The sequence below is a fragment of the Schistocerca nitens genome, chromosome 8, assembly GCF_023898315.1.
Source record: "Schistocerca nitens isolate TAMUIC-IGC-003100 chromosome 8, iqSchNite1.1, whole genome shotgun sequence".
NCBI lineage: Eukaryota > Metazoa > Arthropoda > Insecta > Orthoptera > Acrididae > Schistocerca > Schistocerca nitens.
This window is the reverse complement of record NC_064621.1, coordinates 277,872,596-278,016,774: the sequence shown is the minus strand read 5'-3', so window position 1 is coordinate 278,016,774 and position 144,179 is coordinate 277,872,596. Positions and strand designations below refer to the sequence as shown.

At 41.6% G+C, this 144,179-nt stretch overlaps 1 protein-coding gene across 1 annotated transcript; it reads left to right on the top strand.

Annotated features, from left to right (window-relative positions):
- The first annotated feature begins 33,015 nt into the window (after nucleotides 1-33,015).
- LOC126199003 (myrosinase 1-like) lies at nucleotides 33,016-143,798 on the top strand. The gene is made up of 11 exons (XM_049935682.1): nucleotides 33,016-33,221; nucleotides 51,856-51,989; nucleotides 62,094-62,228; nucleotides 62,960-63,082; nucleotides 78,673-78,856; nucleotides 86,099-86,193; nucleotides 107,430-107,577; nucleotides 119,254-119,402; nucleotides 134,832-134,966; nucleotides 136,864-136,970; nucleotides 143,455-143,798. Exons 1-11 carry the CDS (start codon nucleotides 33,020-33,022, stop codon nucleotides 143,579-143,581), a joined length of 1,539 nt encoding a protein of 512 aa, XP_049791639.1. The 5' UTR covers nucleotides 33,016-33,019; the 3' UTR covers nucleotides 143,582-143,798.
- Nucleotides 143,799-144,179: the final 381 nt, after the last annotated feature.

Below are 144,179 nucleotides of genomic sequence, written 5' to 3'. Positions count from 1 at the left end.
CTACGTGCTCATCATCGCAAAGTTATGTAACCATTTATTAACTTCTTTCTGCTACAGTAAACATCTTTTATTTTACACGCAGTACCGAAGTGCTTTACCTCTCCTGCCCCTCCTCGCTTCCTTCATTCGGCCTATTTTGCAGATCACAGGAGCAGACCCACGCACCGCCTTCCAGGCGGGATACAAAAGATGGTATTCTGAAGGTTTAAACTGAGCGTTACTCCGAAGCATCGTAACGAACATTCACACGTTTCGACAGAAGCCACACCTGCCAATAGATGTCTGACTAAAAGGGCTTCTGCCAGTAATTCCGTATTTCGACAGAAGAACGCGTGTCCCGCAACCGTCCTGCACTGTGTGCTGGGGTAATGCCAAAGTGAGTGCTCTACCTGTAGATGGGCCCCCTTTCAAGACTGCAACGCTTTTATAGAGGCAAGATCGGCTTAATAGGACACTTATCTCATGAATACAAGTTGTGAGTTTAGAAGAACAAACAGTGAAGCGAAAACAGTCACTGCTAATGCTGAACCAGATCTGAAATTAAAGAGCATTGCAATGAACAGCTACTTGATCAAGGAATTTCCATACTGTACTCTGAAATATGTTAGTATACATTTGCCAAGAAAAATGGCCACCTTACAACCGCATACGATCACACTGTTGATAATAATTGTACATGTCGCATTCAGTCAAACGATTTACGGAAATAGGGAAATACTGCTTGTTCCTGACTGCCTTCAGTATGTGATATGAGAAAAGTGTGAGCTTTTTCGGAATCGATGCTGGTTGGAATGGAGGAGATAATTCTGTTGAAGATACGTCATTACACTTGAACTCACAATATAATATAAGATGCTACAGCCAATGGATGTCAAGGTTACTAGACGGTAGTTTTGTGGACCACTTCTGTTACCATGCTTGTAGATAGAAGTGTTCTTTGCTTTCTTTTGCAACAGCACAGTTTTTTATTCGAGCGGTCAAGTTAGCCCGTCTTTTAACTATAATCTTATAGTCCGCAGCTCGTGGTCGTGCGGTAGCGTTCTCGCTTCAAACGCCCGGGTTCGATTCCCGGCGGGGTCAGGGATTTTCTCTGCCTCGCGATGACTGGGTGTTGTGTGCTGTCCTTAGGTTAGTTAGGTTTAAGTAGTTCTAAGTTCTAGGGGATTGATGACCTGAGATGTTAAGTCCCATAGTGCTCAGAGCCATTTTATAATCTTATTGTTAAAAAATACGGGCTAACTTGACCGTCAATTCAGTTTTAAGGATTTCAGCTGTTTCTGTGTCTGCACTGCTGGATCATTTTCCTTCGGTAATAGTCTCGCAATGTTCGGGAGCTAAGGTCCGACAAAGAAACCTCAGAGTTCAGTCGCATGCTTAAAGTCGCATATACCTGACAGTAACCTAAATATATTCAACATGGATGGAGAAAAACTGTCACAAATTGACGATAATCTGTGGAATGTAAGTAGGGACCGGATTCCAAGAGGGAATGAGTGAACATGCTTCCAAAAGGCAAACTCACTATCTCTCCGCTGTCCCACACTGCCTCAGTGACCCATTGACTTACCAACTAAATCTCTCTATGATCACATAGCTCACGGACTATCTCCGTACTGGCGAAGCTATTGGACATTTCGTGAACACTATTCCAAACCTTCTTGCAGTGTGAAAATTTCCGATCCTGTGGTATCCAGCGTGTGACTCGGCAACTCCCGTCTTGTCCTCACTTGTTCTATGCTGTGGCAGTTCCCAGCTCTGGCTTCAGTTCCCAGTGTTTGACTGTTTTTTTCTGAGTTGTCCCGGAAGCAGTAACACCATAATAAACCCACTTATTTCTAAAGGAAAGGCCTGCACTTCGCCCAAGTGTCTGCAGGCGTCCGTGATTTAGTGTTCTCCCACTATGTCTCTGTCAGACTTCACTTGGGGCAACCATACCCGAATGAGACTAAACACTTCACCATTCATCTCTGTGTGTGGTCATAGAAAGGCTCTCGCAAGCAGCCACAAAGCAAAAATCCCCCTTTTTTTACAGTGGAAGGACCCGCGCTTTGTTCAACAGTCTGCCGGTGTCCATGACTTACCGGCACCCATCTCACTGTCCGCCAGATTTTGCACAGGATAACCCTTTGCAACCTGATGTGCTAGCTACATATGTTCAATGAGTTCAATCACCTGCTACGTACCAGAGTGGATTTACGGTAATTACTTTAAAGTGAAATTCATCGTTACACGGTACTGATTTGTTGCTATCACATCTCCGGAGGGCAAATACACAACTATCTCCGTACTGGCGAAGTTATTGGACATTTCGTGAACACGATTCCAAACCTTCTTGCAGTGTGAAAATTTCCGATCCTGTGGTATCCAGCGTGTGACTCGGCAACTCCCGTCTTGTCCTCACTTGTTCTATGCTGTGGCAGTTCCCAGCTCTGGCCCCGGTTTATGCGTTGGTTTAAACCTTGACTGTTACTCTGCATTTGGTTTCCAGCGGTTATTGCGGTTATGCCGTGGTTCTTCCTCTTTCTATGTGCGGCAGCAGCGGTGCGTATCGATATTCGTACCTTGTACTATCTTTGGTCTGGTGCTTATAGTTTCTGGCTATCCGGCGTGCGGCATTCGGTCGGTTGGTGTGGATCAGCCAAGAAATCTCCACGCGGCCCAGTGGGCCGGGCCCGCTGGCAGTCTCTACGCAGTGTCGGAGTGTGTGGGAACTGTTCCGATTGCTACGAGGTTCGTGACTCACCGACTCAGGACATCAAAGTTGAGTGGTGATTTAATTACCGAAGACAGTCTGTTCACATTGTGCCGTTGGTTTTCATGGTTGGCTGTTAGGGGTTTTAAATAATGAGCCTTCAGCCGTTTTAAAACTGAAAGTTCCTAAATGTCAAGTCTTGCATTGCTGGGGCCTTCAGCCTCATTTAAAGTTTTGTTTTGGATAAAGCTTTGGGCCTTCTGCCTTTTGAAAATTCATTGTAGTTGTGTTTTTCAATCATGGGCTTTCAGCGGTCTTAAAATTTAAATTCCTTCAGCCTCATTAAATAATTATTCAAGGATAAAGCCTTGGGCTTTCTGCCTTGTAAAAATTTATTGTAGTTTTATTTTGAATATGGGCCTCCAGCCGTTTTAAAATTAAAATTCCTTACTTGTCAAGTTTTAGATTGATTGGGCTTTCAGCCTCATTTGAAATATTATTTAAGGATAAAACCCTGCGCTTTCTGCCTTTTGAAAATTTATTTTCGTTGTGTTTTAAATCATGGGCCTTCAGCCGTTTTAAGAATTAAAAAGGTCGTGCCCTTAAGCCACAAGATCGTGTGACATATTCAGTCGATAGTTAAGGTAGAAATTGGCGCTGTAATGTTTTGGTGACTAAATAAAGTTATATGTATCCGAGTGTAACTGACAGACGCTCATTTATGGCCCCTTTCCACCATTCCAATACCTGTTCTGTCCTCCGGATTTAACCACGCGTTTCAACTATAAAATGATTAAGTGGCTCTGCGCGTATCTATAGTGCTGGTTGTGCAGCACTGAATAGTGCCCAGATGAAATCTATCTGTATCACAAAGCTCAGCCTTTCAACAATTAATGAATAATTCCAAAACACAAATAAATATAGACAATAAACAGAATGATGTAGAAGGAGCACTCCGTTAATAAAGGACGTCAAACACCTCGGCAATTATTTAACAATCTCTTCAACAAGTTACATGAAAGCGATAGTGTATCATCCAGACAACATGAGAGAAGGATACACGTACCGACAGATCAGAGGGAAATTAATTTTCTTGCTTCAATCGTAGCTGATCCGCATGTTAGCTCCCTAGCAAACAGTTCGAGGAAGTGGTATGAAACAGGCCAGAGTCCTACTTATTCTCTAGCAGCGTAGGTTACATCCCCATCACATTCCTCTTCCGGAAGAGCTGCATGGAAACAATTATGAAAATTGTGTTAACTTCTGTACATGGGCATTAATACAGGATTCTCCTCCAGATGTATCATGTGTCTCGTTTAGTGATGAAGCCACATTTACCGATCATAGCAAACCGCCGAAACATGCGCTGTTTGTCCGTTGACAATCTCCGTTGGCTTCGTCAGGTGGAAAGTCAGCGTCCATGGGGTGTAAATACGTGGTGTGGGATAATGAAGAGTCAGCTCATAGGCCCGTTTTTGATAGGTGGAACACTGAATGTGTAGAAGTATCGCAGCTTCCTAGTAGACCCTCTTCCACGGATGCTTGAAAACTTTGCTCTGCAGACTAGGAGGAACTTGCCGTACCAGCATGATGACCGTCCAGCCCATAGTGTACGAAATACTACAGCATGTCTTCAAGAATTGCTCCAAATCGTTGGACTGGACGCAGGGGAAACGTACCGTGGCCGGCCCGTTCCCTATATTTGACACCTGTATACTTTTTACTGTGGGGAATGCTGAAAGACTCTTTCTACAAGGAATGCCAGATACACTCAATGACTGGCAACGATGTATTATTGCAGCTACTCGGACACCTCCGCTGAAATTCTAACACGTGTGTAGCAGTCGTTCCATACCACACTGGAAGCTTACATTGCTGCATCCGGTAGCATTTCGAACACAATCTGTGATGGTCAGTTGTTTCGTTACTGGTCAGAGTATACAAAGCTAGTGTATGTTCTTTAGCGTGTGCTACTACAGGTACTGTACAAATGTCGATGTGCGAACTTTTTAAAATATGATATCTCGTAAACTACGCACACTAGAATCCTGCAACAAACACCACTGACATTCCCGTTTTCCCCACTTTTAGATTGTTAAAGACAGTTGCCATAGATCCATTTGAAATGCTATGTTTGCACAAAAAAATACTCTAGGTATTTTTGCAATCTGTTGATTTGCTAACAATGCGAGCTCCTGACTGCTAATCTATTAATTGAAAACCGCACGTCAGTAGCACTTCGCATATTCGCAATAGTTGCGATGCGAGCTTTAGGTGATTCACCCTGTATAATGATGTATCCAGATAGCGGGGCGAAATTCACTCTCAGTTTTATTTATCGCAAGTTAACATAGTATTTAGAACGAGGGTCTTATGAAGGCTAAAAGTTTTTTCCCATGTGAAAGAAAAACGATATGAAATGGCACTCCTTTGAGAGCAAGCAGAGGGTATATAGATCACGTTCTGCGTAGTGGTTTCTGGCGTTCCCGAAGGTAATGTTACAGGCCCTGTGCTGTTCCTTATCTATATAAAAGATTTAGCAGACCACCTGAGCAGCCATCTTACGCTGTTTTCAGATGATATTGTCTGTTATCGTGTAGTAAATTCATCAGAAAATAAAATCAAATTGGTTAACGATTTAGACAAGATATCTCTATGGTGCGAAAATTGGCAGTTGACAGTGAATAATGAAAAGTTTGAAGTCATCCACATGAGCGCTAAAAGGAATCCGTTGAACTTCGGTTACACGATAAATCAGTCAAATCTAAAGGCCGTAAATTCAACTGAATACCTAGGAATTACAATTACGAATAACCTAAATTGGAAAGAGCACACAGAAAATGTTATGGGGAAGGTGAACCAAAGACTGCGATTTAATGGCAGAACACTTAGAAGATACAATGTACGTACTAAAGAGAGTGCCTACACTACGCTCGTCCGCCCTCTTTTTGAGTACTGCTTTACGATGTAGGATCCTTACCAGATAGGATTAATGTAACACATTGAGAAAGTTGAAATAAGAGAAGAACGTTTTATATTATCGAAAAATAGGGGAGAGAGCGTCACTGACATGGTACAGGGTTTTTGGTGGACATTATTAAAACAAAGGCGTTTTTCGTTTCGGCAGAATTTTCTCACGAAATTTAAATCACCAACTTCCTCCTCTGAATGCGAAAATATTTTGCAGCGACCTGCATAGGGAGAAACAATCATCATAAAAGAATAAGAGAAATCAGAGCTCGCACTGAAAGCTACAGGTGTACGCTTTTACCGCTCACTGATAGCGATTAGAATGATAGAGAATTATTGTGGAGGTGGTTCGACGAACCCTCTGCCAGACACTTAAGTGTAATTAGCATAGTATCCATGTAGTTGTAGATGTATGCATCTCTATACTATAGCGCAGCAAAAACAGAAAAGAGAGATTAAATGAACTCGCTGTGCGCTGCCGAGAGGAAAAATTAGTCGAAAATAGTTGAAATCGGATTGCCGTAGAAACTGAGTCTGTATCTCTCTCTGCCTCAAATGGCCTATTAATTATTATTGTTGGTCTCCACTATACATAGTTTATTCGTATCAGTGTTCATTCAGAGCGTATACTAAATTGTCCCTTTATTTATCTTTTGATAAAAACATTAAAAAATTTTCATTCAAACACTAGTTGCTCAAACTTCAATACTCGTTAGTTACATGGCTGTGTGTTTCTCACTGAATCAGTTAACGACAAAGCAACGGTATCACTGAGTTCAAAAGTTCTCTCAACTGTAAGTTTATCACTAGTTCATCAAAACAAGTAGAAGCAACACATGAGCAACTAATCCATTTTGAAAATAATTGAATTTTTCAAATATTAAAACGTAAAGGAATTAATTAATCTAGTTGTTCAGTCAGTAAAGATCTGTGACGTCGATCTACAAGATTCCCTATTGGCCATGGCGGTAGGTTAGACGTTTACAATGAGTATACCCTTTATAGAGTTGTTTCAAGATACTTCTACAATTTCTTCTTCTTCTTCTTTTCAAGTATTAGACTAAATTGCCTGTTACGGTACCTACAGTTGCTGAGGTCTTCTTTTATCTATTCTTCCATGGCACCTATAACTTCTAGTCTTTAAAGGGAGTCTGCCATTGACCATTCTTTCTTGGTGTTCGTTCCATTTTCTCCCACAGTCTAGAGTTTTATACTTTGGACTAAAAATCTTTAGTTCCTGTCGGATATCTTGATTCCTTATTCTGTTTCTATAGGGTAACCTTTAACTCGTCCCAGGAATTTCATTTCTTGAGCCTGAACAGTGCTTTCTTGATTTTTGCTAACCACCCTGATCTCGCTTCCATAGAATAATATGGGGACTGCAATTGTTTTGTAGAGTTAAATTTGAGTATCTTTCCTAGTTCTGTTTTTAAGTTTTCTGTTAATTGTTCTACATACTCAACTAAATTTACTGCTGAATTTCCATATCTTCGCTGTAGCTATATGTAACCTCACATCCCAGGTGTATGAAGTAGTTTACTTTCTCTAAAACCTTTTGATCTACCACTATTTTGGTTGCACTCTGTTCTTTCGCTATGAATGCCATTGCGTTAGTTTTCCCTGTTGATATCTCCATGCCAGATAACGCACTAATTTGTTTCAGAAAATAAATTCCTTTCTGAAGGTCCTCTTCTTTATGTGCTTTTTTAAAATCGATAAAAGTAGTGTGTGTTTATTACATTATCACTCTTTTAGCGTTATCTGTTGTAAAATAAAAACTGCATCCATCATAGAACTTCGTTTCCTAAAACCCATTTGTTCTTTATGCAGTACTACTTCCGTTATGTTCATAAGTCATGTGTTCAAAGTCTTACCATATTTCTGGCATGATATGTCTAGCAGACTTATTCCTCTGTAGTTTCTGCACAAGCTTTTATCTCCATTTTTAACTAATTTATATCACTCTAGTAATCTTCCAGTCTTGGAGGATACTCTTCCTCTTCCAACATTAGTTTAAGAGATGTAGCACTCGTAGGTGTAGCATCCATTCCTCCATATTTTAGCAATTTAGCATTAATACTATCTCTTTCTTAAAACAGATTTTATTTCGTCAGACTTTATTCCATCCAATATCTTGTCATCTATTGTTTCAATTTCAATTTCCTGTGCCGTATTTTCACAACATAATCCGTTGTAATAATTTACCGATTCTTCTCCTTCAGTACTGTTTATTTGTATCTTCTTTTTTTCTGTCATGCTTATAGTTTTCAGAACCTTATAGGCCATTTTCGGTCTTCTGTGTGCGTCATTCTTGATATTAGAAATGGATCTACCCTGTAATTCTCGGTGTACCTCTCTTGCTACACATTTAATATTTCTTCTTTTCTTATAGGGCTCCATATTTTCAGCTTTTGGGTTACTTAAGTATTTTATATATTCATTTCGTTTTTAATAGCTTTTCTTATATACTCATTCCAAATTTTAAGCCCCATTCTTTTCCTTATTTCTTTTCTTTTTGCAGATTACCTCTCCTGCTACTCTGTATGCCACATGCTTTATTTTTGGCATTCTTCTTCTGTATTATCTTTAGTTTGCCAGTTCATTAGCTCTTTGTTTAATCTCTTTGGTAAAGATATTTCATGCTGTCCTCTTCAAGCAAATATGTTTTATAAACGCTTAGTTCTTCTTCTTTACATGTTTGTGTTGTCATTATCTTCCATTTCGCAAAAATATCTCTGTTAGTGACTAATAGAAAATGATCTGGTTCTATACCTTGTCCTTTATAAACTCCCATATCCCTTACTTCACCTGATAGTCATTTACTAAAATGTAGACGATTATTGATTTTAAGATCTCTACTGATCCAAGCATATATATATATATATCACTTGTCTTAAAAGTGAGTTTGTTATTTTTACCATTTTTCCATTTTCGTTACATACTGGTTGTCCAAAATGCTATATAATGTTCCTTACTGGGACATTTCCTGTTCTGAGATTGAAATCACCCATCATAATAACCAGGTCAGTAGCACTGTATTTATTCTGAGTGTTTTGTGTTTGTCGTAGAAGGTTATAGATAATCATTTTTTTCTTTTTTCTTACAATCGTGGCGTTCCCTCTTCTCAGTTTCAGTGGGAAACAAAACGAAAAACGTTTCGAACTGAAAACAACGAACAAATATGATCCGCTAGATATAAATGAAGATACAGTCAACCAGGGAAATATGAAAAATGATTTCATGTCGCCAAGACGTACCTAGAAGAAGCGAGAAAATACTAAACATTCGCGAAATCTTGCGCCAAATGAGAAAAATAAGAAAGTCACGGAAAAGGCTTAGCAGGTATTATGGCTACTATGCGAACTAAACTAAAAGTAACTGGTTTTACCCATCCTGGCGCACCTCTAAATGAAGTTCTAAAAGACTGTGAAACAAAAGTGACAAAAGGTTCCAAACGTGTTATTACTGGGAGAGGAAACGATGTATATAAGAACGAAAGTGTAAATGCTACCAGAATATTTAGGAAAACTTATACATTCCGATGTACGAGGGTCACTCCAAAAGAAATGCACACTATTTTTTTTAAAGTCCATCTTTTATTCTACATGTTTGAAAGTTTTACAGTGTGTAGATACATCATTTAGGAACAATATTTTCATTTTTCCACATAATTTCCACCCCTATCAACCGCCTTACACCATCTTGGAACCAGCGCCTGTATACCCGCACGGTAAAATTCTGGAGCAACCTGTTGGAGCCACTTTTTGGCAGTGTCTCTAGTGAAAAATGATGGAGCCATGTTTCATCACCTGTCACAATTCTTCTAAGAAATTCATCTCCACCATCCTCGTACTGTTCCAAAAGTTCGCGGCATACCGTTTTTCTTGTTTCTTTGTGAGCCACTGTCAACATCCTGGGAACCCACCTGGCACAAACCTTTTTTAACGCCAACACTTACAGTATTCTGCAAACACTTCCTTCCCCTACCCGAACGTAGCGTGACAACTTGTTCACTATGATGCGTCTGTCAGGAGCCACCAATTCATTAACTCTCTGCACATTGTATGGACTGTGTGCAGTACGAGGCCTGCCGCTGCGAGGACAATCCTCGATATTGCCGTGCCCGTTTTCATCACGTAACCTTCTTGCCCACCGACTAACTGTACTGCGATCGACAGCAGCATCTCCTTACACCTTTTTCAACCTCTTGTGGATGTTTCCCACTGTCTCGTTTTCACAGCACAGGAATTCTATGACAGCACATTGCTTCTGACGAACGTCAAGTGTAGCAGCCATCTTGAGCTAAGTTTGAAAAGAAGCGGGAAGGATGTATCTACACACTGTAAAACATTCACACATGCAGAATGAAAACAGTATTTTTACAAAAATTGTATGCATTTCTTTTGGAGTGACCCTCGTATACGTCGTAAGCATTCCACATAGGCATGACCTGATAGAAGCTTCATGTGTAAATAGAGAAATCGTCAACACAAACAGAAAATTCAGGAAGATATCTAGCTTTTTCCCGAATGTTATAGTTATTCAAGCAACAAGCTCAGTGAGAGAACATTTCACAAAGCATGACCTGCACAGAAATAACTATGGTAAACAAATTATGTGCAAAGAAATATTAGAAAAAATTAGCAGCACACAAGTACAGGCACATTATGTGTGGGCCTGAAGAAAAAGAAGGGACAACAGTAGGTAGTGCCAAGTGTCTCCTCCCTCCTGTCTCAAGGCAGACTCAAGTGGATTCTCAGCCAGGTAACAACAGCACTAATACAATAAAAAAGCAAGAGGAAGGTACCTCTTTCTTCCATCAAAATATAAGAGGCCTCTTAAGCAAAACAGATCAACTTCTTATTAACATTAATGAAAAGTATTGTATAAATAATGGTCAGATTTTGTGCTTAACTGAGCACCATGTTACTGATAAATGTGTCTTGCCATCTATAGTAAGTTGCAGTTTAGTAACATACTACTGTAGGGAAAGTAAAGACGAAGGTGGAGTAGCAATTTATGTTAAAGATAGTGTAGCATACAGAGGTATAGATATTAAGCAATATTGTGTGGAACAACAATTTGATGTATGTGCAACTGAAATAATAACTAATTTGTACACATTAACTGTGCTGGGTGTCTATGGGGCACCTTCAGGTGACATAAAAACTTTAGAACTCCTGCTGTCAGGGTTACACGCAAAAGCAAAGGAAATTGTAGTTTTAGGTGATTTCAGTATAAATTTTATGACAGAAAATAAGAATAAAATTGACATTGAGATTGTGATGACCTTATATAACCTGATATTCGTAATAAACCTTCCAACAAGAATTACATCTGAGTCCCAAACTATGATAGATAACATCTTTTTGGATGTAAGTACACATCGGAATTATACCGTCAGGCAGGTTATAATTGTGCTTTCAGATCATGACAGACAAATTCTCACTCTTAATTATGTTAATCCGTTCGAAAAACAATTTCCTCAGTGGAAGTTCATAAGAGTAATGAAGAAAGAGACAAAAGAAACTTTAAACCATAGGTTGCAGCAAATGGACTGGTCTTCAGTATGTAGCCTTGATAATACTGATTCTAAAATTAATTGTTTTATAAATGAATTCTGTGCTCGTTTTGAAGAAATATTTCCAAAGAAACTGTGTGAGTACGCCTTGGATTACAAAAGGTATGAAACAGTCATTTAAAACCAAAAGGGAAACTTTTGCTGCAATAAGATTATCTAAAGATGTAGAAAAATGGGAACACTATAGATTCCACTGTAACATTTTAAAGAAACTAATAGAGAAATCAAAAGCCCTTTATTATGAGAAGAAAACAGATAATTCCTTATAAGTAATGCAACAGATTGGTTGCAAACCCCAATGTTGGTGAAGGCGTAACTCTTTGTCAAACTGTATATTCAAACACAATTCCAGAAATGCACTTTAATCCTGTCACTCTTGATGAAATTCAAAAAATCATAATGTCTGTAAAAAGTAAGAACTATGCAGGGGTTGATAATATTTCTAGTAATTTATTCAAATATTCTTGTGTGTGGATAAGGGACATTCTCTGTCACATTTTCAATGGTTCCCTTCAGAAAAGCATTGTTCTCAGAAGACTTAAGTACACCATAGTGAAGCCCCTGTACAAAAGGGGCGATAAAACTGAATCAACTAACTATCAACCTACCTCTTTGCTGACATCTTTCTCTAAAATCCTAGGAAAGCTAAAACATGCAAGAACTACTGATTTCGGAGTTCTCAGCCAGAGCCAATTTGGCTTTCAAAAGGGCAGTTCAACAGAAGACGAAATCTATGCACTTGCAAATGAAGTCCTCGAAACTCTTAATGAGAAAATGCTAGCACTTGGTGTCTTCTGCGATTTGTCTAAAGCGTTTGGCTGTGTTGATTAAAAGATTCTCTTGCAAAAAGCAAAATTAGTAGGAATAAGTGATGTTGCAGGCAATTGGCTACAATCGTATTTCCAAGACAGAAAAAGAGAAGTTGTCTTGAATAGCTCAGTTGGAGAATTTAATGTTTCCTCACATTCTCAATGGAGTTCCATGACATGTGGAGTGCCTCTGGGCTCAATTCTTGGGCCACTATTATTCCTGATTTATATAAATGATCTACCATCATGTACAAGACTGCTGTGTTAATTTACATAATTTGCTGATGATACCAGAATTTTTACGAGCAGTAAAACTGATAGCAATCTTGAGGAATCCATTAATCACATACTCTCAGATGTGATTAATTGGTTTGATGTGAATGGTCCCTCATTAAATTCCAGGAAGACCAGCTTTATTCATTTCTCTACAGAAACAGAAAAAAAAGAGAGAGAGAGAGGTGAGTGTCACATATGGTAACCAACCAATAGAAAGAACAAAATTTCTTAGAGTGCACACTGACAAGAAAATGAATTGGTCTTCACATATTATAGAACTCTGTAAGAGGCTTAGCACTGGTACATATGCTTTACTGGTTGTCACTGCATGTGTTGAACCTAACACTGCAAAAGTGGCATACTATGGCTATTTTCTTTCACTCATTGACTATGGCATTATTTTTTGAGGCAACCAGCCATTAGCAAGGAAAACGTTCATTGCTCAGAAGCGAGCTTTAAGAGTTATATGTGGACTGCACCCAAGAGACTCATGTAGAAACAGCTTTCGAAAACTTAAAATATACACAACTACATGCCAATAAATTTTTTCTCTCTCATGTGTTTTGGCTGTAAAAATTTAGAGATATTTCAACCAAAGAGTAATTATCATGAGCATCTTACACGAAAGAAGAATGACATACACAGCGAGCATAGAAATTCGAGCTTGGCACAAAAGGCTGTCCTCTACACTAGAATAAAACTCTTCAACGCTCTTCCTCCTGAAACAAAGACAGAGATTAACAACAAGAGTAACTTCGAGAAAGCATTAAAAATATTTCTGGTAGAAAAGATGAATTTTTAAGTAAATAAATTGTAAAATTTTAATAATGCCACTAAGAATGTTATTTAGCTTGAACTCTGTATCCGTTTGTGCTCTGTATCTGTTTTTTCTGTGGTGCTTTAATGATTCTAAGAAAATATGAATAGTCTTTTTTTGTGTACTGCTGCTCGAAGAATTTACTGCATTAATTTTTATATAATTATGTATTCAAATGTCTGTATATGCTATAAAATTTTCATATTGTATTTACAAAAAACTGACTCGTTCCAAGTCCTTTGAATCTAACACAGTTGGACCTATGGAACACGAAATAAAATCAGTCAAATCATATCAAATAAGTCGGACTGTGAGTATTCTTTCGCTTATGCATGTTTGATTTTTGATCTCTTTTTCCCATCTCTTATGCAGTACAATGCCATATCTTCGCTTGCTGTTTAATTTTGTTTGACTCCACTATAGAACATAAATTTAGTCACTCACATATTTATTATCTGTCATTTTTATTTTCGTTTTTGTGGTTGCTACAGCATCAATATTCACGTGTTTTAGTGTATTTCCTAGTTCTATCTCTTTCTAAAATTCCTCTGACATGTTGCTAATTTGATGCCTCCATTGATACATTTCCGTTGATCCTTTTTCATAGCTTTGTCATTTTTTTTATAATTTTACAAAAGTGATTGATTCTGTGAGCTTTGTTTCGTTTTTTTACGCAGTGGTTGGCATCAGTTTACTCAGTTAGGATTTATGCTCATTAGAGTTCATGCATCTTCATTTTCTCGCAACAAATGTGCTCTAGAATGATTTCCCTTTCAGATTGAGAGTGGGATAGTCACATCTCGCCACATAGCCTGCAGTGTTAAATAAAACCTATTTAAACTCCAAGCTAGAGGTTTTTCATTCCTGTAACTCTGGTTATGTTTCATAGGATGAAATGGTTGACCACACAGGCAATTGGTTAGCCAATCAGATATTTGGTTTCAAAAAAGCATTCCACACCAGCAGACTGAGGGAAAGTGGAGTCTGCCAAACTAGGTGGGCATGGGAAGATGAAGAAGAAAGGGCACAAAACAAATCGGACAACAGGCTTTAGTACAGAGGACACAGTGCTCTTCCTGGATGAGAGTGGAATTACTACAAAACTATGAGGACGTACGCGAAAAGAATTAACAGACCTCAACCAACTTTGTGATGTTCGATTGTGAATTTTGTACAAGTTTTGTTAGTTAAAATTTGTAATACAACCACTATAATTCACACAGCCAGAAGGTAAGCCCAGTGTCTTTAAATATCGTCGTCCACTCTATTTTGAAATCGTATCATTATTCAGTAGTGCACCCATCAGTTCATAAGACTGCAAATTCATCCACTTTGTGCATAATCGACTTTTGGTCGTGTTGTGGTTAAGATGCAGCAGTCCCCCCGTGACGACAGAGACGTTCATTTGTCACCTGCAGAAGACTGAGAACAGTGGAGACATCCAGTGGCAACAACGTGAAGTCCGCGGCACTCGCGTGAGGCGTCGTAAGATGGCCGCTAACTCACGTTACGGCGACAGAAAAAGTCGACCAGCTAATTCAGGTAATACCCACTCAAGTGCTCACGTAGCGACGTTTACAAATACCTGAGCTCCCTCTACACATAAACAAAATTCCCTGACGACGGAACTCTGAGTCTAACCATGATGCGGCTCCTTACATGTACATCCTTCAGTCAACAGTGAGCTCACAGGACTTGGTTTGCAAGTAGCAGTGTCTGTTTGTACTGAAACATTAGAATTTCACACATTCGACAGGGAATGTGTCCACGTTTGTTTGTTCAGTACATATTGTTCTTTCATTTATCGATACAGTCAAACAGTGGCGGCTCATGAGTAAATATTCTGGGTGTTCACAAATTTTTAGATTCAGATAAATTTGAGAGGGTGAAATTAATAGTATCTGCTGAATAACAGTTATGTTTATCAACAAGTTTATACAACTACAGGCACTGCCAGTAATAATAACAACAGTAATAAAAGTAATAAGAAATGTATAACCCATTTGACAAAATGTTTTTGTGGAATTTCGTTGTGTTTTACATAATTAAGTACACTTTAAGGCAATAACGCAATAATGAATAAACTTTCGCAACTCTCCCTTTCGCATTTTTGTGTAAGTGGGAGTTTTCGTGCTTTTCCAATTTTCAGGACAAATGTACAAGATCGCTAACAGGTGTATAGTTCGCGAATTTACTTCCAGGCTGCATCCACACAACAACTTGTGCTAACTGTGCACTTCTTGTTCGCTTGTTGTCACGCTTATTTGATTTCGTCACTCTCTCAATCAAAGTATCTGTTCTTGGAGGCCCAAGCTGCTTTGCGGCTAACTTTTTCTGGTAATTTACGTTTCTGTTCCCAGAATGATGTTGTCACTATGCAGTGGAGCTTGCGCTGGTATGAAACTTCCTGGCAGATTATGAGCTGGATGTAGATTCGAACTCAAGGCCTTTGCCTTCTGCGGGTGACTGACCTATCCAAGCACGACACACGACCCATCCTCCACTTTCTGTTAGCATTTAAAATAGATTCAACGTTGTTCATGTTCGCAATGCACACGAAGGCCGATTCCTGCACAGTAAACGACTGACTCCAAACACAAAGTGCCGTTTTGTGGAAATGATTAAACCGAAGTAGTAATGTCTACCAACATGGTTAACTGCGCTGAGATCCATAAGGACCTAAAGCACACAGCCGTCGATCCCATATTTAAGTGAATAGCACAGAAACTAGTGATACAGATTTTCGTGAATTTTTATATATACGATGTGGGCCTACAGCACAGATAAACCTGACTCACCATAAGATCAACAAATTTCAGAGACATGAATAAGTGCTACAATCTCACAATCGACTGATGTGCCTTAGGTCCTTATAATTCTCAACACCTTAAATGGATTACTGTATGATAAAATTCATAACTTAATATACTATAACTCATTCAGAAACCCATAGAATAGGTTAACTGGCAATACAACTATAACATATACTGACGTCCGATGTAATTCTACTATAGCATATAGTGAGTGAATTAGCATATCTGTGCTCTCATCTTGCAGGATGAATGCCGAGCGAACGGAGATGAAAACCTACCGCAGTGTGCTAACACCTGGTGGTACTAGTATAAACTTCTAGTTGCGTGCCAAGCGCTAGCTGTGCACATCGTGAACCGTGCAAGTTGTTTACCAAATCTGTATGTATTTCTACCGTAAGACAATTACGTCATGCTAGTTGCGCATGCGCAAAAGCTCCTTAAAACGTGTAGAACTAAAGGTGATGCCAAGTTTCACAGATTCTAGAGCAGCAGTAGTGTAGTAGATTTAAGTACCGTATTTTTCAGATTGCAGCTTCTATGTTACATCTAACAGCATTCAAAGAACCAATAAATCCGAAAGATGTCGAAAATTTGGGTGTTCGCATGCTCTTGCACAGCAGCCGCCATTGCAGTCAGCTGAATAATGGTTTACTGACAAAACAGTTTACACGTCATAGCTCACAGTACATAAACGTCACTAAAGTGTTGACTGTTGAAGACAGTTCCGACATGTTAGTGGTTATACAAACATTCCAAAATGTCTGTGCTTACACAAACATTTACCATCGAACACAGTACTTGGTTCATTATTCACTAAAATACTGTCTTAGTAAAAAAATAAAATAAAAGGTACAGTACTGAAATATTTCAAGGACAACGTTTGTGTACCTACCTCGAGTAACAAGTCAAGAAATTAAGTGAGATTATCCTAACCGACAATTTAACGTTATGTACTCTGTGCAGCATACATATCCCCGCTTGCACTGTGTAATTTAATGCAAGTAAATGAGTATCCACTTGCCAGACCAGGACAAAGCGTGTAATGCTACGAAAAATCATTATGACAATAATGTGGCTTCAGTACAGTGATCTGAGGAACGTGACTGCGAGAATTAAGCAGACGGCTTGCAATCGCGTGAATTAATGACGAACCCATGAAATTAATACTGTAACGGACCAACATATTCGGTTAATTGAAATAACTGATGACAAGTTTTCCTAATGTCCCTCTTATCTGCGATAAAGCATCCGTTCCGAAGAAGAAGTTAAATAAAAAAAGTAGTCGGTTATAACTGAATCGTTATTGCGCGACTACTACGAAATAACGATGGAAAAAATTATTAGAAATGAAAAAAACTGCGAAGTAGTTAGGGAAATTTCAGATAATGAAGTTAAATGTTTTTTAGTTTCGATTGTAACGGTTATAGAAAACGGTCGCCATCTCTTGGTGAGAGCTAACAATATCAATTTCGAAAAGTATGTATAATTAATGCAAGACAATCAGATGGGAAAGGGCACAATAGCACTGACTCGAGCTCAGGATCGAAAATCACAGTTAGCAACATGAAATAAAATTAATCTAATGGTGAAATCAGTAAAGCAAATTGCGTTAAGTACATGCAGTTGACTGATGATTCTTTGACACTCAGTCACAGCTTGCGTAATAAATATCTTGGCGCAGCCTTCTGTTAATATTTCTACTATCGTAATCGCCCTTAAATAAATATTTTCTATTAAGCAAAATGAGTCTTATTAGAGTTTAGCTTCCATTAAATAACTATAGATTAACTTTTGCTTAACACTGTTACGTACTTTGTCTTACAGCATGAAGTTAAGCGCCGCCACGCCAGTCGGGAACGATAGAGAAGAGTAGGCTGTGAGAAGAAGTCAGCCAGTCGTAAGCTGACCGGATCGTCCACCAGAAGGACAATGCGACAGCAGTGACCCCTATGTGAAGAGGACCTAAGCACCGCGGCCGACTGGTGACGCCACAGTTCAACAGCAGCTTCAAGATTAGCGACTTCGATTGCAGCGTCAACGCTAGTTACTTCGCTTGTACACTCTATGTAGCACGGACTTGGGTCTGCCTATACTAAAGAAGATTGATTACTTTGTATGTCGTTCTTTGTTTGGGACACATCTGTGTAATTGCCGAAGTTAAGCATTGTAATTGTTCTTATTGTAATAAAACTCATTAATACGTGTTTGATTGTTTGTCTAGCGAACCGAGTATGCAGGTTTCCTAGAGACTATAAGATTGACGATGAGGCTGAACGTAACATTTTGGAAATGAGAGCAGAAATTATTTATCATACAAAGAAATTAAACATTCTGATCTACACTGATCTTTATAAACTCGCTGAAATTACTTTTAGATAATCACTGAATATTAATACTGATTTATTAAGTGAAGATTTCGCTGAGCAACCTCTTTAACTAGTATTCTCACTTATTTTTAAAATTTTGATAACTTCCACGTTTTTAAACAAAATTAACTCAGCAATCATTGTCTCTTTATGATTAACAGTAATACTCGGTTCAAATTAATAATGGCAGGACAGGACCCCAGCTGGTAACTGTTCAAGTTAAGCACTTGTAACACAGCGTAAAAGTTAAGCTGCTAATTATTCACAAAATGAAACTACTATTTGGTTGCCTTCATACACTTCTAAATATTAAAGTTGGTCTGGTCTTACTTCAGTGAATGGCTGCTGATGCCACGTAAGGTAATAATCGCCAACAATGCATGGCAACGCGCTGTTCTTAGCGTAGCTTTGCAATAAACAGTTTTGGGCCCGGAGTGCTCTTCTTTCACATTAGTTCCACTTGATGCTTTTTGCACTGTTTCAAATTAACGCCGTAGTAATGCCTTGCAGTAACATACAGTTCTTCCAGTGTTGTACCTCACAATGTGCCGTACGACATGCCTCTAGCGACCACTACGCCTGAGCACTTCTGTCAGACTCTACTGCACAAGAGCTTCCGCCAGACTCAACTGCTCTGCTGCACTATGCGCATCGGCGCCCACTGTCAAAATGTTACCTACTTCAAATACAATCTTTGACTGTTCACAACAGGAAATCGCCCTGACTAGACCAGTGTGTTTGCTACATGTTATTACACAATTCTTTTTCAAGTACTGCATTTTAGTTACATAAGCATATTCATTCAAAAGAATATAATTACATAGTAGTTTAATTACACAATCATATTCATTCAAAAGAATATATTTACATGGTAGGGACAAAACATATACATAAAAATTACTCCATTACTCAGAACTAGAACATTAATATTGTGAAAATTTCTTATGTTAGACACTGTATTGTTGTGTTAACGATACATCTAAAGTGTAACTTATCAATAGATTATATCTTAAGGAATAGGCACTAAATTGTAGTGTGTTCGGTGCAACGTAAGCCTAATTGAAGTATCACACATAGAAGGCGGCTAAGACTTACATAAAATTAAAGCAGACGCATACCTTTATAAACATAATGAAATGATGGGAACAATCATGCCCCAGCATGCCCTAATAGAAGCAACATCTTATTGTACACAAATGAGCTATTACAGTACATCTCACTGCCTATTACTCAAGTGTGAAATATCTTAACATCCTGATGAGAATGCAAGATTCGCAAGATAGCAGTTTCTCGATCTTAGTAACAGTCAATCGCTTGGCCCAGGGATACCTTAGAAGGATTGGCGATACGTTTTTGGAGAACAGACATTCACTTTACATTCATGTCCATGTATGACTCCGTTCTCAACGACTACAGAAAGAACGAAAAACACGTTTTGTGTGGACAGATATTCAGTTTGCATTCACGTCCATATATGACTCTAGGTCGTTCTTCAACGACTGCTTCAAATTTTTCGAAAACATCTATCAACTCAGTTCCTCGAGTGTGTTGAGGTAATCAAATTCATTAGCTTCGTGTGCAATGTATTGGTGTACGGGAGCAGTTCCAGCCGTTGTGGCCGATCGATTCTAGGCCCTTCAGTCTGGAATCGAATCCTGTGTCGGGCATGGATGTGTGTGATGTCCTTAGGTTAGTTAGGTTTAAGTAGTTCTAAGTTCTAGGTGACTGAGGACCTAAGAAGTTAAGTCCCATAGTGCTCAGAGCCATTTGAATCATTTTGTGTGTTTTCGCCGTTTGTAAACAGTGAGATCGCCAATATATTGTATTTTTACTGTTCAAATAACTTACGGGTTTGCTGCCGGGTGACGTCGTCGGACACCGCCAATATTTCGACAGGAGTACACCCTGCCATTCTCAAGGCACAAATGCAAGGAAGAAAAAATGTGCAAGCAAATTTAATACCTCGGTTCATAGAGGAGAAACAAGGAAGACACCACACACAGAACAAGTGTCAACACAACCAAAGATAACCAACATCAGAAATATCGATGGTTACTATTAATCAACAGGTGAGGTAGCACTAATTTTGTCCCTCTGTTTTTTGAGGAGAGACAGAGCCAGATTCCAAGCAGCATTTAAACAAAATCCACCATCTCTGTTAATAAGGTTGCTTGATAGTCTGATTTCAACAGCTTCCTTAATAACACTATCCCAATAGTTTGACGTGCAAGCCAGAATCTCCGTGTTGTTGTATTCCATAGGATGACCGGTGTCAAGACAATGTTCTGCAATATCGGATTTGCTCGGCTGTTGTAAGCGTGTGTGACGCTTATGTTCAATACACCGGTCTTCCACAGTCCTGATTGTCTGACCAATACATGACATGCCACAACTGCAAGGAATACGATAGACCCCAGCCTTACGCAGACCAAGATCATCTTTTACGGACGCCAACAGGGCCTTAATCTTGGAAGGTGGTCGAAAAACACATTTCACATCATATTTCCGTAAAATACGGCCAATCCTGTTGGAAATGCTTCCTGCGTAAGGCAAAAAGGCCGTAGACTTAGGTGCCACTTCGTTGCTATCGTCACTCACCCGTTGCACAGAAGGCTGATGGCGCAACGCACGTTTCATCTGCCTCTCACTATAACCATTCTGACGAAAGGTGACTTCGAGATGTGCTAGCTCAGCTGCCAAACTTTCAGGGTCTTAGATAACGTGGGCCCTGTGAACCAAGGTGCGAAGTACTCCTTCACGCTGAGCTGGATAGTGACAACTATCAGCTCGCAGATACAAGTCAGTGTGGGTGGGCTTCCTATAAACAGAATGTCCCAACGTACCATCAGTCTTCCTTTTGACCAACACATCAAGGAAGGGAAGGCATCCATTCTTTTCCACCTCCATAGTGAACTGAATATTCGGGTGGATTGAATTCAGATGTTCCATAAACCGGTTTAAATTCTCACTACCATGAGGCCACACAACAAAAGTATCATCTACATATCTGAAAAAACACGCAGGTTTCAAGGTCGCTGGCTCCAATGCACGTTCCTCAAAGTCCTCCATAAACAAATTGGCCACAATAGGTGACAACGGGCTACCCATTGCAACTCCATCAGTCTGTTCGTAGTACTGACCATTGAATAAAAAGTAAGTGGAAGTCAGCACATGTCGAAACAAATTTGTTAATTCGACACCAAACTTAACCTCAATTAGCTGCAACGAATCAGAGAGAGGAACGCGAGTGAAAAGAGAAACCACATCAAAACTGACTAAAATATCAGAGTCATTCAAAGGCAAACCCTGCAATCGACGTAAGAAATCTGCAGAGTTCTTAATGTGGTGTTCACACCTACCTACTAGTGGGCTCAACAAACTACCAAGATGTTTAGCTACACGATATGTCGGAGCACCAATATTAGAAACAATAGGCCTCAACGGGACAGCCTCTTTATGGACCTTAGGGAGGCCATATAATGCAGGTGGTACAGCACAGTAAGAATTAAGACTCTTGATAATCTCCTGTGACAAAGAACTTTTCTTCAGGAGGCTATTTGTCTTTCTCTCAACACTCTTAGTAGGGTCAGCACCGATTTTCCGATACGCCGAATCAGAAAGTACACACTGCATCTTTTGAATGTAATCGTGCTTGTTCAACAAAACGGTGGCGTTACCCTTGTCCGCAGGTAAAATAACAATATCAGGATCCATTCTAAGTGAACGTAAAGCAGCCGCCTCAGCTGCTGTAATGTTACACTTGGGTGGACGGGCCCCAGTCAACACCACGACAAGCTTCCCTCCTAACCTCTTCCGCAGCCTCGGAAGGTAGTTGATAAACAGCCTGTTCGATAGAACTAATAAAATCAACGACTAGCAAACTCTTAGGCGTCGGTGCGAAGTTCAAACCTTTCCCCAGCACAGACAAAGCTGCGTCGTCAAACGTTTTCTCCGTGAGATTGATCACAGAACGTCGAGAATTAGAATTAGACACTGAGCCAAGGAAAAGTAACGTTCAAACTTCACCGAATGAAGAGCAGTTACAGATTGAAATTCCCAGTCAGACTGCGACCAAGGGGCACCTTTTACCAAATAAATACAGATTAGTTTTGATTAATGTTTCTTTTGCAACGAGTATACAAGACAAGAGGAGATGTTGAGTCATAAGCTGATTTACCAAAATCTTTACTACCAATTTCAAACATACGATAAGTACGACAGGCAATTACATCTCTATCATTAAAACTTTCAAGACCAGGTACACTAGAAACTCCGCTACCACCTCTTACTATGGCAACGGTGAACCATCCATTTCCACGTGAGAAAGTGTCGTTTATATCCAAACTAAAATTAAGTGAACATCCAAGAAATACACAGGGTCCATCGACGAGGGCGTGGGCTGCATCACTCTTCACTGGAATACGAGTTTTCTTGTCCCTGTGGGCGTCCGTTAAAGATGATCTTGGTTTGCGTAAGGCTGGGGTTTATCGTATTCCTTGAAGTTGTGGCATGTCATATATTGGTCAGATAATCAGGACTGTGGAAGACCGGTTTATTGAACGTAAGCGTCACATACGCTTACAGCAGCCGAGCAAATCCGATATTGCAGATCATTGCCTTGACACCGGTCATCCTATGGAATACAACAACACGGAGATTCTGGCTTGCACGTCAAACTATTGGGATAGTGTTATTAAGGAAGCTGTTGAAATCAGACTATCAAGCAACCTTATTAACAGAGATGGTGGATTTTGTTAAAATGCTGCTTGGTATCCGGCTCTGTCTCTCCTCAAAAAACAGAGGGGCAAAATTAGTGCTACCTCACCTGTTGATTAATAGTAACCATCAATATTTCTGATGTTGGTTATCTTTGGTTGTGTTGACACTTGTTCTGTGTGTGGTATGTTCCTTGTTTCTCCTCTATGAACCGAGGTATTAAATTTGCTTGCACATTTTTTCTTCCTTGCATTTGTGCCTTGAGAATGGCTGGGTGTGCTGCTGTCGAAATATCGGCGCTGTCCGACGATGTCACCCGGCAGCAAACCTGTAAGTTATTTGAACATTCGATTCGACGGGAAAAGTTAAGGTCTCACATTGTTTACCTCTACGGGGAGGAAATGTATCGTTGCCTGCGGAGGTTGGATAAACTTCGCAGCAGTAGAGTGAGGTTGGAATGTGCATTATCGTTTTTATTGAAGTGTCGAAATCATAGTGCGGTTCCAACGTTTGCTAAGGTTGTGCATCATATTAATTCTCCTGCCGCCAATCGCGTCAAGCAACGTGCTGGTTTAGCTCTTGTTCGTGAAAGGATCCACTATACTCGCCGTCAATTAGATTTTCTTTTTAAGGAATTATTTCAGCTTCATTTAATGATGGCGTCTAATGTTTCTGAATTTTCTTGGGATTGGGTTGACGGTGCCTCTTGGTCGCAGTCTGACTGGGAATTTCAATCTGTAACTGCTCGTCATTCGGCGAAGTTTGAACGTTACGTTTCCTTGGCTCAGTGTCTAATTCTAATTCTCGACGTTCTGTGATCAATCTCACGGAGAAAACGTTTGACGACGCAGCTTTGTCTGTGCTGGGGAAAGGTTTGAACTTCGCACCGACGCCTAAGAGTTTGCCAGTCGTTGATTTTATTAGTTCTATCGAACAGGCTGTTTATCAACTACCTTCCGAGGCTGCGGAAGAGGTTAGGAGGGAAGCTTGTCGTGGTGTTGACTGGGGCCCGTCCACGCAAGTGTAACATTACAGCAGCTGAGGCGGCTGCTTTACGTTCACTTAGAATGGATCCTGATATTGTTATTTTACCTGCGGACAAGGGTAACGCCACCGTTTTGTTGAACAAGCACGATTACATTCAAAAGATGCAGTGTCTACTTTGTTTGCTCTGTGGCTGACATAGTATACATTATTCGTGCTGAACCATACCTGATACATGCAGAGAAAGGAATCACTTACCAAATCACTGTAGGTGTACTTCAAATGGAAATATATATGCATTTCCATAGTGTCCCCGATTCTAGTTTAATTGAATGAAAATGTGGTTAATTTGCATATAAAAATGCATTGCGGAGTAAAAAGAGATTATGCACATTGCTTTGGCGCTTTTCAAAAAGATTTTTCGAAATACTTCCTGAGACTCCGATGTATCCCAGTGCATGTCTCAAGCTTGGAGACTCCTTTTCATAGCCTTTCTTGGATGTCTCACAAACAGCACTTTGCCAGAAGTATGGTATTGCAGAGGCTGGAAACCCTTACTAATGCAAAGCAAGGACGTGTGCATTGTGGTTAGATGCAATAACACAATGTTCAAAATTATTCCATTTATCAGCGAAAATACATGTAATTGTTAATTATTGTGAGTCAACATGTGGCTACATAATTCAGAGAAGAATTCGCTTATTCCAATAGCGGACTCACTGCTGCCATGGACACGGCATCAGCTTGGACTGGAAGTCGATGACACCGCGATGCGAGACAGGCACGCTCTGTCAGTAGCTCTGCTTGGAGTTGGCTGTGACCACTATGTCCGTGTTTTCATACAGACGCCATTTCTTTGGGTACTCAATTTCTCCCAGGTCTCTGCCCACGTTGCCTCCTCAGGTGGACCGTAACGTCTGATACAGTGTAGTCGTGTTGAATGCAGAACCTGGTCCACTGGTATGGTAGGCCATCAGGCCCTGGCGATGTTGGAGTTTAGGTCAGCTTCTGCTCTGGTCTGGAGTTGTGTTGGTCGACTCTCGGACTACCCATCAGCACAGGTTGCTATGCTGATGTCAGTACTGGATACTGGACTTCCATCAGCCATGGCTCCGGATCGCTGATCGTCTCAAAGAGCAGCAAGTACAAGACCACTCCTAGAAAAATCTCACACGCTAGATGATACTATACCATAAACAAGGAATCGAGTGTGAATGACACGAACGCCATCGATGCTACTGGTTGAGGGGTGGATAATTTCTGTCGCTGAGGAGAGGCTATAACGTCATTCGTAATGATGGAATTGATTCCGTTCTTTCCGAGTCGTCAGCGGTCTTCAATTCCATCACATTTTCTTAATCAATTTCTTATAGGGTCTTTCCTGCTTACTCAAATTCTTTCTAGATGTTGTTGCATCCTTATGTAATATTACGGGAGTAACATCCGAAGTTCAATGTGCACTGTTCTATTTTCTGCTGAGATGCTCACAATCTATCTTAGTAATGTCAGAGTGCCTGCTTACCAGCCTGCGACACTTCCACTTGACTGAGTAACTTGGACTGCTCGAACTTTTTTTAAAAAACTACTCTCATGTTTCCTTACTAATTTTGTAGCATAGCAGCATTGTTCCACAGCTTCTGTGGCCCATGACGCTGTGTCTCCCTGATATGTCCGCTGACAGAACAGATGGGTTTTTGTTCATACCATGAAGCTGGCAGTACGCTACGAAAGTCCCTTTTTGAAAGTAATAGGAATAACTATGTTTTGCCGGTTAGGATTTGTTAAATAGCCAACTCCGCAAAATGCTCTCGTCTGGTAACGAATTTATTAGTACCGGCTGTGTATCGAGTCGGTGTACCCATTCTAGCTGTGGGCAGACATGGTATCTGTCGGTCTGCTCTGTCTAGCTTGCTGTGTTGTTGCCCAGCTCGAGCAGTTGTTAACGCTGCACGCTTGAATCGATGAAAAATGTCATTGAAAACCATTACTCATTTTAGGCATGCCTTGCTTAAGCCCAGTTATTTTCGTGTACTATGTAGTCATGCCATGTCGTTGTCTCTCTCTTTACGGATAGCTGGACGTTCTGCGTGCTCAGTAAAGTCATCATGTCCCTTCTTTAAAGCTTGGATATTGTTGTTCATCATTTCATAAGTACACCTATCGGTATCCTCATTGTAGAAGGCGAATATCCTTGACGATTCTGGATTCTTTTTCTTCAGATGTCCACTATATATTTTCGGTAAATGCATGGTATGATGTTGTTTGTTGAGTGATAAACTGTTAATGTTCATATTCTAAACGTTTAATTCCTTCAGATAGTTCCTTATGGGAAGTTACCTGTGCATTCAACATTCGGTCAGAGGTGTTTGTTTCAAATACATTGGCAGCAATCTGTTTGGCCATATTCTTAGTTTCGGTATGAGATCTTTTTACTTCCGTCAGAATGAGCGCTAGATTCTAAGACTTTTGTTAACAACAAATCTCTTTGAGTAACTGGATAACCAGTTGCTCCTCTGATGTATCATACTGTTCAGTTTGACTATCAGAATTCCCATCATTATTGGCACAGACGTCATCAGCATACTGATTAGAAAACGCATTTCTAATTTATTTACTGCAACGAGTGCTGGCACTGCGTAAGCAAGTTGGATTGACTTCTTTGGTTGAGGTACGTCTCTGGAAGTCTGAGTCTTTGTAAAAACGTTTTATTTTGTATATGGCTTTCGGTTTCCTTCTGACCTTTCGCGTCTATAATATAGTTTTTGTATGAGCATACCACTCATTATGCATGAAACAGATAATGAAACACTGGTTGATGAAAAAATACAGTAAGACAGTATTTGTTGTTGAGTGGTACTTAAGTAAATAAATTAGTGAAATCAAAGTGAACTAGAAATTAGAATATAAATGAAAAACTTGGTTTAGTTTAGAGAGTTACATACTCGCAAACAGCGGGCCGAACAGCAGAACAGAAGAAACAATGACCATGAAGTCAGCAACTTCCACATAAGCGGGCGCTGTCGATTCAGCCGTCAGGGCATCGCCCGACCGGCTCACGTGTTTCTCAGTTGTCGCATGTGAGCAAGGGCCCTCGCCTACATCCCAAGAGCCAATGACCGACGTAAAGAAGATTCTTCGAGAAGCTATTCAACGTGACAGAAGAGGCAATGACCGGCTCATGTGTTTCTCAGTCGTCACATGGGATCAAAAGCCCTCACCTACATTCCAAGAGCCAACGACCGACGTTAAGAAGATTCTTCGAGAAGCTGTGCAACGTGACAGACGAGGCAATGACCGTGAAGTCGTTCACCTCCAGTAAACTGAAGTGAATAAATACGCGAGACGCAGTGGGCCAGACAGATGAAGTCGGAGGAAGTCAGATGAAGACGGAGACGGAGACGAAGACGGAGACGGAGAGAAGAGACGAAGAAGACGAAGAAGTTTTCAGTCAGTTTCGGTGCTGAAGACCGTCATGCAAGAAGAGACTGCATCATGCACAGACGCACCAAGTCCGCCGCTGTAATGGAATAGCAAGCAGCAGCCGCGGGCCAGAAGACAGAAGTTAAAAGGTATTTGAAGTCTGGTTTTTACATACCCGGGTGGCTCGTGAGGACGGGAAGGAGACGGCCTCACGTCAGTAGTCACCTGTGAGCTGGGATGAAGACCTGACAGCCGAAGACTGGCAAGCAGGAGTCCGTGGTTCGAGTCCGCCACACTGGCCTTCCCCCGCCGCGCCGCTCCGCTGGCCGACGCAGAACACACGCGGCCGCTTAGAGAAGAGAAACACTGGGACGCGACACCCAAGGTATCATCCGATGCACGATTTCGCTCGCAATAATTAAACGGGCCACCTCGCGCTGCGCTTCTCCAGTCAACTGAGCGAGACAGCGACACGAGATACACACCGCTACGCGTAATCAGACGCCGCCGCCGCCGCCGCCGCCGCCGCTGCCGCAGCAGAAGACTTCACAAACGACACAGCTGCCGCTCTCCGAACCAGAACATCCCGTAAGATACAGTTGTACAAATCTTCAATAAAAGTTATCTTATGTAAAAATGATGTTTCATTCGACCTCATACCCGAGCCAAGGAAGAACCCACCCTGCCCACATGTTGTTAAGAGAGAAAAGTTAATTTATTTAATATTTTCACCCTGACAGAATGCTTTAGAATGCTCATCCTGACAATTGACTTGCATCAAAAGAGAAAACCCAGTTACATTTAGTGACAGAAGTGCCACATTTAGTATCACAACTGTTACATTTGGTATCAGAAGCCGTTGTAGTTGTTACATTGTAAACATAAAAGAAATATTTCCTACAACAGCAAAAGAAGATTTATTCCGCAGTCACTAGTGTGGTACCTCTAATACTTCGCAGAATGATGCATGTTGCACTTGTACCTATTCTTATTTGCAGGAGCATACAACATAAAAGACACAAAAATGCACAAATATGTTTAGTATAGGACGTTTAGTGACGGATATAACGAAAAGACTTAGATGTTGAAATTTACTTTTTCATTTTTAATTAAAAAATTACTCTCCCACAGTGAAAATGTTACTCTTTAACAGAGGCTACTATTCATTGCCAACTTCACAATATAACACCATAAAAGACCAATAAATATAAAAACCGCACCTAACCATGTAGCCACATCAGTAGTCTAGCACAGCAAACACAAAAGAGGGAGACATTACATGAAGGAGACATTACATGAACTTGTTGTGTGATGCCGAGAGAAAAAATTAGATAATAGTCTAAAAGAGTTAAAATCGGGCAGTGGTAGAAAATGCGTCTTTACCTGCAGTCTGTTAATTATTTTCTATGGCCTACACTAGATGTAGCATATTCAAATCAATGTTTGAGGTCGACCGGATACTACATTTCTCATAAATGGTTCTGCTTTCATCACACACAACGAAAGTTCCCCTCCTCAGTATTCAGGTCGCTGCTTGAAGTTAAGCAATATTCATTGCTTTTATCGTGCGTGGTGTAGTTCGTTGTCCATTGCTCGCATTCTAATTTAGGTCTACATACAAGCGAAACACTCAACCTAGCATTGTACGCTTATATGGACAATCTGTGCATACAGCTCGAAAATACTTATATTGCATTCTCAGACTATAACCTTTAAGACTGTTACCCAAATCACACGTGACTGAGACTACGCATATGATTAAATAAACTTAACATAGTACTGTTAATGCATTGTATAGGCTATAAAGCCGAATTAATACAGTGGCTCCTCTGCTCCTCAGCCATCTTATGTAGAGCCTTCTTTAGAAGTTCACGCACTGCTAGGCCTTGTGTACCAAGAGTAGACAGTACAGTGTGCAGAATATCTTTTACTCATTCCATTCCATGACAAGCTAACTTGTGCCAAGGCTCCACGAAGATTGCAATTAACATTCTGAACGAAAACATACATCGAATTTATATTATCCTGCGAAAAAAATCTAACAAAATTATCAATGTATATTTAATTTTTCAGTTGGTAAGCAACATGTGTTACATGACTGTTATGCTCCATTAATTTAACAGTAAATAACGTTACTAACAGATTCATTTTCTACTCAGTTAAATAACATAGACAACTTGTTTGCTGACAGCACAGAAAATAGATCTGTGATTTGTACTACTTAAAATTCTATGATCTATTAGTGATTTTTACTACTTAGAATTCTATGATCTATTAAATGAAAAGATAACTATCTAGTCACTGTTCCATAGTAATGGTTTTCCTTTAGTGATTGAATGAAATTATTATTCTATCTATTTACACTGAACTATATTCTGACTTCAGTGTGTCTTCCAGGATGAACACTGTTCTCATTTACCAAAATTCATCAATATACATATTGAAAATAGTCCACTAAAAAGACCAAAAATATAACTAACTTTTGCAACCACAAAAAGCTATAAATTATTTTGAATTCTTCCACTTCGGGAAAAGTAGAAATTAACAGTGGCACATATACTTCTTTCTGCCTACATGTACATTTTTTACAGGGAACGCATGTTACTGTAAAGCATTTCTTTTCCAGTGCATACACTCCTCATTTCTCACACAACAGGTAAAATGTTCAGAGTCATAAAATGTGCAGAGTCAGTGTGAAGTAAAAACTTTCGGCACATATATGCATAATTATCGATATACACAGCAACAGTCTGAATTTTGTACTATTCCAAGAGAACAAGTTGGTACCAAAAATACGGCATAGGAATTAATAAAATTTCCAAAAATTCTGTCGACTTCCACTGACGAAAGTTGTTCTTTTCTCAATGTGCCAAACTTCCATTCTCTCTCTGGTAGACTTTCTCCACTCAGAATACTAGTTTACCATGAAACCAATAAATTGAACAAATTTTCAGTGACTAGCAACTAGCCCTATTAAAGACGCCAGTTATTATGTGCAATGTATTGCGAAATAAGGAAAAGATCTAATGTTCGATTTTATAGTCTGCTGAGTTTAGTGGCAAGCCATAATCTTTTAAATAAATCACGAAGTTGCAGGTTCGAGAATATGCCAAAAGGAAGTGAGTATTAAACGTCTCAGCTAATTGTAGCATTAGATAGATACAGAAACCTATCACACATTCTAATTTTCTGCTTACTATTTAAATATTGAAGTAGATAGGACAGGGATCTTGGCTTGACCGGCCGGGTCGCGAGGATGGAATAAATCTCTATAAAACACTCCTCATTCTCAAAGTGTGCTGCGCTCTGTAGAGGTGCTTGGCTGTTGAGATTGAGCAGGGCCTTCAGTATATTGTAACAGGTGCATGCTGTTGGTCTGAATATGTTTCTGACTGTGAAGTGAAAAGAGGGTAGCCTTCAGAAGGTTCACCTATTTACTCGTACGTCCAGAAAGGTTTAGAGGGCACCGCAGGTGTTCTGAAATTCGCCATGAGATTAGATAACAGAATGCTGTTGGTTAAAACAGCTAATTCCCAACAAGTCATCAATCTCCAGAAGGCCAAGTGCCCTGGAGAATGTGCCATATAAATAGACCTCCAAAACGCCTTGAACTATAGCAAAGGTGTTGTGACCTGTAGAGATCTTGTCGACATTCCCAAGGAGGAACTGGAGGATGAATTGGCTCAGGAAGAGATAGTTGACGTGCAGAATATACTAAAAATTGTTGATGGGGATCTCACAAAACCTGACTCCTTCATTCTTAGCTTCAATAGCACGGGACTTCCACAGCATATCAAACCAGATTTCCTTCGTCTAAGCATCCGGCCCTAACTCAATGCACTGTTTTAAAGGCCAGCGCTTTGGTCACACCACCTTAGGAGGAAAGGGTGAAGACACTTGCAGCAAATGCGGTAAGGTCACCCACGACGGCGTTGGCTGCTCCTTCCTTCCAGCGTGTGTAAATATCTCTGAGGATCATCCTGTCTAGAGTAGGGATTGCAGTGTCATTCTTGAAGAACGGAAGGTACAGGAGATAAAGACAACCTACAGCACCCCCCCCCCCCCCCCCCCCCAATATTCACTGCATCTCTTGCTTCAGTTCATAAAAGCCTATTTCGACAGCCAACACTTCTCCACAAACGGAGGTTACTAGAATCAGCAGTAATACCTGCGTTTGTCGCTGCATATGTCAAGCTGCAGTTGTTTCAGATCCCGTAGCCCTCCCACGAACGTCAGTTCACGCTGTTCAGTCATCTGCTGTTGATCCTTAGTGGGCTTTCCTTATGGTATTTTCATGACTGTATTAAAGAGCACTGGTGAGACCACACTTCCTTGTTGAACCTATCGGTCATTTCTAAACAATTCTGACTTTGTATTACATCTATTATAACAGAATTTAGGCATATATTGTACAGGTTTGTGATTCTGAGTTGCATTCCTTTTCACAATCCCAATCTGTTCAGATCTTCCGCTATCTCTTCCCTTGTAACAGGTTAATAACTCTTTTTGTATCTATGAATGCAACTGTGATGTCTTTCCCAAATTCCTGTTTCCCATCTAGAACGAGTCTGACTAAATGTGATATACACAGTTCATCTTCCAAGTCTAAATGCCGGCCGGAGTGACCGAGCGGTTCTAGGCGCTTCAGTCTGGAGCCGCGCGACCGCTACGGTCGCAGGTTCGAATCCTGCCTCGGGCATGGATGTGTGTGATGTCCTTAGGTTAGATTAGGTTTAAGTAGTTCTACGTTCTAGGGGACTGATGATCTCATAAGTTCAAATGGTTCAAATGGCTCTGAGCACTATGGGACTCAACTGCTGAGGTCATTAGTCCCCTAGAACTTAGAACTAGTTAAACCTAACTAACCTAAGGACATCACAAACATCCATGCCCGAGGCAGGATTCGAACCTGCGACCGTAGCGGTCTTGCGGTTCCAGACTGCAGCGCCTTTAACCGCACGGCCACTTCGGCCGGCTTGATCTCATAAGTTAAGTCCCATAGTGCTCAGAGCCATTTGAACCATTTTTGAACCAAGTATAAATCCTTGTTGTTGTTCTCTGCATTGTGGTTCTTTTTTGTTCCTGATTTTCTGTAAAATTACCTTTTCATAAATCTTCATTCACTGGCGCTATAGTGCTACTCCTCTGTAGTTCTCACAGAGTGCCTTGTTCAATCATCAGGAATCTTTCCATGTGTCCATAAAGCGTCATTATTCTACACAACCACTGAATTCCGGCGGTCCAGCGTCTTTCATCATTTCCACTGCGAAGTCACTCCAGGAGCTTTCGATTCGGATTTCTGATACAGCTTTCTCGACATCCAAAACCCGCTCGCTCTTTCTGTTTCCTCGGTGATGGTGTTAATTCTTTGGCCTCCCTCCATCTCGTTGCTTATATTTATTTCATGTTGTCCTTCGTATCGTATCGAAAAACCCTAATCTTTAAAACACTTGACTTTATCGCTTTCCACTAATTAGTGACGAAGCGATATATGCCGAGATAAACGGCTGACAATTACCTTTGCAGAGGGCGAATTCTAAAAGAAACTGTAGCGCTCAGTCGCAAGGCAGACGTCATGTTATCCAAAGGAGTAGTGCCGCTGCTAATGGCATGCCTGGCCTTGGCGGCAGAAAGCGCGCTGGGGGCAGCGACAGCTGGCACCCACCGCCCCCACCTCCGCCTTCCACGTGCGGGGGCCGTCAACCAGTTCCCTGACGGCTTCATGCTGGGGGCGGCCACGGCCTCCTACCAGATCGAGGGCGGCTGGGACGCCGACGGTGAGTGGCGGACACTGTAGTGAGAGAGCGTAAGTTCCACGCGCTCGCGCTAGTGTCTCGTAATCTTCTCCTTAATTTAACACAGAACTTTTCGACATCGCTGAAGGTATTACAAAACGAAAAGGAAATTTCAGTACTAACATGTGAGGAGGGGGAGAGGAGGGAATGGCTGTGGAGATTTAGCTTTTACAGAACTCGCCGGTAAGGGTTTACAATTGCCTCCAGGTAATTTGTACGCACCTACTTAGCACGTATAATGCATTTCCAGCAGTTAATTCATTGAAGTTTACGAGGCATCGACGCTGTTGTCGATTTATGTGCGAAAATGTTTTCGTGGTTTGGGACGGAACATCTGCGAATAGTTTTACACATCGACCACTGCCTCTCGGACGGAAAGCCTTGACTGATTTAACCCTCCCGTTACCAAGCTTTTTCACACCTCTATTTTATCAAGCGGGGTATTTGGACTACCCCAAAAGAGTTTTGTGTTTTATTGTAATATTTGTTCTCAGATTTCGTTATTTCCATTGAATGGGTTTATTTGGTATTGAAAAACAGTTTTTCAGGTTATTAGAAGTATTTAATCATATCACAGATAAAAAAGTACAAAAATTTTTTTATATCATTCACTAAATTCAGTACTCAACGAACAGAAAATTAATAACATATGCACATCAACAGCCACTGCAATAAAATAACACAAGACTTTTTTCAACTTTTCAGTCAAGTACATTTTTGCACTGCATGCACTTCACAGTAACAGTTTCTTCTCTGTGTATATTACAAACAGGTTTCCTTCAAGTAACACAACAGAATCTTGTTTTCCGATCTTGGTTTCTCTTGCAATCTTGAAATCGTTGTGGCCTTGATAACTTGGAACACTGGGTCTGGATCACTACTGTAGGAATTGCAATACCACAAGCTTTCAGTGCATCTTGTACATCTTTATGAAGACCATTGATATTTTTGGCTCTTTCTTCCATGTTGCCTTTGCTGTGTCCAAATGCCAGTTCAGTCGTGAAGAGTTTACGTCGGCTCTGGTTATTCTTCTGCCATTCAGGAAATCATTGAGTGTACAGAATATATGCGTTCAGTGCTGCAATATCTATCATTTCCATGAAGATTCTTAGTGGCCACCACCTCGTTCCTCTAACACAACTGTATTCTCTTGTCATTTTGTCCCCATTATCTACAGCACCTTTGGTTTTGTTGTAGTGCAGTATGATTTCGAGTTTGTGTTCACTTTCTTTACCACTCACTTGTCTCTCATTATGCTGAGTAGAGAGTAGTATTACTGCCTTTCCCTTCTTTGGAACTTAGGAAACCAAACATTGAAGAGTGAACTTCTCTCTTTCTGTTTGGCAAGAATTCCTTGGGAATTTCTTTCTTATTGGAATGCAAGGTACCAACCAATGTCGTGTTTCGATTAAGTAGTTCAGCAGCCAATGGAGAACTGGTGCAGAAATTATCAGTTGTTACACCATGACCGCTATTCAGAAATGGTTCCATCAGATCCAAAACAACTCTCTGTCCTTGATTCACTTCCCGAGTATTGTCCACCATTCCTCTGTAAATTTGGATCCGTAATAAGTAAGATGTCTTCACATCAGCACAAACCCAAATTTTAATGCCATACTTGCCAGGCTAGCTCTTCATATAAACCCTAAGGGCAGTTTCCTCGGTACGTTGCTAATCGTTCATCAATAGTCACATATTCATAAGGATAGAAGTTCTTGCACAAGTCAGATTGAAATTTGTCGAACACTACCCTGATGGCTTGTAGCTTGTCATTGGTTTCTTCAATTCTCTATACTCTTGTGTCTCTGTTGTCAAATCACAAGAATTTCAATATAGACAAAAATTGGTTTCTTGACATGGCAGCAGAGAAGAATGGTTGCCGAAAGGCAACATCACCTCCTCCCCACAGATCGGAAGCACTTGTCCGATGTCCATGAGTTCAACCAGCTCCTAGTAGAATTGCTAATACATCGTACACTTCAGTTGCATTTATATCTCTCCATGTCGTTTTGTTCGAAGAATGAGCTGCATTCCACAAAGAAATTACTCGTTTGGCTTCCCTGTTCGTTTCTTCTACAATGATGCTCACGATTTCCGGTGAGATAAATAATAAAAATTACTCTGTTATTGTTTTGATTGTTTTTCCATCATTCACTGGGCCAGGTGTTACGTTCAAAATGTTGCGACGTCGACGCCGACCACCTTTTGCTGGTTCACTAGAAAATTGTAGTCCACTTCTAGAAACAAACAAATCTCCAGTGTCTTCGTCTTCGTCTTCTTCTTATTCATGATCATCCTCTTCTTCTTCTACTTGTTCACGTGAATGTGTAGTGTCTTCTGATATTTCATCATCAGCTTCATCTGATGCCATGGTATGGTCTTTGTCAAGAGGTTCCATATATTCATTCCGTTCATTATCAATTTCTCATTCATTTTCATCGTCACTGACATCAGAATTGTATAGAATTTCCATGATCTCTTCGCTAGAAAGTCGTTTGGACTTCCTTACTTGCAGATGGAATACTGACTCGTGTAATGTCAGCTCAACAGTGAACGTCAAATTCAACTCAATAATAGTAACCAGCAACAATAACGAACACCGACTCTGATTCATTAGTTATATCTCGAATTAAGACAAATATTGATAAGTTAATTGCGCAGTTTACACCAACAATCAACTTTTAATTGTGCTTAGCCGATCAGTATGAACTACATTCGCCTTCTCGACGGAGTAAAATGAGGGAAATACAAATTCATCTATTTACTAACGTACGTGGCGAAGACGAAGAGATAGAGAAAGTATGTGAGGATATTGAAAGGGTAATTCAATATGTAAATGGAGACGAAACTGTAGTTGTGGGGGTGGGGGTGGAATGCGGTTGTAGGGGACGGAGCAGAAGAAAGGGTTATGGGTGAATACAAGCTTCGTAGTAAGAATGATAGAGGAGAAAGACTAATTGAGTTCTGCAATAAATTTCACCTACTGATAGCGAACACTCTGTTCAAGCAACACATGGAGACGAGGTATACTTGGAAGATATATGGGAAGATTCCAGTTAAATTACTTCATAGTCAGTCAGAGGTTCCGAAACTAGGTGTTGCATTATAAGACGGATCCAGGACTAGATACAGACTCTGAGCACAAGTTGCTAACGACAAAGAGTAAGCTGACATCATGAAGAATGAATATGCAAAGAAAAATTCAGGAAGTACTATGGAATGAAGAGATATGCTCGAAAATCTCTGAGGCTATAGATATGATAATAAATAGCTCAGTAAGCATCTCCGTTGGAGGGAACTGGACATTGCTAAAAAAGGCAATCACAGAAGTGGCAAAGAAAAATGTACGTACAAGGAAGAGAGGAAATATTTCAGTCATCGACTAAAGAAGCAAGTATAAAATTTTTTTATGGAAACTCAGGAACATAGAAATACAAGTCACTTAGGAATGAAATTAATAGGATGTGCAAGGCACCTAAGGCGAAATGGCTGTATGAAAAATGTGAAGAAATCGAAAAAGAAGTGACTGTCGGAAGGAATGACTCAGCATACAGAATAGCCACACTGTGTTCTGGTGTAGTGAAAACCGTTTTACTACATTATTTGTGAAAAATACTTGTTATAGCTACGTGTGCATCACAACATCTCAGCAAGATGCGGATAGTGGAAGTGCTTGCCACACGAAAACATGACAAGCTACCTGTAATAATTAACACAAAAGTGGTCCAGAAAATTCATGCTCACCATATGTAAAGAATAAATAAAAACGAAAACCCACTGATGATGGCACAGTGGTGCCCAAACATGTTTGGGTACTGAGAAAAACGGTGTTTTGCGTAACTGGCGGACCTCAAATCCCCCCCCCCCCCAAAAAAAAAATTGCTCTGAGCACTATGGGACTTAACATCTATGGTCATCAGTCCCCTAGAACTTAGAACTACTTAAACCTAACTAACCTAAGGACATCACACAACACACAGTCATCACGAGGCAGAGAACACACACAAAAAAGAACCCTTGACATAATTAAAAGTGCAGTAAGAAGAGTGAAATGGGAATTTCATTGTGAAAGAGATGAGTCGAAGGGGAAGAGATAGGTTATCCAGTATTAGAATCAAAATTTAAAAGACCTTTAGACTACTTAAGATCAAATAAGGCGGAAGGGATACGTAATATCGAATCGGAATTTCTAAAATCACGGGGGGAGTGGCAGCAAAACGACTATAGAAGTTGGTTCACAGAATGTATGAGACCGGCGACATGCCATGAGACCTTTGGAAAAAACTCATCCACACTCTTCTAAAGATGACAAGAGCTGTAAAGTGCGAGAATTAGCACAAAATCAGCTTAATAGCTCCTGCATCCACGTAGCTGATAAGAAAAATATACGTACAGACGAATGGAAAAGGAAACTGATCATCTGTCAGATGATCAATTTGGAGTTAGGGAAGGAAATGGCGTAGGCTGCAAATGTTACTCTGAGATGAAATGGTTGACACTGGAGAGGAATTCGTGGTGGACTGCATAAAACCAGTCCGAAGACAGATGACTCATGACTTAAAAAAAAGCCATGTCAAATCAGTCGGAAGTCTAAGGGCCCGACAAGAAGAGGAATGGAAATGCAGGAATCGCAGCAGACACAGCGACTGTCGAAACTGATGTAGAGAATACAACACCGGTGGCGCACATTGTAGTCTTTGTCTCCCCTTACTAATTTCTCCTGCTACTACTCTCTCTCCAGCATGACGTAACGGATGTCACACCAACCTGTCCCTACATCTGGTACCGGTCTTCTTCACATGTAATCATTTGGCACACGTATCACATACTGTCTGGAAAGAGTCGCTGTGGGTGTAAGAACCAGCTAGGTACCGAAGGAGGGGTGAAGGGGGGAAGATGAGAAAGAAGTGTGTGGCGTCTTGAACACTGGGCTCCGTAAAAACAACGAAGCTACAGTGTGAAATTCGGTAGAGATGTACGTGAAATATATTTACAAATATGTGTGAAATATTCCGAATTAAGGTTTCATCTGCAATAACAATAAACAAGGTAAAGTGTCAGACATTCAGATTTGTTGGAATTATTTATGTCAGAACGCTGATATTTCCGAAACCAGTTCAAACTATAATGCTGGCTTCCTTTTTTGGGTAATTAAATTTGATAGTATTCTATGGTTTTAAGATTTTAAACAGGGTAGTCAGCATTACTCAGTTGGCTGCAAGACGATAATTATTGCCTATATGGCTAAATGATTCCAAATGATGTATCATTAAGTGAAGTATTTCCTGTAGGGCAAACCAGGATTTTTAGTATGCGATATATTTCTTACCAGGCACATGGGAAGTTCAATGCCAAATACTGTCATTGGTAAGGGAGAAGCTTGGTGATACAAAACCGTGTTAAAATGACATTTCAGTGCAATGAAGTGATTTAATTGAAGACAGCAATAATAATCGGACATAGTTAACAGCATTAGATTGCAGGTTTGAGTTGTAAATACAGAAAAACGTATACGATAGCGCATTGATGGTGTAAGATGGTTGCGTTACAAAACCGACCACTTCCAACTTATTTAACAGGCTGAAAACATATACAAAAAGTTTTAATTAGTGGAATGCAATAGTAATCATCTTTCTACTAAATGAAATTAAAAGTAAAGCATTTTGACCATTTAATTTTTGTTTCAAATATGATTACGACAAAAAATAGGACAGGGCCTTTTCGTGTGACAATCAGAGCAGAAAGAAGGAGAAAACAAAGCATTATACTCCACCCTTTACAAAACCAACCGAGAATCAAAATTTACAAAGAGATATTAGTTACAAATGTAAACTCTAAATTCGATAAAAATTTGCTTCGCTGACTTTAGCGAAATCTAATAATTCGCTACAAATACTCTTAGCACACATTACTCAAAAACGAAACATGTTGCATATTCTAAAGTTTAGCTGTTGCCTTATGCATAAAAATTTGGAAAAACTATAAAACAATAACAACTGAAAACAAAGGAACTTTTTCCATTAATATTCTTTATGATTTATTACTTTTTCGAGTTCCATACCTTCAAAGTCAGTGAAGTCGCAAAGAGGATCCGTGATTTGCCTCCTGACACAGTGCCCGGGAACACTCCGAAGTAGGACGTATATTCAGTTACCATACATTTTTAACACTTACGAAACATTGCCAGGTTTGCTAGTATATATAGTCGTTTTCCCTCCGCTCCAGCAAAGGGAATGACTAGGAGTAGGTCATGATAACCTCCACCATTCACTGCATGATGGCTTGCGTAGTATCTAAGTAGATGTAAAATCGAACGCACCTGTTTTATTGAAAGCTTTCTTAGTCTGGGCCAGTCTACCTCACTAATGTGTCGACATATACGAAAAAATAAGAAGCCACAGTCCACAAATTCATGTGAGCTCTAAGATGGGTTAAGGGTTTTGCATTGTCATCAAATTTCACCAGAATTCTGCCCTTTGCCAATGTGGACGTGTCACACGATAGGAAGGTCATCACATTCCCTCTTACCCACATTTCACCCCTTCGTTTGGTGCCTCTACGATGGAGGTCATAACAGCGACACTCAGCGTTAAAATCTTGCGGTTTCCTTATGGGTAGCAGAGGAAAGGATTTCAGGCACACAAACTTTCATAATGGGCACGGAATGGTGTCAGAGGGTGGCATAAAGGGCGTCAATGAGACCACTCCTCTCACTGGGGCTTTATTTCCACAAATTTAAAAACGTACCCCGATGTTTCACCTACTATGGACATACCCACTGAAAGAGGTCGCAACCCTTTGGAGAGCAGTGCGACCGCAATTTCTGCTCTCGAGTGCAGGTTTGAACCGCTAGGGAACGTTATAAATCATTTGACGAAATTTGAAAGTGATCTGAAGCAGCGAACGGTGTTTATGTTCTTTCAGTTCTCCTGTTTCCCTTCTTCCTATGGCGGGGTCACAGATATGTGCGACGTTGACACGTTTATGAATAAGACGGCAAAGAATGCCTCGATGACCACCCCCCCCTCCCCTACCCGGTTCATCAATACCCGCGGTAGTCCGCCCACATTTATTGATAATTTTAAAAGCGTACCTTTCATAGAATACCTGCGAAGTAGTCCTACACGCCTGCAGACGGGCAGCTATTTGACTCCCCTCAGATGCCAGAATGACATGAAATTACAGTGTCTCACAATATAAATATCTCACAATATTCGTCACGTCAAACGATATGAAACTGTGAGTTATATTTCCGGTTCTGCACTAGAAAGTGGTTGTGCTCCCGTGTACGACCAGCAACGAAGTTACAAGTGGTTCTGTGGTCTAAGCCACTGGTGGAAAACTGACTTGGTTAATAAGCAACACATGCCAAGCGTTTCTCCTTGAAACTTGAAAGCGCGGCAATGGCTGTATAAATTAGATAGATATTGCACAAATGTTCAAATGTGTGTGAATTCTTAAGGGACCAAACTGCTGAGGTCATCGGTTCCTAGACTTACACGCTACTTAAACTAAGGTAAACTAACTTATGCTAAGAACAACACACACACCCATGCCCAAGGGACGACTCGAACCTCCGAAGGGAGGGGCTGCGCAATCCGTGACATAGCGCCTCGAACCGCTCGGCCACTCCGCGCGGCCATTGCACAAATGACAACATTGCGATGCGTTCTACAGTCATTGTCTTCATCGTACGGAACGGCACTTTCTTGAGATCGATACTGGTTCTTGATTGACTCTTCCCGTGGGCGTTCAGCGCTTACGTAATTTGTCTCGCTCTTCGAATGTTGCTGCTCTGGGGCTGAAATTACTGGTTTTCCTAGAGCGCGTGTTGCCGTAGCTGCTTAAGTGGGGACTTAGGAGAAAATACACGGGTACAAATGAGCTAATGTAACTTTTACTGTTTGAGAGATAATTGAACGAAATTTTGCACACATTGTCATCATGTTATTTGCAATAATCTAAGTTACTTCTTTCTCTTTTGTTGACAACGTATTTGATCATGACGTTACTGGATTATTTTAGAATACATACTCTCACACTTTTTCAACGGTTACCTTATTTATTACTTTGAACATGTGGCAGGTTATACTCAGTAAGTAGATAAAGAAACCTGTGCCCCAGCTTTTTAACATGTCTTATAACCCTCTGAACATTTTTTAAATTTGTGTGTATCATACATATTAATTTTCATTTCACAAAAATTTAAATATATTTGACAGTAACGGACGTTGAAAAATTTTGTACCACAGGAAGTTGTGTTATATTACATACAAAGTATGTAGCAAATTTCAACTTGTTATCTGAATAGTTCAGGAGAAAATGTTCATTATTCACTGAAAAATGCAAGTTGCTGGAAACGCAGAAAAAATATTTTACTAGCATTAATGCTAGAAACAAGTAACTTTATGTTAGCTGTAACCATGTGTTTGGTCTTTTTGGTCCTCATGTTGCTCTTTCTTTCTACTTCGATACTTCTGGCATGCCTGTTTGGCAATATCCTTCACTGATATTTTAGAACTATCAGTCCGCACACTATCAAACCTCTACAGTAGATTTTCGGCTAAGGGACATGCACCAAATCCTCGCCTCATAAGCTTCCTAATTCTTCTATTGTTGTTATCACTGAACACCAGACAAGCATCATAGGTAATTTTAACAATAAAAGATGAGAAAAATGTTATCTTTGAGCGTCTCTTATAAACGAGATTGATAAAGCTTTCGTTTTGGTTTTGTGTTCCAACATGTGTTCATTTTTTAATAAATCGTAATTAATCGCGTCTTAAATGGTCTCACAACCATCTATAGATATCTTCTCTGATGGCAGGAAATGCGGGTAATAATTTACTACAAACATGGAAAGAGACGTGTGCAAAAGGGGTCGTGGCACTAGGCATTGGTTGGAACATGATGGCTTTTACAACAGTAATAGCACGAATTAAATTCTGAAAATTGGAGACAGTATTTATAACATGGTACAAACCTATCTCGTGAAAGAAATTTCAACATTTTTGACCAGCTGTATATGTAAGTACATCCCCCCATAAGGAGAGGAGTTATTCGGTAGAGTGACAGCTACTGTAAGTATAGATGTATTCTGCCCAGTTCCGCATGATGTGATCGCTCCAGTGCTACATTGGTTTTCCATTCGTAGTCCATGCCCAGTTCCGCATGATGTGATCGCTCCAGTGCTACATTGGTTTTCCATTCGTAGTCCATTTCCTCGGCTGTGGTGCACGCAAGGTCCGTCACACCGAGGCGACCTGCTGCGATAACCAACGACATTCTGATGACCGACTATCTCCGTTGCGTTCACGCAGTCATCTGTTCTCTCTGACGTACTGATTCGAAATGAGTAATGGCGAAAGTGCACTCGACTCCTCTACTCACAACCTTGCCGGAGTTTGCTTGGTGTACTTATCTGCAACTGTGCATTCGTTCCTCGAGCGCATACGCATCTGCTGCAAGCTCCTGGGCCTCTAAGAGCGCCCTCTGTGGTGGAAGCTCGCTTCATCGACACCAGATCGATTCTGTTTACACGGTAAAATCGCAGAATGATGCCCGTTACGCAGAGTATGTATGTTCTGTGACAGAATTCCAAATAGTATCGCGGTGGACACCAGTGTCCTTATCGATAACTCGTATTACTTCTGAGTGATTGGCACTGCAGTTTCAAAGTTTATGTCAAAACTTTTGTTTGATTGTATTTCATCGAATGATCAGTGGAAGTAGAAGTCGGCGACAGCGGATTGCTAGCTTCAAGAAGGCGAGTATGCGTTTGGACTGTACTATGTGCTGCCGAACAGTGAGCGTCATTTGCCCTGTACATCTGCCACCCTCTCGCAGAATTTTACATCTTTGATTGACCTAAAAGCGCTGAGTATTTCGATATAGGACGAAAGATTAGTTGAATCTCAAGTCTTATTAGCATTCTGTTTCTTCAGAATCATTTACAACGCATGACAGGTAAGCTGTCGTCTACAAGGTCTTTCGATTTTGTAACAATCTGTACAACCTATCTAGGAATTATTGAGCAATTTTTCTGAAATATAGAGACATTATTGGGCTACCTGTCAGACAATAAGAAACATTTGGTGGTTTCTGGAGCTTTCAGTGCATATTATTTACAAGAATCATTAATTGGGTGTTTCAGTCTAATTTCAGTAATCAGTTTTCAACTAGTGGGACCCTAATAACATCTTTATAGACAATACCCGGGATGAAATAATTATTATGTACACAGTAGCGAATGGACTATCTAATCATGGTGCACGATTAATGGAAATAAACAATATTTCACCTTATAGCTCTGAAGAGCTTCTTACAAAGCATTGAGACATATGAATGAGAAGAAGATGCAGTATTTGAGAGTAAGGTAAAAGAGGTGCTATGGTACAAGGTCTATATGCATACTAGAATGCAAAAGGGAACTAACTCACAGATTGTTACGAAATGAGTTATTGATATATAAGGGGCCTTCAAATGAAACTCAGTCACTAGTGTAAAGTAACGGTACCTATTTTATTAACGAAAAAATGTAGTTGTACACAGTACACATACTAAAAATAGTCGCCAAAACTGTTACCCCATTTATCCCATTGCGACACTATCCGGTCGATTCCGTCCTTGTAGAAGCTAGTAGGTTGCTGTGGAATCCAGGCCTGAGTCCAGTCACACACTTCGTCGTCCGATGCGAATCGATTTCCGCGAATAGCTTGTTTTAGAGGTCCAAACACATGAAAGTCACACGGTGAAAGGTCAGGACTACACGATGGATGTTCCAACGCTTTCCACCGAAACCGCTGCAGGGTCGCCGGCCGCGGTGGTCTAGCGGTTCTGGCGCTGCAGTCCGGAACCGCGGGACTGCTACGGTCGCAGGTTCGAATCCTGCCTCGGGCATGGGTGTGTGTGATGTCCTTAGGTTAGTTATGTTTAAGTAGTTCTAAGTTCTAGGGGACTTATGACCTAAGATGTTGAGTCCCATAGTGCTCAGAGCCATTTTTTTGCTGCAGGGTCGTCTTCACCGCATTGGCCGTGTGTGGGCGGGCATTATCATGCACGAGTATAACGTCACTGTACAACGTGCCCCGGTGTTTCGACTTGATGACTCGTCTAAGGTTCTGTAAAATGGCTTGATAACGCTGGGCATTGATGGTAGTTCCCCGTTCCAGGAACTCGACAAGCACTTGGCCCTTGTGGTCAAAAAAGGACATCATGACCTTACCAGAACTGGTGTGCACTGCCTTTGATTTCTTTGGAGGTGGTGAAGTCGCATGTTTCCACTGCTTGCTCTGGCGCTTGCTTTCCGGTTCAAAATGGTGTGATGACACGATGAGTCTGTCCAGGACGAGCATCGTCTTCCAGTGACTCGCGCCCCTCAAGGAATCGTTTGCGCCATTCCACAACACTTGAAGGACTCAGACTGTACTCACCGTATCCAGCCTTCATCCGTCGATACATTTCACGGCCTCCAACTCCCTCCGCCGTCAAAAATCGAATCACTACTCGTTGTTCCTGCTTATTCGCCTGCATGTTCTGTAGTGGACTATAACTTGTGTGACCACCTTCTCTCCGACGTGAAACCACACTGGCGCTATGCAACATAAGACGACGCGCTCGCGTCAGTCTCTCTACCAATAGCTGGCGCCACCATGCCTGCAGTTACGTGGTGCCACCTTACGTGTGAGGGAAAGGTAGACGCAATGACCAGGTTTCATTTGAATGAATCTCATATTTAGATACTCTTATTATACATTTATTATCCCATAAGATATTAAAAGTTATTATCCATTTACACTCTCCCACTGCACAAAAGAAAGATTTTGGAATATTTCCAACTCCTGGTTTCTCAGTACGAGAGGGAGCTAAGCCAAATGGCACCATTAGGGAAGCTAGCGGTGGCCAACAGCGATCGCTCCTGCAGTCACATGTTTTAGTGTTGACGACAAGGCTGCAGGTGAAGATTATTCCCTGCCTAGCATTTCTGAAAAATCTAGGAAACGTGCAAGAAATGAAGATAAATGGAAGAAAAGAAAGACAACAATACGAAAACACTTGGAATTATCCTTGTAAGAAGTCAAACGATGCAGTCATGTTAGAGAATGAAGCCTGTAAATCTGTTTCTCACATTGACCAAAGAGGAAAACATTCAGAACAGAAATAAAAGTTTATCAATTTAGAAAATGGAGTAAAATGAGCATCTAAAACGATTACCTTTGTGCAGGAGTCATTATACTAGGAGGTGATCGATAAGGAAACACATACGATACTGCGAGATCTGTGACTGAAATGTATCGACTTAACAAAAACGAAACCAAAAGGAATGGTTTGCTCAGTGTCGGATATAACATATACACGTTTATGTTGGCAAGAAAATTTAATATGAGGTTCAAGATGCCCTCTAATGATACATGTAACGTGTATGATGCATGAATATCCAAACAACATGATGTAATATCTCTGGATGTCAGCTTGCATCAAACTGGAGCCACAGATGCTTAGAATCTGAATCACTACCGCGCTGAATGCCGCGAAGAAGAATCAGACATTTCTTTAATAACAATTAGTTTGAAGAAAGCTCTTCCAACACCCAAGACAATTTTTGAAGTTGTTTCTATTTGAGGAAACTTCGGGTGTACGACTACTGTGTACGCCTGTGTATCAATAACAACGGTGTCATGTGTATGTGGCTTGAAAACAGGGCTTCAAAAGATGCTTCAGAAATCGTTTCCTATTTGCTTAAACTTCTAAGTGTCCCGAAAAACACAACTCTCAGCGCAGAACCAGAATAACACATTGTACCTGACTTAAATTTTGATTCCATAGAACATTGTTACCTGTTCCCCAGACATATATACACTCCTGGAAATGGAAAAAAGAACACATTGACACCGGTGTGTCAGACCCACCATACCTGCTCCGGACACTGCGAGAGGGCTGTACAAGCAATGATCACACGCACGGCACAGCGGAGACACCAGGAACCGCGGTGTTGGCCGTCGAATGGCGCTAGCTGCGCAGCATTTGTGCACCGCCGCCGTCAGTGTCAGCCAGTTTGCCGTGGCATACGGAGCTCCATCGCAGTCTTTAACACTGGTAGCATGCCGCGACAGCGTGGACGTGAACCGTATGTGCAGTTGACGGACTTTGAGCGAGGGCGTATAGTGGGCATGCGGGAGGCCGGGTGGACGTACCGCCGAATTGCTCAACACGTGGGGCGTGAGGTCTCCACAGTACATCGATGTTGTCGCCAGTGGTCGGCGGAAGGTGCACGTGCCCGTCGACCTGGGACCGGACCGCAGCGACGCACGGATGCACGCCAAGACCGTAGGATCCTACACAGTGCCGTAGGGGACCGCACCGCCACTTCCCAGCAAATTAGGGACACTGTTGCTCCTGGGGTATCGGCGAGGAGCATTCGCAACCGTCTCCATGAAGCTGGGCTACGGTCCCGCACACCGTTAGGCCGTCGTCCGCTCACGCCCCAACATTGTGCAGCCCGCCTCCAGTGGTGTCGCGACAGGCGTGAATGGAGGGACGAATGGAGACGTGTCGTCTTCAGCGATGAGAGTCGCTTCTGCCTTGGTGCCAATGATGGTCGTATGCGTGTTTGGCGCCGTGCAGGTGAGTGCCACAATCAGGACTGCATACGACCGAGGCACACAGGGCCAACACCCGGCATCATGGTGTGGGGAGCGATCTCCTAGACTGGCCGTACACCACTGGTGATCGTCGAGGGGACACTGAATAGTGCACGGTACATCCAAACCGTCATCGAACCCATCGTTCTACCATTCCTAGACCGGCAAGGGAACTTGCTGTTCCAACAGGACAATGCACGTCCGCATGTATCCCGTGCCACCCAACGTGCTCTAGAAGGTGTAAGTCAACTACCCTGGCCAGCAAGATCTCCGGATCTGTCCCCCATTGAGCATGTTTGGGACTGGATGAAGCGTCGTCTCACGCGGTCTGCACGTCCAGCACGAACGCTGGTCCAACTGAGGCGCCAGGTGGAAATGGCATGGCAAGCCGTTCCACAGGACTACATCCAGCATCTCTACGATCGTCTTCATGGGAGAATAGCAGCCTGCATTGCTGCGAAAGGTGGATATACACTGTACTAGTGCCGACATTGTGCATGCTCTGTTGCCTGTGTCTATGTGCCTGTGGTTCTGTCAGTGTGATCATGTGATGTATCTGACCCCAGGAATGTGTCAATAAAGTTTCCCCTTCCTGGGACAATGAATTCACGGTGTTCTTATTTCAATTTCCAGGAGTGTATTTTGGTTTCTGAGAGCGAACTTGTTATCAAGAAATAGTGTCTATGTCTCCTCCAGAGGACTGGTACAGACTGGTAGGAAAGCCTCAAGTGAATAGCCCTTACATGTTCAGAGAATGACCAAAGATTATTTTCAGGATTTGCAGGTAGCAACTGCAAATCCAGCTAAGAAACAGACACGAACATCCGGGAAAAAGATGAAATTTCGCAATATTTGCTTCATGAAGCCATGGGGTCCGATTTTATGTAAATTAAAGATAACTGCTCTCCCTCGGTTCTTTGGGAGGAAGTTGAGGTTTCGAACAAAACTACTTGGTAACCTTGGAAACATAGCACATCAACAGATTTCAACCCCATCACAGCGATTCACGTTTATAAAATGCGGAGTGCTCATATTCTGAAGGCTGGAAGACTGCTGATGCAGAACACAAAGGACCTGATGTCCCTTCTCTGTTGCATCCTTGAAAACCATCATGCAGTGTACTGTGCCCTTCAACCAGACATTCAGTGGAAACACAGAGGAGGAGGAGGATGAAGACGGTGAAAATGAGTGTAGGTTTCTATGATAGACAGTTGCTTAGAGTCGATGTGGCGTGAATATTAGACAGTATTAGTAATCCATAAATGTAAAAAAGGTATATATGTTAAAGTAAATCTGAACCTCTAAAACAAACAATAGATGAAAAATGGACTGTACTAAAAATAACTCTTTCTTAAATTTTTTTTTTAAGTTTGGCGATTTGCAGCTGAAATTTTTCTGATAAATACTGCATATTTAAAAACGATTTCAATTTAACTATATTTTTTGGACTAAAATGATGACAATTAATGCAATCTGTTTCATGCAATAAAGACAAACACAAAACGTTTATTTGGGTTAGCTCCCGATTGCATTCTGGTACACATACAGAATCAAATCCCATTGACAAATTTAATTTATTCCGTTGTTGATTTGTGTCAATAGGTGAAAGTAGCTTTCCTAAAATAAACTGTCTAGAAAATACATTAAAAAGTAAGTTAGCTATGGATAACCAAGAGAATTAAATGTTTGTATGTTCATCCTTTTGATTGGAGGTTTGAGAAACTTTGGCCATTCATTTAGTAGTAAAATGGAAGACCTTCATCCGTCCACATGGTTTTATTTATTACATGTCTACTACCTGTTTCGGTGCTTTCAGGCCCTGACACTGAGGGGTTTAACTCCATTTGTATACACCAGTCATCAGGTCATTACTGGCCAACATCTATGAAGTGGTTTCCGCAGACTACCTGTAAAAACTATGTTGTGTCTAGCCATTAACTACCAAGTAGTTGATCGTTGATGGTTGGAGATGCAGCATAATTGTTGTAGTTAGTCCCTGAGTACCAGTTCATAGATGTTGGCCACTGCTGAGTGGTGTATACGATTGGACTTAAACTACACAGCGTCAGTTAAGGCCTGAAGATGGTGCACTGAAGCACCGAATCTGGTAGCTATATAATAAATAACATCATAACGACGGTTGTAGGTGTTTCATTTTATTGCATAGGGGAATTAAAATGTCTTGAATGGCGAAGAAGGTAATTTATATTGAGACCAGAATAAATCAAGAACGAACATTACTTGCATACTACAAGACATACCAAATTATGTAATAAATTGCAAAAAACAGTGGTAGGTGCCATATTAATTTTCTTTATTGATGGATAGTTTCAAGCCAAAGCTCATTATCTTAGTGGATGGTTTGATAATGAGCTTAGGCTCGAAACTAGTCACCAATAAAGAAAATTAATATTTCAATTTAAAAATTTTTTTGGGACTTGTTGTATAATTTGGTATATAGGACATTATCAAAAGGGAGAGAAGACAGCCAGTCAGTGAACAAGATTGCATAACAATTAAACTAAATTACAATGTTCTGACTATTCATTCGCAAGTTTCTAACGCTTTTAGCAATCACTCTCTACGTGTAACAGTATAAATAGGTTTAAATGTTCAGTTGAAGTAGCAAGAGAATATACCAAAAATGTTATTCCAGAACACTTTAAGCAATTATAAGTGGTTTCAAGATCGTTGAATGAAATTAACAGAATTATAAAAATTCTGAAAAACAAAGGCTCATATGGTGATGAAATTTCAAACAGAATTGTGAGAAGTTTTTCAAACTCTGTATATAATGCCCTTAGTAACATATGCAGTGAGTCACTAGCACAGATACTTTTTCCAGACTGGGTAAATTATGCAATTGTTAAGCCTCTTTGTAAGAAATGTGACAAGAAAAACTTAATAAATTATCGACCAGTTTCCTTACTGAGACCTTTTTCTAATACACTCGAAAAAGCATAAATCTGACATTTATATACGGACAATTTGCTTAGCACATCATAGTTTGGATTCCACAAGGGCTACGTAACTAAAAATGCTATTTACACACACACTCATGAAATTTTACAAGCCTTAAATAATAAAATGTTGCCAGTTGATACCTTTTGTGATCTTTCTAAGGCATTTGATTGTGTAGATCATATTAGACTCTAAGGAAAACTTAAATTTTACGTAACTGATGGGTCTCCAAACACGTAGTTCGTACCATACTTCACAAATGAAATGCGAAAAGTTATGCTGAATAATTCAGACAATGTTTGAAAGTTAGAAAATTTTAGTGGTGGTAGAAATCACAAAGGGAGTCCCGCAGGGTTAAATTTTGGATCCACTCCTGTTCCTTATATGTGTGGATGAGTTCCACTTAACATTCAACAAACAAAATTGGTACTTTATGCAGATGATATAACGGTATAACACATCTCATTATAGAGCAAACAATAGAAGGGGTTTCTAATGATGTTTTACAAAGAATTATTTAGTCGTTCTCAGAAAATGGACTCTCTCTAAATTTTGAAAAGAAAACACACTATATTTAGTTCTGTGCAACAAAGTCATACCAACAATTGATGTAGCACATGAACAGTAAATAGTGTAGAATGGTTCTTTTTTTGGGTGTAAATAGTGATGAAAACTTGAACTGAAACCTTGAAAACCTGTTTCTGGGCTTCTCAGCGAATTTAGTTCATTTACTTTTGCTCCTCGTGTAATAGATAGTCTTGAAAACTATGGAATCAGTCTTCTGACGTATTTTGCATATTTACACTGGGTAATATCTTATCTAATAATTTTGTGGGGTAACCCATCACTTAGAAATAAACGAGGGTTGAACAAATGCGAACAGTAAGAGTTACATGTGGCGTTCACCTGCGTTCAACACGTAGTCATCTCTTCAAAGAGTCATGCAATTTAACCGCAGTAGCAGTAAACATATATTCGCTAATGAAATTCGTCGCAAATAATCCAATAGAATTTGAAAATAATTGTGTTGTCCATACCTACAACACTATAGGAAAACATGACTAATTACTGAAGCTGTCAGTAGCCCAGAAAGGCGTTCAATATGTAGCAACAAAAATGTCTGATCCTTTTTCCAATTCCATAAGATGTCTGGCGGGGAGGAAAGAAAATTTTAAATTATAACCTAAAACAATATCTCTTGGGCGACTCCTTCCATGACATTGGAAAAGTTTCTTTTTCGAAATTGGTAGCCAATGAAAGAAAGTAGGATTAATAAATAATGTGTTGACGTTAATACTAATCATATACCATTTAAACCTGTAAACTGACTAGTTCCACATAATTTCCACAAAAAGAATAGTTGTAATTGTCTATGGAACATGTAACAAATTGCCTGCAAGTTATGATTAAGCAAATGACTGACATTAATAACGGCTTCCACTACGAAATTAAAGGTGATGCTTGGGTCACATTTACGAGAGGAACCTATTAAGTCAGGTTCCTAGTTTAACAAGAAAATATTGATCTTTAGCGGCTATTGCGAGACCCAGGTATTTACAAGCTCCTCCAGAAAAGGAACTGAACTAGGAACTCCTTAGAAACATTCGCCAACGTGTTACTGGACATGGGAATCTTCGCAGTCCCACTTCTAATGCTAATTCACCTGCCAACCATTGCACTATCACGTAGCCGTGATGATGTGGCGTGGGGTGTACGGTATAGTTGGCATAAAGGACGATAAAAGCTCTCAGTATAGCGAGACTGAACGTACGTCGATGGAACCGGATTGGCGGTGCCACTAAAATACATTCGTTCCACCCATTTGTCTGCCTGTGCCTTCAGAAAGCATATTGGCGTATGTAATATAAACTACTTATTTCTGAGATTTTAATTATTTTGTTCAGTTTGTTTCCAACAGTAGTAATCAATCGTCGTATTCTCCCTCACGGAGAGGGATATCTCTGAATGACGGCTGCTTGTTAGACATCTTTGATCTAGTCTTTCGCATTTTACAGGCAAGGGGGAGAATATATGGGATCGGATGTTGCACGAACATCCGGAGTATGGCACCAACGGCGACAACGGGGATGTGGCCTGCGACTCGTACCACAAGTACGCGGAAGACGTACAGGCTCTGAAGAATCTGAATGTGAGTATGGAGAAAAATCTGCAGCAGCTTGCTTCACCCCTTGTCTTGACGTCAAATACTGTCGAGCACTTATAAGTAACACCATGATTATGTGTAGAGTTGAACACTTCAGCCACATTAATTATTTTTCCAGAAATAATTTGAACCGCTATAATTTAGTATACAATATTTTGTTTTGATGGGTCGTAAACGACGCAATCTAATGTCGGTATGTGTTTGGCACATAATATTCGAATTGCAAGCAACTGAGAACACATAACAGCAGTTTCAAAATTATAACCATGAAGTCACAGGGCATCCGCAACTGTAGAGCATGATTCGGCCTATAAACAGCAGGGCTCACTAATCTCTCGCGTCTGGTGAGCAGGTTATCCGCGTGTGAATATCCATCGAGTTGTCGATTCACTAGCTATCGTTGATTAGCTTGTTTGACATTTCCTCCAATATGATCTTAAAGTCGACTGTTATATTTAAATTGCTCTACTATATTATGCTTGCCGTTACTGTCAATGAAACATTTTGACATGTCGTGTATTTTGTATCATGTTTTAAATTTCAGTTGTATGAAAAGCTGTATTCACACAATGCTCTTCTGTCTTTCGTCCTTACTGCCATCTGCTGATACCTGTGTCACTTACTCTCCGATATTTAACCAACGAATCTTGTCATCTTAAACCATATCGCCTTGCACCGAAATAGATTCACGATGCTTGAAATGTAATTTAGTGAATTATTTACCTTATTTTGTGTATCCCTTGATGTAGTGGTGGATTTCGATGCAATATTTGCATTTTTTACGTGTAGCTAATTCTACACTTCACATTCCGGGAAGATATCACCAGCTTATTTCTAATGTCCTTTTAATTTGTATAATTAATTTATACTTCGTCGACATAGTTCTCAGATATTCTATTACTTTATACTGAGCTATACTTGATAACTGCCTCGGTGTTAAAAATCGGTCGTGTGTAAGAGAGCAACTGGTGATACAATTCTGTACAAACTGAAACCTCTCCTCCGAAGATGAAATTCAGCCATAACTAATGAATTAGGGTTTATTTCAAGATATGCGCTCTAATAACGGCATCTTTGTATTTTACGAGTAGCTTACTAATTGTTGACACGTTTTGTGTGCCGTTCTGAAAAGCTGCTTGCCTCTTTCCTGTTCTCATGCTGATGAATAGCAAAATTACAGCTACATATTGTAAATGAAAACCAAAGTGAAAACTATACCCTGAGGTGAAAGAAGTCATGGGATACCTCCTAATATCGTGCCGGATATCCTCTTTGCCGTCATAGTGCTGCAGGCACTCAACAACTAGTGGGAAGTGGCCTACAGAAATACTGAGCTTTGCTACCTCTATAGGCGTCCATAGTTGCGAAAGAGTCGTCGGTGCAGGATTTTGCCCACTAATTGACCTCTTATCATGCCCCATATATGTTAGATGAGGTTCGTGACGATCTCGGTGGCCAGATCCTTCGCTCGAATTGTCCTAAATGTTCTTCAAACCAATCGCGAACAATTGTCGCCCACTGTAATCACATCATTGTTTGGGAACATTAAGCCCTGAATGGCTGAAAAAAAGCCTTTAGTTAGCCGAACATAAACATTCTATGTCAATGATCGGTTCAGTTTATCAGAGGACCCAGTCCATTCCAGGTGAACACAGTCCACTTCATTATGGACTCACCAATAACTTGCGCAATGCCTTGTTGACAGTTTGGGTCCATGGCTTGGTGGGGGTCCGCGCAACAGTCTAATCTACTATAGGCTTTTACCAACTAAAATCAGGACTCATCTGACCAGGCCACGGTGTTCTATTCGGCTAGGGTCCAACCGATATGGTCATAAGCCCAGGAGAGGCTCTGCATACGATATAGTGCTGGCAGCAAAGGCACTCGACAGGTGCCATAGCCAATTAATGCCAAATTTCACCACACTCTTCTAAAGGATACGTTCGCCGTAGGTCCTACACTGATTTCTGTGGTTATTTCACGCATCACTGCTTGTCTCTGCTAACACTGACAACTCAACGCAAACGTCGATGCTCTCGTTCGTTATGTGAAGGCTGTCGGCCAATGCGTTGTTCATCGTGAAAACTGATCTGAATCTTGGTATTAGTGGCACACTCTTGATACTGTGGATCTCGAAGTATTCAGTTACCTAACGATTTTCGAAATGGGATATCCCATGCATCTAGCTCCAACTACCATTCCGCGTTCAAAGTCTTTTAATTCCAGTAGTGCGGCCATTATCACGTCTGAAACCTTTTAGCGTGAATCACCTGAGTACAAATGATAGTTCCGCCAATACTCTGCCCTTTCATACTTTGTATAGGCGATACTACCGTCATTTAGCATGACTTTTGTCACCTCAGTGTATATTGCAAATGAAGGTAGAATTAGGTTCGGTGCTTTCAATAACATTAACTAGAAAGTTAAATTTACACATATTTAGAGAAAATATTTGGTGAATTCGGAGGTATTGTTTCTAAGAAAAATGCAGTAGCTCTAATTGTAACGAAGAAGGAAAGATTAATGATAACGCCAGGCAATATATCAGAGATAATGTTGGTGAAAAGTAAGTGCAAAGAAAATGTGTAGTATGTTACACTAATGAAACTGAAACGAATGTCATTGAAGCACAAAATAAATTTGATCTACAGACATTATATCGGAAAACGAAATAACGGCGTCTGAAAATCAAAAATGAGGTTAAGGAACTGTGAGGAACAAACTTGGTCATGTATTTTATGTACTCACTTGATACTCAAAGACCAACAAAGGTAAAACAACTATGAGCAGTTGGCGTAGAGACACCGAGTAGTTTTTGCACCGAACTGTGACCAAATAATGATGGATCTAGTAGTTTCATGTACTGCAAGAGGTGCCACAGACGGTGGGAAGCCATCCAGAGCCGTGACTATTCTGTCACTGTACATGACATTTGGACGGAGCCTTGTGCATGGCGTACTTATCTCACTCATTTGTGTTCAATGTGAGGGTGGTAGCAGTATGTCTGGTGGCATGTGTGTTCAATGGTTAAAAATTGTTTCTTCCCTCATTGTCTGCATTCAGTTACATTCAGCTGTTAGATTTACATTTTACTGAAGGTATAATTCGTATTTGTGATGCTATAGGCGAAGAAATGCAGGTAATGTCAATATCTCCCACGCGACTATACATATACCACCCTCCTAGGTGGTGCCCTCATGGCATGCATGAACTATCCGCAGTTCATGTGCATGTAAATAAGAGGCTAGTGCTGTTTGAGTAAAAGGAATTGTAAACTGCTGTCTTATTATACAATAACTTTGTACCAAAGACTTCTCAAGAACAAAATTGATGAGTCTACTATTCTACTGAATTCTAACATTCATTAACAGACAGCTGAACAATTTTTAAAGACAAACACTTCTCATAGCTGCAGCTGAACCGAAAATTTCAAAGTAGTACACAGAATTATCGACTATCTATGTCAGAAGAAAGGAGGATAGCTGTGGATCTTTGGGATCACACTAGTACCTGTGGGATCTGTACTCTACTATCAAGAGAAGTACGTTTTCCGCCAACAACTCCATCACCGCAAAAACACAATAAACAACACAAACAACAGCTCGCGAGCGAAAAACATCACATTGCGGCAAAGCGACTGCACTATGTCTATCATCGAACCTAGCGCCGCAGTGGAGATAAAGCGAACTTCCTTTGATTGTTCGCTCTAAAACCAACGTCCAGCGGATCAAAAGCGAACACTTGCGAAATTCACTCGAACACAAACGTTTCCACCAGGGAGAATTCACGTCCGCTGTTGCGCGTTGCGTTTGCTTGAGTTCGCTTCGGTGTCAATGTTTAAGCGATCGGTCGGGTGGGGGAGAAAGTGACGGAGGGGGGGGGGGGCCAAAGGACTCAGTTTTTGCAGTCGTACTGTTACCCATTAATTAAGGAATATGCCAATTTGCGCGGAAAGGTACACAAGTCTAAGTGAGTGGTGTGATATGACACTCAGAAGACTGGTGGAGGCTGGGCGAACGACATTTACCAGTGTGGGTGGTAATGTTTCCTTGCAGGTGGCTACAAACAGATGATCTAGCCACGTGGATGGTGGCACAAACAGGTGCGGTAGCAAAGGTTACAGATCATTTATAAACTCGTACTCTGTATCAGAAAGTCAGCATCGAGATCTGATGATGGCGAACTGCCAAAACGGCCGAAACTATTCACTTGCTTGTGAATTGGACAAAACAAAATATTCCGTTTCTAGAATGAATATTATAGAGAACTGTTAAAAATGATAGCTGCCTTTTGCTCAGGCTTTACGATTTATATTGACAGGAAATTCTTCGTTCAACAACTTTTAAATTGTCATTGTAATTATAGGAAAGGAGACGAGACTATCAGGCCACGTCAAGTTCGTTACAGATTGAGCACAGACGTGGACTGCAGAAAGAAACCGACTGTGACCTTTCCAAACGAACCACTCCAAAATTCTCCCTTAACCACATTACGTACTCCATAAAAAAATTGAAACTGATTGCCCATCCAGGTTTTAAACGGTATGGCTGTTGATATACTTTCCAGGATGTGAGGTCGTGGTCCAAGAACTTTTCTGCTCCTTACGCTTCGTCCAGGACTGCGCTGGACTTCCTCAGAGGCGCTGCTCCGCTCGGCAAGACAGCGGAGCAGCGCCTCTGAGGAAGTCCAGCGCAGTCCTGGACGAAACGTAAGGAGCAGAAAAGTTCTTGGACCACGACCTCACATCCCGGAAAGTATATCAACAGCCATGTCACCCGGTCGTGAAAGCCTTCATTTAAACGGTATCCCTGCCGAATGCGTGTCCGGTGCCGTAGCGATGCACTACTTCTTCCGTTGAATCCGTAGGAATGACGTAGTCAGGTGAGGATCCGCACCATTTATCGTGGAAGGACTATTCACGTGTGTGGACCCTAGAGCCATTCTCACATAATCCATTAGGTACATGGTTCACAATTCTTTATTTACTGCACAACAATTTATCTTCTATCAGAGTCTAGGGGGTATAACGTAGTTTTCCACTTGAATTTCTTTCGGCCTTCCAAACATTAGAACCGCTAATTATCATTCAGGTATGTTATCTGACCAAAGTCTCCAGACACCTATTACTGGACACCCACCCGGACAGATTTGCGTGTTAAAGCACTGCTTCCGCGACGGGGAGGTGCGTCGGGCCCGGATCGAATCGGCCCTGCAGTTTAACGGCGAGGGTCATTGGCCCGATCTGTCTGGATGTGTTTTAGGCGGTTTCGCACAATCCAGTAGGTGAATACCGGAATGGCAGCCAAGTCCCTCATTAGTTACAGGATTCAAAAAATCCGGAAAACTTTTGCTCACTTTCACATGAATGACACTTTACGCCGACAGCTAGTGTAGACATATTTTGTACTGGTGCATACAGGATCGCGACAGGAAGGACATCGGACCAAATCCGCTAATAACCATGCCGACGTTGCGTCGATGGGGAACAAAGACACTAGGAAAAGAAGAAAAAAAAGAATGACGTGGGTGCACCCTTCGCCTTTATGACAGTTTAATCCCTGCTTTCAAACAGATGTCTGAATGGCTGTGGAGGGATGGCAGGACATTCTTCCTCGGGAGACGAAAACAGAGGATGTAGTGATGAACGTTGTGGTCTGAGCCGAAGTGTTCCATTTGGTTCAGGTCTCGACTCTCGCCAGGCAGTCGATATCAGGAATGTCACTGTCCTCTGCTTTGCAACATGGTGCACTGTCATGCTGATATAAGTAATCGTTATCTCAAAACTGTTCGTCTGACGTACGCAGCACACAATGATGTAACAAGTGTCACTTTCTTTCGCATCTAACGTTTACTTAAGCGAAATAAGGGAATCACACCATAACCACGAAAAGTGCTCTCATACTGTAACACCACTTCCTTTGGACGTCACTGCTGCACTACACTTAACAGTAGGTAACTTTCTTCCGATGTTCGCCAAACTCTAATTCTTCCGTGGGGTTGCAGCAAGGTGTAACGTGATTTATCACTTCAAATCACTCGTTTCCTGCCATCTACGGCCCAGTGGCTTCACTCTTTCCACCTTCCCAAACGTTACTTATCACTTAATAAGTGAGCTGCTCGAACATTGTAGCCCACTGCTTCTAACGCACGGTCGTTGTGATAGCTGCACTGGTGGTAGCTCTTTGGAGCTCACGATTTATTTGATCTTTTACAACGACACTACGCACTTCTCGACCATCCCTGTCCGTTAGTGCTATGATGTCTGCATGGTCTCGGTTTAGCTGTGATTGTTTCTTCGCGTTTCCACTTCACATTCATATCAGCAACAGTTTCTGACGTGTTTGTTACTCGCGTTACACCCAATGACTAGTCCACGCTCGAAGTTGCTGAGCTGTTCCACTCGACCCATCTGCTATTACTCCTTCTCTACTGACGACACAATACACTCGTCTCCTTTCGTACATGTCCGCCTCTAGTGACGTCTAGTCGCCATTTCCACATTATACCAGGATATCCGGATACTTTTGACCAGAGAGTGTAGCTCTTCAGTATCATGAGTCTGAGTGCCCTCGTTCCACTCGACCTATCTTGGAAAATTCGCTTGCAGAACCAGGAAATGGACCCGGGTTCTCTGCATAGCAGTCAGACTCATTAATTGCTCAACTACGAAGGCAAACGATAGTAATTATGAGCTTACTGCAAGGAACAGTTAAAGTACCTCTTAATTCTCCTGCGTACCGTTGATATTTTACAAACGATTCAAGACGCAGCAAAAATGTTTCCGTCAAGTGACTAATATTTTTCAGTGTAAATAATACCAGCAACAGAGTTTGGGGGGGGGGGGGGAGGCTGAACCGACAGTCCTCTTAACTCTGTATAAGCTCTTCTTCTGCACTGCCTTCGATTATGGCAGCATCGTATATGGCAACGCGGCGAAATCAACTTGGCTTAAACTCGATGTCCTCCATCATAGAGTGCTACGTTTTGTTCTTGGAGCCATGAAATTATCACCCAAAAACGCAACGTTGGTGGAAGCGTCTGCAGTGCCGCTCTCCATACTTCGGCAGGTGTTCTCCGACAATTTAGTCGGTCTTCCATATTTGACTGTGCCTCCCTGGAGGCAGTGATTCAACTCTGTGGGTCCACGTGGACACTTCGCAGACGAAGGACAAAGCGAACTCCCTTACTAGTTCACGGCTATGATAGGTGGCGACAAATACCGCTAGTCCTACAAGACTCGAAACTCCCTTGTTTTCACTTTCTACATTGCAGCCCCCGTGTCGTACTTACCAGCTGATTTCAAAACAGGGACGAACAGTAATCACTACTTGCAACACTCTTACCCGACAATGACCAGAGTATGCTTGCATCTATACGGATGCTTCTAAATTGAGGCTGGAGTGGGTTACGGTTGCTTCAGCCTCTTTAGCGACATATACGAAATGTTTGGACTGCCGCCTGAATATCCTGTCTACACGGAGGTGTTACTGGCTATCAGGGAGGTAATTTATTATGGCACGCAAACTTTCCGGCTCGTGTTAATTCACACGGCCTCCCAAAGTGTGTAGCAGAAACTACGACAGCCGTGTTTGACAAACAGACCAACGAAAATATCTTAGTGGTCATAGCAGACGCGCGGACATTGGGCACTGACGTCCGCTCGTTTTGGATAAAAAGACGTCAAGGCTTTCTCCATAACGAATGTGTTGACTGCTTCGCTAGGAGGAGCATTACGGAAGGACAGTTTCACCCAACACCGATCGTTTACACAGATTTCAAATGTTCAAATGTGTGTGAAATCCTATGGGACTTAACTGCTAAGGTCATCAGTCCCTAAGCTTACACACAACTTAAACTATCCTAAGGACAAACACACACACCCATGCCCGAGGGAGGACTCGAACCTCCGCCGGGACCAGCCGCACAGTCCACGACTGCAGCGCCCTAGACCGCTCGGCTAATCCCGCGCGGCTTACACAGATTTCAACTCAACGGTCAAGAAAGCTGTTTATAACGACTAGAACAGTCAATGGCACGTACCCCACACTATAAGGGTGGCCACCTGACGACCATACAACCAGACGTCTCTTCGCGACCAGGGTTCACCTCGACGAAGCTTAGTGGGCGTCACGTGACCCCTCTCACCCGCCCGCATGTGGCTGGCACACCGGTTTTACTCCACTCAGCTATACCGGTTGAAAATCAACGCTTCTGAACACTATGATCAGGACACAACCATGGTAGTGGAACTCGACCACGTCGTAGTGACATGTACTAAGTACTAGGCAACATAGGCGGTCTTCCACAGAAAACTGGTTGCGAGGCGCCATCTCCTCCATACAAGTGTAACGGCTTCACTTAGCTGGTTTGATATATGTAGATATCAGACGCTCGCGAACTATTTAAAAGACGCCAGTAGCCAACTTTGAAGTGAAAACTGTGCGGATCTATTCCTCCCATGGAATTAGCTCGATTCGAAAACCAGAATGTCTATTTCTGTTTTTACATTATATTAAGAACTTATCTTTACAAACGTCGCCATTGTCCAGGTTGAAATTATGAGTTGCTATGGATGTCATCTTCCTTTGGAACTGGTTGGTTGGTTGGTTGTTTTGGGGAAGGAGACCAGACAGCGAGGTCATCGGTCTCATCGGGTTAGAGAAGGACGGGGAAGGAAGTCGGCCGTGCCCTTTGAAAGGAACCATCCCGGCATTTGCCTGGAGCGATTTAGGGAAATCACGGAAAACCTAAATCAGGATGGCCGTACGCGGGATTGAACCGTCGTCCTCCCGAATGCCAGTCCAGTGTCTAACCACTGCGCCACCTCGCTCGGTAAGCCTTTGGAACTGGCCCGGTTCGAACCCTGTAACGTAATTTTGCTTTTTAAAATTTATATAACGACCTTACCATTCTCCTTCACACTCTTATCATTATTCTGTTGTGAAAATTGCACTAATGTTAAGCTGAAATTGCTGCTGGCAGTTTGGTGTTCATGATTTATTTTACGACACTTTTGTGACTATTGTGTGGTCTCTGCTGAAATAAAATAAAAACTACATCCTTTTTAAACTGGTAGATATCGAAGCAGTTGTAGTTTCCTAAAGAGAATGATGTAATTTGTAACACCATTGTGTAGATCTTACAAAGAGAGCCTCACGAATGCTTGCATTGAAACCTTTCCTATGAATACATGGGAAATTTTCTGGAGATGAATTTGAATCACGCCCCGGCAGAACACAATATTTGCACAGTTTAAGTGATAAGACAGGCAAACATATGATAGTCTGGGAGCGACACGTTTTGAGTGTTTTCTCTTTCCTCTGTGCTATTTTTCCGAGAAGTTACAACTCCGAGTAACGAAAACAAACACGTAACCAAGAACGCCATACATGGGATACCCATTTCATAAAAATGGAAATTGCGAAACGAGTATCTAGTGGACAAAAGCTCTGAAATAAATACAACTGGAAAACGTCAACAGGTGGTCGAAGTTCCGAACGTTAAAAGACCGACAAATTACGCATGTTCATCTGATCATTTCGAGAAGCTGAACGCCTCGTACCAAATGAGAAGTAAGACTGGTGAAATGGAGAAGTGTTCGAAGGCATATGTGACCACGATTCAAGTAGTTTCTGCAATATGAGCTGATCGCGGAATGGGTTGAATGAGGGGTCTGCATGCATGATGGCACCATTGGATTGAAGAATATTCGTACGTTGGTTGACCTTTCGGCGGATGAAAGGGATAAACCGATCGTGTATGGCATATCGCATAGGCTGGGCGTGCATTGCAGTACCGAAGGCGATCACTTTCACTATAATCTCCGCTTTGACTCTCTTCGTGTCTTTGAGGTGCCTCGGAAACTCATTTACTGCTACGGTGGTATACATTTGCGCTGAATTCACCAATTTAAATTTACCTGAAAATCTTAGAATTGCAGTAGACTTGGGATATAAAAATGTGAAAGAAAGTCTTCGGGTCAATAACTTTAATCAGTCTTGTAGTTATACTAATAACTTAGAGTTTACAAAAATATATGATTTCTGTTAGTTCCGGAGTAACACACATCATATTTTTATTCTGTTTCAGGCAGATGTGTATCGTTTCTCTATTTCTTGGGCTCGAATATTGCCAAATGGCGATACAGATGTGATTAATCAGGCAGGTCTCGATTACTACAACAGCCTCATCGATCTGCTGCTGGAAAATGGGATCCAACCGCTGGTGAGTACTTGAAACTGTAATTCGATGTGATTGCTACCTGGTGATTATACATTTCTACCCCGACTTGACACCTTTTTGTCGACATGCACTCAGAATTATTACGTTACTGTGAAGCTAGAATGAGGCTGTATCCTCTCATTTTAATGTTACGAACGAACATTTGCTAGAAAAATTATTTTTACGTGGTATACATTTTGTCACGGAATATATTTACGGTGTTACTGTACGCTAATTTTATTAAGTGAAAAAAAACTGCAACGTTATAAGCGAAGTTCACAGCAACAGGTACATAATTGGCGTTTTTTTGATTATTACATAATTCCATTTCTCACAATACGAATACTCTATAAGGCTTTCGACTAACTGACGAAATGAACACTGATAATACTTTCAGGAAATCCATTGCTCTCATACCGCAAGTTTTCAGAAATTGTAGTTCCACAACATTAGGAAAGTTATATATTACGATTTTTCGTAATTATAAATTTCCGTAGCAAAGGGGAGATCCCAGTTGAGACATCTTTTAGATCTCCCTTTTAAATACCTTCATTTTCCTTGGAGGGTGTTGCGCAGATTTTTCCTTCAATTTGTCTAAGGGCTGAGTTCATGAACATTGTTGTGCTTTGATACACTGGTACCGATGTTTTTTTTACTGTTATTTCCCCCATCGGAAAGCTATGTGAATGAAGAACGCCGAGGAAAGACATATGCCATGTACGTTTCTTTTGCAGGTGACGATGTACCACTGGGATCTTCCTCAAGCGCTGCAGTACATTGGTGGATGGCCAAATCCAATTCTAGCAGACTACTTCGTCGAGTACGCAAGAGTGCTCTTCGAGAACTTTGGCGATAGGGTGAGTGTAACGAGAGAAAACTAATGAAAAACCATTTCATTCATCATGAAGAACACAGACTGTTAATATACACTCCTGGAAATTGAAATAAGAACACAGTGAATTCATTGTCCCAGGAAGGGGAAACTTTATTGACACATTCCTGGGGTCAGATACATCACATGATCACACTGACAGAACCACAGCCACATAGACACAGGCAACAGAGCTTGCACAATGTCGGTACTAGTACAGTGTATATCCACCTTTCGCAGCAATGCAGGCTGCTATTCTCCCATGGAGACGATCGTAGAGATGCTGGATGTAGTCCTGTGGAACGGCTTGCCATGCCATTTCCACCTGGCGCCTCAGTTGGACCAGCGTTCGTGCTGGACGTGCAGACCGCGTGAGACGACGCTTCATCCAGTCCCAAACATGCTCAATGGGGGACAGATCCGGAGATCTTGCTGGCCAGGGTAGTTGACTTACACCTTCTAGAGCACGTTGGGTGGCACGGGATACATGCGGACGTGCATTGTCCTGTTGGAACAGCAAGTTCCCTTGCCGGTCTAGGAATGGTAGAACAATGGGTTCGATGACGGTTTGGATGTACCGTGCACTATTCAGTGTCCCCTCGACGATCACCAGTGGTGTACGGCCAGTGTAGGAGATCGCTCCCCACACCATGATGCCGGGTGTTGGCCCTGTGTGCCTCGGTCGTATGCAGTCCTGATTGTGGCGCTCACCTGCACGGCGCCAAACACGCATACGACCATCATTGGCACCAAGGCAGAAGCGACTCTCATCGCTGAAGACGACACGTCTCCATTCGTCCCTCCATTCACGCCTGTCGCGACACCACTGGAGGCGGGCTGCACGATGTTGGGGCGTGAGCGGAAGACGGCCTAACGGTGAGCGGGACCGTAGCCCAGCTTCATGGAGACGGTTGCGAATGGTCCTCGCCGATACCCCAGGAGCAACAGTGTCCCTAATTTGCTGGGAAGTGGCGGTGCGGTCCCCTACGGCACTGTGTAGGATCCTACGGTCTTGGCGTGCATCCGTGCGTCGCTGCGGTCCGGTCCCAGGTCGACGGGCACGTGCACCTTCCGCCGACCACTGGCGACAACATCGATGTACTGTGGAGACCTCACGCCCCACGTGTTGAGCAATTCGGCGGTACGTCCACCCGGCCTCCCGCATGCCCACTATACGCCCTCGCTCAAAGTCCGTCAACTGCACATACGGGTCACGTCCACGCTGTCGCGGCATGCTACCAGTGTTAAAGACTGCGATGGAGCTCCGTATGCCACGGCAAACTGGCTGACACTGACGGCGGCGGTGCACAAATGCTGCGCAGCTAGCGCCATTCGACGGCCAACACCGCGGTTCCTGGTGTGCCCGCTGTGCCGTGCGTGTGATAATTGCTTGTACAGCCCTCTCGCAGTGTCCGGAGCAAGTATGGTGGGTCTGACACACCGGTGTCAATGTGTTCTTTTTTCCATTTCCAGGAGTGTAGATAAAAATATTACAGTTTTAGCGTGAGTAATACGATTTGTATTTTGACTGTAACAGTTCGCGACGGTTATATCATTGTCATCAGGTGAGAAATATCTTTGCCTTAACTTCTGCCGGTGAAAAATACCAGAGGTTTCTTGCAGTATCACGCTATCTTGCATAAAAGAAATCGGTAGTAGTTTCAACTAACAATGACGTAAAATATATCTTCTACCTAATGGTTAAGTTGTTGCCATCGGAATCTATTTTGAGTCTGCAACATCCGGGCAATCATAGAGGGTAGGATTAATGGTATTTGGGAGTTCCAATGTTTGACAGGTTATGGGGCCCATAGGTACATGGCTGCCAAAGACGGGAAGAAAGCCAATGTGTACTCCGTTTGCATACCGGATCGAGTCATTCCAAACGTGGAAAGGGTCGTTCCGGATGCCATGAAAAGCACAGAGAGCAGCCAACTGCAGGTGGTGGCTCACGTTAGTACCAATGATATGTGTCGCTTTGGATCGGAAGAGATTCTCCATGATTTTTAGCAGCTAAAAGAAGTGGTAAAGGCTGCCAGTCTTGTTCGCGAGATGAAAGCAGAGCGCACCATTTACATCACGGCCGACAGGAATGATCGCGGACCTTTGGTGCAGAGCCGAGTGGAGGGTCTCAGTCAGCGGTTCAAACGGTTTTGCGACCGTGTAGACTGCAGATTTCTCGAAATGCACCGTAGGGTGGCTGGGTTTCGGTTTCTGCGTAATAGGTCAGGAGTCCACTACACACAGGAAGAGGCTACACGGGTAGCAGGGGCTGTGTGGCGTGGACTGGGCGGCTTTTAAGGTTAGAGCGTCTCGGTGAGATACAAAGAGGGCTTCAGTTCAAAATGGTGCAGGTCGAACGTAGGAGGAAGGTACATACAGGAAACATCGTTATAAGAGTTGTAAATTGTCGTAACTGTGTCGGGAAAGTACCAGAGCTCCAAGTGATAATAGAAAGCTCTGAAAATCGTTATAGGCATTGAAAGCTGGCTAGCGCTGTAGGTAAGTTCAGTCGAAGTTTTTGCGAAGAACCTGCCAGTGTTACAAAAGGACAGGCTAAACACAGTTGGCGGTGGGGTGTTGGTTGCTGCTAGAAGTAGCTTATCTTGTAGCGAAATTGGAGTAGATAGTTCCTGTGAGTCACTATGGGGAGAGGTCATTCTTGGCAATCGGAATAAAATAATAATTCGATTCTTTTACCGACTCCCAACTCAGATGGTACAATTGCTGAAAGGTTCAAACAAAACTTGAATATAATTTCAAACACGTACCCGACTCACACAGTTATAGTTTGTGGTGACTTTCATTTACTCTCGATATGTTGGCGAAAATACATGTTTAAATACGGAGATACGCATAAAACATCATCCGAAATTGTGCCAAACGCATTCTCTGAAAGTTATTGCGAGAAGTCAGTTCATTAGCCCACGCAAATAGTAAACGGTTGTGAAAACACACTTGATCTCTTAGCAACAAATAACCCTGAGCTAATAACGATCATCAAAACGGATACAAGGATTAGTGAACACAGGGTTCTCGTAGCAAAACTCAATATTGTAACCTCCAGATCCTCCAAAAATAAACGAAAAATATACCTGTTCAGAAAAACAGATAAAAATTCACTTGCTCCTTCCTGTGAGACAATCTGCACTTCTTTCAAATTGACAATTAAGTGTAGACTAGATGTAGCTTGAATTCGAAGAAATAATATCGACGACAATTGAAAGATTTATATCAAATAGATTAAGAAACGACGGAGCTGATCCCACTTGCTACACAAAACGGGTCAGAGCACTGTTGCAGAAACAACCAAAAAAGCATTCCAAATTCAAACGAATGCAAAATCTCCAGGACTGGTGATCTTTTATAGAAGCTCGTAATTTAGAGCGGACATCAATGCGACATGCTTACAATAGTTTCCACAAAGAAACCTTATCTCGAAGCCTGGCAGAAAATCCAAAGAGATTCAGGTCATATGTAAAGTATGCTAGCAGCAAGGCACAGACAATGCCTTCTCTGCGCGATAGCAATGGAAATACTATCGACGACAGTGCTGTGAAAGCAGAGTTTCTAAACACAGCCTTCCGAAATTCCTTCACCATAGAAGATGAAGTAAATATTCCAAAATTTGTATCAATAACAGCTGCCAACATGAGTATCTTGGAAGTAGATATCCTCGGAGTAGTGAAGCAACTTAAATCACTTAGTAAAAGCAAGTCTTCTGGTGCAGACTGTATACCATTTAAGTTCCTTTCAGAGTATACTGATGCAATAGTCCCATACTTAACAATCACATACAATCCCTCGCTAGACGATAGATCCGAATTTAAAAACGGGAAAGTTGCACAAGTCATACCAGTATTCAAGAAAGGTAGTAAGAGTAAGTCACTGAATTATAGGCCCACATCATTAACGTCGATATGCAGCAGAATTTTGGAACACATGTTGTGTTCGGACATTACGAATTATCACTAAGAGAACGGTCTATTGACACACGGTCAACATGGATTTAGAAAACACCGTTCTTGCGAAACTCAACTAGCTCTTTATATACACGAAGTGTTGAGTGCTATTGACATGGTATTTGAAACTGATTCTGTATTTCTAGATTTCCAAAAGGCTTTTGACGCTGTACCATACAAGGGGCTTGTTATGAAATTGCGTACCTATGGAGTATTCTATCAGTTATGTGACTGATTCGCGTTTTCCTGTCAGAGAGGTCACAGTTCGTAGTAACTGACGGAAGATCATCAATTAAAACAGAACTGATTTCTGGCCTTCCCCAAGGTTAAGCTAAAGGCTCTCTGCCATTCCTTATCTACATAAACAATTTAGGAGACAATCTTAGCAGCCGTTTTAAGTTGTTTGCAGATGATGATGTCGTTTATCATATAGTAAACTCATCAGAAGATAAAAATGAATTGAAAAACGATTTAGGAAAGATATCTGTATGGTGCGAGAATAGGTAATTGACCCCAAATTATGAAAAGAGTGAGGTCATTCACAAGAGTGCTACAAGGACTCCTTTAAACTTCGGTTACACGATGAATCAGTTCAATCTCAAAGCCGTAAATTCGACTAAATATCTATGAATTACAAGAATTATTTTAAATGGAAAGAACATGTAGAAAATGTGGGGAAGGCGAACCATTGACTATGTTTTATTGGAAGAACACTGAGAAAATGTAACAGATCTACTAAATAGACAGCTTACACTACGCTTGCCCTTCCTCTTTTGGAGTTCTGCTGCGCGGTCTGGCATCCTTACCAGATACGATTAACAGAGTACATCGAGAAAGTTCAACGAAGAGCAGCAACTTTTGTATTACCGCGAAATAGGGGACACAGTGTCACGGACAAGATACAGGCAGGCTTTGGGATGGACATAATTAAAACAAGGGCGTTCTCTGTTGCGGCAGAATCTCTTCACGAAATTTCAGTCAGCAACTTTCTCCTCAGCATGCAAAACACTTTGTTGACGCCGACGTACACAGGGAAGAACGATCATCACAGTAAAATAAGGGAAGTCAGAGGTCGCACGGAAATACATAGGTGTTCGCTTTTTTTCGCGCTGTTGGAGGGTGGAGTAACAGAGAATCATTGTGAAGGTGGATCGATGAACCCTCTGCCAGACACTTAAGTGTTATTTGCAGAGTATCCATATAGATGTAGGTGTAGATGTAGAGTCATCAGGCTCGGACCGCCGAGCATTCCTCTGCAGCGCCAGCCTCGCACCGTATGTCCTCAATTATTTGCTGAATGTATTCCAATCTATGTCTTCCCCAACAGTTTTTACCCACTGCAGCTCCCAATAGTACCTTGGTGGTTAGTCCCTGATCTGTTAACACATGTTCTATCGTTCTTTCACTCCTTCTTGTAGGTGTTTTTAATTTATTCCTTTCCTCGCCAGTTCTGCGCGAAACCTCCTCATTCCTTTCCTTATCATACCACCTAAGTTTCGTATAGTACTCCACACGTACGTTCTCAGAAATTTCTTTCTCAATTTAAATCCTGTGGTGGATACTAGTAGACTTCCCTTGGCCAAGAAAGCTCTTTTTACCAGTCCTTGTTCCGACCGTCATGAGTTATTTCGCTGCCTAGGTAGCAGACTTCCTCAGTTTCATCTACTTCGTGATCACCTATCCTGATAAGTTTCTCTCTGTTCTCATTTCTGCATCATCTCGTTACTTTCTTTTTCTTCGATTTACTCCCAGTCCATATTCTGTATTCATTAGACTAATCATCCCATTCACCAAATCCTGTAACTGCTTTTCATTTTCACTGAGGACAGAAATGTTATCAGCGAATCTTATCATTCATATCCTTTCACCTTGAATTTTAATTCCACTCCTGAAACTTTCTCTTATTTCCATCATCTCTGCTTCCATGTATAGATTGAACAAGAGGGACGAAAGACTGTCTCCCTGCCGTAGATCCTTTTTAATGTCAGCCCTTCGTTCTTGGTCTTTCACTCTCGTTTTTCCATCTTGTCTTTTGTATATATTACATATTTCCCGTCTTTCCCTACAGCTTACACGTATTTTTCTCACAATTTCGAGCATCTCGACTCATTTGAAACTTTCGAATGCTTTTTCCAACTCGACAAATCCTAAGAACGACTCTTGACATGTCTTTATTCCTGCTTTCACTATAAGCCGCAAAGTCAGAATTGCGTATCTGGTGTCGTTGCCGTTCCTGAAGCCAAACTGATCGTCATCTAACACATTAGTGGATAAAATAAAAATCCTGCTGTTTTAATCTGTCGAGAGTATCACCAGAGTAAAAGCTTGGCCCGGAGGCCAAGTTTCAAGAAGTGTCCCCCTCTAAATCTACAGCTGTTTTGCTATTTCTCTTGAAGATCACGAATAGGAAAATAATAGTCGAAATGTTTCTTCAAGGTGACTTTGTTACTCCGTTCATGTTTTTACCAACGAAATTCCCCGAGAAAACCTGCATTTTTCATAAACCAAAATCCTTTGACTGTCTTAAAAATTCGTAGTGTTTTCAACAGGACATCGACAACAAGTCTCACTTAAATACCCAATGAAGTTCAGTTATTCCTCAAGTGTACATATTTGTTTCGATATACACTATGAGATCAAAAGTATCCGGACACCCCCGAAAACATACGTTTTTCATATTAGATGCATTTTGCTGCCACCTACTGCCAGGTACTCCGTATCAGCGACCTCAGTAGTCATTAGACATCGGGACAGAGAAGAATGGGGCGCTCCCCGGAACTCACGGACTTAGAACTTGGTTAGGTGATTGGATGTCACTTGTGTCATACGTCTGTTTGCGAGATTTCCTCACTCCTAATCATCCATAGGTCCATTGTTTCCGATGTGCTAGTGACGTGGAAACGTGAAGTGACACGTACAGCACAAAAACCTACAGGCCGACCTCGTCTGTTGACTGACAGAAACCGTCGACAGTTGAAGAGGGTTGTAAAGTGTAATAGGCAGACATCTATCCAGACCACCACACAGGAATTCCAAACTGCATCAGGATCTGCTACAAGTACTATCACAGTTAGGTGGGAGGTGAGAAAGCTTGGATTTCATGGTCGAGTGGCTGCTCATAAGCCACACATCACGCCGGTAAATGTCAAACGACGCCTCTCTTGGTGTAAGGAGCGTAGACATTAGACGATTGAACAGTGGAAAAAAGTTGTGTGGATTGACGAATCACGATACACAATGTGGTGATCCGATGACAGGGTGTCGGTATGGCGAATGGCCGGTGAACGTCATCTGCCAGCGAATGTAGTGCCAACAGTAAAATTCGGAGTCGATGGTGTTATGGTGTGGTCGTGTTTGTCATGGAGGGGGCTTGCACCCCTTGTTGTTTTGCGTGGTACTATCACAGCACTGATCTACATTGATGTTTTAAGCACCTTCTTGCTTCCCACAGTTGAATAGCAATTCGGGGATGGCGATTGCATCTTTTAACACGATCGAACATTGGTTCATAATGCACGGCCTGTGGCGGAGTGGTTACACGACAATAACATCCCTGTAATGGACTGGCCTACACAGAGTCCTGACCTGATTCCTATAGAACACCTTTTGGATGTTTTGGAACGCCGACTTCGTGCCACGCCTCGCCGACCAACACCGATACCTCTCCTCAGTGCAGCATTCCGTGAACGATGGGCTGCCATTCCCCACAAAACCTTCCAGCTCCTGATTGAACGTATGTCTGCGAGAGTGGAAGCCGTGAAGCCGTCACAAGGCTAAGAGTGGGCCAACACCATATTGAATTCCAGAATTACCGATGGAGGGCGCCACGAACTTGTAAGTCATTTTCAGCCAGGTGTCCGGATACTTTTGATCACAGATTGTAGCTAACACAGGATGATATCCACGACAATAACTAAAAGCGAAATTGCAAAATCTCTAAAAAAAAGGCTCAACATACGTGGTTGTCTTCTGAGGCAAGGTCACAGAACTATTTACTAGCATGTCACTGAAAGGACGTCATAGGAATGGCCGATTGATAGATATATGCTCATTTTCGCGTGACGTCGTAGAAAAACTTATAGCAGAAACAAAAACACATAGTAATCGAAATAAAAACGAAGTAGTCAAATGGTTCAAATGGCTCTGAGTGCTATGGGACTTAACATCTGTGGTCATCAGTTCCATGGAACTTAGAACTCCTTAAACCTAACTAACCTAAGAACATCACACACATCCATGCCCGAGGCAGGATTCGAACCTGCGACCGTAGCGGTCGCCGGGTTCCAGACTGTAGCACCTAGAACCGCACGGCCACTCCGGCCGGCACGAAGTAGTCGAAAGCAAAACAGAAAGAAATTGCAATAACTAACAATCAAACGGCTCTACTTATCTGTATGACTGTAAAAACTGTATTACCGTCAAACCTAAAGTCTACTCAAGACCAGCAGTTCTGATGAACAAATTTGCCAACATAGTCTCCAATTCAAGTTGCATTGTTCTGCGTACGTAATAGCCACAAAATAACATTACAGCCGAATTATATTTCGGATTTTAATACAGTTTGGCAAAGGCAGATGAAGTTTAAACTTCAAGGTCACTTCGAAACTGCTGCGTCAAAACACTTTGCAACTTTGTCCACACCGAAATTGGTGTTAGTAAGGGAACGTGACTACAGATGTCAGTCAGATCGGTACCAAGCCTCCGATATAGTTTGTGCTGTGAGACCTGAGTTTCTCATGGTGTATACACTTTCAAACAACTTACGGGTATTCATCCAGGTAATATTATCAGCGACCGCCGGTATTTCGGCGGGAGTTCACCTCGCCATTTTCAAGGCAAACTGCAACTGACAGGTGAAATGTAACTTCAAGATGGGACAGCTCAGCTGGCAAAGTCTCAGCGTCGGAAACGACATGTGCTCTGTGTACCAAGGTACGAAGTACCCCTTCACGCTGAGCCGGATGGTGACAACTATTAGTCTGTAAATACAAGTCTGTCTGAGTAGGTTTCCTGTAGACTGCATGTCCCAATGATCCATCCACCTTTCTCCTAACCAAAACGTCAAGAAAGGGAAGACAACCATCCACTTCCACCTCCATCGTAAAACTAATGTTCGGGTGGATCCAGTTCAGATGTTCTAGAAAGGCATTCAAATTTTCCGTAACATGAGGCCAATCAACAAAAGTACCGTCAACATATCTGAAGAAACAGGCGGTTTGAAAGGCGCCGACTCCAATGCACGTTCCCCGAAGTCCTCCATAAACAAATTTGCGATCACAGGGGACAACGGACTGCCCATCGAACTCCATTTGTCTGCTCGTAATACTCATCACTGAACAAAAAGTAAGTGGATGTCAACACATGCCGAAAGACATTAGTTAATTCAGCACCACACCTAACGTCAGTTAGCGTAAGGCGGGTATATATCGCATTCCTTGTAGCTGTGGCGTGGCATATATTGGTCAAACTATCAGGACCCTGGAGGACCGATGTACTGAGTATAAACGGCACACACGATAACAGCAGCCAAGTAGATCTGCTATTGCCGAACATTCTTTGGATACTGGTCACTCCATGCTATATAACAACACCGACATATTGAGATGCACGTCCAGCTATTGGGACAGTATTATTAAGGTAGCAGTTGAGATGAAATTAGCGAGAAACCTTGTAAACAGGGATGGAGGTTTTTGTTTGAACTCTGTTTGGAATCCTGCTCTCTCCCTTGTCACAAAACAAGAGTGACAGAATTAATGTTACCTCACCTGCTAGTTCGTAGTCTCACTATCGATATCTCTGACTATGGTCACCTTTGGTGGCACTAATGTTCAGTAAGTGTTATCTTTCCTGCATCAGTCTAAGAACCGAGGTTTTAAATTTGCCTGTACTTCGCCTGTTCGTTGCAGTTTGCTTTGAAAATGGCGGGGTGTACTCCCCCCGAAATACAGGCGGTCGCTGAAAATATTACGTGGACGAAAACCGGTAAGTTGTTTGAAAATAGTTTGTGTTATCTGCTGTTGTCAGGAGAAGGTGCGTAATGGTAAGTCGTAAGTAACACATGAATTACGGAGCAAAGAGTAGAGTGTAGAGTTCCCGTAGAGATGTTAATAAAGCGTTAGTTTGTTGTAGGAAGGGTCCCGGATTCTAGTCCTCGTCATGCCAGGTTTTGTACTGTAGCACGTATGAAATTGTTATATGAGACAGAATGTTCCTGATATGTAAAAAGCCTGTTAGGAGTTTAAATCTATGTTCTATTGGCAGCCCGAATGCACTTGGTTTATTTGAAAGTACCAAATCTGTGCCGGCCGGTGTGGCCGTGCGGTTCTAGGCGCGTCAGTCTGGAACGGCGAGACCGTTACGGTCGCAGGTTCGAATCCTGCCTCGGGCATGGATGTGTGTGATGTCCTTAGGTTAGTTAGGTTTAACTAGTTCTAAGTTATAGGGGACTGATGACCTCAGCTGTTAAGTCCCATAGTGCTCAGAGCCATTTGAACCATTTTTGAACCAAATCTGTAGAGTACATTTGTAGTTTCACAGAATAAAAACCGAACAATCGGAACAGGAGGATAAAGAAACAACTTCACGCAAGTGCAGAAGTGTTAATAGTGATTATAATTTACAGGTTAGATGCTCAAATATGGGATTCATAAAACGTGCTTGGTATTCGAAAGCAATTTGCTTCACACGCTTCTTTGAAGGCAACCACTATTGTGAAACTTTTGTTCTCAATCAGCGACAATGTGCACGTGTGGTGGTGTTTGCAATGATTTCTGAAAGTTATGTACTCATTATTGCTGTCATTTTGTTTCTTATTAGTATTATGATTTTTATTATGTTATTATTATTACTATTAGTACTTCCGCACGTGTGATGCAACTGTTTCTTTACTCTTCTCTTCAGATTGTTTGTTTATTCTGCGAAACTACAGCTGTACTCTACAGGTCTGATACTGTCAAATAAACGAAGCGAAAGCAGACTGTCAATAGAACACTGCTATAAACTCCTAACAGTCTTTTTACATGGCAGGAACATTTTGTCAAATATAATATTTCACTCGTACAACAGTAGAAAACCTGGGATGACAATAGCTCGAACCTGGGACGCATGGTTCGACAAACTAAGCTCTACCGTCTTCCCCAGAGAGCTCTATATGACAGACGCTCGCAGTTAATGCTTTTCCTGTGCGCTGTAGGCCAGGTGTTATTTATTACTTGCTATTACGCACCTTTACCTGGACGACAGTACATAGTACAAACTACATCGGTATTTTGATTGACACCCTAACGATTTACAATGTTTGGTACCTTTCAGACTGTCTGACATTTGAAGGTCTGGGTGTAAGGAAAACACGTAGGCGTAGCAGAAATGAATGGGGAATAGTTCTATAGACGACACAAACCAAAATGGCGAAATTCACTAACGTAAGCGACTCCGAGAAAGTGCAGATTGTGACTGCCTAGAGACTGGGAACAAGCATGTCGCAAACGGCGAATCCGGCAGGCTATTCGCGTTGTACTGAGCAACCATGGACAATGTCTGAATCACGAATAGGTGACAACGTGTTGGATATCCTCGCCTCTTCACAGAATGTGAAGATGAGAGGGTTACCAGTTATGTAAAGCAAGAAAGAGGGCGAACGGTAGTACTGTGGAACAGTGGGCTCCACAGAGACGACTCACACGCGAACGGACGTAGACTTAATGACTTCCTTACGATTAGATTGGACATATGGTCCTCGAGGTTGGACTGTGGATCGGTGGAAACGTGTCGCCCCGTAGGATGAATCACGTTTCTTCTTAGACCAGGTTGCCGTTTTTCCCGGATACCCATTCATCAAGGCAAACGATTGCTCGTAACACACATCGATTGTGCTTGCAGTTTCTCTCTGAGTAATACGAAGGTCGTCCTGAATCAATCATTCAACATTTTGCTTGTGAAACTCAGTGGTTGCTGCCACAGGACGTCCAACTCTTTGTTTGTCACGCAGGTCAGATGTTCCCGCCTCACCATCTTTAAACTTACTCGCCCAACGACGCACAGTACTCGCATCAACACAATCACCATAAACTTCTTTCATTCTCTGTTGAATCTCCTTTGGGATGACACCTTCCGCTGTCAAGAATTCAATGACTACACGTTGCTTAAATCGCATTGACCGACCGTCGGCGCAATATTCCAAACTTTACACTGTAACAACACAACCGTTCAATGCTAAGACTTTCCGCCAACTGGAGCTAGAGAAGAGGCTACAGAACAAGCTAGTACCTGCCGCATACCAATGTTGCCAACTGTTAAAGAGTTACGAAGGAGGAGAAATTTTTCTCAGTCAGCCCTCTTAGATCAGGCGGTTATTATCATGCCATTATCCGTGAAAATGAATCCCGTCCTGTATTTACGAAACAGACTTTTAATTACGGTTAATTATTATGACGTTCAATACATTAGAAAAAGAAAGTTATCTGGCATTATCAGTGTTCAATGTGTCAAGGTCAGAGACTAAAATGGCGTTGTTCATGGGACAATAATTGAAACGACTACACGAATAAGAAGACGTACAGTTACTAGTTCAACGAACAGTAAGTAGCCTCGACATTTTAAGTATGCGGGTTATGAAACAGTTATCAGTATGATTACGACTTACAATAGCTGCACAGTTTTTAAGCGATATGCGGAACTGTAGACAGTGCAACTGGAGTAGGTAGGGTACTAGCTTTCTGTTTCCCTGTTTCACAGACACGTCCGCCGGCCTTGTGGCCGAGCGGTTCTAGGCGCTTCAGTCCGAAACCACGCTGCTGCTACGGTCGCAGGTTCGAATGCTGCCTCGGGCATGGATGTGTATAATGTCCTTAGGTTAGTTAGGTTTAAGTAGTTCTAAGTCTAGGGGACTGATGACCTCAGATGTTAAGTCCCATTGTGCTCAGAGCCATTTGAACCATTTGAACACACACACACACACACACACACACACACACACACACAAACGCGCGCGCGCGCACACACACACACGCACCCATAATCTCATTTCTGTATGTCCACATGGGACACCACTCTATTGTTCGACCGTCTCTAATGACCTCGTTGTCGACGGGACGTTAAACACTAATCTCCTCCTCCTCCTCCTCTATTGTTCGACGTCGGAGCCGACGTCTTGCCGCATCAATAACCCCCTCCCCTGCCATCCACGTACTGCTTATTGTGCAGTGCATCTTCACTGGGCCAAACATATGGAAGTCGTAAGGTGCTAAACCCGAGCTGTAGGCAACTGATGGGTAATGCATGGGGATCGTATCAACCTGTACCGCATCAACACAGCCTGAAGATGACGCAATGAAGCGTCGAAATTGGTAGCGACAAAATAAAATCATATGGACGGCTGTGGGTGTTTCAATTTTTTGTTCTCACCCATCTGCGTTCTTTCAGGGGAGCATTTGGCCATGAATTAATTTTTACGTACGACAGTTCGCGACCGCATCGAAACCTTAGGTTGCATAAAGAGAAAATTCGGCGTATTGACTGACTTCTCGATCGCACGACTTAAACGCTATCGAGCACGTGTGGGGTGCGTTGGGGAGACGTATTGTAGTACATCCGACATTCACCAAAGGCCATTCAGTACTTATCAGTCACGCTGGTGGAGGAATGGGATGCCCTACCAAAATAGCCCCTTACTAATCTTGCGGCGAGCATGGGAGCACGTTACAGAACATGCATTTCCATCCGTGGCAATCACAAATCCTGTTAAGAACTATGTCCCGCGTTTTGCAATGTCCATACGACCGTGATAAATTGCAATGACTTCCGTATAATTATTGTCTTTAGATAGAAGTGTCATTTCTCTTCGTCTCACTGGGAATTTCTTTCTGTTACCTTCTGTATTCTGCTGTAGCAGTCATTTCTGTGTATTGTTCAAGATTCATCAAGTTATGTTACTTGTCAGAAATACGTAATGTGGAAGTTACTTACTTGGCTGTGCTACATCATGCTTAAGTTACTTTCGTCCATAAGTTTTGCTCGCAGTGTAGTTTCATGTGGTCGTGCCACAATAGATCGCTCCAGTCGGATACTAACCGATATTTCATGGTTGTTCCAGTGATCCAGCACCTATACTGCAATCGAATAATTGTCTCATTCCACGTATTTATGAGGAAGAGATCTGATTCCGCCCGATGTCAATTACCAGTCCACCTTCCAAGTTTTGATTCTACACACAGTGAACAAATAGGCCCTACAACATCGTTAATTTTCTGTCTGACGATTTTGCCCATTAAAGGACGATATTTGTTTTCAATCAGTAAGCAACTCCGGTATTTATTAAGTTTGAATTGCCTTTACTAAGCGACAGTGCGGGACTGTACCGCGTAATCTTCCGAACACAAGAAACACAACATCTACTAGGAGATCTTTCTCTGTAGACCAGAGCATCTCATAGACGAACAATGCGGGCTGAGTTTCGAAAAATCTCTGCATGAAGAATCCATGTAGATTCTGTTGGGAACATCTGGTTTCTGTCCGGCCCCGGTAGCTGAATGGAGCCGGCAAGGTAGGTAGCTCAGCGTGTTCGGTCAGAGAGCTGGTTGGCCTTTATAATGAAAAAACTGAGTGAAAGGATCAACAACGAACTTGAACGGATGTCATGTGACGTCACAACGATCAACGACAAAAAAAAGTGTGGTCAGCGCGACAGACGGTTAATCCTAGGGGCCCGGGTTCGATTACCGGCTGGGTCGGAAATTTTCTCCACTTAGGGACTGGTGTTGTGTTGTCCTAATCATAATCATTTCATCCTCATCGACGCGCAAGTCGCCGAAGTGGTGTCAAATCGAAAGACTTGCTCCCAGCGAACGGTCTACCCGATGGGAGGCCCTAGTCTTACATTTTTTTTTATCTGCGTTCTCCAAACGGTCGACATACGCCAGGATATGAAGTGTGCCATGTTCTTTGACAAATATTTCTATATACTTCAGAGACCCCTGCGCCCCACTGGCACTGTCAGAGTTAGAGCTCTGCAAAGGCGTTAAATTGTAGCTACGTGCCAAGTCATCGAATCACTGGTAGTAAAACTGACTCTTTCTGGTTAAGGAAAAAAAAATTCTATAGATATCTCCAAAGAACGCTATTTCCAGTGCATTTAATAATTCTTCTATACACCTTTACAATTACAGAGCCTGAGAAAAATTTTAATTACCAAGGAAGACTGCTTACGTTCCCACTCCCTGCCCCCCCCCCCCTCAATTGGTTTTCCGATCTATGACTTTTAGTATTACGTGCTTGGTTCAGTGTCCTCTAAGCGCCACTCTCGTTTGCACCTATAGTAAACACCCTGTATAAGGCGCCTGAATACCATGGGAAAAGTCACAGAAATTAGAGCTCACTCTAAGGCGTACCAACAGTCTTTCATTCCACGCAAAAATCACGACCGAAACAGGAACAGGAGTAAATAATTGTAGTATGAGAAGTACTATTCACAAGATATCGTAAGAGGTGTCGCAGAAGTGTTCGGTTGCAGATGGCGAAAACGTGTAAAAATGGTGTCTATCTTCACGAAAGTATGAGGTGCTGGAATGAGCTGTTAGTTGGATTACATACGTTGCAGAATCTGTGTCTTTTCGTGCAGGTGAAATTCTGGATAACTTTCAACGAGCCTGCAGCGGTAGTGAGCGGCTACGCGTCCGTTGGGCGGGCAGCACCCAGTCTACCGGCTCCTGGCATCGGAGACTACTTGGCCGCCCACACTATCATCAAGGCGCATGCGCGGGTCTACCATTTGTACCAGGAGCAGTACAAGGCGTCGCAGCAAGGTGGGTTCTCTAGAAAATATACAGTGTTATGATTGAGAGGATGGAGGGATGCACTAAGGGGTTGGCAAGATAGGTGCCCTCCAAGGCCGCAGCCACAGAGAAGCTAATCCAAAAATAATAATAAACAAGAAAATAAGGGAGTTTAATAATTAACCAGGAGAGGCTGATAAATTCTCCTATACCTCGTGTTCTTATCTTTTGCTTACGAGCTTTTCCCTCGGCCTGATACTATAAAGCCACGCTATTGCAACAACGTCATTTCACAGAGTCATTTATCGCCAGTAAAGCATAATTAAGAAACGACTACTACTGAACAACCGCTAATTTAGTTTACGTGGGACAGTGCGCTTGGTTCCTATAGCTGCTGCCTAACCATCTCGTTCATGTTCAACAACAAACTTCTAGCAGTTACTTTGTAAATTGCAATTTTTGTGGCTTTCTTATTCTAGGATTGAAGACAACTGTGGAAGTTGAAATGACATGTTTAATGTGGCAATATTAGCACAGAAATACAAGCTTTTACACAGTTTTCAGTGACAACAAAAAACAGTCTGTCAGGGTAACGCATCTCATCGACATCGGAAAGTGAAATAATCCTAAACTCAACAATATTAAGGTTAAATTATCCTAAACACAACAATATTAAAGTTGAACTAGAAGTTTCTTTACAAAATTGTTCCTACACTTACGTTATGATGTTGCTCAGTTCTACGAAAATTGTCCGATTCCGGTTCAAAGTTCGGTACTATTTTTAGGATGACAAATCAAGTCTACAGTGGATGGTTAGTTATGTGACAAAATGAGCAAAAGATTACCCAAGGTCGCTCGAGTTTACAGTGGATGCAAGCTGGTGATCCAATAAGTTTATGCCTCTGCACACGGTAGTTACCTTAAGCTGCGATGAGCTGTCGTCTGCTAGGCCGCTCTCTTCCCCTGAAATTCCTATAAAACTCTCGTTATGTGAGAGAAAATGTACTCATCCCTAGCCTTAGAATGTGGTGATGTACACGCACATGGTTGGAGCAGTGTGCATATTACAATGGCCTCTTAGTTCTTGCAAGAACGATTAACTAATTGGCTGGTTCGTTTCTCCACAGTTGGAGCTAAACGGTGCTACAGCTAATTTATAGCTGGATATCAGCTGCTGTGAACACAGTTTTGACACAAATGACTCCTCTGCGTCGTGCAGAGCGTTATGTGTTCTGTTTTGCACTTGACGCCAGTTCAGAGAAGAGCCCAGGAAAATTTACGTCTTGTCTTACTCATATCCGAACTGTCTCCCCACATGGGTTCTTTCGTTCTTCACGTCACGGCTTTTTTCGACCAATAGGAACGTTCCTCTTATTTTGTGGAAACTCTCTCTACCAATCGCAAGTTCCCTACCATTAAATTGCGTCGAAACTTTGGCTCTTTTCTCATTTCTAGCGCGTTTCTGCCAATCGGACGTTTTGTGCCCGTTCCAGACACCTAAATGCGTACATTGAGTCTCTCACGTGTGTAGCACTCGCTGGACACGTGATCGAAAATGCGTCACTGTCTTGTTTTGTATCCATTTGGAATTCCGAAACGCATTTTTCTAAAAGCTTTCTTTCCTGTCCTCCATCAGATGGGCCGTTATACTCGCTCTCCCCGTCCGGGTCACCTGGTCGGTCGTTCACTTTCCGCCTGGGACTCCCCTTTAATTGGTTTCCATGGTACCCTCTGTAGGGGCCTTGCCTCTGCTCGCCCCTCTGAAATTCCAAATTAAAACGCCTCTCGCTGCTTGTTTCACCTTCACTCAAACATACACTATAGGAACGGTGTGTTAATTACCGTCGTTTGAGTGTCATCCCTTTTTTGGTAGGCAAATTTCCTCATTACCGCCGAATGAAGTTAGGTGTCATATTCACCTTCCCGTTGTGATGTATAAAACTCTCTTGTAAGGTGCGAATCTGACCTTCATTTATTCTGCCACCTTACAACTTCGATACTTCATTGCAGAATGATGTCAAAGATACTGTAGGCAATCGGGTGCAGAAGCAAATATACTGTCTGAGTGGAAGTTTCCGATTTCTCAGGTTTTCTGCGAAATGAGGATTGAAGTGTTACTCAGTCAAAGAAAAAAAAAATCTATTGCTCCCAAGTTTCAGTGGCATAATGTGACATGATTTATTGTGTAAATAAAAAAAATCCACAACAAACCTTCTTCAGCTGATTGTTACTTATTGCATCTATAGATAACAACGCTAACTGATCAAAAATAATGTGGGTCGCGTGCAGACGCTTTCAAGTAGGTGGCCAAATTCCTGCAGAGGATTGGCAGCCCATTCTTTTTCAAAAGCTGAAACTAGAGGACCACACCTTAACCATGTAAAGCATCCGCATGCCGTAACACCGCCTCCTCTGTACTACTTTGTTGGCTATGCGCCTGATGGCAGACAAGGTTCTCCAGGCATTCGCCAAACTCAAAACTTTTCATCGGATTGCCACAGAGTATAGCGTGAGTAATCACTCCAAATCACACGTTTCCAGTCATCCGCTGTCCTGTGGCGTCGCACGTTACATCATCTCAGGCGTCGCTCAGTATATACTAAGCTTATGAAGGGCTGCTCAGCACAATTAATTTATCCGTTACTTAAGTTTATGGTAGTAACTGAACGTTTTCCAGAATTAATTTTGACTTGCTAAGTGCCGTAGTTTGACTCTTTATAAGATCAGGATTTGGTTTAACATGATCATCCGTATGTTAGTCTAAATGAGAATAAAGCCGACTACAAATTAAACGTATTGTGTTGATTGAAAATTTAAGCTCTAGAAGAATTTCTAACGCTTACCTGTTAACCAAAATCCACAGAGTTCCATAAGCTAAACGGATCAACAAGGATTTGGCAAACTCGAAATTCTCGAACTTGAGATGGTCATTCTGTTATAGTAAGCGGAATGTTTTGTGTTGCTTGTCTTCTACAACTTCCGAACTATCTCGTAGTAGGGCCATTAGAGACGTCGGCTGTAAACAGTAGTAAGTGCCAAGTTGGTTGTTTTGAGAAACTGCGCAGTAAAGACTCAATAAAACTCATAAATAAGGTATGTGTACGAAATACCTTCTATTTCATATACATCCATTACGATTTTTTATTCAGATACGACATTTTCAAATGTTTCTAGGACAACGACATTTTTAAAATCGAAAATTCTATCCAAAGTATTATTCTTAAAAATAAGTCAATTGTACTTACCACTGTTTGCGCACCAGCTTGCAGCCTTGACCTCCGGCCTTGCAATGAGTGTTAGAAAAGTTAAAGACAAATGCCGAGATGGTTCCTTTGAAAGAGCACGGCCGACTTTATTGTCGGTCCCTCTCTAATCGGATGGGACCAGTGACCTCGCAGTTTGGTCCCGTCTCTCAAATCAACCAACTAACCAACCAACCAACTTGTTGGACGATTTAGCGAAAATTACAATGAAATGAATACCCCTAGCTGCATACAGGTGTTGATATAAGTCAATGGGGACATTTGAAAATGTGTGCCCCGACCGGGACTCGAACCCAGGATCTCCTGCTTGCATGTCAGACGCTCAATCCACCTTTTCTTCATTTTCTTCGTTGTTGATCGTTGTGTTTGGTCGTTGCGGACATCTCATGACATCCGGTCAAGTTCGTTTGTTGATCTTTCCACTCAGTTTTTTATTACAGAGGCCAACCAATCCATCTGGGCCACCGAGTACACAGAGGATTGTGCGACTACAGGGACTTATCTTTGGCACGCCTCCCGTGAGACCCACAGTCCCAACTTATTGTTCCGCGCTATATTCATAGTGCCCCTGCCCATTATACTCATTACTCGCACTGTTTGTGCATCCGAACAGAAGAAGATTGTCCAATGGCCGGTGAGCTTTAACTATATATATATAATGGTATCTGTTCTTTCGGACATGTCCAAAAGGACAGATACCGTCTTCATATATATATATATATATATATATATATATATATATATATATATATATATATAGTTAGCGAAACATTACTGTGAAACCTCTCAAAAACATAAATTAGGAAATTTCGATTTCTTTCTGTTTACTATACTAAGAATTGCATTACCAATTTTTATAATAATAAAGTAACAACTACCTCAAAAGGTGACCAATGATTGAGCACAGTTTAAAACTAATTTTACTGTCGTCTTATTATGCAACGTTAAGGAAGCAACGTTAAGGAAGCCCTTCACAACTCTGATTTGTTTCTAAATCTAGTTGTTGATAATTTATTATGGACAAACTTATGATAGATTGAGCTCTCGTATCTATAAGTATGGATTTATGTATTCTTTTCGTAAATGATAGGTTGAGCTTTCATATCTGTAAGTGTACATTTATATATTCTTTTCGTACAATTCAGTGTACATTATAACCACGTGTTTTAGATAGTTTAGTAAAGTTCACACTCTGAAGACTACATAAGAAAAGGACGCCCCTTAACGTTTCTGCAATCACACAATCACGTAAACTCATGTAGAGTATGCTAAGGCACGTATCATTGTTTACTTACTTAATTGATTATTCACATTTACCTGATAAATAACAAGTCTGGAAGCAGATTTGCGTTCAGGAACGTAACACACTTTATTAACATTCTACAACTTTAGTCTTCATGTCTACATATTTGCAGCTCTCTGCCACCAGAGGGCTCCGAATTGTAGAGTAAAATTTACTGGTGTGTAACGTGACTATATCGGAGCGTGAGAAACATCGTGCTCTAATGGAGTTTCGGATTCGAAGAGTTCGTCCTACATGGAGCACCGTATTCCTCATCATAATGGTTTCAGACCACACCCGAGCGCTGAGACATATGTAACAATCCGTTCCCTTGGGTTCAATGTCATCGGTCATCCTCCGTACATTACCGACTTGGCCCCAGCCGATTTCCACATCTTCATGAATACCTTCAAGGACATAACCTTGATAGTGGTGAATTGGTGAAAGTAGAGTTGAGTCTGTGGCTGTGTCAACAAAGTCAAACATTCTACTGTGGAGGTATCAACAAACAGACCTCTCGTTGTGAGAAATGTGTTCAGTGTCAGGGTGACTATGTTTAGAGAGTAGCGTTTAGGGATGGCAAATAAGGATATAGAATGTTAATAACGCCTGTCTTGATTAAAAAGCTTTAAGAGTTTTCACGCAAAAGTTCAGAGGCATTAGTTTCCAGCACGCACTCGTACTATGTTCTACAACGAGTAACAAGGAGTTTCTCACGAACTGTCTGTAATCATTGTTTACAGCCAAGGCCTTCAATTGTAGGGCTCCCAACCTACTAGCGTTTGTCAAACGACTGATGCAATTTCTGTGAAACTCTGTGCCAACTTCATCTGTCAAGTATCTCCTGAGGCTATCCCCGTCGGAGGTTCGAATTTTCCTTCGGGCATGGGTGTGTGTGTTGCCCTTAGCGTAAGTCAGATTAAGTAGTGTGTAAGCCTAGGGACCGATGACCTCAGCAGTTTGGTCCCATTGTCCTTACCACAAATTTTCTGCGGGCAATACCCGAAAAGTAGACATACACTACACTTAGACTACACAGATGCAGACATAGATATATAGACAGCAATAAGAGACGAGGAACAATGAGCACAATTAAACGCATTGGCGAACCGTATTTCAAAAACAACAGATGAAGAGTACATGCTGACACGACATAACATATATGCTTATGCGCAACTTAACAACAATCTCTAGAAGGTGGACACCGATACCCACAGTGACAGTGAAAACAGAGACAATGAGGAGGAACAGGAGGAGGAGGCCGAGATGTGACAGTATATAAGCATTAGGTGCTGGCGATATAACCAAGGAATCACCAAATGCTGTACACGGATGGGCACCTAAAGTTAACACATTGGATTAGTAATAAACTGGATAAGCAATACTATTTTGTGTGTGTGTGTGTGTGTGTGTGTGTGTGTGTGTGTGTGTGCGTGTGTGTGTGTGTGTGTGTGTGTGTGTGCGTCTGTTTCTGTGTGTGTGTGACTGGCGCTCAACGGCTCGAAGAAATCATTCCGAGGTATTCACCGTCAGTAACATTCGGTGATGGTACTAACAAATCTCTCCTCTATCCATCGTCTTTTTGTATTCTTCTTAAAAAACAACAAAATATTATTTATATTTCAACCTTAAATTACTCTTATTCTGAAAAGTATTATTCTTTGTAAATGTTGTAGATAAAACAAAAGAAAACTGCAGAAAGATGAAAAACGAAAATTGTGAGATGTACGACCTGCTTTTAAAAAATCAGGTAACATGTCTATAATTTGGCAATAAATAAATAAATAAAAATAAATTACCACACATTTCCATTTCAAGTATCCCCATTCCACACTAGCTCTCAAAACTATATAATTCTTCTGATTCTGTTAGTACCTACATCTGGGACAATGTTCTCCATAAATACCTGTGACTTTCCAATCGTACCACATCATTTAGTCATAACTGAATACTGTCCCACTTTATTTTTATTCATGATTTGAGTACAGGACTACACACGTAGCTATGCTTGGCTATGATCGGCCGAGAGCCATTCAGTATACGAAAAGCCTTGGTAAACAAGTGAGTAGCAGTGTAATCATTTGTGATTCAAAAGATTGAGTTCTTGTTGATTTTGTGTCACGTGACTGTCAAAAGTGGATTTCCTAAAGTTGCCACACAGTTCCCACAATTTAATATTACCTGCAAGCTAAACATACTTCCTGGAAGCAGCGGATCGTTATTGGTTTCGTAATATATTCCGCAATGTAAGTCTTGCTGGTATTGGGACGCAGACATTAATTTGGATAACAAAAACATTAAGTTGTTCCTTTTTTAAGATTCTGGATTCATGAAGGTGATTTATAATTTCGATTCGGCCATACAGAATTATGTTTCTTGCGCCTTCTCTTAACCACTTCAGGCGAGCTACGGGATGGTGTCTGTTAGGCGCTAGAGATCCTTCTCTGATGATTGCGATGTCTACAAGATGTTACGAGCTAATGTTACACCTTCAGTTACAACACTTATATGAGAAAACAACTTTTTGCACAACTTTCCAGCACTCTCTAACAACTGCGTAACTGCTGCATGAACAGTGCACTGACTTTTACTGCACTGATCTGTCGAACTCACGTTAATTTGCGTCTTATTATCTAGGCGCAGCCGACGACGTCTTGTACAGGGAGTACATCTTTTTTGTATAAGTATTATCGTGAACCAAAGTAACTTCTCGCTTGGTTATTGCAGGTTACGTGGGCATCACACTGAATAGTGCTTGGAACGAACCAGCCACCAACTCAACTGAAGACATCGAAGCAGCAGAACGTGCTCTTCAGTTCGAGGTACAGTGTGTTGGCTTTCAACATCCAATACTTCAAACTGAGCATTTCATGATTCATTCCTGTCTGAGATACTAGTTTATCTTTTGGAATATGCGTGAGTAGGGAATAAGGGTCCTACTACTATTCCAATGTTTTTCTAGCCATCCATGGCTGTTTCATGATATTAAAATGATATCTGGCTGCAATGAGCCTAGATCGTTGCGAAGGAATTTATTTTTGTGAGTTGAAAATCACACACGAAGTCGTACTATTTTTGACGTGTATCTCGAAGATCATAAATTAAGCATCAGAACGTAAAATTTTATATACCCTAAGATTTGTCTAAGCAGCATTAAAGACGTTCGGAAACAGTGCTATTTGTAGTTTTCCCGACGGAATAACCTCTTACAACATTCTCGAGCTTCGCGCTTTATAATGTTGTGGAATCTGCACGATATTTCAGTGATAGAGTAGCTTGTCATCTTCAAGTGCGACTGTGGAGCCCCGACCTAACCCCTAGCAAAATGCTGCTTATTTAAGTCTATAGGCTGTTGTCATTGAAAGTAAAACGTTGTGGGTTGCTACGCCGCGCCATCTTTCTTCTACGCGATTAACGTTTCTACGCTCGGCAGAGATCTGTTTCAGGATCTTGTGGTGTCCATGGTTAGCTGAACACTGTCAAACACCAGTGCCGTTTTCTCTTAAAAAATGGAGCTATGTCGCGCTTACGCTGAAGACGTGGGTTTGTTGGGTAATGTTACTGTGGCTGCCATCGTCGGGCCATCATAGGTGGATAAAAAGGGAGTTCTGCGCTTAAGCTGAAGAAATCTTATTGGTTTAAATTCTTATTTGGGCCACGGCTGCGCCAGCGCTATTGAACAGAGGTGAAACGGGCAGAGCAAAAGAGGACAAATGTTTGCCAAAAATTTTTCTGTCCACAGAGTTGACTCCTTGGACGTTACACGTGTTGCTTTCGCACCGCCTCCACGTGTTCACGTCCTTGATAGCAAGAAGTCACTAAGTCGGAAGCCTATAGCCGTCTTCCCTATTGAAAATACATCAGTTCTCGGAAATATCTTCTAGAACTTTTCTTCTATAAATGTTGGTTTCCTTGATCAGCATATGTACATTGTCGAAATCAAGATCAAGGCTGATAATATCCTGATGTTCCGATACCACAGATTTCACATTTTGTTTTAAATGCGTGCGGCATACGTATTCTTTAATACGTTCTTTCACAGTCCTTCCAGTCTCGCCTGTGTAGCTCCTACCCCCTGCCACAGTCACAACTCATTTCATAGACTCCCGCAATTTTAAGGTAATCAGATACGTCCGTTTTACGATGGAAAATTATTGTATTTTGTTTTCACTGAAAAGAGATACCATTTTTCCGTAAAATTCTGCTAAGGCGGATAATTAACCCAGAAACAAACAGAATCGTAACAGCGTCAGAAAGAGACTCCTCGTCCTTCCTGCTATCATTACAAATAATTCCATGGTTCAACTATCGTACCATTCACTATCTTCTTTAAGAAAACCAACTCGGTTTCCAGGTTTTTTTTTGTCACTGATACTGAAGAAACGTGAAGACGGACTTGAGCACTGGTTGCTTCTGGGCTGGGTGCTGATACGACGTTGCATCCCAGCACCTATTTACATTAGTAGGTTTCTATACACTCTGTTTCCCATTGCCAGATCTTCTATATACCAACACACCTAGGAACGGAACAGCGACATCACTCTCATCTTACAAGGTAAAGTTTATTTTGAGCTGAATCTCATTTAAGAACTATGGAATTTGAGAAGTTCTTCTTTGCTGTGTGATCGTATAACAAATACATCTACAAAGCGGAGTTAACAGGAAGGCTTTAGTGTCGCATTACTTGACGCCTGTTGCTCAAAATGGCGACAAGGAACAACTCATAACAACATCGTCAAATTGTTCATAAAACTGTCCTTCAATTTTAAAATAGCTATATCGAAGATGGAATTACATCAGGTCACATAAACCTGGAGTAGCTTTCTTCCCTGTGATCTCCATTGTATCTGATACCAGGATATTAGTAAACAAAGACTTCACATCAAAGCTTAGAAGCATGTCACTAGTGGATATCGTCACCGTTTGTAAATGTTCTAAAAAATGTGTCAAATCTCTGACAAATATACATTCACGTTAAAAAAACAGCACACCTTAAACGAGTAGAGATAGCACACGCATATTCACAGGACATGGATACTGGTATGTTCGGCAGAAATGATTAGCATTTGAACTATGTCGGCCCGCGGATTCAAGGTCAACATCGATATGGCGGCGCAACACCACCTACCGGTAAAATCTGCAGCTCTCGTTGTCGCTATAAACCGAAAGTAATGGATCAGTGTGACTTGAGCAGAGGTGCGGGATGCCTCGCAGACGTATGCTCGAACAGTACCCTCAAGTCAGTGAGTTTGAAAAAGGGCGCATTATTACCGCGAGAGAATGCAACACATCCATTCTGGAAAATGCTGTTCTTGTGGGACGAAGTGTTTCGGCAGTGCAACGAGCTTGTGCAGTAGCTTCACGTACGATCACGCACCACCCAGACCACCCTTCGACAAGATCGACACCTCTTCCGAATGGCATTGCAAGACAGATCTGCGTCCTCCTCAGCTCTGGTGCAACAGTGGAATAATGTAACACATCGCACAATATCAGGGGTGCGTCGTCCACTTCTCGGCCTACCTTTGACGAATGTGCAGAAACATGCTAGATGGCAACGCTGTATGGAACGACGTCACTAGGGACAGGAATGGCAATAGATATATTGTTTGATGAATGCAGGTTCTGTTTGTTTGAAGATGACGGACACATTTTGAGTCACCGCAGACAGGAGGAGCGGCATCTCAGTGACAGAATTCGCACAAGACATACAGTGCCAACACAATGCCGTATGGTGTGGAGTGCTGTTAAGTACAGCCACAAATCACAGTTGGTGCATGTCCAGGACACTCTGACCTGTGTGACCTATGTGAATGACATCCTGCGACCCGTAGCCATACTCTTTCTGTACGACAGATTAGACGCCATTTTTCAACAAGGCAATGCGCGACCATATGTTGCTGCATGAACACGTACTTCTTGCTGTCATACGATGTCAGCCTTTTGTCCTGGCCCACCAGATTACCAGACGCGTCACCAGTCGAAAATGTGTAGGATACGGTGAAACGATGAGCGCAGCGCTGTGACCCAACGCCAGCCACCAGGTAAATGCAGCATGGATGGCTGTACCACAGGTCGCTATTCGCACCTTATACGCGTCGATGTTATCTGCATGGAAAAAGTTATCGGGGCCCATGAAGGACCCTGTGGCTACTACGCAACAGGGCACATGCTGAAACGAGGTGACTGAAATGCTTAGTCCACAGCTCGTGGTCGTGCGGTAGCGTTCTCGCTTCCCGCGCCCGGGTTTCCGGGTTCTATTCCCGGCGGGGTCAGGCATTTTCTCTGCCTCGTGATGACTGGGTGTTGTGTGATGTCCTTAGGTTAGTTAGGTTTAAGTAGTTCTAAGTTCTAGGGGACTGATGACCATAGATGTTAAGTCCCATAGTGCTCAGAGCCATTTGAACCATTTTTGAACTGAAATGCTTATCATTTCTGAAAAATATAGCAATGTACGTGTCCTGTGAATATGTACGTCCTGTCTCTAGTCGTTCAAGGTGTTCTTTTTCCTGAACGTGAGTTTATTCTTTTTTTCAACTACATGTCGCAGTTTTTCGGTTAAATTATTTGGTAAAAAGTACGTTGGCAAGTTAGTTCTATCTTGACAGACTATCTGTCTCGGCAGTCACCTTTATGTATATGTGGTAGACCAAGCGTTCAGTATGAGACAGGTATTTGGGACCTTAGATTGTTGGGAGTAGAGATATCAATTTTGAAGTCTGATAACAGATTCTTCATTTTGAAAACAGTTCTGTGCGTCGGGTAGCCTTTTAACGTTACATGCAAGATATGGCTTCTCTGTTGAACCCTTTGGGAGGGAATGTGAATAACGATTCGAAACTCGGAAGACCGTACACGTCGACTCACGTACCTGGCGTATTACTGAGTTTCCATGTAGTCTCTCTATTCAGAGGAGTGCCTTTTCTTCGATACAATATGTGAACATCTGAACAAAGCTGGAAGAGAATAACATACTTCTCTTAAAACATGTGATTACTTTCATCCATTTTTACCCAATAAATAATGTATATTGCTAATATGTTGCATAAAGTTTACTGTAATAAGCCTTGGCCAGCTTTCGAGACCCCCGTGGGTATCTTCTTCGAAAGGAGTAAAGTCAGCTAGAGTATTTTAAACATATTGCAAAATATACATCCAATGTAACCAGTACTGTACATTACAAAAGTGACTTGAAGTACAGTATACGAAACTTAAACGCTCAAATAGCAGAAATCATAGAGTAAGCCCTTCACAAAAACAGCTAGAATTATTCCACAAGTACAGCTTATTATTTGAAAAGACATAGAACTTAACGTGCTGCAACTGTTTATGATACCACGTAAAAGTAGCGCCGAGCACGTCATGTGCTTGGCTCTAGTAGTGATAAATGCTCAACGGATGAAATACGTAACTGAAGCAGTAATATATCAGTATAATATACATTTAACGGTTTTAACAGAAAAATTTGTACGTAGTACTAAGCAAAGACATTGTTAATGGGAATACGAAAGGAATGAAATAATATTTCAAAATAATGACTACGGCAATATGTAGCAAAACTTAAAAAAATCGTTAGTTATAAAAACATGTGCTAATATAAAATAATAAAGAATATACTGGAGCAGGATTTAAAACAAGATATTAAAATATGCTAGTAAGAAGAGTATTCTTGATGTGAAACATGCATAACCAGTGCATTTGGTAGTGAAATGCAGAGTCCGCTACATGAAGAGAAAAATAACGGTTCTGAAATGGAAGTGAAAAGAAACATGAGCCAGAACATCATTCTGCTGCGAGCGACGGCTTAAGAATCTGCACTGATCGTACGTCTAAAGATCTCAAGTTCTTCCAAGACATCAAACTGGCACCCTTTCTATTCTCTATGTAGAATCTTCATTTCGTCTGCTCCTTTTTGAAGCTGAATTATGAACATGTTTACCCCTCTATCCTAACAGGTGTTCCTTGTATCTTAAGGTAAATGGCCTACCGATCTGTCCAGCATGTAACACCGACATATACCACAAGCCATTTTGTAAACTGCAGATCTACATTAAGGTTCATTTGATGCTTTTAAATTATGGATTAAATGTTTTCGTGAACCGTCGTTTGTGGCGAAAGCAACATCGTGTTCATATTTATTAATCAAGAGATGCTGAATCCTATACGATACGTTACCTAAATAAGCTATTGAAATAAATTTTCCTTTATCATTATCCCCATTTTTATTGTCACCTAAAGTAGTGACTATTTTGTTAGTTTTCGCTTCGTAACTTTTTTCCACTAACGAGGGCTCATAACCGTGATTACAGGCTACTGTCTTGATTAAATTAATTTCTTTCTTTAGCTGCGAAAAAGATGTGACTACTGCACGACGAATAGCTGAACGAAAAAAAAGCTGTATTGTGGGACTGAGGATGTGTCGAATCAGAAGGTGCGATTTGATCGAGACTTGTTGCTTCACGTAAAATATAGAAAGTTTTTCTATCATCAATTATGGTCTAATTTAAAACCAAAATTTAGTTCACTATTTGCATTTTGCAACTCCCAAGTAAAACTAATTTTCTCATGAAGATTATTAAATATTTCGAAGAGTTGGTATACTCCATCATTAATTCCATGGCATATAATTGGAGTTTCATTGTTAAAAGAAGAGAGCAATTTACAGGCCATCTATTAAGACATAAAGGACTCCTGAACACAATCATAGGGGGATATGTCGAGGGAAAAAGACCAAGAGAAAGACCACGGCTGAGGTAGAATAAACATTGGCAATTTCGTGAGGATTTCTGTATTAAGTTTATTTAAAGTACATAAAAATATTTTTAAAGCCTGCTGAATTACATATGTAAGCCTGTCCTTAAATGCATTACTCAATACGCACAATGTTATGATTAGTTGATTCTACGTACTCTCGTTTCTGATTTCATCAGCTAAGAATTTTGTAGGTTATTTCGTGATACCCCTTGGTAAGTTCGTGACATAACTTGGGTAATTTTGTGATAATGCATAAATTAAATAATGAAAGCATTGTATTTCTATAAAAGATTTTATTTTGACATTTAACGACATTGAGGCTTATTTATAATAATAATGATAAAGTAATGACGAAGTAATGAGCAAAAACACTGAACTGAATATACTGATTAAATGGAAGCCTCATTTTAGTCTTCGTCCGAAAGGTTTTGACACTTGTTGCACATAAAAACTCTTCAAAAGTATGTTGAAACTTCGAATGGTACCACATTAAACAAAAACTACACCGAATCCATAGTGCCCCTGATTTTTTCCTCACGTCTTCTAAATAACTGTGGCCACAGGATCCACATTTACTGTTATCCTTGGTCCTCTTGTTTGTCACTCCAGAGCTGCTGGGTTGTGGATTTACTGTATCTTCCTTTGGTGGCCTACCTATAAATCAATAAATTTCATTAAAATAAATAAACAACAACTCAATCGGAACAACTGTCAACTCTGTTAATGAATCACGTGAGATAATTTTTAGAAAATGCATAGGCCTACCTCTGGATCTTTTGGGAGCTGCTTCTTGATTCGGAGTCAGATATTTTGCCTTGATATCTGTCTTTCTCCTCCGCTTGCATTTGTTCCCATCATCTGTTAAGACAGGCAGAGCAAGTAGTTCATTCACCTCTGAAAGACTTTCTGAATCATCTAATGCTGGTTCCAGATTGTCTTCTGCAGGTTTGTCCGTCAAATTTTAAGTTGCTATTGCCTCATCAGTCACAGCGGCAGAATGAAATGGATATATCCCAGTCTTCCTAAAAGCTGACATGATGGTCTCAGGACTGAAAGCACTGTAGTAGGCAGGTTTCAACAATTTGTGGAAATCAGATCTGTTGGGTCTGAGACCTGGACTCTTAACCATATAGCTATTTAAAGGTTTTCCCCATGATATTTTAAGTTGGCTATATACCCCTACATCCAGTGGTTGCACAATGTGAGTAGTGTGAGAAGGAAATGTCAAAAGAAAGATCTGGTTCTTCTTGGCCAGGTCAATGACCACCTCTGAAAAATGGGATCCAGGGGAATCCATTACTAAAATTATAGGTCTTGCAGGAGGTATACATTGTATGAAATGATTGAACCATTCCAGAAAAAGTTCTCCATTTATCCACCCTTTTGGTGATAGTTTCACAATGGAGCTATGAATTACGTCTTTCAGAAGATCTTCCGACATTCGAACACCCTTAAATATCACCATAGGTAGTATACAGTGACCACTAGCATTGACACAGGCAACCAATGTGTGATTTTCACCTCGACCAGCAAACGTTCTCCTATATACATACTTTTTGCCAATTGCTGTAACGATCTTGGATGCTTTCACCACATATGGGAGACCTGTCTCATAGCAATTCCATACTGGATCTGGACGATCTTGAACCCCTATATCTGTGACTAATGCTTCATTTTTTGATGAAAGTCAGTAATTATTGACCTATTTCGCACTGAAGACCTATAAGCAGCTATGTTTTCAGGCACTCTTAAGGTAAGCCCGTAACGTGTTTTAAAATCTTTCCACCACCAGTCCCCTGCAGCTTGTTCTTCTTTAATAAAGGGATGTTTCCTACCTGTTACTGTAGCTAGCTTATATGCCAGTTTTCGAATCTGAATTACAGTCAATCCGAATCCTAATTCCTGCATGGAAAGTATGTAATTGAATGTGCTTTGTTCAATTTGTAAACGTAAAGAAAACGGTTTCCCTAATTTATGTAGGCCTACACATTCACCTTCAGTCCTGCTAAGAAAATCTTTCATGGTAGACCATGGCACTTCACACTGCTTTGATGCCTTGTAAATTGAGTACTTCTCCTCTTTTAACAACCTTGCTGCTGCAATAATATTTTGATTGGCATATTTGCGATATTTTGGAGCCATCTAACATGCAGAAGAAAAAAACTGATTAAGTTCGTGATAGCTTGGTTAATTCGATATGTAAATTTAATATATTATCTGGTTTAAAAGGAAGTGCTCTATCTATACCACGGGCATGCTACTACAAATAATTAAATATCCGCTTTTAAATACTTTTATTAGCCAGTATTTGCGAAGACTGTCTATGGTCGCTCAAGATGGCAGTTATAATGCGAAGATTTTTACTAGCGCTAAGGCTATTATGTCTAAACTAACGACCGCAAAAACACAAACCTTAATCATAAAAATTTATTTATATCACATAAACAACTGTGCAAAATCAAAAAATATTACCTTGTTAATATGAGGAGTAATCAGCACTTTGAAAACACGTGGGATGCTGCAGCGCGAAAGTGAAAGACAACTACCCTCAACGGAAAAAAACAACTCACGGTGCTGCTAAGGCCGCTGGTAGAGCAGCGTGAAATGCCGCTGCAGGTATGGGACATGTTCTGCTATCTGTGGGTCAGCTACTGCTCTTCCAGCGTGGTTGATAAATCCGTGAAGAGGAATCAACAAAATATCACGAAGTAAGCAATGCCACGAACTTACCAAGGTTTACCCTGAAAGATGTGGGATGGAACACCTATAAAGAAATGAAGAGAAAAGCTGAAAGACGCACAGAATGGAGACAAGCCGCCATTGTAGCTGTTGCAAACCAATCCTTGGATTGACCACTACAGAAGAAGAAGATAATCAAAATATGACACACGTACTTCGAACTGGACTGAATGGCAAATTCTATAGAAGCATAACGTTTAACAGTTTTTCTCCTAATGAATTTATTAAAAAAAATGTCTGATAGAATGTCCGCTAATAGATTACCCATTGCAAGACCATCTGCTTACTGAAACTTTTTTTCATTAAAAATCGAGGAATTGTACTTAAATACCACTTTTAGTAACCACGTAAGATATGTAGTTTATTCATCTGTTACATCTGTTTTATAAGCATGCAGCTTTTGTTCCACGATTTCCACAGTTGTTTGAACTGGTACATTAGTGTACTAGTTAGTAATATCGAAAAATATTAATTTTGTCTCTTTGTTAGTGTACTAATTAGTAATATCGAAAGATATTAATTTTGTATCTTTGCTACATTACAAAATTTGAGTTTTGCTGAACAAGATCTGATTGTTACCGTCTGTTTTGAAAACTTTGATTTTTTAATCATTCCGTGGAGAAACCTGGCTAATAATTGGTACCCACTGCTACTTCTGTTACGCCCAGAAGAAATGGATAGGTTACTTTGTGGAACTTCAAATGAGGGCGTAGCTTAGGTGCCTATGGGTTCAAGTTAATCAATCGTTTCCTTTGAACAGGCTTTAACAGATATCTGGCGTCACCTACACTGCAGCTCGTAACTTTTCGTGAGGTGGAAGTCGGCTAGTCCTACAATTCACAAAGATCATTTTCTGCAAATATTTTGTTTTGATGACATATTCACCGTTACTGGCAACATCTACAGCGATATCTATAGCAGAATTTGTTATAAGGGCTTCGTTTTGCTTACGTTCTACATTAATATTATTAATTAGCTTACCACACTTACATGTATGTTGTACGGATGTATTACTGCTTCAGTTACGTATTACATACGACTCAAGACTTTATTACACTCCCAGCGCCCCGCAGGTGGAGCGCTCTGATTAAGTTTTACTTGGCACTGTAACTACAAATGTCATTTGAGAGCTCCTGATGTGTCGGATCTTCCGGCGTAGTGAAGCGGCTCGACGTGTAATGAACTCAGCAAGTCGTTGGAAGACCTCTGCAGAAACACTGAGCCATGCCACCTTTCTAGCTGTCGATAATTGTGAAAGTTTTGCCGGTGCAGGATTTTGTGCACGAACGGACCTCTCGACTATGCCACATAAATGCTCGATGGAATACATGTCGAGCAATATGGATGGCCAAATCATTCGCTCAAAATTGTCGAGAGTTCTCTTTAAACCAACCGTGAGCAATTGCGGTCCAATGATGTGGCGCATTGTCATCCATAAGAATTGCATCGTTATCCGGCTGCAAATGGTCTCGAAATAGCCGAATAAAACCATTTCAAATCAGTGACCGATTCAGTTGGACTAGAGGATCCAGTCCATTTCACGTAAACGCACGCAGACAATCAGGAAGCTCCCACCAGCTTGCACAGTGCCTTGTTCACAACTTGAGTCCGTGACTTCGTGGTCTGCGCCACAGTCGAGCCCTACTATCAGCTTTTACCAACTGTAATCGGGAATCTGACAAAGTCACGGTTTTCCAGTCGTCTAGGGTCCAACCGATACGAGCCCAGGAGAGGAGCTGCAATCAATGTCGTGCCATTAGCAAGGGCACTCGCGTTGGTCATCTGCTGCCGTAGGCCATTAACGCCAAATTTCACCGCACTGTACTAACTTATACTGTTATCGTAGGTCCCAAATTATTTCTGCGGTCATTTCACGCAGTGGTGTTTGTCTGGTAGCACTGACGACGCTACACAAACACTGCTGTTCTCGGTCGTTAAGTGAAGGCCGTCGGCCACTGCGTTGTCCGTCATGAGAGGTAATGCCTGATATGTGATATTCTCGGCGGTCTCTTGACACTGTGGATCTCGGAAAATGGAATTCCCTAACGATTTCCGAAATGGAACGTCCCATGCACCTAGCTCCAGCTAACAATTCGCACCCGTCGTGTGGCCATAATCATGTCGAAAACCTTTTCACATGAGTCACTTGACTTCAAATTACAGCTCCACCAACGCACTGTTCTTCTATACCATGTGTTCGCGACACTACCGCCTGCCGTATGTGTGCTTACTGCTAGCCCATTACTTTTGTCATTTCAATGTAGTTGCCACACATTTAGTTCAGCGTTTGTTCTTATAAGCTGTATCTTTGGAGTAATTCTTGCTGTTTTCATGAATGACTTAATCTTAAATTTCTCCTATTTCACTCAGTTCATTACGTAGACTTATAATTTTAATATAATTTTAGTTATTTAAGTAGAATTTCATTTTCTTATGATGCACTTATCTCTAGAGGTAATGAAACCTGGTCAAGACTTGTTACTGAGCGAGGCGGCGCAGTGGTTAGCACACTGGACTCGCATTCGGGAGGACGACGGTTCAATCCCGCGTCCGGCCATCCTGATTTAGGTTTTCCGTGCTTTCCCTAAATCGCTCCAGGCAAATGCCAGGATGGTTCATTTGAAAGGGCACGACCAACTTCCTTCCCCGTCCTTCCCTAATCCGATGAGCCCGATGACCTCGCTGTTTGGTCTCTTCCCCCAAACAATCCAATCCAACCCAACCCAAGACTTGTTAGAGTAAGCTTTATGCAATCGATTTGCTGTATACATCATTTACTGAAAGTTTAATTACGATTGCGACAGTCAGCAATGTTTAAAATTATGGTATTTTTTATTCACTATTTTGAACAAACTGAAGGTGTCTGTATGGGTATCCATCTGTGTCACACACAACCCGTTTTACGGAAGGCTTCGTAGACAAGGCAGCTACATCAGCTGTTATTTGCGGTATATGAAATGGTGTCTTCGGGGTATGGAATTATAGAGGCGAAACGCTTCCTTCATTTTTAGTACACGTAAGCTCTCTCCATCCTCGTATTTCTGTCAGAATGAATGTGCAGAAAAATAGAGATTTTCTTTTTCTGTATTTCATGTTTCGCTCGTCTTTGGATTACAGAGTCCATCGTAAAAAAAACAATGATCTGTATTTAATAGTTATTATACGTCAATATCCAAAACAACGGCGGTGTACCCGTTCATTGAGTAAAAGGTGTTTGAAACTGTGAGAGCTTAGCAGCAGATCTTACTCATTTCTTCCCTTTATTTGATCAGAACGGGTGCTCTGGGAAGGAGATTCGCTCTCCTTTTCGATCAGCATCATTCAAACTTCATAAGAAACCAGAAATTACGGAGAACCTGACTAGAATTTTGGTGTGTTCTTCATGGTCGACAGGCTGTGCAAGAACTTGACGAATGGGTGTCTCAGTCACTGTGAAGATGACACGATCCAATATAATGAAATTTTTTATTCACAACAGTCAGTGATGGCAAATATTTGTTTATTCAACTACAGATATATGCATATGTTATAAAAATGTACCTAGTGGCATGTTAACAAGTGTAATAAACGGTGTCGTAGTATGCATAGACTAGAAAGTAAGCAAACACATCTTTCTTCATGAACTTAACGGAGATAGCCATTACAATATGTAGCCATAAGTGGCATTGTCACGTGGAGTAAATTATTGACAAAATAGTGTCCCAAAGTGTCGAGTTGTCGCTTGCGTACTGTCCTTACAGCACGGGCGAAACAGCTGAGCCGTCGCTAGATGTTGTTGGCCAAATACAGTTGGCAATATTGTAATACAAAGAGATAATAAAGAATAGAGTTAACGAAACATTACTACTAACGTAGACTACAATATGCAGGTTTTACCCACTGCCCCTAAGGGAAGACTATTGTATCTCACAGAAGCGATAAAGATTTATGGGAACAGGGAACTTCACCCCTCTGAACTTCTCAATGAAAAGAATTAATTTGTGCCCAGTGTCTACTTTTCGTGACATGACAAGCTGTTATAAGTACCATACACCGGTAGAGCTCTGCCGCTCCTCCTGCCACCCACATTAATCTTGCCTTAGTTTCTGCGAATCTGTTGTGCCGCAGCCTTTTCATCGTGTTTCGATACGAAACTTTAAAGTCCCTTATTTGTCTGTCGTACGTCACAGACCGTACCCAAGGCAACTGCTTTTATAATCATAACGATAGGCCATTACCATACTTGTGCTGAGCCTTGCAGCCTTTGTTACTTACATTCCTCATTCTGTTCTGTTCTGTTCTGACAGCGATTCCTCAGATCATTTTTTGGTATGCCAGCTGGGGCTATGACATCTTTGTCGGTTGAAAAGTTGTTATCAATTAGGTCCATTGTATTGCATTTGGTTTCTACATGTACTTGCAGGTAACCTTCAGAATTAAAAAAAAAATCCCTTTTGTCTCATGACTCTAGCTCCCTTTTAACTGAGTTTTATTTATTCAATTTAGTTGTACGCATACGTACTCTCAGATTACATTTCTAACGCCGTTGCAAACTGTATTCGTCCACGTCTCATATGCCGTTTGCAGAGGCGTTGTAAATACAGTACGCAAGCGACAGCCCAACATTACTTGACACGTGTTGCTTTCCTTATAGTGATTTTACTTCATGAGACAATGTCACTTAATTGCTTCACGAAGACAGGTACGTTTGCTAATTTTCCAGTTTGTGTTTACTGGGTGAAGAAAAATGTCACACTTAGTAGTCGGCATTCTATTCCCATTACAGATTAAAGACAAAAACTTACCTACCAAAATCAGATAGGGTCCATTTTGAAAACACGTGTATGACAACGAGGAGCTGGCAAATTTGTCACACCGTGCAGGGCATCGGGCTGTAAGACCCGTCGTAGCTACCTGAATGAACTACTGGGACATCAAATCCACATCTGCTATGAAGTTGTGGTTCGAATCCTCGTCGAGTTCCTAATGTATTTTTTAAACGTCCTTTCCAAAGTTCTCGTCTTTTATTAGCAGCATACAATTTTGTCACTAGACGATAAATTAGCATTCGACGACTATAGTTTGTGAATGACTTCTGCACCAAGTGGAGTGTAACGAACGTTTTATACACAAAGAGACATGGACTACTTCTAGCTCCACTCGTGAAGGCATTTTCAACTTCCAGAACAGCCATTATTGGTCGGAGCACAACCACCACACTTTGGGGTAAACCTGTCGGCTGGAGTCGTTGAAGGACTCTCTTTGCGCCTTTATCTATTGCCAGAGAAGTTGAATACGCCTCTGTAACGTACGGGTTATAAAACGTTCAACTTTTGGGCGGTCTCAGCATGATGATGCACCGCCACATTCTGGAACGAATTTGTATAACTATGTAAATGAAGCATTTCCAGGGAAAAAGATTTGTACTGGAGGTCTAGTGTCCTGGCCTCCATGTTCTCCAGCCCTTAATCGTCTACATTTTTATTAGTGGGGGAATTTTAAAGAACAAGTTTATAGTATTCCTACCATGGACGTACATGACCTAAGAGCTCGTGTGGATGCCGCTTTGGCAAAGGTGATGCAGATGTGTTGCGTCCTGCAAAGTATGATTCAGCGAGTGGGGAAGTATTTGCAATTGGAAGGTGGTCGCTTTCAACATACTTTCTAAAGTGAACGTTGCTCGTACGTGTACGTACTGGCCCTGTGAGCATAAGCCAGGACGTCAAGAATGGAATTATTCTGCGTAGCACAATGTGCAGTATAGTGTAGCCTACCTATGTGTTCTTTGTACCACTGGATAAAGATGATGTAACTTCATTCACTGTTATTTTCTACTGGCTTTACTTGTGTCATATTCGAAAGGAAGTAGTCGTTAACGTCTGTAAGACGTTCATATTATGTCTTACTGTTTAAACAAAGGTAACAGCAACAGAAAGAAACACACAAGATACCACATTGTTGAGGTGTAATCTGGGTACAGTTTGATGCTTTATCTGTAAAAAAAAAAGTTTCGGCGCTAATGCGTCTCGAACATAGGCGAGTCTGCGTATCCGATCCTCGTGGTATTGCATCGTCTCACTAAGCTAATACATCAAACGCGGTAAAGGGTAAGAGTAAGAGTTCATCGTACCTGTTGTTGGCCACGCTGTACGCCGTTACGGCGTCGCCAAAGCCCCAGTTTGGAATAGCATTTCCATTTAACCTACTGGTAGAACTAAGTTTTGGTACATATATGAGGTGCGACAATAAAGTAATGAGACTGGTTTTCCTTGTAAGATGTGGCAAACCTGCAGGCTTGCATAGGCACAATAGCTTTGACCTTAGTCTATAAGCTGCTTCTAGTCCAAGCCGCTCATAGATACATCTGCTCAGTTGTGAGTTTTGCTGTGATAAGTTAACATGTGGTTGTGTCTCTCGTCACGGAAATGGAGCCGCATAATATTGCGCAACGGTATGCCATTTATTTTAGCGTTAAATTCGGTGAAAACGTGACGACAGCTTACGGTAAACTTCATAAGGCTGTTGGAGAGGAGGTTATGTCAAGAGCTCAAGTTTTCGTTGGCATAAAATGTTTAGTGAAGGCAGAACGTATGTTAAAAATGAAGACTGCAGTGAATGACCATCAACTTCACAGACGGATGTCAACTAGGCCAGGGTGCGTGAACTTGTATGATCTGATCGAAGATTATCCGTGAAAATGATTGAAGACGAACTGAACATCAATCGATAAACGGTTCGTCTAACAATACCTGAAGATCTTGGTATGAGAAAGATTTTTGCAAAAATGGTCTGTCAGTACAACAATTTTTAACCTCAAAACAAATTTCGGTACTACCACAGCCACCTTATTCACCAGATATCGCTCCGTGCGACTTTGTTATATTTCCAAGAGTCAAAATGGCGGTCAAGGGACACCATTTTCAAACAACACAAGATGTCCAAAAAGCTGTGACGAGGGTCTTGGAGGATATTACAGAAGATGAGTTCCTGAAATGTTACCATCAATGGCAGAAGCACTGGAACTACTTTGAAGGAGACAACGCAAAACTTGACTAAAACGGTAAGCAACATTTTTTTCACATCAGTATCTTTACATTATTGTCGCTCCTCGTATATTCGTCTTGAACTCGGATGAGGAATCGCATGCCTACCGCTTTCGACACTACTTACGGTAGCTAGCTTACCATTATGTACGTCTTTATAACTTAAACACATTTCTATATTTTGATCAGTATGAAGCTGATCCAAACGATCGTAATTGAATAAGCGAATATTTGTAATCAGTGACTGTTGTGGCTTAAAAAGTTTCTTCAAAAACTACCAATTTATATGTGTCTTCCGTCCTCCAACACGAGTACAAACTATACCGAGTTCCGATCTCGGTCTAAGGAGATGACTAATATAGAAGATGTCTTGGCATTGGACGGACAAGTTACACTGATAAAGAGACATTGCAATGAATATAGGCATCACACCAAGCTACACCAGGAAAAAAAATTGCCGTTCCTGACAACTGTCGTGACTGAGACAGAGTATAAATCACGGAGAGACCAAGACTTTATCGTCAACCTCCACCTACTGAAATGGCTCTGAGCACTATGGGACTTAACATCTATGGTCATCAGTCCCCTAGAACTTAGAACTACTTAAACCTAACTAACCTAGGGACATCACACACAACACCCAGCCATCACGAGGCAGAGAAAATCCCTGACCCCGCCGGGAATCGAACCCGGGAACCCGGGCGTGGGAAGCGAGAACGCTACCGCACGACCACGAGATGCGGACCTACTGAGAATCCCTCATTAAAGAAGCGGTCGATGTACTTGTAGCCAACTTCTTATTCTACACAGGCGTAGGAAATGGTTCAAATGGCTCTGAGCACTATGGGACTTAACATCTATGGTCATCAGTCCCCTAGAACTTAGAACTACTTAAACCTAACTAACCTAAGGACATCACACACATCCATGCCCGAGGCAGGATTCGAACCTGCGACTGTAGCAGTCGCGCGGCTCCGGACTGAGCGCCTAGAACCGCTAGACCACAGCGGCCAGCACAGGCATAGGATTTCAGCTTATTAGACCATGGGAAGCGGCATTCATGTCACAAAAACTTCATCACTCGTAAGGAAACCAATTCAACAAGGTCACTCCTAGGGGAGCTCACTCCTTCGGGGACTCCTTTGTTGTGCAGATGGCTAAGTGTCAATGCCCCCTGCAATCACATTATTGTCCCGTCTCATAATACCTGCGCTTTTCTAGCGAACCATCCGAGCGAGGTAGCGCAGCTATCAGTACACTGGACTCGAATTCTGGAGGACGGTGGGTCAAATGCTAATCCTGCAATCTACATTTAGGTTTTTCTTCATGTTCCTAAATCGCCCCATGCAAGTGGCAGGGTGTTTCCTTTGTAACGAACACTACCGACTTCCTTTCCCATACTCCACCTGTAAACGAGCTTGCTGTCGATGAGACGTTAAATTATAAATCTTCCTTCCTCCTTCCAGTGAAAAGAAGGTAAAATTTGGAGAACCACTAGAACCCTCTACAATTGCACCTGGCGACGACAAGCAGCTGCCGCGTGGAAGTAGTGTGCAGTTTTCCCGACACAATTAGACTCAATACACGAGTGCTTACAAGAAGCGTTAGAACTAACGTTCGACACAACTTTGATGATGTCATTGTTGCAACAGTCAATCTCAAAGTGAGTGGACTCATTGCAGTTCAAAATTATTTCCTACATACTGAAAGGTTTGGAATTGGTTGGTGGTGTAAAGAGCATGTCAAGAGTTTTTCCTTGGCGAAACCTCACCACATTGTTTTCCAAATAGGGAAGTCATGTAATGGTTAAACGCAGAAAGCTTTAATGACGAGACAGAGACTTCTTGAATAAGCCACCGTCTCTAATACCTGGTGACGTTAATTGTTCGTAACAAAATTACTTGTAGAGCAATGCGACCATCTTTTGTGCATCACGAAATGATAAACAGGAGACTCTCGACCCCAATTTTTATTATGTGGTTAACCTGAAGCTGATACTTTTTGAGAGAAACTATGTCGAAGGAAAATAAAAATTGCGATTGAGACATTTCTGTTTATGACTGAGACCTGCCGACATATTATTTACTTACCTATTCTAGAAACATAAGGGCTGAGTGTCAGTGCCCCCTGCAATCACATTATTGTCCCGTCTCCTAGTACATGCGCTTTTGTAGCGAACCAACCGAGCGAGTTGGCGCAGCTATCAGTACACTGGACTCGCATTCTGGAGGTTGGTGGGTCAAATCCCAATCCCGCAATGTAGATTTAGGTTGTCCTTTATATTGTTAAAACGCCCCATGCAAGTGACGGGGTGTTTCCTTTGTAACGAATACTACCGATTTCCTTTCCAATGCTCCGCCTTTAAACGAGCTTGTTGTCGATGTGACGTTAAATTCTAAATCTTCCTTCCTCCTTCCTTCCTTACTATAGCCAATGTCTGAGTATTATTTCTCAAGTAACTAATATCTATTTTGTGAAATTCATTCCTAAATTTTTCGCAATTTATTTCGACGTATAACTGAGAAACAGTCGATGACAGATGTATTTTACTTTTGGTACAGGTGTCTGTTGTACTATTTATTTGATCGTAGTGATTATAAAGTTACACGACAAGATAGTTTCGGCGTTTTTGTCATTATCAATCGAACCCTTGCAGATAGGAACGACACAGTTCCCTATGTCTATTTGAGTTTCCGTGCCTACGTACGGCACCTTATGCATACGTCTAAGCTGGTATGTCGCGGTACATACTGCATCTTTGAGCTAATGTGTCAGTTGTTACGGTCACATTATTTATATGTACTGTTACTTATGCGGTCTTGGTAAAATTATTTTTGACAGGATTTTGACAGCTCTGGATCCAGCAATGCCGTTCTTTTGGATTATAAATCATATTTTGTGGAAAGTCAGTGATAACGTTCATTCGTTCAATTTTTAGAGATAGTATTTCGTGTTCTTACCATACATAAATAACAAACGTTGTATTTTTTAGTGTTTGTCGTGATAATTTACCATTTTTCCATTATAATGTCAGGAAAATTTTTCAGGTATTTTTTATGTTCAATATCTGTTTGTTCATTAAGAATGTCCTCTTGACAGTGGCACAAAACGCCGAAACGAGCTCGTCGTGTAACTTTGTAATCACTACGAGTAAGTAAATCAATTGTGGAGCAGAATCGTATATCGAAAATAAAACATGTTACTATATGTAAATTAAAGATGGAGGGATAAGAAAGGAAAGGAAGTACTGGTGCATCAAGACAGTACGGGGAATCAGCCGTGACGAGTGAAAAGTCTTTACCGGGCCAGGATTCGACCCCGAATCTCCTACTTACTAGGCAGGTGCGTTAACCATTGCGTCACCCGGGACAAAGTTTTAGCACGCCTGCACGAAATATTTCGGCACACCTCACTGCCGATCAACAATCCCACCGAGCGCCACCTACCCACAGTCTCTATCCGTTTCCTCCATGCTCTCTACTCGGAGATTCCCGTAGGAGGTCGGAAGTATTTATGCATCTGCACTGAAGAAGGTGGATCCATTGCCCAACTAGGCGAATCAGTTATTGAACTGCCTGGAGGTTGTTCTTTTGGACATATGATACAATGTAGCATCAGAATAAGGCTGAACGTCCGTATTAGATTATGTCACGACCAGCACTGTAAGTTCGTATACTGAAAGAAACTGCTTCTTCGTCCAGCTTTGAAATAAACTCGAATTGTAGTTCTATCCAGTCTTAGTATCATTCATTAATTCTTTTTGATAACTGTCGCTACTTTCAGTGGATTTATGAACTATTCTCGGCGGTGACTGGTAAAATATGTGTCTGTCACTATTAAAGAGGCAAAATGGGTTTAAATTGAAGACCTATTACCGATTCCATGAAATCAGCGGAAAGTCAAGTAAATCTAAAATAATGTTTATCAAATTCCCCGCAATGTAGTTAGTTAAGTTGGGTTGATTTGGTGGAAGAGACCAAACAGCGCGGTCATCGGTCTCATTGGATTAGGGAAGGATGGGGAAGGAAGTCGGGGGTGCCCTTTCAAAGGAATCGCTTGAAGCGATTTAGGGAACTCACGAAAAACCTAAATCAGGATGGCCGGACGCGGGATTGAACCGTCGCCCTCCCGAATGCGAGTCAAGTGTGCTAACCACTGCGCCACCTCGCTCGGTTGCAGTGTAGATGTCGTGGCAGTGAGAGTACACCTCATTACACTGAACTGAACATTTCAGCCTAAAGGTTAAGCTGATTCCACAGTTTCGAAAACTTTAAGTTAATTTCACTATGACTTCCATGAAGTTCTGTGTCAGGCCTTATTCGAAATAATGTTCGCATCGTAATGTAATGTGATCCAGCGTTTCGGATATTATCAAAAGTAGCCTACATCAGGATGATTTAAGCAAATGAAGCGACCCTGAAAAAATCCGAGCAAATTTTATTTTCACAAGTCCGCCATGATCACACAGATTTCTTTACACTTTATTACCGGTTTCGGCTTACCACCATCTTCAGATCGTGTTTAACTTGACGATGATTTCTTAGTATAATATTTTGACGATCTAAAGATGACGGTAAGTCGAAACCGGTAATAAAGTGTAAAGAAATCTGTGTGATCAAGACGGACTTGTGAAAATAAAAGTGCCAAAAATAAAATGATTGCGGACTCATTTACAGACTTCATGAGTTCAATTGATAACTCTGCAAATGTTGCAAAATCAAAATATATTTATTAATGTACCGGGTGATCAAAAAGTCAGTATAAATTTGAAAACTTAATAAACCACGGAATATTGTAGACAGAGAGGTAAAAATTGACACACATGCTTGGAATGACATGGGGTTTTATTAGAACAAAAAAAAATTCCCCATATGGCTAGACGCGTAAAAGATCTCTTGAGCACGTCGTTTGGTGATGGTCGTGTGCTCAGCCGCCTGTGCTCAGCCGCCACTTTCGTCATGCTTGGCCTCCCAGGTCCCCAGACCTCAGTCCGTGCGATGATTGGCTTTGAGGTTACCTGAAGTCGCAACTGTACCGTGATCGACCGACATCTCTAGGGATGCTGAAAGAGAACAGCTGACGCCAATGCCTCACCATAACTCCGGACATGCTTTACAGTGCTGTTCACAACATTATTCCTCGACTACAGTTATTCTGAGGAACTATGGTGGACATATTGAGCATTTCATGTAAAGAATATCACATTTGCTTTGTCTTACATAGTTATGCTAATGATTGCTATTCTGATCAGATGAAGCCCCATCTGTCGGACATTTTTTGAACTTTTGTATTTTTTTGGTTCTAATAAAACCCCATATCAGTCCAAGCATGTGTGTCAATTTGGACCTCTCTATCTACATTATTCCGTGATTTATTCAGTTTTCAAATTTATACTGACTTTTTGTTCACCCGGCATTAATATATATTTATATATTAATATATATTTATTAATATATTTATTATTTTGCCAGCACAGTTGCTCTTCACTTAAGCTGTGTTCTGGCTCACTTGATGATACTGAGGTGTGTCTCTTTGTCCCTCAGGTTGGAATCTACGCACACCCCATCTTCAGCGAGGAAGGCGACTACCCTCCGGTGATGCGGCAGAGGGTGGACGCCAACAGTGCAGCAGAGGGAAGACCACGCTCCCGGCTGCCATCCTTCAGCAGTGAGGAAGTCGCCTACATCAGGGGTGAGTGTCCACTTGGGAGCCCCGTTTGCGGAGCACACAGTGACACTGTGTGCCGGAGCTTACTTTCTGCCATTCCTTTGCAGGAGAATATTTCTCAAACAGCAAGTGTCTGCAGATCACCAGTACACATGAAGAATTGTCCATTGCAGGTCCAAGTTAACTGTAACTAATACAGGTATAAAGGATCTGAACTGTAGAAAGTATAGTCAAACTTTTACTTATCTTTTTTAAACATAAATCCCCCTTACATTTGTGTTGGTTTGTTTGCTGGTAGATTGTACTCTCTCATCACAGTACCGTGGCACAACAACAAGAAATATCAGCCGACTGATAAGGTGGAGTTTCATAAGGCAATTCGTTTGCTGGATTTGAAGGGAAATATCACTGAAAAAATCCATGCTAACACGCTCTAAGCGAAGAATAGTGTGTGTACTGAATGGAAAGTCGGCTATTGTCCATGATCCAGAATTCTGTGTACATGCGCAAAGTATGCCATATGAAATCGAGTAAACAGCTGTGTCTGAAGCCAAAGGCGAAAGTATACTTTCTGTATGTTTAATTAATTATGGATTTTAGCTGCTGGGCTTACCTACAAGTAAACAGTTGTTTGAAGCACTGTTAAAGTTCGAAGTATATAACCAGCAGTAATAACAGAAAAAACTACCCAGGAGAGTACCGAACGTTAACCACAAAGTGCTTGACAGCCGATTTTCTTGTTGTAAACAATAAAAGCTCACTAAATTGTAAAAATAGTGTGTGTAAATGAAGGAAAGCAACATCAATTCCTAAAGTTAATTTTACGGTAGAAGTTCCCCTTTTCCTTTAAAAAGTAGAAACGTCTTCGATACAAAAGGTTTCTGGGTTTGGTACCGCGTCATAATGTATAAAACTACTGTTGCTGGAGAAAAACCAACGTTTCGGCCATTGTTGCAGCAGCCTTCCTCTGGGTCTACTGGTAAGTTCTAGCTATGCAGTGTCCCTTATATTTTGTTGTTACTGTTCACTGCGCATGCCATTACGTGATAATTTTAAAAGGATAGATCCTTTCATTAGTCACTTAAGGAGGAAGGAGTGGTAAGGTCTTATGGGAGCAAACTGCTGAGGTCACCGGTCCCTAAGCGTACACACTACTTAATCTATCTTAAACTAACTTAAGCTATGGACAACACACACATACACATGCCCGAGGCACGACTCGAATCTTCGACGGGGGGAGCCGCAGGGACCGTGACAAGGCGCCCTAGAAGGTGAGGGACCTTTATTTTAGTAGGTTATTGCGGTGGAGGGAGAGTGTTACCTCTGTTGTCTATTGGCACTTGTGTGATGTGCCATGACTGGTGGTGACCGTCGAATGAGAAGTTGGCTCCTGTTTTTCAAATGCTGGACGTTGGCGGCGCGGCGGCAGTTACTCGCCGGTAGTACTCGCGCCTCATGTTGATAGTGCGGTCTGTTGGTCTCTGATTCCTGGCAGCCAAGATGGGGCCAGCCTGATTCCTTCCTCTCTATTCATATTCTATCCGCCCCTGGTAACTGAGTGGAAGCCGGCACGGTAGCTCAGCGTGTTCGGTCAGAGGGCTGCGTGCTCTGTGTAATATAAAAAAAAATAAGTCAAAGAATCAACTATCAACTTGAACGGATGTCTTGTGACGTCCGCCCAGACCAAACGCAACGAACAATATCGAACAAAAAGAATTAAAAAAAAAAGGTGGTCAGGGTGACAGCGCCCCGGTTCGATTCGCGGCCGAATCGGAGATTTTCTCCGCTAACGGACTGGGTGTTATGTTGTCCTAATCATCATTTCATCCCCATCGACTCGCAAGCTACCGAAGTGGCGTCAAATGGGAAGACGTGCATCCGGCGAACGGTCTACCCGACGGGAGGCTCTAGTCACACTTTTCCAGTTTTATTCATAATCTTAGGGTGTTTAAGTATTTCGATGGCCTCTCTGTTTTTGCGTTTCGTCATAACCGGTTGCTTGGACAACTCACAGGCTTCGCTGAATTTTATTTCTCTACCGCAATCTTGCCGATGTTCTGCCACTGCAGATTTGTTGTGTTGCCCGAGACGAATATAACGCTCGTGTTCCCTAATGCGTGTTGCTATTGGCCTGCCAGTCTCGCCGTTGTATGCCTCTCCACATTCGCATTCCACCTTGTACACGCCTGCAGTGTGTAATGCTTCCACCTTGTCCCTAGTGGAGCCTAGCACGTCCTGGATCCTGCGAGCAACTACTGTAGAAGACAGGCTACACCCCACCCAGTGAAGGTGTTGGCCTATTCGAAATGGTTCAAATGGCTCTGAGCACTATGGGACTTAACATCTATGGTCACCAGTCCTCTAGAACTTAGAACTGCTTAAACCTAACGAACCTAAGGACATCACACAACACCCAGTCATCACAAGGCAGAGAAAATCCCTGACCCCGCCGGGAATCGAACCCGGGAACCCTGGCGTGGGAAGCGAGAACGCTACCGCACGACCACGAGCTGCGGACTGGCCTATTCGGTCAGTAACATTTTTCATATAAGGTAAGTGTACTGTTGCCTGCAGTTTCTCTGTTTCTTGCTCATATTATATTCGTCGAGAGGGCTGTGTGGATCGATTTATGGCTGTAGCCATTGGCTGGAAATCAGTGGGCACAGAAAAAGGCCGCTGGAACTGTGGCCGAAACGTTGGTTTTTCTCCAGCAGCAGCAGTTTTATACATTATGACGCGGTACCATACCCAGAAAACTTTTATGTCGACTGACTGACCGCGGAAGCCTACGAAGTTATAGAAATGACTTGTTTCGCACTTGCGTGTTTTCTTCACTACTGTGCACATTGAGGTGTACATTGCGGTGGTGATATGCACTTATACAGATGACGACTGTATCGCGTACACAAGTTGTAAAAGGGCGGTGCATTGTTGGAGCTGTCGTTTGTACTGAGGTTTCCGACGTGATTATGGCTCCATGACGGGTATTAACAAACTTAGAACACGGAATGCTAGGTGGAGCCAGACGTGTCGGACATTAAATTTCGGAAATTGTTAGGGAATTGGATAATCCGAGATTCACAGTGTCAAGTGCATGCCGAGAACCCTAAATTTCAGGCATAACCACACACCACGGACTACACAGTGACCGACGGCATTCATTTAACGGCGTTCCTCCAAAGGAGTGTTAAAGGCCCTCTGTTGTTCCTGATCAATATTAACGACATAGGAGACAATCTGAGTAGCCGTCTTAGTTTGTTTTCAGATGATGCTGTCATTTACCGTCTTGTAAAGTCATCAGATGATCAAAACGACTTGCAAAATGATTATGGTGCGAAAAGTGGCAATTGACCCTGAATAAGGAAAAGTGTGAAGTTATTCAAATGAGTACTAAAAGAAATCAGCTAACTTTCGATTACGTGATAAGTCACACAAACCTGAAGACTGTAAATTCAACTAAATACTTAGCGATTACAATTACAAATAACCTAAACTGGAACGATCACATAGATAATATTGTGGGTAGAGCAAACCAAAGACTGTGATTCATTGGCAGAACACATAGAAGGTGCAACAAGTCTACTAAAGAGACTGCTTACACCACGCTTCTCAGCCCTATTCTGGAGTATTCCTGTGCGGTGTGGGGGCGCATCAGATGGGACTGACGGATGACATCGAAAAAGTACAAAGAAGGGCAGCTCGTTTTGTATCATCGCGAAATAGGTGAGATAGTGTCACAGACATGATACGTGAATTGGAGTGGTAATCATTAAAACAAAGGTGTTTTTCGTTGCGACGGGATCTTCTCGTGAAATTTCAATCACCAGTTTTCTCCTCCGATTGCGAAAACATTCTGTTGGCACCCACCTACATAGGGAGAAATGATCATCACGATAAAATAAGAGAAATCAGGGCTCGCACAGAAAAATTTAAGTGCTCGTTTTTCCCGCATGCCGTTCGAAAGTGGAACGGTAGAGAGACAGTTTGAAGGTGGTTCATTGAACCCTCTGCCAGGCACTTTATTGTGAATAGCAGAGTAATCACGTAGATGTAGATGTAGATGAGAGCAGCGGCGTTTGCGGAGAGTTGTCAGTGCTAACGGACAAGCAACACTACGTGAACCAACAGCAGAAATCAATTTGGGACGTACGACGAACGTAAGCCTTAGGTCAGTATGGTGAAATTTGGTTTTAACGAGTTGTGGTAAAAGATAACCAACGCGATGCTTTCCTTTGCGAAAAGGATGACAAAGCCTCCAGCGCCTGTACTGGGCTGTTGACAGTACTGGTTGGACCCTAGACGACTGGGAAACCGTGACCTGGCCAGATTAGTCCCGTTTTCAGTTGGTAAGAGCTGATGGTGTTCGGGTGTGATGCAGTCCCCACGAAGCCATGGACCCAAGGCACTGTGTCAGCTGGTGGTGGCTCCATAATGGTGTGGGCTGTGTTTACTTAAATGGACTGAGTCATCTAGTTCAACTGCACCGATCATTGACTGGAACTGGTTACGTTCGGCTACTTGGTGACCATTTGCAGCTATTCATGACTTCGTGTTACAACACAACGATGGCATTTTTATGGATGACAATGCGCTACGTCACCGAAGAACTTACTGCTCGACATGAATTCCATAGATCATTTATGCGAGATAAAACCCTGCAGTGCCAACCCTTTCGCAGTTTATGGACGGCCATAGAGGCAGCGTGGCTCATTATTTCTGCAAGATACTTCCAACGACTTGAGTCCATGCCGCGTCGAGTTGTACCACATCGGGCAAAAAAAAAAAAAAGTCCGTCGTAGTATTAGGAGGCATCTAATGACTTTTGTCACCTCATTGTACAACACCTCTCAATCGATTCCAGGAAACTAATTGATACAAAAAATTGATTTCTTTCGAATCTTATAGTTTCATACCACAGCTCAATGATTAAGTATCTATTTGTCCGATATTGGTCGTTGTTCCTAGGGTACTTAATTTCCTAGTAATCTCCTGCATAAAATGTGGAGGGTTTGGAGTGAAAAATGTGGTCGCTGGCTACTTTACGTCTGGTTTATTTTAACTGATGTGCTGCTGGGTACCAAATGCAGCTAACGCATCGAAATTGTTTTTGAAGTTGGAAGGAAAGCGAAATCCCACTACAATATGGAGAAGATATGAAGTTAATTTATTTGATTCCACTGCCTATCGGTGTCACATACCTGCACCTCAGTCGTGAATAGTTCGTGCAATTCGACGTACGTTTAGTGATCGCAATTTATTGTTGTACTTACTGGAGCAAGAAAATGGTGAAGAAAAAGGCACTCCATACCGAATGTTACATGTTGGAAAAGCTGAAACATACATATAACTTAAGGGCAAAGCTGGACAAAAGTTTATGTGAGACACTTGTCAGTCGTCATTTATTAAACCAATATGAATCACTTTACATAATATCTCATGGCGAAGTTTTAGGCCTGGGTCTATTTCAAAACATTTCTGTAAATTAAATTTCAATGCAGTCTGTTGTTTTCATTTAAAGTAAGACCTATGCTAGTTCGAAGTAAATTTGCGCCGGCCGCGGTGATCTAGCGGTTCTAGGCGCTCAGTCCGGAACTGCGCGACTGCTACGGTCGCAGGTTCGAATCCTGCCTCGGGCATGGATGTGTGTGATGTCCTTAGGTTAGTTAGGTTTAAGCAGTTCTAAGTTCTAGGGGACTGATGACCACAGATGTTTAGTTCCATAGTGCTCAGAGCCATTTGAACAATTTTTTTTGAACCATTTTTGAACCAAATTTGTGAACTGCGAATATTGTGGCACCAGCTGTATTAGTTACAGATATACTACCTACTAGTGACGTATTAAAATTTGTGCCGGACCACGAATCGAAACCCATACTTACAGCGAACGGTCGGCTTCACCACTTCGGCTACCCCTTCACGCCAGTTTATTTCGTATTAACACTTTGCCGTCCGCACATCTCGTACAAATTTATTCGCTTGGCGCCGGCAGCGCTAGTTCGGATCACTTGGCTTGTCGCCGGCCGCTTGTCACCTTTCCGTCTATGACAAGCTTCAAACACATTCACTTTTGCGCGCTTTAATTTTTTCGGAAATCTTCCATTTTTGCGGTATCATTCCACAAACTAGAATTTTCTTTTCAAGTAAGTTCTCTGCAAGATCTATACTGTTATAATAATTATCCATGTAGAGGTGATGCCACTTTCCATAAGAAGGTGTCAATAGTTCCATCACTGTTTTTGCTAAAGCTTGTTCAGCACCGGAATATATCTTGAATGAGGAAACGTATCCCTCGAATCCCTCGAGTCACACATTATCCGAATGAGTATGTCATATTTCGTAATTTTCGACGGATTGTAAACTTTAAAATTTGACTTTCCACGTCATGGTATCATTCCTTCATCAGTTGAGATGTTTTGACTTAGATTAAACGTTTCTTTAAACATTTTGGAAAAATAATCAACTACAAATTGCACTTTGAAAAGCCAGTCGGCATTATCCAGTTTATTGTTATCGCCAGAAAAGTGTAAAAATGATAATATTTGTCTGAATCGGTTGTGGGACATCGTTTTGCGAAATATCGGTGGGTCTATCAACGGATTGCCAGGTCCCATAAGGATAGCAAGCCCAAACCATTTCTAAGTTCAGGTCCTGTAACTGTCGACAAATTTGGCATTTTTTAAATCCAGACTGTGTAAATCACAATATCCTTTTAAGTAAACTAGAATATTATAGTATAACAGGAAATGCTGCAAAATGGTTCAAATCTTATATCTCTGGCAGGAAACAAAGGGTGTTATTAGGAAAGAGACATGTATCAAGCTATCAGGCCTCATCCAACTGGGAACAAATTACATGTGGGGTCCCACAAGGTTCCATTTTGGGGCCCTTACTTTTTCTTGTGTATATCAATGACCTTTCATCAGTAACATTACCAGATGCCAAGTTTGTTTTGTTTGCCGATGATACAAACATTGCAATAAATAGCAAGTCAAATGTAGTCTTAGAAAGATCAGCCAATAAAATATTTGTGGACATTAATCACTGGTTCCTAGCCAATTCTTTGTCACTAAACTTTGAAAAAACACACTACATGCAGTTCAGAACTTGTAAGGGGTGTCCCAAGAGTATATGTCTAACATACGATGACAGGAAGATAGAAGAAGTGGACAGTGTTAAATTCTTGGGATTACAGCTTGATAATAAATTCAACTGCGAGGAGCACACCACAGAACTTCTGAAGCGTCTTAACAAATCTCTGTTTGCAATGCGAATTTTGTCAGACATAGGGTATATAAAAATGAAAAAGCTGGCATACTATGCTTACTTTCATTCCATAATGTCATATGGGATTATTTTTTGGGGTAATTCATCAAGCCAAGCTAAAGTTTTCCGGGCACAAAAACGTGCAGTGAGAGTTATATGTGGTGTGAACTCAAGAACATCCTGCAGAAGCCTGTTTAGGGAACTAGGGATACTAACTACTGCTTCCCAATATATTTATTCCTTAATGAAATTTGTCATTAAAAATATATCACTTTTTCAAACCAACAGCTCAATTCATGGAATCAATACTAGAAATAAGAATAATCTTCACAAGGATTTAAAGTCACTTAGTCTTGTACAAAAAGGTGTGCATTATTCAGGAACACACATTTTCAATAACTTGCCAGCAGCCATAAAAAGCTTAACAACCAATGAAATTCAGTTTAAGAGAAGCCTAAAGGATTTATTGGTGGCCAACTCCTTCTACTCCATTGATGAATTTCTTAGTAAAACCAACTGATTTGTATATAAGTACAACATAACTTCTGCACAATTTCAGTGCAGTCATGTGTTCATTGAAAATTTGTGTGTGTGTGTGTGTGTGTGTGTGTGTGTGTGTGTGTTAGTATAATCTAACTTCTGCACCATTTCAGTGCAGTAATGTGTTCATTGTAAATAAGTACTACAGTAGTTGTATTACCTTATAAATAAATAAAAAACTTTTTTATTTTAAATTCAGTGCATTAGTATTTGTAAAATGACTCTTAGTGGTCATTAAAAAATGACGATCATTCCACTTGGGACCTGTGGAATGGTACATTAGCTTATTTGTTTTAGTTGTAAATATTTGTCATCTATTGTTGTTTTTCTGACATGTTCCACATCCTGGAGGACCTCCTCACTATGGATCAATTGGAATGAAAGTAAATCTAATCTAATCTAATCAGTTTCCTTCTATTGCAATTTTGACTGTAATACTTGTTGGTTTCGTTGCTAATATATTAAAATAGATCGTTCCCATTATATAATTGTACGATATCCACGACGCTCTGTGTATCTTTAGGAAATATGTGTGGAGCCGGAGATCCTCCAAATTTATTATTGGTCGTCAGTAAATCATAGTCTGTCTTCTTTCTCTGATTCATCGGAATCAGTTGGCAATTGTAGCATTCGCCGGATTCTTCTTGGACGTAATTCACTATCTTCCGACGATTCTGCTTCACTTTCATTTTTTTGATAACCAATGTCTTCTTCCCAATTGGCCAAGTTTCCCGGAACGTCAGACAAGTCCGCGCATTCATCGTAAATAATCATATCGTCTCTTTCGTCTCCCATGATGAAAGTGCATAAGTAGTTACAAAAACAAAAAAAGTTGTTGACGTGTGTAACTTATTGTTACCCAAATAAACCCCCAACAGGATGAAAAAGACATTAAAGTGCTGTCACCGGCCACTGCGCAATACTGTGCTCACGACACCACTGTGGTGTCGGCAGCCGCTGATCGATACTATGCACACGACACCACTGTGATGTCGCCGGCCGCTGAGCGATACTATGCTCACGACACCACTGTGGTGTCGCCGGCCGCTGATCGATACTATGCTCACGACACCACTGTTTTGTCGCCGGCCGCTGAACGATACTATGCTCACGACACCACTGTTTTGTCGCCGGCCGCTGAACGATACTATGCTCACGACACCACTGTGGTGTCGCCGGCCGTTGACCGCTATTTCGCGCGCGACACCACTGTGGTGTCGCCGGACGGCAAAGTGTTAACTTCGGACGGCTTTCAATCGTTATTAATAATTTTTCATCCAGACATGCAAGTAAATAATACCTGCGTGCTACTTTCAGGTTGAAAACATGAATGAAAATTCCAGCACTGATACAAACACTGTAGCTCCTGCTGAGTGTCCCATAACGGTTCTTTCAATCGGAAGTTGATTTATCGGCGTGAAACCCCAGAAAAGAAAAATTAAGAAGTAAAACAAAAGTATTGCAAAGAACAAAAAAAGACATTACGTAAACAAGTCGCTTCATCGTCATCTTAAAAGCAGCGGTAGTTCCTAGCTTGCACAAGTGAACTAAAATTAATTTAAGAGGTTATGCGATAAGCTTTCAGCTAAAGATTTGTCACAAGTTGTATCATCAGCGTTTCCTGTAGTAAAAGTTTTTATGTAGTCGGCTAGGTTACTTCCGTTTCGTAAGAATGTCCATTTCGAGCTGTAGTACTAAGCATCTATCGTTTGGCGTGTACTCGGTTTCAGTACAGAGTCGAGCGCAACGGTTAGCTTCATACAGATCAAAGGGGCCGGCCTCTGCGTCAACTTCTGTGTATTGTCTATTTTGTTGCGGAAGTATCTGGCAACAATGCTACATCTTGTGACACACTGGTTAGACAGCGCACACGCTTCTAGTGTGGCCAAACAAGACTGAATGACAAAAAAATGAAGTGAGAAACCGTGTCTCGCTCAAGAAGCAGGGATCGCGAGGAAAGTTCAGATTCTGATGCGCGAAGACCGGCGTATCAGGCAACAGTGGAAAATCAGTCGTTCATCAGTTTTTAACATCATAGGTCCATATTTGACAAATAAACTGTTTCCAGCTGTGTAGGAACAAGACGGGTTTCTTGATATCGGACCACATCCTCAGGTTTACATACGCAGTTAAAACATTGAGCCTGTAAGTGGGAAGAAGGGGGACCAGACCTTCTCTAAATAGATTGCTGTTGTCCAAGGTAAGCAGAGCGTCAGGAAAAATTTCACTAGTTGAGAAAACTGACATGTTAAAACCACCCTAACATCATATCAGGAAAGAGCGGAGGGCACACCTCCAACCGCGTCTCAGATTTTTGATTGTTGAGTTTCATTCGTGTCGCTCTGCTTATTGTGGGTGACAGCAGTTTATTTAGAGGACGTTGAGTCCCTCTTCATCCCACCTTGTTGACTTAATGTTTTAGCAACGTACGTACAACTGAGGATGTAATTAGATAACACTAAGCAGGTCATGTTCCCATAAATAAAGGTTCATATACAGCTGGAATTGGTTTATTTGTCAAATGTGGATTACTTCCGATACAACAGTCGACTTGGGAAGCTTTACAAGGGAAGAAATGTCCGTGATGGATTTGTTACGGAGATGACACACAATGACTAGTCCACGTCATCAAGCTCTGCTGACTGACCCATCCTGCTCTTACTATTTGTGTACTGAATACGCTATACTCCCTGCCTCTTTAATATTGGCGAGTCCGCCTCTCGACATCTACTTGTCATTTCTGCATCACGTAGGGATACACAGATACTTATTACCAGAAAGTGTGTAGGAAAGAGTTCCATGCGGTATCTTCGTAAGTTCTGTTCCTGTTTCCTTTGCTGATTGTAATGCGAAGTGTCTTAGAAAATGAGTCGCCATGCCGAAAATCGTGTTTCTTCTTCTACATGAGAGGATTGTCTCCTGACCTTTTTATTAGACGCATCATCTAGGCCCTCCCGCCTACAGCCCAACCCAATCTTTGATGGGTACAATCTAGTAAGTGAACCTTTGGTTTATGGTTTTACGTTTCTTAAGACAGTCTAATAACCAATTGTAGTTTGTTATTTATTTTCGGACTGTAATGACTGGAAGACCCTGAACACTCAAAGAAGAACGTTTATCTTTATAAGTTAAAATTCATCTCACCAGAAGATATTAGCGAGGTGTCATGGAAAGTGTGCGCCCCCATTATATTTTCTTTTCGTGACTAATAACTGTCATTGAATAGGTCATTACCTTCACCTTGAGAATGTCCATTTGACAATGTATTGATGATAAAGCCATTTGTTCGAAACGGTGTCTGCCGAAACTTCCTTCATTTGATACAGACTGAAACGTATTTTGATTTGAAGCGTAAACACAACACGTAACGATAAACTTAAGATACATCACAAATTATCTTAATTGAAATAGTAAATAACTTCAAGATGTTGGCAAATTATTTGTGGCGTTGTTCCTAGTACTGCTTAGTACATAAGTATCCTGCTTCTTTTCTTTCTAATCCAATAGTCTTATAGTATTTATGCCTCCATAGTAATGGAATTATATGTAAATTCATCAAGAGTTTGTGTTTCGAGCTCGACATGGCGGAAAACTGGTTACTATGAGTTTTTAAGGACCAACATATTTTTAACAAAATAGTGCAATGTTACATGCTTTAGTCTTCACACTGTGAGTGACCCTTACCCACTTTTCGTAAACGATTTATGTTAACAGCTAAAATATAGTGCCAGCTTGCCAGCACAGAAGGATGATGCTGATAATTTCCATAATATGCTGCAGATTAATATGTGGCTCTCTCGCGTAGATGTTACAAGGGGCATTCGTAAAGCCCTTCAACGATTCTTCTCATACTTTGGAGAACCACCATATTGTGAAGACTCTATGACCGTGTTGCAGGGACGTCGGATTTCTTCGGCGTCAATCATTATTCTTCGGTACTGTCGACGTCAGGTGAGACTGGAACCATTCCATCTAAGGAACACGACGCTGGCGTCATCAACTACAGCTTTGACTCTTATCCTCAAGCGGCGAGTAGCTGGCTGCAGGTGAGACAACTTCCCATGTTCTTCCAGCTAGATCGGAAGACTACATTTGGCTTTCTTTCTTAGAATGGGAGTAAGCTTTTAATCTTTTCAGGTTACGAGAGGATGGTGTTTGGTCAACTGGACGACACGCAGTATATAACTGTGACATAAGGCTCTACTCTTGATCAAAAGAAGTGGGTCGCGACATTGCAGTAACGTTGAAACAAAGGAATTCCAGTACTATTAGCTTTGCTGATCCGAAAATTTAGTTTACTTGTTTCTTAGTTTGACACGTATGCAGTTCTTTTATTTATTTCAGGACGAAAATCATGAAATGTAGGGTTTAGCGTACCGTCCACGGGAAGGTGATCAGAAATGGACCAGGAAGAAGAAGCCAGCCAGACACTTTTATTTGAAACGAGCCATCCTGGCTTTTACTTCATCAGTTTAGGGACGACAACAGTCGCTAATCCTGCATGATGTTAAGAAGATTTGAAGCGAACTGTCGCGGAATGCGAATCGATTGTGTATCAGCGACTTGTTTGATAACGTCAACTGTTATTATTCTCAGCTGTTTGGTTACGATGTGATTTATACGCGCTATCTTCCTCATCGATTTCTTAGCCACCATTGCTCTCAGTGCCTCTCGTCGCATAACAGATACCTACCACCGTTTCATAAGAACAGTGCAAGGTATGATACATTTCGCATCTACACTGCGCAGAACAATTGAAGAATCACTTTTTCGAAACGACGTAATTGTTTTCCATTGCGACGTACAAGTATCATATTCAACTCAAAGGTGCATACAAGCCGCCAGGTAATGGCGCTAAAGCGTGGCGCCCTGCGACGTTACTGTCTGGCTCGCCGACGCTTCGAACAGCAAGGTTTCAACATCTTCCAAAAACCCCAGAGCTCAGAAGATATTTTGAGGTGTAAGGTGGGCTAAGGATGTCGCAATGGCATCAAATTACGCCACAACTCTGCCCAATGCCACCATGGATGTGTCAAACGATGGGAAGTCGTCGTACTCCCTCCTCCCACGTATCACCCCCCCCTTTTTTTTCCACGCCCCCACGATGCGGGACACATTTCCACTCAGAATCGACCCGAAAAGACCGCGGGTGGTTGCATAAATGGCGTCAATGGAACCACACCTTCCCTTGAGGCACTTATTTCGATACATTTCACGGTCGAAAACGACAGATCGCAGTGCAGTGAGCACCAGGACGCCGTTCTTGACGATCTTTAACACTGCAAACTCCACACGAACGCTTCAGCCCCACTCTGAGGCCAACAACTCCACTGGACGTAATCGGAACCGTTTGGAGTGCAATGCGACTTCAATTTTTGCACTGGTGTACAGTGTGGTATTACTAGGAATCGTTCAAAACCATTCTATGAAATTTCAACTCAAACCGACGAAACAAAACTTGTTGTTGTTGTGGTCTTCAGTCCTGAGACTGGTTTGATGCAGCTCTCCATGCTACTCTATCCTGTGCAAGCTTCTTCATCTCCCAGTACTTAGTGCAACCTACGTCCTTCTGAATCTGCTTAGTGTATTCATCTCTTGGTCTCCCTCTACGATTTTTACCCTCCACGCTGCCCTCCAGTACTAAATTGGTGATCCCTCGATGTCTCAGAACATGTCCTACCAACCGATCCCTTCTTCTAGTCAAGTTGTGCCACATGCTCCTCTTCTCCCTAATTCTATTCAATACCTCCTCATTAGTTATGTGATCTACCCATCTAATCTTCAGCATTGTTCTGTGGCACCACATTTCAAAAGCTCCTATTCTCTTCTTGTCCAGACTATTTATCGTCCATGTTTCACTTCTATACATGGCTACACTCTATACAAATACTTTCAGAAACGACTTCCTGTCGCTTAAATCTATACTCGATGTTAACAAATTTCTCTTCTTCAGGAACGCTTTCCTTGCCATTGCCAGTCTACATTTTATATCCTTTCGCCCATCATCAGTTATTTTGCTCCCCAAATAGCAAAAGTCCTCTACTGCTTTAAGTGTCTCATTTCCTAATCATATTCCCTCAGCATCACCCGACTTAATTCGACTACACTCCATAATCATCCATTTGCTTTAGTTGATGTTCACCTTATATCCTCCTTCCAAGACACTGTCCATTCCGTTCAACTGCTCTTCCGAGTCCTTTGCTGTCTCTTACAGAATTACAATGTCATCGGCGAACCTCAAAGTTTTTATTTCTTCTCCATGGATTTTAATACCTACTCCGAATTTGTCTTTTGTTATCTTTACTGCTTGCTCAATAAACAGATTGAATAACATCGCGGAGAGGCTACAACCCTGTCTCACTCCCTTCCCAACCACTGCTTCCCTGTCATGCGCCTCGACTCTTATAACTGCCATCCGGTTTCTGTATTTTACCCCTGCCACCTCCAGAATTTGAAAGAGAGTATTCCAGTCAACATTGTCAAAAGCTTTCTCTAAGTCTACAAATGCTAGAAACGTAATTTATCTTCTAAGATAAGTCGTAGGGTCAGTATTGCCTCACGTGTTCCGCTATTACTACGGAATCCAACTGATCTTCCTCGAGGTCGGCTTCTACCAGTTTTTCCATTCGTCTGTAAGGAATTAGCGTTAGTATTTTGCAGCCGTGACTTATTAAACTGAAAGTTCGGTAATTTTCACATCTATCAACAGCTCTTTTCTTTGGGATTGGAATTATTATATTCTTCTTGGAGTCTGAGGGTATTTCGCTTGTCTCATACATCTTGCTCACCAGATGGTTGTCAGGACTGGCTCTCCAAAGACTGTCTGTAGTTCTAATGAAATTTTGTCCACTCCCAGGGCCTTGTTTCGACTCAGGTCTTTCAGTGCTCTGTCAAACTCTTCACGCAGTATCGTATCTCCCATTTCATCTACATCCTCTTCCATTCCCATAATGTTGTCGTCAAGTACATCGCCCTTGTATAGACCCTCTATATACTTCTTTCACCTTTCTGCTTTCTCTTCTTTGCTTAGAACAGGGTTTACATCTGAGCTCTTGATATTCATCCAAGTGGTTCTCTTTTCCCCAAAGGTTTCTTTAATTTTCCTCTATGCAGTATCTATCCAACCCCTACTGAGATAAACCTCTACATCGTTACATGTGTCCTCTAACCATCCCTGCTTAGCCATTTTGCACTTCCTGTCGATCTCATTTTTGAGACGTTTGTATCCCTTTTTGCCTGCTTCATTTACTGCATTTTTATATTTTTTCTTTCATCAATTAAATTCAATATTTCTTCTGTGAGCCAAGGATTTCTACTTGCCCTCGTCTTTTTACCTACGTGATCCTCTGCTGCCTTTACTACTTCATCCCTCAAAGCTACCCATTCTTCTTCTACTGTATTACTTTCCTCCATTCCTGTCAATCGTTCCCTTATGCTCTCCATGAAACTCAGTTTATCCAGGTCCCATCTCCTTAAATTCCCACCTTTTTGCAGTTTCTTCAGTTTTAATCTACAGTTCATAACCAATAGATTGTGGTCAGAGCAAACACCTGCCCCTGGAAATGTCTCACAATTTAACACCCGGTTCCTAAATCTCTGTCTTACCATTATATAATCTATCTGATACCTTCTAGTATATCCAGGCGTCTTCCATGTATATATCCTTCTTTCATGATTCTTGAACCAAGTGTTAGCTATGATTAAATTATACTCTGTGCAAAATTCTAGGCTGCTTCCTCTTTCATTTCTTAGCCCCAATCCATATTCACGTACTATGTTTCCTTCTCTCCATTTTACTACTATCGTTTCCAGTCACCTATGACTATTAACTTTGCGTCTCCCTTCACTATCTGAATAATTTCTTTTATCTCATCATACATACCATCAATTTCTTCGTCATCTGCAGAGATAGTTGGCATATAAACTTGTACTACTGTAGTAGGCGTGGGCTTCGTGTATATCTTGGCCACAATAAAGTGTTCACTATGCTGTTTGGAGTAGCTTACCCGCATTCCTGTTTTTTATTCATTATTAAACCTGCACATGTATTACTCCTATTTGATTTTGTATTTATAACCCTGTATTCACCTGACCAAAGGTCTTGTTCCTCCTGCCACCGTACTTCACTAATCCTCCCTATTTCTAACTTTAACTTATGCATTTCCCTTATTAAATTTTCTAACCTACCTTCCTTGTTAAGGGACCTGACATTCCACGCTCCGATCTGTAGAACGCCAGTTTTCTTTCTCCTGATAACGACGTCCTCTTGAGTAGTCCCCCCTTGGAGATCCGAATGGGGGACTATTTTACCTCCGGAATATTTTACGCAGGAGGACGCCCTCATCATTTAACCATACCGTAAAGCCTCATGCCCTCGGGAAAAATTATCGCTGTAGTTTCCCCTTGCTTTCAGCCGTTCGCAGTACCAGCACAGCAAGGCCGTTTTGGTTAGTGTTACAAGGCCAGATCAGTCAATCATCCAGACTGTTGCCCCTGCGACTACTGAAAAGGCTGCTGCCCCTCTTCAGGAACCACACGTTTGTCTGGCTTAACAGATACCCCTCCGTTGTGGTTGCACCCACGGTACGGCTAGCCGGCCGCGGTGGTCTCGCGGTTCTAGGCGCGCAGTCCGGAACCGTGCGACTGCTACGGTCGCAGGTTCGAATCCTGCCTCGGGCATGGATGTGTGTGATGTCCTTGGTTTAAGTAGTTCTAAGTTCTAGGGGACTTATGACCACAGCAGTTGAGTCCCATAGTGCTCAGAGCCATTTGAACCATTTTTGAACGGTACGGCTATCTGTATCGCTGAGGCATGCAAGCCTCCCCACCAACGGCAAGGTCCATGGTTAAAGAGGGGGGGGGGGAGGGGGGGACTTTATTATAGTTGTTATATAGTTCAAACCATTTACGAAGTTCTAAATTTTATGCAGATATGTTCCTTCTTCAATATATATCTTAATTTGTTCATGAACACGTAGGGGAGGAGGAGGGTTATTTACGGGAAATGACATGCTTCTCGATGAATGGATAATTCATTAAGGATACAGGGTAATTTTCCGGCTCAATATTATGTAAAAATCAACACCTATTTCTTTGGGGCACTGTTTATAATGTATATGTTTTACAGATTTTTTGTTGATATCAGGTAATGCAGCACACGTTATAAACAAATTAGAAGTATTTTGAATATTGTTGAACCTGATTAGTGCTATTAAAAGAAACTACAAAGGACTTGATGGAATTTTTTTTCCAAAATGCTTTCTCAAATTTACGTACCTTTTAATCCAATGTTATACATTTGAAGGAGACCAAATTTTTACCACATGTGCATGACATGATGGCTGAGGTACTAGACCTATTTAATTCTTCGTATTATGTATATTACAAGGATAGAAATATCACATCTTACAATTAAATGTTTATAATTTTTGTCCTAATAAAATTCTTATTTTTTCTATAATTTAGTTGATTCTGGAATAAAGCTTAGGTGTACTACATAAGTATCGACTATTGGAAGTTACAAAAAAATTGAGAAATGCTTTACAAACTTTACGAAATATTTTTACCTGAGTTCTGAAAAATACAACTTGCAGGAAATTGCGAATGAAGATATGAGTCCAATTAAGCTGTGCCTCTGGACATTACTGAAGCGTAGTCTTTATCCCGCAGTATTTCTTCAACTTCAAGCTTCCTCTTGGCGTTCCTTTTAGCAGTTCTTGCTTTTTGGTAACTTGAAGAGCGAATCTTTCAGCTACATGCAGCGTTTGTCTGTCCCACGAAAGCAATTGGTCTTCCATATTAGAGCCACATTTTATGCTTAAATTTCTCAGGACTTCCAACCTTCCTATCACTCCATCACTGAAACATATCACTGCATCTAGTAAAACAACTTTTAACGTATTTAATCTTCCAAAAACATTCTTGGGTGATCTTTGACATATGCAATGGTTGAAACTTTCATTTGTATACTGAGTGCCCCCAGGAAATATTTACTAAGCAAAACAGGGTCACTGAGGTCTCTAAAAACTGGTTTTATTTCATTCATAACAGGCTCTGGAAGAGGAAGCTTATGATGGTATATTTGACCACTTTCTTTTGCTTTTTGGTAACCACACAAAAAACCTGCATCTTTAGGGCAAAGTCCGTGAACACGGTGGTCATCTGTGGAAAACTTATGAAAGTAGGTGGCCCATACAGCTTTTCTCATTGCTGTAACATCATTCAGAGGTGCAGTTCGTCTAATGGACAGTCCATAATAACCGTGAAGAAGGTCTATTTCAGTTTCTGTCAATCTGCCTCGGCCAGGCAGAGATTTTCATCAGACAGCAACTTTCCTTTCATTTCTTTTCGTATCTTCCTCAATCTAGCACCCATTCTCTTTTGCACATGTCCACAACACTCCAGTTTTGTTACCAAGTTATCACCATAAACATTGAACTCATTAATTTTATTGAGAGCTTTAGAGTCCCCATCGCCTAGCTACTTCGTATATCTAACATTATAAACGAACACCGACCTCTGAAAGATTTTTAGAGCTCCATCACACTCCATACCTCCACTGTAACCATCATAATTCTTAGGACACCGATGTTCAGTATGTCCGTCAGTGTTACCATGGCAGGTGTGGCAGTACTTAGATACGCACTCAAAATCATAAATATTTCCGTTCTCCAGAGAAATAGCACTTACAACGCCATTCAAGGAACAATGTCCTCAGCATTGACATGTCCCATCAAGTGCAACAGCAATGTCCCTGCACGCTTCATAGATGCTTTCGACACAACCGTCAAGGAAACGAAAAGTGTTTTTATGTATTTTCTGAGCTTACTGGGAGGAGAAGGAAGGTCCATCAAACCACAAAACGTTTGAGCAGCCTTTTCTCCTTTCCCTGTTGCACGCATTGCATACACTAACTTCAAATTCACATCATATGAATTATGCACAATGTTCGAAGTCATTTTCGAGACTGACTTATTGCAGGATCTACACAGAACAACTAATTTTGACGCTAAACCCTTCCTGCTACTTTGTTGTTCAGTTATTTCCAGACAGCCTACAGCATCACATTGTTTACATTTCGCCACTTCGTTTATCAAAGAAGGTCAGATGCCCACATCAACAATAATAAATCCGTCATTGTTAACACAAAAATTTCAACCACCAGGAGGGGTGCCATGTGGGAGTTACTTCCCTGAAGAACTGAAACATAGGTTACTTTCAATAGTGTGGCTTGCTTTTTTTGTGAACTGGTTACCACGGAATTTCCTTTTATTGAATTTCTTGATGCGTGGCATAGGTCGTATTTATTGCATACTAAAGGATATGTACTTCCACAAATATATGTAGCACTTGGGCAACAAACGTTCAGTAACACGTGAAGAAACCGCTTCAGCGAAACAAAAGTAATACTAGCAAATATAATCATTTACAGACACTAGAAACCTGCACTGTTACCAACATATGCAATGAATAATACGTATAATCGCTGGAAACAGAAGGTTCACAGTTCTTTTCGAAATAATACTGGTTTCTGTAACAGAAATTAAGGGGCCTTGCGGGATACATGACCGTAACTTTAAAATTTGATATATATATATATATAGGGTGAGTCACCTAACGTTACCGCTGGATATATTTCGTAAACCACTTCAAATACTGACGAACCGATTCCACAGACCGAACGTGAGGAGAGGGGCTAGTGTAATTGTTTAATACAAACCATACAAAAATGCACGGAAGTATGTTTTTTAACACAAACCTACGTTTTTTTAAATGGCACCCCGTTAGTTTAGGTTAGCACATCTGAACATATAAATAAATACGTAATCAGTGCCGTTTGTTGCATTGTAAAATGTTAATTACATCCGGAGATATTGTAACCTAAAGTTGACGCTTCAGTACCACTCCTCCACTGTTCGATCGTGTATATCGGAGAGCACCGAATTACGTAGGGATCCAAAGAGAACGGTGATGGACCTTAGGTACAGAAGAGACTGGAACAGCACATTACGTCCACATGCTAACACCTTTTAATTGGTCTTTTTCACTGACGCATATGTACATTACCATGAGGGGCGAGGTACACGTACACACGTGGTTTCCGTTTTCAATTACGGAGTGGAATAGAGTGTGTCCCGACATGTCAGGCCAATAGATGTTCAATGTGGTGGCCATCATTTGCTGCACACAATTGCAATCTCTGTCGTAATGAATGTCGTACACGCCGCAGTACACCCTCGACATGTCAGGCCAATAGATGTTCAATGTGGTGGCCATCATTTGCTGCACACAATTGCAATCTCTGTCGTAATGAATGTCGTACACGCCGCAGTACATCTGGTGCACTGTCGCCGCAGGATGCCACAATACGTTGTTTCATATCCTCTGGGGTTGTAGGCACATCACGATACACATTCTCCTTTAACGTACCCCACAGAAAGAAGTCCAGAGGTGTAAGATCAGGAGAACGGGCTGGCCAATTTATGCGTCCTCCACGTCCTATGAAACGCCCGTCGAACATCCTGTCAAGGGTCAGCCTAGTGTTAATTGCGGAATGTGCAGGTGCACCATCATGCTGATACCACATACGTCGACGCGTTTCCAGTAGGACATTTTCGAGCAACGTTGGCAGATCATTCTGTAGAAACGCGATGTATGTTGCAGTGCTCTCCGATACACACGATCGAACAGCGGAGGAGTGGTACTCAAGCGTCAACTTTAGGTTACAATATCTCCGGATGTAATTAACATTTTACAATGCAACAAACGGCACTGATTACGTATTTGTTTATATGTTGAGATGTGCTAACAAAACTAACGGGGTGCCATTTAAAAAAACGTAGGTTTGTGTTAAAAAACATACTTCCGTGCATTTTTGTATGGTTTGTATTAAGCAATTACGCTAGCCCCTCTCCTCACGTTCGGTCTGTGGAATCGGTTCGTCAGTATTTGAAGTGGTTTACGAAATACATCCAGCGGTAACGTTAGGTGACTCACCCTGTATATGTCATTTTTCAATTGAAACCCTATAATGTATATATCAATGTAATCAGGAAAGGCTATATAATTTAATAAAGATTTATCGGTACCCTGTATCCTTAACCCTTTAGGGATGCCTCGCTCTTTCGTTTTCTACTGGATGTACGTTAGGCATCAGGAACTGCCATTGAGACGGATTTTATTAATTAGCTGCATTAACCTGTCACACGAGCTGTTTCAACTGAGTTTCGCTTAACTGAAAATAACTCCGCCGAATAATTTCAATATTCGATAGCCATGTTCAACATTGCTGAAGGCCGGTTTGCAGGCACTCTCTTCCGGACTTCGCTACACTTTCCGCACTGTACCATTTCTTGTTCTTAAGGTGGTGCCTGTATTAACGAGAGCTCTTCTACCAGAAATTTCAACTGGAAGAAACACACACATACGTGTTCTGGTTATTAGACAGACTGCCACATTAAATTCTACTTTTGATTTAAAATTTGCTTACCGGTTGCTTAGCTGTCATGCGTTTCAGATTTACCGTGGAACAATGCCCATTTCGCTGTATTAGCTATATCGAAGTAGATTTATTCATAACGTTCCGTAGAGGTCATCAAGAAGCAAAACATTAAGATACTTGTCAAAAAAGTCTAGTACATCTTAGAGACTAGTACATCTTATAAGAAACTGAAAGATGAAAGACATTTACACATTATTAGCAAAGGATGGAGATGCGCTTACTAATCAATAAAGACACAGCTCAGGTCGATTACTATAATATTAATGACAGTATTAAAGTGAGCAAGAAATTTGAGTACTTACGTTCTGCAAGACGTGAGACAAGAGTGTTAAGAAGACGGCTATACGGTGATTCCCAAGAAGACTATATTACTTACAGATTAAAAGCGAAATTTAATGATAGATACATTCAGTACAACGATATGAGTTAAACAGAATCTCAGAATGATCAGATCTCTGACCATACATTGATTTATTACACTGTGAGCCGAACATCTTCCAATACAAACCTTTTTAATCCCGTTTGTAGTTCTGTATATATTTCCAAAAACAGTTTTATATGTCTCGCCCTGTATTCTTTGTATGTTTTCCTGGTAGTTACTCTCTTTGGTAGTCAACTGCATGGCTGTATGCTTTGTGTGGACGGAACTGTTTTCTTTACACCTACGTTGTCGACATACGGTCAGAAGGGAGTTATATTTCAGCACCTTATGTTCCCACTTCTGTGTGACTTATTTTGTTCTTCATTGCAAGTATTGATGGAAACTGCAGAATACAATGTTTATATTTTCCTAGCATATCCTGATTTATATTGTATTTATTTGGTTTTACAGCTTTGTCTGATGATGATGTATAAACTGTCAATAAATTAATTTGCGACGAAAACTTTTCACAATTCATTGCATGCCAGTTCTGACTGGTCGCCTACCTCATGGATGGAAGCGTATCTCTGTCAAGTGAAGAAACCTCTGCTCTCAGGACACTTTATGACGTAAATAAAAGGAAGATTCAAGAATGGGATTAAATTTCATAGTGAAAGGATATGAATGATAAGATTTGCTGATGGCATTGCTATCTTCAGCGAAACTGAGCACGAAGCACGAGATCTGTTGATTGGAATGAAAAGTCTACTGAGCGCACAGCATGGATTGAGAGCGAACGAAATTAAGCCGAAAGTAATGAGGCGTAGAAGGAATGAGCTCTGAACGTAGAGTCTGGAATCACGAAGTAGATAAAGAGAAGAAATTCAGCTACATTTGAAGCAAAATTTTCGCGTTACGGACTAAGAAAAGAAGAGAGCTAGAAGAGAATGGAAGCAATTGAGTAGTGGAGGTATAGAAGTATGTTGAAAGTTAAATTGATTGATATGGAACTACATCTGCCTTGTGGTGTGTGGCGGAGGGTCGCAGGTTCGAATCCTGCCTCGGGCATGGATGTGTGTGTTGTCCTTAGGTTAGTTAGGTTTAAGTAGTTCTAAGTTCTACGGGACTTATGACCTCAGCAGTTGAGTCCCATAGTGCTCAGAGCCATTTGAACCATTTTTTACTCTGTGTACAACTGCCGCGTCCACCCTATCCTGTTGCAGTCGCGAATAGTTCGCGGGAAGAACAATTGCCAGTAAGCGTTCGTGTGGGCTCGAATCTCTCTAATTTTGTCTTTACGACCCTTCCGTGAGATATACCCTAGGTGGAAGTAATGTATATTTGTCGACTCGTCTAGAAACTTATGCTCTCAAAAGTTTGAAAGTAACCCACACTGTCATGCAGAACGCCTCTTTCGCAGCGTCTGCCACTAGTGTTGGTTGATCATCTATGTTACGCTTTCGTGCTTACTAAACGCACCTGTCACGAAACGCACTGCTCTTCTACGGATTTTCTCAGTTTTCTCTGTCAGTCCTATCTAGTACGGTTGTCTGACTGGAGGGCAAGTATTGGTCGAACCAAAGCTATGTAAACTACCTCCTTTGTTGACGGATTAAATTTCCTGAGGATTCTTCCAATGAATCTTTGTCTGACACCTGCCTTTCCTGCGATTAGTTACAAGAATTTTTACCGAAAAATAAACGAGAAGAAGAACTCGAAGAAACACTGACAAGAAAGAGGAATACGATGATAGAACATAACGGTATTACATTTTCTGTTTGTACCTTCTGTTCAACGTGATGTACAGAAAGTTTAGAGCAGATGATGAATCACCACAAATGAGACTATCTGCTACTAAACCTGACATCAAAGTTCCTAACGCTCCTAGACATCTTAGTTCACAAGTCGCTGCTCCTATCGTTCCTGCAGTACGTTACCATATGGCGGTGGACGTAGCGATTTCAGACATTCAGACCAGAATTGTGTACTGCACGTGACACACCACTTGCCTAGCTTCAGTGGCGAAGTTTCTACTATGAGAATCTTCAGTATACCACGTCCATCCGGCTCCCTCTCTGCCGGCAGCCATCTCTTGGACAGTCTACTGAACAATCCTAAAACCACCACCTCCAGCAATTTGGACACAGTCCATAATTCCACACCTGCAGTGATGGTAATAACATTTAATGAGAGACTGGGTTGAAGGGTACAGACAGCCACATATAATGCAAAAACGACCTGATCAGCTTTCATGTTATATTTTCGTTGATTTATGTAATATAACTTTACTGACAGCTATCAGCTGGTGGTTTTCTGACCAGTGTTTATGCTACTCTAGTATACACTATCATTTATACCAGGGCCGGCCAGAAATTCTGCACGCGTGCGATGCTCTTGCACATGTGCAACTTCCGGGTCACAGCGTGCACGCCGCAGCCGTCAGCGTTCATGTAGTGCATGTTTCTACGCACAGATGTCGCTCCTCTGTTACACAAAGTGCGTTATCAACACCTCGTATGTATATCACAACCGGGGCTGTAACTGTAAGACCTGTTGCTTCATCGAGCGCAACAGAGAAAGCAACAAAGCATTTATCCTTATTTATTAGCTGCCTGTGCAGATCGCCTGCCATAGCACTGATACGTCTTGTCACTGTTTGTTTGGATAGACTGATTTCTTGAAACCTCCTAACGTTCGTGGGACACACAAGTTCTGCAGCATCAATAAGACACCCTTTCACAAACTCCCCTTCGGAAAAGGGTTTCCCAGATTGTGCAATTCTTAATGCGATTTTAAAACTTGCTCGCAGTGAAGATTTAGTGTGCTTGCCATTCTGGAAAATTGAAAACAGTACATTGTACAGCGTACAGTAAAACAGACATAAATGTAACACAAGAAACTAAGAGTTCAAGGAGTATCAGTTACTTTGAAGTACAGTAAAATCGAGTTGATGTGTCTCATCCATTTTCTGAAGGACATTTAATCTTGCTTGCCGTTCTTCACTGTTGAGTACACTACACTCGTCAATGTGATACGTATTGTAATGTCTTTCAGTTGAAAACTTACTCTGGACGCCTATTATTAGGCGGCACGGCAAACACTGTGAGTTTTCACCAATTGCTACAAAAAAGAATTGCAGTTCCCAGTCATTTTTCAACGACTGAGAACATAGATCTCCCGTCCATTGCTTTTTCACAGTACTTGCCATTTCTCAGTACTTCTCTGTTACGGTTACGGTCACCAGGGGCAAACGAGACTGGATATGTTGCGCTCTTGCTTGTACCACAGGGAAGTGGAGCCGCCGCCGTTCATTTAGGACACATGTCTAATAACAGATGTTGCTGTCGCACACGTGCGCACATGTGCAGCACTTCCGCACGTCTGCACACTGTGCAGCGTTTGGCCGGCCCTGATTTATACACTGTCCAGTCACATTAATATGATCACCGTCCATGTACGAGGTCACCATGAAATAACCACTCACAGTCGGCATGTGACAGCACTGGCAATGGAGTGTGTATAAAGCATGTCGTGATGGGGGGGGGGGGGGGGAGAGGGGACGCCGCAAAATGGAAAACAGTTCAGTAGTTGTCGTAATGTGGAAACGGAGCGATCTATCTGACGTCCAAAAGGGCATGACAATTGACTTACGGGCCAAGTGTGGAAGCGTTCCGAAGCGACTAAGTTTGTGTAGTGTTCGCGTGCTGCCATGCCATGCTTAAAGCATACCGTGCGGTGCGGTGCGTGCCAAAATGACACATCCGAAACTGGCGCCGACACAGCTGTAGTGCAGCACGGGTCATCGGGCCATAGACGAAAGTGGTGAACGACGGCTGCGAAAATCAGACTGGCGAACAGGCGTGCAACTGTTGAGGAACGGACCGCCCAGATGAACCAGGAGGCTACCAAGAGTGTCTCCTCAACGACCGTTCAGCAGAAGTTGCTGCGTTGGGCCTCCGCAGCAGGCGCTTGGTTCGTGCACCCATGCTGTCTACTGTTCATCGGTGACAAAGGCTGGGATTTGCACATCAGTACCACCATTGGAAGTCCCACTGAGTGGCAACAGGTGTGGTTTCCAGATGAATCACGTTTTATGTTGCATCAGACAGAAAGCAGACATCCTGCAACAATTGTCAGAACGATCCAGGTCGGCGGAAGGAGCGTTATGGTCTGCGGATTTTTGTCGTGGAAGTCCCTGTATGATTTAGTTATTCTGTAAGGCACAATGGATCAGAAAATGTATGCATCTATCCAGAATGAGATTTTCACTCTGCAGCGGAGTGTGCGCTGATATGAAACTTCCTGGCAGATTAAAACTGTGTGCCGGACCGAGACTCGAACTCGGGACCTTTGCCTTTCGCGGGCAAGTGCTCTACCCACTGAGCTACCCAAGCACGACTCACGGCCCGTCCTCACAGCTTTACTTCTACCAGTACCTCGTCTCCTACCTTCCAAAATCTCATTCTGGAAACATCCCCCAGGCTGTGGCTAAACCATGTCTCCGAAATATCCTTTCTTCCAGGAGTGCTAGTTCTGCAAGGTTCGCAGGAGAGCTTCTGTAAAGTTTGGAAGGCAGGAGACGAGGTACTGGCAGAAGTAAAGCTGTGAGGACGGGCCGTGAGTCGTGCTTGGGTAGCTAGGTTGGTAGAGCACTTGCACGCGAAAAGCAAAGGTCCCGAGTTCGAGTCTCGGTCCGGCACACAGTTTTAATCTGCCAGGAAGTTTCATATGCATCTATCCTTGGGGACCATGTCAAAAAGTACATTCAGTTTGTTCTTCCTCGGCACGATGGCATCTAGTAGCTGGACAATGAATATCTCACACAACTTTTAGTGTACGTGCCTGGTTCTGAGAGTACCAGGGTAGGTTTACCATATCCTCCTGGTCACAAAACTCCCAGGGTTTAAACCCAATCGAGAATCTGTGGGACCATCTCGACTGGGCTGTTCATGCCATGTATCCTCAACTGAGAAACTTAGTCAAGAGCTAGTCAAGGCTCTGAAGTCGGCATGGTTCGACATCCCTGTCGATAACTCCCAGCACTTCGTTAACTCTCTTCCTGTTCGTCTCGGGCTGCAAAGGGTGGTTATTGACGCCTTTGATGGGTAGTCCCGTTAATGTGACTGGACAGTGTATATATGCTCTCTGTCCTTCAAGCTATTACGGTGGGAACATTATGAAGCACTCTGCTTTGAGTGGGTAGTGATATACGAGTGGAAATGAGAACTACGGTACTTTCTTGCTGTTTGTTTCTAGTTACTAAGTCGTTGCTTATCCTTGGAATATTGTATGGAAGACGCCGCTGTGAAGTCAAGAAGCGTTTCGGCAATTCGCCGCATTTTAGGAATACGTTTGCAGATTGGGTAGAACATCTCATTCCGGAATTTATTTTTTACAAATCCTAGTGAAATTCTGCAAATCACGTGCCTTTTTACATTTACTCTTTACTGATACGCTGCGTTATTGGATGAATGATCCCGTTCACAAGTCCCTTTAGTACAGCCCTTAATAACTCTGTCAACACTTGGTACACCTGGCTGCCTTTCATTGAATAGCGTGACATTTTTGATCTTTCGAACATAAGCGGTATAAATCTTTCTATAAATCCAACAGGTAATCCCATGGGGTTTCCGTAAACTTCTGAACTGGATTGCTGCTGAGTACCCGGAATACCCCATAATCGTGACAGAGAACGGCTACTCGGACTGGGGCGAACTGGATGACAAAAATCGTACGGACTACTACACGGTGAGTATATAGTTGTCGTTACGTTTGTATAATCAGAGATGAGGCTCCGATAACTGTACACTTGCAGACAAGTACAATGGAACTGATACAAATAATTATCACGTTAATGACAGTTCAAAATGATACTTTCATAGGATTTTTTTTTCAAATACGATTTTAATACTAACTGTGTTAAGTACTTTGCTAACGGACGTAAGAATCAAACTATTTGTGTTTGGCTACTGTCATGAGGCGTGCCTATGAAGGTACTAGGCATTAAAGTAGTGTTTCGTTCGTTCTGAGATAGAGGTTTCTTCGAGTAACTATAGCAATATCTAAGTGCATGGTGGTGCTGGTGTGCTTGTGTGTGTGTGTGTGGTGTGTGTGTGTGTGTGTGTGTGTGTGTGTGTGTGGTCTGAACTTGCTTTATGTTTGCTGTGCACCATTTGTTAAATGTTTCATCTTAACTGCCAAATGCGTTCGTAAATTATAGTTTTGAGGAAACGGTCAACAGAAGAGATACATTTGAGGAATGACAATCCAGCAGTCAGGGTGACCATTGAGACTCTCAATCGCAGCGGCTCATTAGCTCGTTTTATTCCACATAAAACGATTTCAACCAAAAAATTCTGTTTCGTATCCTCCCAATTAAAATCCTTGGAGTTGTCGAGTGAATACTTCGTGTGCTGTCTCATCTAACCGATTGCTGAAAGTTTCAATGTATGACCGTTAGATTGCCCACTGTTGCGGAGTTGTCTGTTAACTGTCAATACGATTACACAATCCGCAAAAAATTGCAGCAAAATGTTAGTGACTTCTTAAAACAGCACGTGGATCGCTGCTGAGCGCTACTGACGGAACAGAACTGGTCCGAGTCTCTGATGATCCATCATGGACATGGGACATCGGCTGGTCAAGTAATTATCAAGGATGTTCGCCAACATCCGTGGTATTTGAGATGTTATTTATTTTATTTTATTTTGACTGCCAGTTTTGACATTCCACTATACCATCTCCAGGCACAATATGCATCTCTCAAAAATAAACGATATTGTCATGCAGTGCCATATATTCCTGGAGGTCGTGATTTCAAAACTTAAAAACGCAGAACAATCAATCCGTATACAAAGTGCTTCATTCCAAGAGTTGATTGCAGTAAGTTGGTCGTTAAAAGATGCTAAGGGAAAGCCAAAGGAGACGAGCTTCACGCTTTCTCAGTGACTATTTCAAACCCTCACGGGAAGTGCTGCTGTCAGTTAATACAGGTCAATGTCAACCATTTTTCTAGGGATCATTGCGAAGGAACTTACATTTGGTGCACATACGAACTCGAGTGCCTAACAAATAACCATTGTTCACAGCATCGCATAAAGCTGCCTACTTCAGAGGGCCAAATAACACAGAAGCTGGACAAAAGCAGACTGGCGGCGCGTAGTGTAGCCTCTTTTAAAATGGTGCAAGGCACTGAGTGCATCGACCCCCTACGAGTTGTCTACCCCACAGAGCGTGGAATAACTCCATTAAATTGTCGAAGCGTATAGGTCACGTCGGCAATTTGAAAGGGATTGGTAGCTCATCTTGAGACTGAAGTGGTACGCACAAACATGGGAAAATTATCTGAAACCCCTGCGAGCACAGCCAGGAGAGTCTTTGGCCACGCTTCTGCCGAAAAAACAGTCCATTGCGTTTTACACTGCATCACCTTCAAATGTCGGTAATATTTTACTGTATAATGTACTTCAGTGAAAGAAATTCGGCGTTGCATCTTCGTACTGTTATTGCAAGGTAAATCAGTTCCTAATGACTAATTCAAAGGCTGTATTAGTATCATTTTTACCACTTGTCTTTTCTCATTTGAGATAGCAATGTTGTGGCAATGAGTAAAGTTTGAAATATTTAATTGTGCATGGTTTTTCAGAGCTACTTAGCAGAAATGCTTAAAGCAATCAACATTGATGGCAACAACGTGATTGGCTACACGGCTTGGAGTCTCCTTGATAACCTCGAGTGGACTGATGGCTTTACGTAAGTAGTAAATCATATTTGAGATATGGCCATGGTAATTCGATTACAACGCTTTTGTCTTTATCTCTCTTGCTACTCAATGTGTTTGTGAGGAAGTTGGAGTGCGTGTCGCATGAAGGAAGTAACAGTTCACACCACCTGCTTAAATCAAGTCTGCTGCTTCTCCATTCTATGAATTATGGTATAGATTCTAAGCAAAGGCAACGAAAGAAACTCCAGACGTAGGAATAGGGTTTCCAGAAGAACGGTAGGACACACAAGAAGAGGCAGGAAAACAAATATTGGAATAAGGACGGAAGTACAAAGAATAATTCTTTATTGCGAGACCTGCAGCATGTTACATTACGACATTATGCAGAGAATTGGCAGGCAGTATGCTGCTCGATATTTTATTTTAATATACAAGCTTATTTCCGATTTATTGCCTTCATCAGTACGTATCCTCACGTTGTAGATTGACATGTGTCAACTCTGAGTAAACTATTTCTCGTGCCTGTAGTTGTTGGGTGAAATATTTCTTTCAGTGACCGATTAAAGCTGTTCGATAATTTTCTGTCGTACGTATATTAAAATATGTATTTTTATTTAATAGTTATAGAAAGCAAGTTTCATATCTAGTTGTTTGCTCAAAGGTACTTCTGTTGTTCCGCGTCGTGTAACAGCACTACTTACAAAAGTGGGAAAATGTTATTGAATTAGGATGAAAGTAAGCAATATCAAAATGAAGATTATCAGAAAATATGATGGTTCCGCCAAATAATCATTGCAAGCGCAGTCTATACAGAAAATTAAATATTTGACGTACTTCGCAACTTTGGTAACGGAAAATGCAAACTGTGTTGAAATAAGTTGAATGTGTATGGGTAAAATAGCTTTGGACAACAGGAATGCTATTTTGATTGCAAACAGTATTTCAGTAGAAGTAAGAAAGATATTTGGAAAGAGTTTTATCTGGAGTGTAATGTTTATGGCAGTTAAACATGGGCGGTTAAAATGCAAGAAATAAGGTTCTGGCCAAAAATGCTAAAACTGAAATGGACTGGTATAGTGAGTCAGTAAACACTTTAGAAAGGCAGGAGAGGAAACAGGAATAAGAGAAATCATGAGAACAAGAAAAACATTTTTGGTGGTGAATATGTATTGAGAAGACATTTTGTGATATAAAGATTCGCTAAAGGAGAGATTACAGCGAAAAGAGAGAAAGAAAGAAGATGGTTTATAAAAGTGAATAACATAAATAAAAAAGCTACGAATGGATTACTCAAGATGTATGGGACTGAGGAAGGTGAAGAGCGTGTACAAGGACTGAGGAAGATGGAGACTGGTACCTGCGGAATGGCCATAATTGTTCCTTTGGTTAATCAGTAACACAAGTTATGATAATGAGAAACGAGGCATACGCAGTCTAAAACAAACAGAACACACACACTTATTTAAGTCAACCCTTCCGTATTAATGTCACCCCCAGAAATACTATACTCTGATTAGAACATACTATACTCTGATTAGAACATACCATACTCTGATTAGAACTATTTGTTATCTGACCTTCGTCACATGGCCCAGTAGCATTGAAACGTCGAGGGTGAAATGATTCACACGCCCCTCTTACTCGGAAATGATGTCAAAATGACATGTACGTATCCAGCATTGACACCAACTGCTCCCATGCGATTATGGATCCTCGGGAATCGCAGAAACACAGGCTACACTGTGTGATCAAAAGTATCCAGACACCTGGCTGAAAATGACTTACAAATTCGTGGAGCCCTCCTTCGGTAATGCTGGAATTCAATATGGTGTTGGCCCACCCTTAGCCTTCCTGACAGCTTCCACTCTCGCAGGTACACGTTAATCAGGTGCTGGAAGGTTACTTTGGGAATGGCAGCCCTTTCATTACGTAGGTATCGAAGTCGGTCGGTGTGACCTGGCACGAAGTTGGCGTTCCTAAACATCCCAAAGGTGTTCCATGGGATTCAGGTCAGGACTCTGTGCAGGCCAGTCCATTACAGGGATGTTATTGTCGTGTAACTAATCCGCCACAGGCCGTGTATTATGAACAGGTGATCGATCATGTTGAAAGATGCAATCGCCATCCCCGAATCGCTGTTTAACAGTGGGAAGTAAGAAGGTGCTTAAAACGTGAATGTAGGCCTGTGCTGTGATAGTGCCACGCAAAACAACAGGGTGTGCATCCCCCCTGCATGAAAAACACGACCACACCATAACACCACCGCCTCCAAATTTTACTGTTGGCACTACAAACGTTGGCAGCTGACTTTCACGGGCATTCGCCATACCCACATCCTGCCATCGGATCGCCACATTGTGACCGTGATTCGTCACTCACTCAACGTTTTCCCACTATTCAATCGTCCAATTTTTACGCTCATTACACCAAGCGAGGAGTCGTTTGGCATTTACTGGCGTGATGTGTGGCTTATGAGCAGCCGCTCGAACATGAAATCAAAGTTTTCTCAGGTGTCTGCCTATTACACATTACGACCCTCTTCAACTGTCAACGGTCTCTGTCAGTCAACAGACGAGGTCGGCCTATATGTTTTTGTGCTGTACGTGTCCCTTCACGTTCCAATTCACTATCATATCGAAAAAAAAAAACACCTAGGGATGAGTAGGAGTGTGGAAATCTCGCGTACAGACGTATGACACAAGTGACACTCAATCACCTGACCATGTTCGAACTCCGTGACTTCCGCGGAGCGCCACATTCTGTTCTCTTACCATGTGTAATGACTACTCAGATCGCTTATATGGAGTACCTGGCAGTGGATGGCAGCACAATGCATCTAATATAAAAACACGTGTTTTTGGTGATATCCGGATACTTTTGATCACATAGTGTAAATGTTCATTTCACAGCAATGTAAACTGTCCTCTTAAATTCACGCCTAGTCACAACCCCTGAAATATCAACATATTGCAAACCAAACAGCCAAATATTTGTGACTATGAAGAATATACATGTTACTATTACTCATTTCACTTGCAGCAATTTAAGCTGTCCTCTTAGGTTCCTGCCTGACCACAACCTAGGAAAACGTGATATATTGGGAAATAAAGAGCTAAGTATTTGTGATAAGTGAGGAATACAAAAGTCATTGCTGGTCGTTCCCTTCAAGTAATTTCAATCTTCGTTTTCTAATCACAATTTCTGAGAGAGCGCACCATCCCTGGCGGGCCGCTTGAATTTACACGAGCAACGGCCTGATCAGCTAACTTCAATGCTAATTAACAAGGAAACGACGCTACGTATCGATTTTTTCTTATTAATTACTTCTCAGGCACACTACCCTTCAACGCCCTTAAAGCTTTTCAGACTGTTTCTGACCACCCTGTATAGTGTGCTATTGGTGTTGTCGTTGGTTTGCTGTCGATTGTGATGGGCATCACCGAACCGTTGATACGGATTCACTTTCTAACCTGTATTCCTATTCATGATGGATCCTACTCCGTTACACCGTTTTCTGCTATCACTGTTATTAACTTATATTCGTCCCTTCAGAAGCTCTTATCATTTTACGATTTGACTTCACTAACCTCCATCGTATCTAGATTGAAACTTTGCATTTCCCTTTGCAAATTTTCCAGCGTCCCTACCACGTTACCCTTTTCTTGCTTATTTAACTTTTTTTTACCATGGTTGATTTCCATTGGCAGTCCCCTCCAGGGGATTCGAATGCAGAACTAATCCAAAATTTTTTGTCAATGGAGAGATCATCAAGACGCTTTTTCAATTACAGTCCACATTTATCAGTGACTAACCTCGAATCCCGTACTCAGAACGTTTTGATCTCCAGTCAAAGACAATACCACTAAGCCGCTGTTAAATTACATCCTACAACTAATTGAGGACGTTAGGTGTAAGTGGTACTCTGAGATGAAGAAGTTTACACTGGAGATGATATCGTGTCAGGTCGGCTCAAACCGAAGGACTGATGAACACTCAAAGGAAAGTCTACAATGGACCTGTAATACTTACATCTCCTTGCTAAAGGACACTTTCAAACTGGCCGAAACGTTGGTTTCATAAAGAGTATTCCAACGCAGTATTACTGATGAGAATTAATGGTATAAGCAATCATGCGGCTGTTATAAAACGCAGCGGTTCAGCAGTTAAAGAAAAATGTAGATATCTGTGCGTATTGTGTCCAGTGAGAATGAAAAAACTTGCATCACACTTAGAGATCATCAACATCATCATCAGAGATCAGTTAATTTCCATAATTATGTTGCTTGTTCTGTACTGTATCAGAGTAAATGAAAATGTTTTAATGTACCGTCTCTTTTGATCTATCACGTTATTTGAAGCCATAATATTTGCTTCGGTATTTTAGTTATACAGGGTGAGTCACTAACTATTGCCACCAAGTATAACTCCGAAAGTATGATAGGAGCTGAAAAGTTTGTGAGACAAAAGTTGCATGGGACAACGGAGGCCATAATATGACGTTGGTTTTTTGTTGCTAGGTGGGGTCGCTTCAGAGATATGAAGTTTAACTTTTTTTTCTGGGATGCTATAGTTTTCTGATAGCGGCTATCGAGACGAATCCAATGATGTGTAACAGTAAGGTCTTTGAAGGTCAACGAAGGTCACAAAGGTGGCGTGAACGTCCATTTACAGAAGGTTTTAGAAGTGATGACCATTGGTACAAATGCAGTGCTACAGTCTTCTTATCATGGATTGAGTGGTATTCCTTATCACATCGGCACTTATCGAAGCATATGCTCTGATAATTCTCTCTCGCACATCTTCAGGTGTAGTTGGAACGTCTTTGCAAACAATGTTTTTTACGAATCCCCACAAGAAAAAATTCAGAGGCGTCAAGTCTGGCGAACGAGCCGGCCACGACCCGTCTTCTCCGCGTCCAGTCCAACGATTTGGGAATTGTCCCTGCCTCTCTTTTCTAGCCAACAGCGAAAAATGTGCCGGACACCCATCGTGTCGATACCACATTCTGTCCCTTGTTCCAAAAGTTATTTCTTCCGGTAACAGACCTAATGTTTCTTGCAGGAACGTGGTGTACTTCCTACCATTAAGATTTTCTTCGATGAAATAGGGGCCTATAATTCTGTCCTCCAGAATCCCACACCATACATTCACCGTCCACGGTTTTTGGTGTGCAACTTGCCGCAGACAACACGGATTTTCAGTTGCTCAATAACGCATGTTATGGATATAAACATTTCCATGATTCGTGAATGTAGCCTCGTGAATAAATAAAATCAAGTTAATAAATTTGTCGTCCCTCTGAATCTGAAGTTGAGCCCATCGGCAGAATTCAATGCGACGCATACAATCCGTACCAGTTAATTCTTAGTGGAGTCTGATATGGTAAAGATGATATTTATGACGATGCAGAACACGAACAACACTACTCTGGCTCATGCCAGAGTCCCTTGCGATTTGACGCGAACTAACACAAGGATTTCGAACCACAGTGGCAAGAGTACCAATTTCCGTTTCCTCCTTAGTAACTTTCCTTTGGCGGATATGTTTCCGATGCGTTAAAGATCCAGTTGTTCTCAATTTATCATACACATATTTAAATGTACGACGTTAGGGTGAGTACATTGAGGATATCTTTCAGCGTATAAGTCCCTAGCTCTCACTGAGCTTCGTTGGCATTCTCCGTAAATGATAATCATATCGGCTTGTTCTAAGGAGCAATACATCATTCACATTCGCTTGATGCGACGATACTAGTCTTACGGTTACTAAACCATTGAAAGGTTTTTACATGTCAATGACGCGTTTGATGGATACGCCGTATTCGACGAATATTTACTTTTAGCACGATATGCGAGAGAGCATTGTTAGAGCATGTGCTTCGATAAATGTCGAAGTGATAAGCAATACCGCTCAATCCATGATAAGAAGATTGCAGCACTGCATTGATACCAATGGTCATCACTTCGAACATCTTCTGTAAATGGATGTTCTTGCCACCTTTGTGGCCTTCGTTGATCTTCAAAGACCTTACTGTTACATATAACTGGATTCGCCTCGATAACCGCTATCAGAAAATAAATACCAAACTATAGTATACCATAAAAAAAATTTGACCTTGATATCTCCGACGCGACCAAAGATAGCAACAAAAGCTAGCGTCATATTATGGCCCCCGTTGTCCCATGCAACTTTTGTCTCAGAAACTTTTGAGCTCCTGTCATACTTTGGGAGCTATTCTAGGTGGCAATAGTTAGTGACTCACCATGTTTCTTTCATCATCTTTTTACATGATGAAGGTACGATTATTATTTCTGGGTCTGTTTCCCGGAATATTCAGTTGGTCCAAATGATATAAGTTGACAACTCCCAAAAATAATATTCTGCGATATCTGAGACATAAAGACGTAGGCACTGTGTGTTCAAAAGTTGTGACTGAATGTAAATATAGAAACGATAATGATCTGTTTGGTGATACATTTACTTTGAAATTACTAATGTTGCCTTTTTTTTCAGCATAAAATTCGGCCTGTATCAGGTCGACTTCAACGATCCCGAAAGGCCCAGGACGGCGAAGGATTCAGTGCAGACAATGGCTCAGATATACGCTAGCAAAGAATTGCCTATAGAATTCTTCGAGTGATAACACCTTTCACGGTTTATGTAGAAAGACACCTTTGTCCAGCAATAATGAAAAATTCATATGTGGTTTTCTTCTACATGTGACTAAAAACGTTACGTACTTTCAACATAAAAGAATGTTGTCGGCTGTTCTGATATCTGTCTTATCGTTTATGATTTTTTATGGCATGTTTCCAGAGTTGCTTCAGCAGCGAATGTATCATATGCATGTGTGCACGCTTAATATTCTATGAGGCTTACTGTTGCAATTGTCCATTGATTTGAAAATACAACTGAAACAACTTAAGACCTACTGTCCTTAAGGCTGAAAACGACATATCGCAGCCTGTAGTGTGAAGTCTGAGACAGTGTGGCGTACGTAGCATGTCACATCATTAACAAATTTTAGGTATGCACAAAGAGACTTCAGAAAGTAAGTTACAAGTGATTATGAGAGGGCAGATAGCCTTTATTAACTATTGCACCACTCTTTAAGCTGCGTAATACATTTCAGCATTGTCATCCAGTCACTGCGATCAACAGTCGGAACATTCTAACAATTCATACTATTTCTTGACGACGGAAATCCGCTCTTTGGTCACAGAGCCACTTGAGGACCG

Bases quoted from the DNA above. Each gene is read 5' to 3' on its own strand.
- LOC126199003 (XM_049935682.1), top strand. From the start codon at position 33,020: ATGTTATCCAAAGGAGTAGTGCCGCTGCTAATGGCATGCCTGGCCTTG. The intron at 33,222-51,855 runs GTGAGTGGCGGA...CGCATTTTACAG, and splicing joins GGGCGGCTGGGACGCCGACG to GCAAGGGGGAGAATATATGG. The intron at 78,857-86,098 runs GTGGGTTCTCTA...TGGTTATTGCAG, and splicing joins GTACAAGGCGTCGCAGCAAG to GTTACGTGGGCATCACACTG.